The sequence below is a fragment of the Microtus pennsylvanicus genome, chromosome 5, assembly GCF_037038515.1.
Source record: "Microtus pennsylvanicus isolate mMicPen1 chromosome 5, mMicPen1.hap1, whole genome shotgun sequence".
Lineage (NCBI taxonomy): Eukaryota > Metazoa > Chordata > Mammalia > Rodentia > Cricetidae > Microtus > Microtus pennsylvanicus.
The window spans coordinates 46,288,692-46,431,981 of NC_134583.1; the positions used below are offsets into that span (position 1 = coordinate 46,288,692).

General features: G+C 44.0%; 6 protein-coding genes, 1 long non-coding RNA gene and 1 pseudogene across 9 annotated transcripts; 5 read left to right on the forward strand and 3 right to left on the reverse strand.

Moving 5' to 3' along the window:
- The first annotated feature begins 19,958 nt into the window (after window positions 1–19,958).
- Or52w1 (olfactory receptor family 52 subfamily W member 1) lies at window positions 19,959–20,954 on the forward strand. Its single transcript, XM_075974761.1, has one exon. The coding sequence runs from the start codon at window positions 19,959–19,961 to the stop codon at window positions 20,952–20,954; it is 996 nt and encodes a 331-aa protein (XP_075830876.1).
- A 5,600-nt stretch (window positions 20,955–26,554) lies between these two features.
- C5H11orf42 (chromosome 5 C11orf42 homolog) lies at window positions 26,555–29,734 on the forward strand. The gene is made up of 3 exons (XM_075971759.1): window positions 26,555–26,626; window positions 28,532–29,330; window positions 29,601–29,734. Exons 1-3 carry the CDS (start codon window positions 26,555–26,557, stop codon window positions 29,732–29,734), a joined length of 1,005 nt encoding a protein of 334 aa, XP_075827874.1.
- Window positions 29,735–30,044: 310 nt separating this feature from the next.
- Fhip1b (FHF complex subunit HOOK interacting protein 1B) lies at window positions 30,045–52,319 on the reverse strand. 3 transcript variants are annotated; one of them, XR_012910583.1, is made up of 12 exons: window positions 52,184–52,319; window positions 41,759–42,087; window positions 41,003–41,644; window positions 40,478–40,636; window positions 40,226–40,312; window positions 39,858–40,025; window positions 37,093–37,172; window positions 36,701–36,906; window positions 35,334–36,125; window positions 32,930–33,131; window positions 32,632–32,794; window positions 30,045–30,556 (listed from the first exon to the last, which is right to left on the reverse strand). XR_012910583.1 is itself a non-coding variant. In XM_075971757.1 (12 exons), the coding sequence occupies exons 2-12, from the start codon at window positions 41,894–41,896 to the stop codon at window positions 30,204–30,206; spliced, it is 2,925 nt and encodes a 974-aa protein (XP_075827872.1). In that variant the 5' UTR covers window positions 41,897–42,087; window positions 52,184–52,319; the 3' UTR covers window positions 30,045–30,203. The 3 variants fall into 3 exon arrangements, 2 of the variants coding, with proteins under 2 accessions (XP_075827872.1, XP_075827871.1); XM_075971757.1 differs by having other exon boundaries at window positions 32,953–33,131; window positions 36,743–36,906; XM_075971756.1 differs by having other exon boundaries at window positions 32,953–33,131.
- Window positions 52,320–56,966: 4,647 nt separating this feature from the next.
- Window positions 56,967–59,839, forward strand: LOC142849508 (WW domain-containing adapter protein with coiled-coil pseudogene; annotated as a pseudogene).
- A 778-nt stretch (window positions 59,840–60,617) lies between these two features.
- On the forward strand, window positions 60,618–64,166 carry Cnga4 (cyclic nucleotide gated channel subunit alpha 4). The gene is made up of 6 exons (XM_075974762.1): window positions 60,618–60,679; window positions 60,789–60,890; window positions 61,095–61,201; window positions 61,431–62,076; window positions 62,767–63,116; window positions 63,602–64,166. Exons 1-6 carry the CDS (start codon window positions 60,618–60,620, stop codon window positions 64,057–64,059), a joined length of 1,725 nt encoding a protein of 574 aa, XP_075830877.1. The 3' UTR covers window positions 64,060–64,166.
- A 1,235-nt stretch (window positions 64,167–65,401) lies between these two features.
- On the reverse strand, window positions 65,402–82,626 carry LOC142849510 (uncharacterized). Its single transcript, XR_012910584.1, has 3 exons — window positions 82,600–82,626; window positions 81,589–81,677; window positions 65,402–65,631 (listed from the first exon to the last, which is right to left on the reverse strand). It is a non-coding gene; the product is annotated as an uncharacterized LOC142849510 (long non-coding RNA).
- Cckbr (cholecystokinin B receptor) lies at window positions 79,846–89,738 on the forward strand. The gene is made up of 5 exons (XM_075971760.1): window positions 79,846–80,411; window positions 87,317–87,568; window positions 87,719–87,968; window positions 88,265–88,434; window positions 88,622–89,738. The coding sequence occupies exons 1-5, from the start codon at window positions 80,261–80,263 to the stop codon at window positions 89,152–89,154; spliced, it is 1,356 nt and encodes a 451-aa protein (XP_075827875.1). The 5' UTR covers window positions 79,846–80,260; the 3' UTR covers window positions 89,155–89,738.
- Window positions 89,739–138,724: 48,986 nt separating this feature from the next.
- Window positions 138,725–140,381, reverse strand: Cavin3 (caveolae associated protein 3). Its single transcript, XM_075971761.1, has 2 exons — window positions 139,901–140,381; window positions 138,725–139,342 (listed from the first exon to the last, which is right to left on the reverse strand). Exons 1-2 carry the CDS (start codon window positions 140,282–140,284, stop codon window positions 138,941–138,943), a joined length of 786 nt encoding a protein of 261 aa, XP_075827876.1. The 5' UTR covers window positions 140,285–140,381; the 3' UTR covers window positions 138,725–138,940.
- Between the last annotated feature and the right edge of the window lie 2,909 nt (window positions 140,382–143,290).

Sequence of the window (143,290 nt, forward strand, 5' to 3'; positions counted from 1 at the left end):
ACCTATGGGACACTATAAAAGCAGTACTAGAAGTAAAGTTCATAGCACTGAGTGCCTGCATAAAGAAAGTGGCAAAATCTCACATCAGCAACTTAAAAGCATACCTGAAAGCTGTAGAACAAAAAGAAGCAGACACACCCAGGAGAGGTAGATGACAGGAAATAATCAAATTGAGGGCTGAAATCAATAAAATAGAAACAAAGAAAGCAATACAAAGAATCAATGAGGCAAAGAGTTGGTTCTTTGAGAAAATCAACAAGATAGACAAGCCCTTATCCAAACTAACCAAAAGGCAGAGAGAGAACATCCAAATTAACAAAATCAGAAATGAAAGGGGGGACAAAACAAGACACTGACAAAATCCAGAGAATCATTAGGTCATACTAAAAAAAAACCCTGTACTCCACAAAATTGGAAAGTGTAAAAGAAATGGACAATTTTCTGGTACTACATACCAAAATTAAATCAAGACCAGGTGAACAATTTAAATAGACCTATATATAACCTGCAAGGAAATAGAAGTAGTCATCAAAAGCCTCCCAACCAAAAAAAGCCCAGGGCTGGATGGTTTCAGTGCAGAATTCTACCAGAACTTCAAAGAAGAGCTAATACCTTTACTCCTCAAACTATTCCACATAATAGAAACAGAAGTGTTGAGAGGGCTGCTTGTTAGTTCCCAGCCATTTAGACCCAAAATAATCACATAGAAACCATGTTATTTAAATCACTGCTTGGCCCATTAGCTCTAGCTTCTTACTGGCTAACTCTTATATATTAATTTAACCCATTTCTATTAATCTGTGTATCGCCACCTGACTGTAACTTACAGGCTAAAGTTCCAGCATTCATCTCTGGTGGGGCTACATGGCTTCTCCTTGACTCCTCCTTCTTTCTTCCAGCATTCAGTTTAGTTTTCCCCACCTAGCTAAGTTCTGCCTTGCTATAGGTCCAAAGCAGTTTCTTTATTAATCAGTGGTAATCACAGCATACAGAGGGGAATCCCACATCAAAGAAGGAACATTGCCAAACTCTTTTCATGAGGCTACAGTTACCCTGATACCGAAACCACACAAGGTTCAACCAAGAAAAAGAATTACAGACCAATCTCACTGATGAACATTGATACAAAAATTAATAAAAACTGCAAACCAAATCTAAGAACACATCAAAAAAATCATCCACCATGATCAAGTTGGCTTCATCCCAGAGATGCAGCGATGGTTTAATATACAAAAATCTATCAATGTAATTCACCATACAAATAAACCGAAAGAAAAAAAACCATATGATCATCTCAATGATGAAAAAGCATTCTAAAAATCCAACACCCCATCATGATAAAGGTCTTGGAGATATCAGTGACATCTAAACATAATAAAAGCAATATACAGCAAGCTGACAGCCAACATCAAATTAAATGGAGAGAAACTAAAAGCAATTTTATTAAAATCAGGAACAAGACAAGGCTGTCCACTCTCTCCATATCTATTCAACATAGTTCTTGAAGTTCTGGTTAAAGCAATAACACAACAGAAAGAGATCAAGGGGATTCAGATTGGAAAGAAAGAAGTCAAACTTTCGCTATTTGCAGATGATATGACAATATACATAAGTGATCTCTACCAGAGACCTCCTACAGTTGATAAATACCTTCAATAATGTGACAGGATACAAGATCAACTCAAAAACATCAGTAGCCCTCCTATACACAAAGGATAAAAAGCTGAGATAGAAATCAGAGAAATATCACCCATCAAAATAGCCACAAATAACATAAAATATCTTGGGGTAACACTAACCAAACAAGTGTAAGGCCTGTTTGACAAGAAATTTGTCTTTGAAGAAAGAAACTGAAGAAGATACCAGAAAGTGGAAAGTGTTCCATGACCTTGGATAGGTAGGATCAACATAGTAAAAAGGGCAATCCTACCAAAAGCAATCTATAAATTCAATGAAATATCCATCAAAATTCCAACACAATTCTTCACAGACCTTGAAAGAACAATATTCAACTTCATATGGACAAACAAAAACCCAGGGTAGCCAAAACAATCCTATACAATTGAGGAACTTCCGTAAGCATCACCAATCCTGACATCAAACTCTGTAACAGAGCTACAGTAATGAAAACAGCTTAGTATTGGCACAAAAACAGACAGGTTGACCACTGGAATCAATTAAAAATCCAGATATGAATCCACACACCTACGAACACCTGATTTTCTACAAAGAAGCAAAAACTATACAATGGAAAAAAGAAAGCATTTCAACAAATGATGCTGGCATAATTAGATGTCAACATGTAGAAGAATGAAAATAGGTCCATATCTATCTTCATGCACAAAACTCAAGTACAAATGAATTAAAGACATCAAATATAAATCTGACTGTATCAAACCTGATAGAAGAGAAAGTGGGAAATAGTCCTCAATGCATGGGCACAGGAGACCACTTCTTATATATAACACCAGTAGCACAGACATTGAGGGCAACAATAAATAAATGGGACCTGCTGAAACTGAGAAGTTTCTGTAAAGCAAAGGACACAGCCAATAAGACAAAAAGGCAGCCTACTGAATGGGAAAAGATCTTCACCAACTCCACATCAGACAGAGGATTGATCTCCAAAATATATAAAGAACTCAAGAAATTAGACATCAAAGTTCCAAATAATCCAATTAAAAATGGGGTGCAGAACTAAACAAAGAATTCTCAACAGAAGAATCTCAAATAGTCAAAGATACTTAAAGAAATGTTCAACATCCTTAGCCATCAGGGAAATGCAAATCAAAAAAACTCTGAGATACCATCTTACACCAGTCCAAATGGCTAAGATCAAAAACAATGATAGCTTATGCTGGAGAGGATGTGAAGTAAGGAGAATTGTTGGTGGAAATGCAAACTTGTACAACCACTCTGAAAATCAGTATGGCATTTTCTCAAAAAAATAGCAATCAACCTACCTCAGGACCCAGAAATATGGCTCTTGGGCATATATCAAAGGATGCTCAATCACACTACAAGGACACTGGTTCAACTATATTCACAGCAGCATTATTTATAATAGCCAGAACCTGGAAACAACCTAGATTCCCCTCAACTGAAGAATGGATAAAGAAAATATGGTACATTCACACCGTGGAGTACTACTCAGCTGTAAAAAAACAATATCTTGAAATTTGCATGTAAATGGATGGAACTAGAAAAAAACATCCTGAGTGAGGTAACCCAGACCCAGAAAGATGAATATGGTATGTACTCACTCATAAGTGGATACTAGCTGTAAAGCAAAGGATAATGAGCCCACGACCCTAGAGAAGCTAAGTAACAAGGTGAGCTTTAAGAAAAACATATAGATCCACCTGGAAAGGGGAAATAGATAAGATTTCCTGACAAAATTGGGAGCATGGGGGTGAGGGGAGAAGGAAAGGTAGAAGGAGAAGAGGAGGGGAGAAGGGAAGGGGGAAGGAAAACTTGAGGGAACAGGATAGTTCAGATGGAGGAAGGACAGAGATGGAGAGGAAGAAAGGAGATATTTTGATTGAGGGGGCCCTTGTGGAGCTTTCAAAAAACCTGGAACTAGAGAAATTCCCAGGAATCCACAAGGAACACCCCAGCTAAGACACTAAGCAATAGTAGAGGGGATGGCTAAATTGGCCTTGGCCTGTAGTCAGATTGATGAATATCTTAAATGTCACCACAGAACCTTCATCCAGCAACTGATGGAAACAAAGGCAGAGACCTCAGTGAAGCACTAGACTGAGCTCCCAAAGTCCAGTTGAAGAGTGGGAGGAGTGAGAATATGAGCAAAGAGGTCAAGACCATGATGGGGACACCCACTGAAACAGTCTACCTGAGCTAATGGGAGCTCACCAACTCCAGTCGAACAGAAAAGGAACCAGCATAGGACCAAACTAGGCCCTCTGAATGTGGGTGACAGTTGTATGGCTGGGGAAGACTTTGGGGCCACTGGCAGTGGCACCAGGATTTATCCCTACTGCATGTACTGGCTTTTTGGGAACCCATTCTCTTTGGATAAATATCTTGCTCAGCCTAGATATAGTAGAGAGGGCCTTGGACGGTCCCCAAGGCAAAGTGCCTTATCCTCTCTTAGGAGTTTATGGGGGGTTAGGTGGGGGGAATGGAAGGAGGGTATGTAGTGGGAACTGAGATTGGTATGTAAAATAAAAAAATATAGTTTGTTTTTTTAAAAAAATAAAGAAAAAATAGGGAGATGAAAATCTTTCCCAATTATACATAAAACTGGGGATTACTACATAGAATACTGCAGTAAGAAACTGCGTTACAAGCAAAGTGGTGCATCCTATACATAATCCCAGCTTTTGAGAGGTGGAGTCAAGAGAATCAGGAATTCAAAGCCAGTCTTTGATACAAAACGACTTTCAGGATAAAGGTTAACCTGGCCTACACAGAACCTGTCTCAAAAAGAAAAGAACAGAAAAATTAACTGCAAGAAGTAAAACACTGACAAACCAAAGCATCCAATCAGTAAATGGGCTACTTAATTGAATGGCCAGCTCTCAAAAGAAGAAATCCAAATGGCCAATTTAAAGCTATTAAGAGACCGCTTCACCACAGTGAGAATGACGGCAATCAGCAAAGTAAATGCCAGCAAGGGCCGGTGAGGATATGGGAGAACAGACTCTTGGTTTCTTCTCATGAAAGTGTAAGCTGGTGTACACCATGGAAATCAGCCAAAAACAATCAACCACACGACCCAGCTATCCACTCCTGTGTATAAACCCTAAGACAGGATGAAGAGAGAGGGAACAACACAGAAAGACTGTACGGAGCAATAGCTTAAAGCCGTTCTAAGAATTCTTAAAGCACTGCAGACCTACATTAAAACAGGAAAAGTCCTTCCCAGCACTCCTTCAATCCCAGCACTCAGGAGGCAGAGGAAAGGGGATCTCTGTGAGTTCAAGGCCAGCCTGGTCTACAGAGAGACTTCTGGGACAGCCAGGGGTGCACAGAGAAACCCTGTCTTGGAAAAAAATCAACAGAAGCAACATAAACAGAATAATATCATTAAGAACAGAAAACGGGGTGGAGAGATAGCTCAGAGGTTAAAAGTACTGACTGCTCTTGCAGACGACCTGGGTTTGGTTTCCAGCATCTACATGGTGGCCCACAGTGATCTGTACTTCTGGTTCAGGAAACCAATGCCCCCTTCTGGATTCTGCATGTACATGTTCAGGAAAAAATAAATTTTAAAAATTATAATAATAAACCTTTAAAAATAAGTTAATGAAATTGATTCAACAAAATTAGATGACAACATTCGCATCATTCATTGTAGCATTATTAGAAATAAAATCACAGATGTTTGTGGTTTTTGTTTTTGTTTTTTAAGACAGGGTTTCTCTGTGTAACTACCCTAGTTGTCCTGGAACTCACTCCGTAGAACAGGCTGGCCTCGAACTCACAGAGATCAGCCTGCCTCTGCCTCCTGAGTGCTAGGATTAAAGGCATGCGTCACCACCACCTGGATGTTTGTGTTTTTATGTGAAGCTCCTTACTGTATTTCATTTGCAAAGACAAGCAAGATCTGCTTCTTTCATTTTACTTCCCCTTCTGTTTTCGAAGGCAGTTTCAGCAGGCTTCCTGCAAGAATATGACAATGTACAGAAGAGAATGCCAATTGCCACAGTCTGATGGCTTCCAGGGTTGTATTGCTGTGTTCATATTTCCTTAATGTCCAGTCTCCACTAAAATTCTGTAATAAATGTGTACATTTTATAATTTTTAAAAACACAAAAATAAATGTATCTATGTATGGATGTGTATATATTACACATATGTTACTTGGGAAAGTGGTTTTTCCACTCTACCTTATTTTTAACACAGAGTTTTGTTTTGTTTTGTTTTTTTTACTTTCTTTTTCTTTTCTTTTTTTTTTTTTATTATTTTCGAGGCAGGGATTCTCCGTAGCTTTTTTGGTTCTGGTCCTGGAACTAGCTCTTGTAGACCAGGCTGGCCTCGAACTCACAGAGATCCGCATGCCTTTACCTCCTGAGTGCTGGGATTAGAGATGTGAGCCACCACCACCCGGCTCTACCTTATTTTTAGAAGTATGCAAAGATGTAATGTATGGAAGGGGGCACTCTGTCATTGCTGGTTAGGGAAATCTGCTGCCCTGTGTACTAATAGGCTAGAATTTCAGTAGCCAGCGATCATCCATAGCCAAGTGAGTGTGGTGTGATGGAGGAAGGTCATTGGCTAATAAAGGAACTGCCTTGGACCATGTTATTGGTTAGGACATAGGTAGGTGGAGTAAACAGAACAGAATGCCGGGAGGAAGAGGAAGTGAGCTCAGACTCAACAGCTCTCCTCTCGGGAGCAGCCGCCTCAGAGAGAGACGCCATGCCCCGCTCCCGGGCAGACACACGCTATGAAGCTCCGACCCAGGATGGACTTAGGCTAGAATCTTCCCGGTAAGACTGGTGCTATACAGATGATAAGAAATGGGCTAGTCCAGGTGCGAGAGTTAGCCTAGAAGAGGCTAGGTAGAAATGAGCCAAGCGGTGTTTAAATGAATACAGTGTCTGTGTAATTATTTCGGGTAAAGCTAGCCGGGCAGGCGGCTGGGGTGTTGGGGACGCAACCCCGCCACCCCTCATATTACTACAAATGACGCCCAGACGTGTGGCTAACTGAGTCCACAGAAAGCCTGAGAAAGCTTGGAAAAGAATAGAGTAAAGCATGTTTCTTGTGGCAATCTCTTGGGTCTACTCTGCTTGCTAGAGGCAAGCAAGCACCTCATCTAAGAGAGGCTTCCTGACTCAGCTTCAGCTGCAAAGCCTGCAGCTCATTAAGAGGACCTGCCACGAAACACTTAAACGGTGTTGACGAAAAGGTGAACGCATGCTTTTCGGTTTTCAGCCATAGCAGGAAAAAAGCTGCGCTGTTTAAAAATGCCGGCTTTCTGGGCCATCCTGCCAGGGCAAACTCTGACTGTTTGAGGCAGGAGGGCCGGCTACCGAGAGAGGACTTGAGTGTTGTCTGTTGTAGCTTGCTGGCTGGCAGGGACCTTGAAACGCCATAGAAGTGTGGCTATAAACATGGCTACAGCCTGTATATTCGCCATGAGGCTGGAAAGCTAAGGAATGGACTGGATCTAGCTGGCAAAGCCACGGCTTTAGTCCTACTGAGATTGCTTGGCAAATTAAAGACTCATGTGGTCAGAAAAAGAGAGATATACAGTAAAGAGAGATTCAAAGACAGAGAAAATTTCTGAATGGTTTAAAGTGTGTTAAAAATATATGCAGACTAAAAGTTAAAATTCTTAAAGTAAACCTCTGTGACTTCAAGGTGTGGTAGCACACGCCTTTAATCCAGTGCCTAAAAGGCAGAGACAAACAGATCTCTGTGAGTTCAAGGTTTAGTAGCAAACACCTTTAATCCCAATGCCTGGGAGGCAGAGACAGGCGGATCTCTGAGAGTTCAAAGACGGTCTACAGAGTTATTCCAGGTCAAAGATATGCGCTCAAAAAGCAAAAAGTTAACCTAGGAATGTCACAGCTTAGATTCTTAAGCGCCTAGTGATTTAAAGGCGCAAATCAAAAGTGCTCCTGGATAGTAAAAAATTGCAGATTCACAATAGGACAGATTCAGACCACTAAATGAGTCACACTGTTGGATGAATGTACATAGGCTTGGGAGAGAGAAGAAAAAGAATATAGAAAATAAAGTTAATGTTAAAAAAAAAGGTAAAGTCTTTAAAGAGACAGAGTACAGATAGTTAAGAGATTAAAAGAAATAAAGAAAAATAAGCTACGTAAAAATGGAAAATTCACAGAGAGTCTGGATTATGTACATTGTGTTTTCTTTAAAATTTTTGACTGTGAAGGAGCTAAGTACAGAGAGACATTTCATTATATGGGCTGCCAAGTGGAACCAGAATGGATATCATGAGGGTATGATTTCAGAATTTGGGTCTAAGGATATGATGCTTTGGAGAGAGTCTTCTTTTGTTTTCACAGAGGATGAGACCCTGTTCATTTCTTCTATTCCGATTTGGTATGATGGACCACGTCCTCCTGAAGGTTTGCTGTGAACATCTTCAGAAAATTGCTTTGCTCAACTGCCAACTGAGATGAAACTAGCACACAGGTTATACCATGAAAGACCTAATTAACGACGCCCCCATTCAGCAGGAAGCAGTTTGGAGAGAAAAAACTGCGCCCACGTTCCCAAATACGGTTTATAAACGTTCTTTTACATTTAAAGGGGGATATGATATAGATATGAATAATTTGCATTAGTATAGATTTTGCTTTATTTATAGAGATTTACAGTCAATTTGGTTATATGTATAAGTGTTTCTGATTTTGATTAAGGTATTGTGATTGTGTAGTTCATTTAAATATGTACTGTATAATTAAGAAATATAGGTTGTTAATGGATAATCATCAATAATAGTAAAGCTTGTAGTCATGTTAGTTAGATTTTCTAGATATATAGAGATATATTTTAGATAGACATTCTTCATGTCTTTCAAAGATTACAGAATAGGACATTTAATGTTTTAATGACTTAGGACTTTTCATGACAATGAGACACTCTGCTCCTGGCAGCACCAATCTACTTCAAGAGGAAGATGGGCATCGAAGAGGATCCTTATGGAGTTTGATAGCCATTTGGGCAAGACACTGCTCTTGCCTGGACTATTCCATAAACTGGACACAGAGAACCCGCAGAGAGAGGACTTCTGAACTTGCCTAAGGTGAGATGATCTTTCGGGGTTCCTGATTCATGAAAGAGTATGCAAGACATTTTTCAGGACAAGCAGATAGTGACTACCTTTGAAGTTCTCTGCTTTGTGGAAATGTCTGCTGGAAACTATGGGCCTGTAGGCCGAAGATGGATGCCCCAACGGTACAGAGAAACTTTGGGTGACTGTCCAGGCAGCGAGATGTCTCTGTCATTTCTAGAGTTTTAAAAGTTGCTTTTTTCTTGTTTGCTTAGGTCATATTGTATCTTTTTGGAGTCTTTGATGGAGTTAAGAATAGTTAGTTATAGTTATAGTTTTCTTTAGTTATGATAAAGATTATTGTAACTTTTACTTGATAACTGTTTTGTTATATGTAATTTTGCTATGTTAAAGTTAAAGCTTTTTTTTTTTGTTTAAACCGAAAAAGGGGAAATGATGGAGGAAGGTCATTGGCTAATAAAGGAACTGCCTTGGACCATGTTATTGGTTAGGACATAGGTAGGTGGAGTAAACAGAACAGAATGCCGGGAGGAAGAGGAAGTGAGCTCAGACTCAACAGCTCTCCTCTCCGGAGCAGACGCCTCAGAGAGACGCCATGCTCCCCGTTCCCGGGCAGACACACGCTATGAAGCTCCGACCCAGGATGGGCTTAGGCTAGAATCTCCCCAGTAAGACCGGTGCTATACAGATGATAAGAAATGGGCTAGTCCAGGTGCGAGAGTTAGCCTAGAAGAGGCTAGGTAGAAATGAGCCAAGCGGTGTTTAAATGAATACAGTGTCTGTGTAATTATTTCGGGTAAAGCTAGCCGGGCAGGCGGCTGGGGTGTTGGGGACGCAACCCCGCCGCCCCTCATATTACTACAGTGGTGGAACTTCAAAATGTGAACTGAGACAATTCACTCCAGCTGTTTGAGGAGCAGTGTTTCACAGGAAAAGAAAAAAGCTCACATTAGGGGCTCTTCTTTCTGAAATAAAGTAGAAAAGTTCACCTCAAAAAAAAAAGTTGTGTCTATTGACCTGAAGAAAGTCTGCAGGGTGTTCTCATCAGGCACACAAATGCAGCGCCTGGGATAGAGACAGCAGTCATTAGCAGTCACTCTGTGAGTAAGGAGAAGGGTGTGTGGGATGCTAACAAGTACCTTAGGCATGAGGAGATGGTCAAACAAGAACAAAGCTGGGCACTCGTGGTGCACACCTTTAATCCCAGCACGTGAGAGGCAGAGACAGGCAGATCCTTGTGAGTTCGAGGCCAGCCTGGTCTACAGAGTGAGTTCCAGGACAGACTCCAAAGCTACAGAGAAACTCTGTCTGGAAAATCCAAAAGACAAAAAAGAAAAAAACCAAGGATCGAGATTATTATTAATTTGATTTTTATATGCCTTCATTTTATTTAGCAAATACTTGTGAGATTTATTTTATAAAGAGACCATTAATAAACAATACTGAAAATATATTTGGATGATTTATAAAAAGCCAACGACCTAGCAAATAAATAGAAACACGGTGGGTCACGTGAGAGCAACTGCAGGACAGTCAGAATAGACAATAAAAGATCCAAAGTGAGGCAAATGCAATCCTGATTGTCTTGGACCTTGCAGTGACAGCCCCAAGAGAAAAGAAAGTGGCTGAGCACAGAGGCAATCAACGAACTGAGGCAGGTGTCTCTAGGGGACTCAAGGACTGTGTTCTCAGGCTCCACAGCCTGTGACTCTACCCACCACACAGAAATGGAGGAGGATGGCTCAGCACACACAGGATTGGCTGGCCAATTCAGAAGAGGAAGAAGTAAACTCTTAAAGATGTGTGTTTGAGCAATGTGGAAATGGAGAAAACTGATATTTTCAATGAGTCTTCCCAGGCTCCGACAGTCACGCGTTCAGTATAGCCAGTTCCATGGAGTAGCTAACACTGCTCAGCACTCAAGGAAAGGAGGTGATAAGGGGTGCTAACCAAGGAACCAGGGGGCAATGGATGGATTTTTATAAAATCTGTAGAAAATATCTGTGTGTCTTCAGCAGGGAGAATTGTGTGACATCAAATTCAAAAGAGCAGCTCCAGAACAAAGGCAGAAAACTCTGCATCACAGATGGGAACCATAATGAGAATTCTTTAAAAGAAAATTTGAGTGGATGTGAGGGTCATCGAGTGAGCACAGAGGACAGAAGAAAGGCCATTTGTTTGCCTGCTGATTTCACGGGGGGGGGGGGAGGCTGCTCTTCAATCTCAAACAGGAAGTGCAAGCTGAGGAGAAATGAAATTACCCCAGGAACACATGATGAGACTCAAGCTGATTTTGTTTTATTGAGTCCACACAACCCTGAAACACGCTGTCATCAAGAGAACCCATTCACACTGACCTGGATTCAAGTTCACACTCATTAGACATTTGGTGGGCATCAGTAAGCTATGCACTCATCAACTCTATCATATATAACATACAGATAATAGCATCGAGCTCCACTCTGAGACGATAAATGGACAACGCTTTGCCAGCACCTGACTAAGGAGCATTTGGTAACTCGTGATTTGAGAGCTGTTAGGTCTGTACACTCCAGGGAAGAGTACCATCTTTACAACCTCAGGAAAGAAAAGACATAATAAATCATATATAAAAAGCATATGTCCTAGACATGGCTTTATTAAAATTCAAATTTCCTACAAGGTAAAAGAGACCATAACAACTGGAAGGTTATACTTCTAATGTAGAAATGAAGGGCTGCTGTCTAGAATACTTACCACCATCTACGTACTTATGCAAGAAGGAAGACAACTGGCTAGAAAAACCGACAAAAGAAACCATGTGACTTTCTAGTCGAGAAATCCTGAATAACCAATAAATACACATAAAATTTATATTAAAACAAGATAATATTAATTATAGTCATAAAATATCAGTCTGATATATAAAGTTATCAATGGTGTTTAAAAATAAGATTTTGCATAAAGTTTCTAAAAAGACACCAAATTAGAACAATTTCGAGAACAATTTTACAATACTCTACTAAAAAAGAAATTTGCATATCTTCTAAATCCACAATTCCACATGGAAATATGCTCTAGAGAAGGATATGAAATTTTTACATCTCCATTTATATAGAAGATGTATACAAAATTGTCAATATAGTATACATAGAAAAATAGCAGGAAGCAATTTTTAAATATATTTTAAAATACATATTTAGTGTGATCATAGGCTATTAAACTATATACCAATTTAAAAGGGTGATAAAAATCTGCTAACCTGTATAAGCAGAATTCAGAAACATAATGTCTATATAAAATAAGAATTACTTCATGTAGGTATATAAAAGCACCAACTAAGAAAAATATTAAAATTCATAGTAATTATTTTAACATGAGAGAACAGGACATCATAAGGGATAAAAGATACCTTAGTATCTGTAATTTTTATTACCTATATTAAAAAAATAACTCAAAGCAAGTGGAATAAAATATTAGAAATTTATAATCTTGAGCCTCCTGATTCTTGTGCAAATTCTTATTCTTTGTACATTTATATGTTGGCCACTTCTAAGGCAAAAGTGTAAATTTTTCCAGTAAAACACAAAAGAAAGACATACTAGAGACAAGAGATCCAGTTACGAGAATGCTGCAGCGCTCCAGAATAAGGCAGGAGGCATGAAAAAGGACACACTCCAGGGGGACGGGAGGCTCAGACACACGAGACCTAATGAGAAGGCCTCGATGGCTATGTGAGTGTTGTCTTAGTACATTCAAGCTGTTGTGATAAAGTATTGCAGATCATGTGGCTTACACAGCCAGCATTTCCATCTCACCGTTCTAGGGGCATCTTCTGAGGAAGCTCCCAAGGGGAGCTCTGTTCCTGACTGAGTCAGCTAGCTGCCTTCTCCCTGGGTCACGTGTAAGACATGAGGAGATAGGGAGGGGCAGAGGGAGAGAGAAAGCCTGCTCTTCCCTTCTTGCAAGAACACTAATCTCATTCAGAGGGTCTAGTGCTCTCAGCTAAACCTAATTATCTCCCAAAGTGTTGACTGGGGTTTCTGCCCTGCCTCATTCCCGCAGTCATTAAGCCCCAAAGAAACACACAGCGGTCTACATTAATTGTCAACTGATTGGCCTAGTAGCTCAGGCTTCTTATTAACTCTTTTAACTTATATTAGCCCATAAGTCTTGTCTGTGTTAGCCACGTGGCCTGGCACTTTTTTTGGTGAGGCAGTCACATCTTGCTTGCTCTGGGTCTGTAGTGAGGAGCTGCGGGCTGCGTTCCCACCCAGCTCCCGCACGGCTAGCTTTATACCCGGAAATAATTACATGGAAACTGTATTCTTTTAAACACTGCTTGGCCCATTAGCTCTAGCCTCTTACTGGCTAACTCTCACATCTTGATTAAACCATTTCTATTAATGAGTGTAGCACCACGAGGTGGTGGCTTACCAGGAGGGATCTTAACCTGCATCCATCTTGGAAAGGAGAGCTATAGCATCTGCTTCACTGCCTTCTTCCTCCCAGCATTCTGTTCTGTCTACTCCACCCATCTAATTTTCTGTCCTATCAAAGGGCCAAGGCAGTTTCTTTATTAACCAATGAAAGTAACACATAGACATATGACCCTCCTCCATCATGGGTCTGGCTTCCTCTGTGTCTGAGTCTGCAGACTGAAACTTCCCTCGTCCCAGAATTCTCGTTGCCCTGCCTCTACTTCCTGCCTGGTTGCCCCACCTATACTTCCTGCCTGGCTATTGGCCAATCAGTGTTTATTTAAAATACAAGTGACAGGGTACAGACCATTATCCCATAGCACCAAAGCCCCACCTGCAAATATCAGAGTTGAATTAGTGCACCATATGAATTGGGGACACAAATACATATTTCCCGCCAAAATGTAGTAAGACTATTTATCCATCTATTGTGCTTGGCATATAATGAATTCTTAATAATGTCTGCTGAATTCTGTGTCTAACATTAGTGTTTTTCCTGCTTACGAGTCACCCATGCAGTGTGAGTTCACTGTCTAGTACCTCTGAGAAATCTTGTTTGTTGTTTTGGAATGTAGCCAGGCTACCCTTAAACTAATAGCAATCCCACTATCTCAGTCTTCTAAGTGCTAGGATTTAGGCATGAGACACCATGTCTGGACAGGAAGTAATTTCTCGATGCCCTTAGCCAAATTCCAAGAAAGGGACTCACTTAAGGAGCCTCTTCTAAAAGCTAGGGAACCTTTACAAAAATCCGTATCTTCCACATGGAAAGCTTTGGGAAAACACCCCAGTACAGGTCTATGTCTTCAACCAGTGATAGTATTAATAATAATAATAATACCTCTTCCATGCTTTTTCTGAAACAAAATATTCTGTATGTTACAAAAGTTCCTTGGTGTACCCAATCCAGTCTCATAGGTCTAGTGTTAGTTACTGGTTAAATACAGGCAAAGACAGTGTCAGTCCCAGAATTCTATGGTTAGAATAAGCAATTCTGTTGCAGGGGAAGAGGAAATATATAGGGAGAACAGATAATACATACAAGGTTAGCAAAACCAGATATGGCAGGGTATGGTAGCACGCACTAGTAATCTCAGATATTGAAGAAGCTGAGACATGAGGATCATTAGTCTGAGGCCAACCTGAGTTATGTAGTGAGTTCCAGCACAAGTTGGGTAACTTAGTGAAAAGAAAAAAATTAAGGACTAGAGATATAACTCAGTGATAAATAACTTGCCAAGACCATATGTGAGTCCTAGATTCAACTCCCAGTGAGGCAAAAATGTACATACATACATACAAAAATATATACTGGACATGATCTATTCTACAAGACTGTAAGTTCCACAAGATCCTACTATAAAGGAGATGGCCTCAATACAAGCACATCTACTATCCTAAGGGGTAGAGGCTGACAGTGCCCAGTGGTTTCAAGAGCTACAAGACTCTATTTGGCCGGGGTGACTGATGCTAGAAGACAGTGAGTGTGTGTGGTGATTCCATGATCTGTCCACATGTCCATCTGGTAGTACCACCTGACCTTACAAGGGCTCTCTCTTCTCTGGAGTTAAGGGAAGATGAAGCTCAACTACTGTGATGCTGCTAGTTCCACCAGGGTCTCACACTGACCTGGTAATCATGGTCTGGTATTTCAGAGTTACTTGAGATTCTGAAAGGGGATTCAGTGTTGAGTGGCACCAGTAAGCCCAAGGTTTTCTGAAATGTAATCTACTGTATAAATGGTAATATATGTTCACAGACCATGTAAAGTAAAAACAAGACCAAACAAAACATAGAAGAGGCCTACCTAGCCAATGCTGGTCTCTGACAAACCTGCTCTATGGAAGATGATGGCGGCAGCTACATTAATCCGAGTATGAGAGTCAGACTCAAACTCCAAACAGAGCCTCCCCTATCCTGTTTTCTATGCCAGTCCCAAAGCAACTGAGAGGTTCAATGTCCTCTTCTCTGCAAACACCAGGGCTGTCAGAGTTACAATCTGTGTCAGGCAAGAAGGAAATTCGGTTTAGCACAACTCCATAGCCAACATTGGTTAAAACTTCTAGAATCTGATGTCAGCTTATTGTAGACATATTAAGTGCAGTACAATATGGAAAACAATCCTGGTGTAACATAAGCCCCTGTGCACAATGAGGCATGATTACTTCGAACCTCTTCTCAAAGTACATGTCACTTGTTCTATGAAGATGGGTTCTGGAGATAGGGGTCTAGGGGAGGATCTGGTGTGGTCTGTCATAGAGATAGCACAGAAGTTACCTAGGTTGTTAACTACCTCTAGTCCTCCTGGGGGAGTCTGGGGGAGCCCCTAGCCATACAGACAGCACAGAAGTCATCTAGACTATTAGCCACAACTGGTCCTGGTTATGGGAGCTTGTGAGGAGCCAGACATGCATGCTATCTTTAGAAGTTTATGTACTTTTCAAAACAAAGTGACCAGACACCAATGAAAACAGAAGACCCAGATAATGGAGCATCTCAGAATGCCTCTGTTACAGTCTCCCCAGAATTCTACACACAAGACAGTTTCAAGGCTGCTGGCTATGATGGACCAACCTCACAAACTACTCCAGTCAAAACCTAACAAGTATTCTGATTTTTTTTCAAGGTTCCCCCAAAGATAGCAGGGACTACAGACAATAGGAAGTATTCTAGCAAATGATGCCCACATTACCAAGAGATGGGAAATGAACAGGTTTTGACTATTCAATGGATTATGCATATTATCATTTTTATAGTTTTTTATTATAAGTTGTTCTTAGACATAGTCCAAAAGAGCATAGAGTTAAATTTAAAGGTATCTTTCTAAAGGAAAAAGGAGAATATGATATAGGGATGATAGGAAAAAGGATAGATTATTGAATCTACTTTAACCCAAAAAAACAACTATTAATCTCACAATATTTTACATTGGTATGGATTTTAGTTTATTGATATAAATTTCAAGTTAATATTTTTGCTGTTTGTATGTTTCTACTCTTGTTTGGGGTACTGTGTTTATGTAGCTCATTTAAAAATGTAATGTATAATTAAAAACTACAGATTAATAGCCATCTATAACAGTCAAACTTATAGTCAGGTATGTTTTCAAGGTCACACATAAATATTTAGATAGATGATGGTCTTCAGACATTTCAAAGATCTATAGACTATGGCATGTAAGATGTTTTAATATAAGGCTTTGTCTGTTTTGGTGGATTTTTTTTCCTGTTTTTCAATTTTCCTCTTTTTTTGGTTTCTTTTTTCCTCTTTTGATAATGAGACATGGCTGCTCCTGGCAGCATCAATCTACTTCAGAGAAGATGATGGGCACCAAAGAACTCCATATAGAGTTTGCTTTCCTTGTGGCAAAAGTTAGCTCCTGGGAAAGGAACTGCCCTTTCTTCAACTTCTGACAGTGTGCTTTCCAAATTGGACAAGGACACAAAAGAAAGCAATTGCCAAACACTGCCAAGATAAAAGAAAATAGTTATTTAAAATTCCTGCTTTTCAGAAAAATCTGTCAGATATTCTAGGCCTGTAGGCCAAAGAATGGATGCCCCAACCTTGCAGAGGAACCATGGGTGATTGTCTAAGCAGCTAGGTATCTTTGTCATTTCTATAGTTTTGGAAGTCATTTGCTCTGCACTTCCTGTTTACTCAGGTAATATGATATCCCTTTCAGGTCTTTGATGGGGTTGAAGACTAGATAGTTACAATTACATTTCTCTCTAACTATAGTAGGAAGTAAATTATAAATTTAATTATAAATTATAAAATATAATTTATAAGTATAATACTCTGGACTCTTTAGGGGAGGACAACTGATGGAATATTTTCTTTATGCCAAATACAAATGGACTGGATATTGTAACTGTAATTCTTACTTGCTGTTTTTGTTGTGTATAATTTTACTATGCTAAAGCCAAAACATTTCTTTTTAATTAGACAAAAAGAGAAAATGTGGAATATTCCTTTACACTATATTAATATGTGTCTTTGTGAATGGGTTAATGAAGAAGTTGACTGACCAATAGCTGGACAGGTAGAGGTTAGGCAGGACTTGCAGAAAAAAAGAGAACATAAAGAAGAAGAGGAGTCTCTGAGAATCAGGAGGAGCTGCAGAGAGATGAACTTGTACTGAAAAAATGTATTGAGTCATGTGATAGAGCATAGATAAGAAATATGAGTTAATTTAAAGTGTAGGAGCTAGTAACAAGCCTGAGCTATTGGCTGAGCATTTATAACTGGTAAGTTTCTGAGTGGTTATTTGGGAGCAGCTGCTAGGACAATAAAGTTCAGCCTACAAACAAGAGGTTTCTTTTTCTGTGTTGCCATTGTATCAAGTACTGACCTCAGTTAGTTTAACTGCTTTAGTACCTCCCCACAAGTATGATGGAAAAAAAGGGGAGATAATAAACTTCTGGAGGACATTAGGTCTCCTTAGGGCCACTACATCTTTTCGCAAGTGGCACAGGACCAGGAACAAAAGTTTCAGTCAGTTCTGCTACAGTGTTGGTTTTGAAATGCAAATTTCTTAAAAAGCAGCTAACACAGTAGGAAACTGAGTCGTGAATTTCATGCTTCTAAGCGATTTTGTAATTTTAGAAACTAGATAAACACAGAAAACTTCACACAGATGATCCTGGCTGAGCAGGAAAACTCAGTATGTACTCTTCCCCAAATATGTCAGTTAGAACTTCCAATCCAATTCTGACAAGTCTTTCTATGGAACTCAAGGGTTTTTTCTCGATAAAATGCTGCATTTATTGTAGTATTTGCACTTTCTAACCATATAACGCTTTAAACAGTTCTGCCGGGTTTTTTGTTTGTTTGTTTGTTTTGGTGTGTGTGTGTATGCATGTGGAGGTCAGAGGTTGATTTCCTCAGTTGCTTTCCATTTATTTATGAAGGCAGGGTCTATTGCTAAGCCTAGAGCAACTCTAGGCCAACTGCCAGATTACAGGTAGGCCACTTGTAATAATTACAATTAGCCAACGCACTTGGCTGTTATGTATGGGCTAAGGAACCCAAGTCTGGTCTCCATTGCTACTGTTTACATGTGTGTCACTGATATTTTGGGGTGCTACATCCTTACTTCCATTTTTTCTACTAAGACTTACTTCCATTTTTCACTATGATTTTTTGCATAGTGTGGTCATTTTAAGGACGCCTCTTTATAGCAGAAAGAACTGCACTCAGTATCTTCTGGTCAGTAGTGAACAACATTTTTTATGCTCCATGGATACCTAACTCCTAAAACTGTAGTAACAAGTGTACTTGTCATCCTAGGCTTTGGGACTAGCAGATCTGCCCAGTTGAAAGAAATAAAAGTTCATTCCAACTGAATGAATACTAGACAATGTGAAGCTGTGAAGACAATGTGGCTAATGAGAAGTAATGCTTGCTCTATGCTTCTACTCTAGTGAGAAGAGAGAGACAAATAGTTATTACAACAGGGTGGGGTGGATGCCATTCTATAGAATTATACAAGTTCTCTATAACTACGAAGACCTCCCAGAGGAAATGTTCCCCTTTCCCACATATTTCAAAGGCTTTCCTTGCTTGCCCCTTTCCTGTCATGTTCCTGAGCATGCTGAGTCTGTGAGCACTGAGGCAGGTACAGTACAGACAAGAGTTAATATGGCACAGGTGGGAAGGATAGGGGCCCTGAGGGATGCAGGTAGAACAGGCTCATAAAAGGCCCCAAGAGGCACTGGGCAAGGTAAAAAGAGGCTGCCAGCACACAGTGCTCAGAGTAACTTCCTAGTCAAGTCTTCAGCTGTGATTTTGTCTTCACTCAACACTGAAGTTTCTGCTGGAGCTGGATGCTTGTGGGGACTCCATCTACTCACCCTGCCTCCTCCATCAGAGGTGTTTCTTCACATACTCAGTACTCTAGTATTTCTACCGTTTCCTCCTCCAGTTGCCTTACTTGGGAGACATTCCAGGAATAAGTCTCTAGTGGAACCCCCTTCTGGATCCAGAAGAATGGAAGAATTCCAACAAGAAAAGTTCTTTTTGCTGTCATCGTCTCTCTCTTCATTGCTCCCTACTCCCAACTTAACTCTCCACCTGATGTTCAAGATTACAGCTTCAGCACCAAATCCAGAATAATGTAAGCATCCCTTGAAATCAACAGATTTCCTTCTGTCTTCCAGGCTCCCAGCTTCACTCCTGATCCTACTTGTGCCCCATTACAGTTTCTTCCGGTCTTCCTAGTCTGCCTCCTCCTAGCTTCCTAGTGTATTGGTACCCCAAATATTAATTCAAGGAAATAGTTAAGATCACTGTGTCTACCCCTGTTACAGAATCAAAATCAATGAGGTTCAAAGTCCCTCCCAAAAATATAATTAAAACAAGATAACTGGTCACTCCATACCAGTCTTCTCCCCAAATACATAGACCAAGACTGAACGTTCTTGGACTCTACTCTGAGAGAGAAGGCAGTCATCTCAGCTCTGTCTCCTCAGATGACCTCACACTGGAGGGCTCTGCCAGTACCAGCCACTGTATCAGTTAACCACTTCCTTAAGCCTTCCTTTCTGCCCCTGCCTCTGCTCTCCCTACAACACTCACGGATTACTAGGAGCAAAGGATTCTCCCACCCTAGTTAGTATCGTGACCATAATTATCCATCCAACCCATGCCAAGGAAAGATTTTGCTCCTGTAATATTTCAGCCCTTTGCCAGTCCATGGATGGGTCTGTGTCACTGTGACATCTCTAGAATGTCTCCTCCTGCCTCCCCTATCAGGAATAATACCCATGAGACCCAAACTTTATCCTTACAGGATGACACCCAGTCGAACTTCACAGTCCAACTCCACCTTCCAATACCCAGTTTTCTTCATACTGACTGGCATCCCAGGGTTGGGGGACAGACAGACCTGGCTGACACTGGTGTTTGGGCCCATGTATCTGCTGGCCCTGCTGGGCAATGCAACACTTTTGACAGTGATCCGAATAGACTCTGCACTGCACCAGCCCATGTTTCTACTCCTGGGTACATTGGCAGCTACCGACTTGGGCTTAGCCACATCGATAGCCCCAGGGTTGTTGGCTGTCCTGTGGTTTGGGCCCCAATCTGTGCAATACGCTGTCTGCCTCATCCAGATGTTCTTTGTACATGCACTGACTGCTGTGGAATCTGGTGTGCTTTTGGCCATGGCCTGTGATCGTGCTGTGGCAGTGGGGCGTCCACTACACTACCCTATCTTAGTTACTAAAGCCCGGGTGGGCTATGCAGTCTCGGCACTGACACTGAAAGCTGTGGCTATTGTGGTGCCTTTCCCCCTACTGGTAGCACGGTTTGAGCACTTCCGTGCCAGGGTCATACACCATGCCTATTGCGCACACATGGCAGTCGTGGAGCTAGTGGTGGGTAACACACGGGTCAACAACTTGTATGGGCTAGCACTTTCATTGGCTGTGTCTGGTGTAGATATTCTGGGCATTGCTGGATCATATGGGCTCATTGCCCATGCTGTGCTTCGGCTGCCTACCTGGGAGGCGCGGGCAAAGGCCTTTGGTACATGTAGTTCTCACATCTGTGTCATCCTGGCCTTCTATGTGCCTGGTCTCTTCTCCTACCTCACACACCGCTTTGGTCGCCACACTGTCCCAAAGTCAGTGCATATCCTTTTGTCCAACATCTATTTGCTGCTGCCACCTGCCCTCAACCCCCTCATCTATGGGGTCCGCACCAAGCAGATCAGGGACCGATTCTTAGAAATGTTTAAATTCAGAAAAAAGCAGTTTTAATGGACAGTGGGTCATTGTCCTATATATGCACAGAACTGTGATGACCCAAAAGGTATTTGCTATGAAGCCCTTTGAGTGTATACCCCTGGTACCTGAAGACTTTGGCCTAGTCAGTCATGTCTTGCTTGAACGAAGGCAAAGGCAGGTGCTGCACATTACCGTGCAGGGAAAATAAGATGAAGTTGAGACCCAAAGATCTAGCTTGAGAATTTCTTTTCCTGTCCCCACCCCCATTTCAACCCAAGTCTCACTATGCTTCTTAAATGTGTTGGTGGTACTTGTCTGGACTTACAACCCTCTCTGTTCTTCAGACTGGAGAGGAAGGGGAAGGGGAAAGGGGGGAGGGGGAAAGAAATGGGAGGAGGTGAAAATTTGTAATAATAAAAAAAAGAAAAAGAAAAAAAGGATTCTCTTGGTCTTGTGTATAATTACAACTTCCTCTTCCTTCAGTTCCAACAAAGAACCCCAAAGTAATACCTACAACTTCTTTCTCTGGTGTTGAGATTTTGAGAGTCAAGAATCTACCTAAAAAATAAAGCTTGTATTTAAACAATCAAATCATTATAATCACCTGTCAACCTGTCCTTTTGTGTACCCTCAGCCAAGAATGTAAAATTCCCACCAGAACCCCTATATGTCCCGGTGTCACAACAGCATGCAATACTGTATCACATGGTGCAACATCATCATGGGAGTATTTCATGCTGCTGCCACTTCCCAAACAGAGATACTAAACAGGAAGTGGTGTTGCCCAATGGGGGAGTTCATTTTCAGTTAAGGATGGATAATAGAAGAAATAAAATATAATAGGCAGGGAGCCACAGCTGTAAGGACAGAGAAAACTAAAGCCATCGAGTCGTGGTGTTAGTCACAGAGACCTGAAACAAAACCTAGCACAGCAGCTCAGAGAGCTGGACCAAGCACCACGGGACAAGACACAGACGAGGCAGCTCCGTGTAGGACATTTGTCATTTCTAAGACTAAATGGGTCTCTTTAGACCCCCAATAAACAAGGAAGAGGTACCTCAAAATGTCTGTCCACTGAATCTGCATGGTTGAAGGGAGCATCTAGTCCAGTGTCTCTCCACCTCCTAACACTGCAACCCTTTAAGACAGTTCTTCATGCTGTGGTGACTATCAACCATAAAATTATTTTTGTTGCTACTTCATAACTTTAATTTTGTTGTTTGAATCATAATGTAAATATCTTTGGAGATAGTGGCTTGTCAAGAGGGCCACAACCCATAGGTCGAGAACCACTGGTCAGTCAATCATGTGTAAGTTTAGTTATTCCCAAAACTTATCTTTTCATGAACTTAAAAAACCTCCAAGAAATGGTCTTGTAGAAAACTAATGAAATACAGGCCTAGAGGTGGAGAATGGCTCAGTGGGAAAACTCCTTGTCTGAAAAAGCGACAACCTCCATTCAGATTCCCAGCACCCACATAAAAGCCAGCTGCAAGTCTGAATCCCCAGTACTGAGGAGGAGGACAGAGAAGAGACAGGTAGATCTCTGAAACACCCTGGGCATTCAGTAAACTCTGGATTCAGAGACTGTCCCAAAAGACAAAGTAAAGAATGACAGAGGAATACACCCAACTTCAACTCTGGTTCCGCTATACACGTGTGCATACAAAGGCATACTGAACCTGATGGATCACAAGCTAAGATATCCATCTTTCTCTTAAGAAATTTCCTTTTGGCCGGGCGGTGGTGGCGCACGCCTTTAATCCCAGCACTCGGGAGGCAGAGGCAGGCGGATCTCTGTGAGTTCGAGACCAGCGAGTTCGAGACCAGCCTGGTCTACAAGAGCTAGTTCCAGGACAGGCTCCAAAACCACAGAGAAACCCTGTATCAAAAAACCAAAAAAAAAAAAAAAGAAAAAGAAATTTCCCTTTGATAAATCTATTCTGAGAAAATAACTGAGATGTGAACAAATATATGGCAGTAGGATATTTATTACATTATAAAGAAATATAAAGGAATTCTGTGTGATAATCCCATGTCACACATACATACACACACACCATTTTCCCTCTGATACATGGGAAGGGATATCATGTGCAAATAATGTTCATGAGGAATGAGTCCATCACCATTCCACCGTGAGAGACTGTCCTAAGGCACCTTCAGCTCCTAGCTGTGCACAGTTCTTGCAAGGTCGCTTGTTCCACGGCTGTGTGCTGAGAATGTTTTTCCTTCGAGCCAAAAATCTAACACATTTGTGTTTTGTTGACACTGCATACACATACCTACCATGTGATATGTTCAGAAAGCTTTACCAGCACATTCTCATTCTTCATAATAACCTGAGAATTAACTATATGCCACAGTCCATCACCTATACTTTCAAAATAAATAATCTCTGTAAAAACATTTTTTTTCTATAGCTTTGGCCCAAACCCTAGCCCCAACCATTGTGATCTTATTTAAATAAACAGCCTTTATTTCACTTAGTGTAAATATTAACATATTTAATTGGAAAGAATGTTGATATGCCTGACTACAGGGCTTAAAACTGAAAAATTCTCAGCTTTAGTATATATTTATCCCAAAAAGTTTAAAATAAAGTAATAAGGGTTTATTTAATTATTCCTGCAGCCTGAAATAAGAGATTATTAAAGATTTTTATCACCTTAAAGTCTTTACGGTCAATGCTAAGATTTTATGCTGCCATGAGATTCATGCAGATTATCTCATGTTCTCTACATAAATCACCCTATTTATTTACTCCTAGTCTCCATCCAGATCACTCTCTGATATCCTCAAGGTGATCAGTGCCTCTTTCCAAAGATACCACAGACTGATACCACACGGGAGGCAAATCCCAGCAAAACAAGGCCCAACAGCCCAACCCTTGGGCTCACCAACTCATCCAGGACTCAACTACCATCTGGTTTCCTTCAGTACCTTTCAGTCGTAGACACTGAACAAAAAGGAAAGACAGACTTACTCAATGTTAAGGTAGATCATCATAGAATTTAGGAAGCCTAGAGATTCACAGGAATCAGAAAGTGAGAAAAAGGCAGATGGTATGGGCTTCCAGCTAAGCAGTTGAACTGAATCCAATCTGCCCTCTGAACCCTTGTCCATGAACAAACATTCTAAAGTCTTCTGCTTCCTATCTGACCAACAAGCCACCATCCCTGTACTGATCTCATCCCTCTCTTCTCATTCTTGACTCCCCTTATCATCTACACGTGCATCATTCTTTGCCTCTCCGTCAGCTTGTCTTCCATACTGCACAGGTGCAGAGGTCCACGGTTCTGTTCCTTCTACTGGACTCTGCCTTTTATTCTACTTCAGTGTTAACAAAATTTCTTTCACAAGGGAAGAGAGTTGCCAACTATACTACACTATATATAGCCTTTCCTTGTCAACCAAAATGAAAGGATGTGCTGAACTAGGTGTGATGGTATATACCTGCAACAATAGCACTTAACACAGAAGACAAAAGTACAAGTAGGAGGCCAGCTTCAGTGACACAGTGACATGCTGGCTCAGGGGATGGAGAGAATTCCAGTCCAAGGAATCCGATGTCCTCCGCTGGCACCAGGAATACATATGATGCACAGATACACATGTAGACAAAACATTAAAAATAGAGTCTTAATGTTAAAGATAGGGTGTTAAATAGGCACAAAAAAGAAAGAACTTGGTTTTAGTACTCTTAAGAAACCCAAGATTTCTCACTCGAACTGTTGTGGCTTCTCTTGCATCCTGCCCACTTCCTTCTCACTAAACCACATGTATTTCTCTCATCACACACTGAAGTGAGCCTTGCAACAGCACCAGAAGGAGCTACTGTTCAATAGTAAGAGCTGGAACCCTAGATCTGTTATTAACTATTCACTGTATTGTTGGCTAATTATTATTTTCTGAACCTTTGCTTCACTATAAAAAGAAACAGCAATACCTACTCCAGAAAAGAAGGTGGGCACAGTGGTACACATCTGTAACCCCAGCATTCAAGAATCTGAGGGAGGAGGACGGCTCTGAGTTCTGGCCAGCTTGCAGCTACATAATGAGCTCAGAGCTATTCTGGATTACAGAGTGAGGCTGTCTCAAAAAATAAAAAAAATAAAAAAAAAAAACAAGCAAAACACCAAGAAATTCCTAAAAGAATCCTCTAAGATAACACATTCCGTACCTGACACAGGCCCTAGCACAGAAGAGTTCAAAAATACTTGACATTAATTTCTTTCCTGAAAACAGGACTCAGCCTACTGTCCCTCCTTTGCTAAAAGACCTGGCACCTGTGCATTTGTTTTTTTCTGAGGAGACATGCTTGCCTACCCTGGAGTCAACTGTGCTCCTTTTGGAAAGTTTTCTAGATAACCCTCTCCCATCACTGCAGTAACCTTCTGTGGAGTATGTATGACACCTCTCACTTTGGCTGGCTCAGATGATTGCCAGCTTTGCAAGACAGCAATTTCCTCTAGGTCTGGTTGCAACAGGACACCCCTAGACAGAAGACCTCCAGGGGACCTCAGAAAGGGGACTATGAGACAGACAAGGGGTGGAGTGGAAAGTTCTAACATGATTTCTTTCAAAGACTTATTCTTCTCCAGCAAAATACTAGGTGAGATCTCTAGAACAAAGACAGAAAAAAGAAGAGTAATAACGAGAGTGTGAAACTACTACATATACTACATACAAATCGGCCTAGGACAGGAATGGAGCATGAAGAAAATCTTCATGTTTACCAGGGTAATTCTGGCTTCCTGAAAATTCTTGCCAGTTACTGAGGGAACAAAATCTCATTTGGATCTTACTCTCCCCGTCGCCACTGCTCAGCCTCACACCCTCCTACACACACCTGTTTTCTGCTGCTTTTATAACCCACTCATTAATAGCTGGTTTCAACCTAGGAGCTTTTAGAAGTCAGGATTCCCAGGCATACCCCTGATAAGTTAAATCAGAATCTCTGAGAATAGGAGAAAGAATACGGTAATTTATAGGTTAAGAATCACTGGAGTCTTTACTGTTGTTATTGTTGTTTATGTTTGTTTTCAGTGTAAGTCTTGATCTATACTTCCCTATCTTTCAGGACTCTAGTGCAACTTAAAGAAATCTACAACTAACTAGATGACAATTATTCTAGTAAAGCAGTAAAAGAGAAGTGGTCCTACCCTGTTTCCTTAAAGAACTACAGATCAGGAGCCTGAGACAGAAAGAGTGTACTGCACTTTACTTCCCCAAAGCAAGAGAATGACTCTGGGCTGAGACTGAAGACCTTGAGACCATGAAGATAAAAAAAAAAAGGGAGTGAAAAGAGGAGAGAAGAAAGAAGAGAACATCTTCATGTTATTCAAAGGGCAGGGCAGGCACACAGGGAGAAAATGAAATGGCAAAGGGTAATAGAGAGGAAGAAAAGGGAGAAGGAAATAAATTGTAAATATTATGACCTGCAGGCTGCAAGGAAGCAGTAGAGTTACTATCCTCTCTGTATCCAAGGCTCCATTGCCTAGCAGAACCTTTATGACCTCATGCTGAAGTAGATCACAGCCCAAGGTGGGGGGCGGGGGGCTTACCTCCCTGGGCAGCTTAGGGGTTCCTGCAGCAGCCACTACCTGGCCCAACCCCTCCCACTCCCTACCATGTTGGTCAGTAACCCCCACCTGCTAACACTAGATGAAGCAGATGCCACTTGGACCCTCATCAAGGATAAGGTAGGTAAAATAAGGAGGCTAAGAAGGAAGTGGCTAAGTGTGACCAGGCTGATTCTTAGGTGGTCTCTGTGTAGAAAGAGGTGGGACATCTAAGACAATAGTAGCAGCAGTAACTGACATATAAAAGCACAAAATAAACAAACACCTGAGTGAATGAATGAACTGAGGATGAACAACTAATTTAAGACAAACATCAAAATTCTTCAGAGGAAAAAGGAAAAAAATGTGTATTTCCAAGCTTAAACCACCATCTTAGAGAAGCAACCATCAGACTTGAGGCAGCAGCTTAATGGCCCTTAACAACCATTGCTTGGAAATATGCTCACCACAGAGGCAAGGGAAGCAGAAATAAGAGAGCAAAGGATTTTCCCAAGATTAAGAGTAATTGGTTTCAACAGTGCTAATCTGTATCTACCCTAGACATGCTGAAATTATAGTGAACATAAATGAGGCCTTCCTCCATAGGAAAGAAAAAAGAAAACCCTTCTTATATTATCTCAGTGAATAACTCGGGGCAGAGATACCCAGAGTAAGTGGGACGACTTCAAACAGAACAGGGCACCTCTGAGTGCCCTCATTTCCTTCTTTCAATGTACAGGCCAGCATTTCAAAAACAGCTTTATGGTACAAAGTAAGGGCAGGGCAGCTTCAGGGGCCATTGGATGAACTCAATGTAGGAGCACAGATATGTGGGATCTGGTGGATAAAAAGTAGATCACTTAGAACTTTTATGTGCCCTTGCTCTCTAGCATAACTGAGAGCCAGTCAATGAAAGTTTGAATGGATGGCTATCTTAATAGCTAAGTTACTACTAAAGAGGATCTTACAATGTTCCCAGGTACTCTCAATAACTGCTTACCAGTTACACATACTCCAAACAAAAACAGGAAATAAAGAAGGATAAACCTAAGGAACTAAAAACCCTAAATGGATACTGGAATGAGACAAAGATTAGGCCTCACACACAGAAACAACTATCCCTTGCAGGTTGGGTAGAAAACACAAAAGAGGTAACTAACCCCCACAAACAACAGGCATTGTAAGCCTGCATCTGTGTGTCCTTTCTCACTAATATCCCATCTCCTAAGCAAGATCTTTGAAGATTCCTTTTTTCCACATTCATGATGAGACTAAGTTCTACCAATTCTGTGACTTCGACTTCCCATTACCTTAGCTCAGGAAATAAAATCATGTTTTGCTTGCATTATTTCAACAGTCTTGTTATTTCCCTTTCCCGCTTTATAACTATGAAAAATCAGTTCTCTTCTTCCTGATCCCATCTTCCACCCAGAGCCTACAAATGGCTTTCCATTGGCCTCAGGATAAAACAATCACTTATAAAAGGCTTACACACACAGCGTTCCATAAACTAACTCCTGTGTGCCTTCCCTCTTCCTACCTTAAATGCAAGCAGTATGAAATTATGTGTTCCTAAATGTACATGATTTGATGGTTCTGGGATTTTCCCTGGCTGTCCTTTCTGCTAGGAATGACTACTGCCCAACCTGCTAATCCCACCAAAGCTCAAGTACTGCCACTACCAAACGTCTTTGACCATCTTTCTATCAAAGACAAAGGCTGTTAAATCACTTGTCTTTATCTCAAACTGCTATCATTTTACTTAGCTAACTACTGTTCACATTTTTGTCTCCTCCATTAGCCCAAGCTACTTTAGGATAAGAACGAAGTCTCATTCTTTCATGTATCCAAGTATCTACCATAATCTGGCACAAAATAAGACATTCAAGGTTTTACTACAGAAGGGAACTAGGTGATAAGTGTGGGTCTATGTATACCATAGAAATGTACTTAAAGAGTGAACAGTGGTGGGAAGGTCAATTTAGACAACACAAGTTAACCTCTGACCTTAACTCAGACCCTGACTTATAAACTGGCCACCTGCAGGTCATCGAGGAACGTTTTGGGTCCAATGTAGTGGCAGTACCTTTCCTGTCGGATGCAGCCTGCTATGATCTACTGGGCGTTCTAGTGAAACAGTCCCGTCCAGCCCACACCCGCCTAATTTTGCCAGGCCGGCAGGGTCGAAGGGCACTGAAATCAGTAGGGCTGCTACCAAATCTTCTAGAACAGGTAGGGTCTGATGGTGTCTTTTCCCATTGCACTCGGGAATACTCACCAAATGGCCAAGCTGAGATAGCCTATGAAGAAATGAGAATGTTGGATGGGCAGCCCTGCCGGATCCGCCTACATATGGGAGGCCTGCGCAAGAAAGTTGCCTTCCTACTGCTACCACCAGGGCAGGTGAGCCTACAGCAGAATCTTCCTTGGCTCCGAAGCACCCACAGCATCTACATCATCTACCAGGTCTTCTCCTGCACCTGGCTGCAGCTAGGGCTGTTCCCGACAGCCCGTGAGCCCCAGCTGCTCCGGTTACAGCGGTCATTACCTATTGCTTTCTCCTGCCTCAAGTTTTCACTGCAGCCCAAGGGTGTGCTGGGACCACAGAAGTCTCTAACCAAAGACCCATTGCCCCAAGGAGCCATCTGGGTTAGACCTAGCCTTAGCATCTTATCAACTCTGGCCCCCACATCAGTACCTGCTGATACCCTTGAAGTTGCTGATGTATCTCCACCTGTCCCAGCCCCACCTACACCACCTCCCCAAGAAGGGCCAGAAAGCAGACCCACCAGATTCTCCTATAAGGGTCGAAACCCCTTCCGGAGGGGCCCCTATATGCTTTCAGGTACTGCTAGAGGAAATGAAGATGAGGGATGGGAAAGACCATTGGAGGGAGAGGGTACAGGGAGTATACCCTATGAATGGGTTCAGCAACCGAGTGTGTACAGGACCCTTATGAAGGGACAGACCTGAGGGAGCCCAGGGAGGGTGAGATGGAAGCATGACCCTGGTAAGGGTGTGTGGTGGGGGGATGTGTGTAACAGAATCAGAGGGAGGGACTAGGGCGGAAGATCAGGGCGGGCATGAGTCAAGCTGTGACTATCCCCAACCCTAGCAGAGAACTGGCTCTTCAGCCCCCGCAACCCCGCACCAGGAGCCCAGGGTGGGGGCCCCGGGGACCCCGACCGGCACTCCATGTCCCTGCCCCTGCTGCAGGGTCTGTCCTCGGAGTTCGACAGCGACGAATGAAGCTGAGGCAAGAGATGCAGGGGGCAAGGCCCCTAAGATCTGACATAGGGATACTGGTCCCCAATAAACATCAGCTGCTGCACCCCCAAACCACCTTGGGCCTGTGTGCTTCTTCCTTCTGGGATGCAGAAAATGAGTCTCCATTTTCCCCTAAGCATTAAGTCCTCTCACTTCTAAGAGTAAGTGAAACCCAACCATCAGTGTTATCACCAGAAAGGCCCCCTGATGATTCATGTTCCACCTGCATTCAACCTTCACAGGGCCACAGCCCCAGAGATAAAGGGTGCCAAAGAAGAATGAGCACAAAATAGAGATTTCCCTTTTATACATATTGCAACAAATTCTCATAAAACATTCATCTGAAATAAATTAAAAAGTCCATTTGTCACTGCCTCCAAACATAAAAAGGAGCCCGTGTCCTGGAATTCAGCCCAGGCCACAGAAGGCCCTGATTGTCCATGGAAGAAAATTAAGGATTGAGAGGCCCAAAGCCTGAGATGGGAGGATACTCCTCTGAAGTATCCAACAAGAAAGGCGAGGTGACGGCATGGGCCTGGGAGATGGCAGCCAACTCCTTGAGAAACTCAGGGAAAATGACTGCACAGTAGACAGCGTTCTTGACTCGCAGAGCCTCACCTTGTCGTTCAGAAGCCCCGCTCCGGGGGAGCAGAACTGGGGTTGAAGCGCCTGGAGAACCCCCACCTAGTCCAAATCCTGTTCCTTCTCGCCCAGGTTGAAGAACCTGTGCCGCCTGCCGGGCTCTGGTGGGACTATGTGCATGCCGCAGGAGTAACTCCCCCAAGGATGGCCTCCGGCTCCTCACTGAGAAGAAACAGGAGTATCAAGAAGGTGCTGGGATTAGGGAACCTGCCCTAGTCTGGGAAACAGATTCCCCAACCCCCTTAGGTTCTTGAACTTCTCCCCTGGGTTCTGGAAGAATGGAAGGACAAGATGGACAAAAACTGAATTGAAGTTTCTTTTTTGTCTCAACTCTAAAAATGACTAAAGATTTGAGACAGGAGTTTTTCCTCATACCAAAATCCTACTTGCTCAGCATTTCCCCTCTATCCAGTCTCTTCAGCAGCCAGTATTTGAACTACTTTATTCCCAGCTACAACTCCTTCCTTCCCCATGACCCCTCATCCTAAAGAATTTATTCTAACCACTGTTAGATGGCTCCCATACATAATATGCCCCAACTCTGTGTTTCCTATCACTCTCTAGAGCAGTGGTTCTAAACTTTCTTAATGCTGTGACCCTTTAATACAGATCCTCATGTTGTGCTGACCCTCAACCATAAAACTACTTTGTTACCATTTCATAACTGTAATTTTGCTACTGTTCTGAACTGTAATATAAACACCTAATATGTAGGCTATCTGATATGCAATCCCCCAAGGGGTCACGACCCATAGGTTGAGAACCATTGCTCTAGCACCACATCCAGCCAATTACTTCTACTTTGCTCTGACTACCTAAAGCTGACCTACATCATCTGCTCCTTCAATACCTACATGTACAACTGCAATTCAGGGATGGCTTCATTTCTTAATACTCCACTGCCTGTCTAGGATCCGTGTCCTTATACTAACTACTACCTCATCACTCACCAGTCCCCGCCCAATACCACCAAGACCTCCCTCCCGCTGGGTATGCCGACAGCTTCACATTTGTTTCTGTCTAACTTTCTGGATTCCATCACTTAAGTAGCCTAGACTCTAGCCCCTCAATTATGGGAAATGTCTCTAATCGCCACCTCTAACAGTGCTTACAGAAACACCATACAGACTTATTAATCTTGCATTCAGAGCCTTCACAACCAGGGTCTCACTCAGCAACCTACCTTCATTGGATCCATTAGGCATCTTATATCTATCTGCAGCTTCCTTCGGCTACAATTTGTCATTCCTACTTTTTTATCCTTTCTGCCTTAGTTATCTCCACCTGGGAAAACCCTGAAAATACTTCTGTGATCTTCCCTATGCTGACTTCATGTTCTTCAATCATTAACTCAACATCAATAATTTCTTCCCAAGGCTTCTCTCTCATGCACTAAACTATGAACTTAAGAATATCACATGTAATGCTTCCTTAGCTCCTAAACTACCACCAAATCCTGTCATATTTAATGCTTCCGTATCTCCTTAACCACTGATAATTCTGTAAAAACCTGCTTCCCAAGTAGTAAAAGACAAGATCTCCTGAGTACATTGGGAGCACGGGGACAACGGGAGAGGGTTGGAGGGGAGGGGAGCGGCAGGGAGGGGAGCAGAGAAAAATGTATAGCTCAATAAAAATCAATAAAAAATAAATAAATAAAAATTTACAAATTAAAAAAAAACTTCCTTCTCATCTCTGCTCTACCAGATGCTTGCTGCCTTTCTTTCTCACTACTCAAATTCAAACCTCCCTGGTCCTGATTGTTCTTCCTGAATCCCTTCTCTTAACTCCAATTCATCTGCAATCAATCACTTCTAACAATAAGATTTTAAAAACCTCTCCTAGTTTCTTAGTGTCTGAAAGAAAAATCACTACTTCTACTCGAAAAGCTTCCACTCTAAAAGCCTCTTACTCTGGCCAGACCTTTCTAGCCATATCGCCAATTGCTCCACAGCCTTGTAAAGCCCCCCACTCTCATCATTCGAAGGCAAATACCACATCAAGTTCTCACAATATCCAATACCCAAGAACTTCTTTCTCTTTCCTTGTTCTTCTACCATTACGTAGGTTTTTGTAGATACTGACAATTAGGGTCTTAATATAATGACTCTATTCTCTGACTCAAAACCTGGAAAAACAAAAAATGAAGACTCAAACTCTTCAGTTTCTGCATCTTAACTAACTTGGGCTAATGAGGTGTCAGGGAGAATACGGAAGGATTGTCAATTAGTCCTTACCTACAGACTCAGAGCGGCGGGGAGCAGGGCCTGCTGTAGGACCTTCAGCCCAGTCCAGCTTGCCACGAGCAATGAGGTACTTCTTGGCTTTGGATAGCAGAGCAGGGAAGTCCTCCTGGGAGGCTGCAAAGCTCTCAATCTTATTCTTCACAGATCCCAGCACCTATGAGACACAATTTTAGAATGTTTCCAGTGGTTTCACACTGACACAAGCCTTCCTAGCCCCACTGCACCTGTTCCCAGGCCACCCAAGGTCACTCTAGCTGTGGGCCTAGCCCACCACTGAGCCTGGACGCACCCATGCATGCATGCATCGCACACCTGCAGCAGGGACTTGACACTGGGCTGGAAGACCATGTTGGTGTTGAGCAGGAAAGAGCGGAGCAGGGGCTGGGGGTGACAGGCCAGCTGGGCCACCAGCCCCGTCAGCAGGAAGTTGACATAGACGGAGTTCTGCAGCATGTTCTCGAGTTTGGCAAAGAGCACAGCCATGAAGGGGCCTGGGAAGGGGGTGGGCACAAGGATACAAAGCCTGAACACAATGCACATCGCAAGCATTCTTCCCCTAACAAGACCCCCACTAGATGAAAATTATATGAGTGTGTTAAATGACCTGTGACCACTTTCTCTGGACCATTAAGGTATCCAGATGCCAGCATTATAGTATTATGACTGAAGAGTCAGATCTTAAGCTCTAGAGTGTAGACACATTTCAGATTTCAGATGTGCTCTGTGACTTGATAAGTTGAAAGCTTGACAATATTTAGTTTCCTATTTATAGTAAAATAACTATACCTACCTCATAAGATAATTAAGAGGACCAATGAGATATCAATGTCAAATATCAAGTACAAGAGCTGGCAAGTTTTTTCATTTGATTATAACCATATCCTACACTGTATTTCTCAGTTTTTAAGAAGCTTCATTCAAGAACACAACAGAAGAATACACAGAGAACCAAGTCACAAAACTAGTTCCATGTTAGGGAGAGCAACAAAATAGTGGTCAGAAAGAAAGCAAAAAAGATAAAACAACAACAAAGAAAGAGACTGTGAATTTCAAAGCAAGTAGAAGTCTTTAGAGGTACAGAGACAGTATCAGTTTTGTCTTTCAGGAGCAGGGAATCAAGGAGGTAGACTGGGCTCTACAGGAATAGAATAGCTTAGTTCGGAGGCATAGGAAACTGACTCAGGATGAGAAGAAGGGATTAGCATTCTATCCTAGGAGAAATGCCTAAAGACATAACATGACACTGGACCACTGAAGCCGTCACAGTATTTCCGATGAAAGATTTTTATAGAAAATGAATATATTTAAACTATGATAGAAGAATGATGTACAAGTGGTGAATTCTGAAACAGATTTTATACCACCATCTACTAGAGGTATCCATAGGACTAGTCTTAGCCCAGAAGTAATACTAGCTTAAGGGTCCAAACAAAATCCCTAGCTTTATCCTTCTGTTCATTCCCTGGGAGTATCTTCTAAGGGTTAATGCAAAGAGTACAAATGACTTTACAAAGAAAAGGGAAAGAAGCATCAATTAATACTCAAAAGACTCTGGAAAAACCACACCACAACCTAGAGGTACTGAGCAGAAAAGAAGCGGAGCAGAAGCTAAATGAATAGGAAGACAGTTTTCTATAGTGTGCTAAAGAAGGAATATGGCTCCAGACAGAAGCAATCCCAGGTTTATCGAGAAATGCAGCACACAGACTTGACTCTTGACAACTAGGATAGGTGGTGCCTTACTGAACTTCAATCTTCCATGACCCACTAATAAAAATCCCAGGGAAAAGCTACCATTTGTTATGTTTTTACAATGTGCCAATATTAAATTGAATGATTTTTCATGTACCAATGGTAGGCAGAATGCTAACTTAAAGGGTGCTTAATCTAAACTCTATAGTCTTAACCCTAGCCACTATACTGCTTCCCAGAGATTTTGTTTTGTTTTGTTTTCCCATGCTAAGATGTAGATTACAGCTTGATAAAGACTTGTCTTGCTCACAAACAAAACAAAGAAGAACCAGTCCAAAATCTCAGGTTGGATCTAGCTCCAGGGGATCAACCCAAAAGGGCCTATCAGGTACACTTTGTCATCACCCACACACTCCCAATCCTTACTAATCATATGTTCTTAAAATAACTGTATTGGACAGTCATGGCAACCAAAAAGGTACAAGACAATGGATAGGAAAATGAAATCAGGCCCTTCTTTGAAGAGACAGAGAGGAAGGTGCTGAACAGAAGGGAAAGCACCAAAAGAGCTGAGTCCAGGGCCATTAAAGACCTAGCAGAAGACTGGTGGGAATGGCACAAAACAGAGGTGCACATGTGTCTTTCGCACAGAATAGTACAAACATCATTCATGTGGTTCAGATATATTATTAACCAAGCACAGAGCATCCTATTTACCAATCCCAGGAAATGGCCAGACTAAAGGAAAAGGAGGAGCATGCATATAAGGACAAACAAGGCTCAGACTTAAGTCAATATACAAACTAGCACAAGCACGGAAACACATAACAGAAACATGAGGACACAGTATTACATGGTTGTATGCAGAAGGGACTCAAGCAAAATGGATCAGGGCTAGGCAAACACACAGAAATGGCACAGCCAAAAAGTCTTAGAACTCTGCACAAACATGTTGAGAACATGCAAGTGTACACAGAAAAGGCTTAAGTTAAATAGCTTACCAGTGAAGGGCTGGCTTGGCAGCTGGTGCAGAGTTCGCAGAGGGCTGCTGAGGAAGGGGCCAGGGGGCTCAGGAGGGCAGGTGAAGCTCTCGTAGGCCTCCTCCTCCTCAGGAGGTAGTGGAGGCTCTAGGGGAGGCTCTGAACCAGCTCCGCCATTGCTCAATGCCACCTCCAGCTCCCGGAGCTCTTGCCCAAAGCTCTCTAATCCTGCCATACCCTCAGAGGTACCCTCTAATAATTCCTTAACTCCTTCCTGTGGCACCAGTCGTGGCACCAGACGAACCTTCTTGGCTCCTTCTGGCCATGGTCCTGGTAGCCCATTGAGCTGGGGTGGGAGTAGGTGGCCAGGGGTATCCCCTACACCCACAGCTAGCCCCCTACTCCCTAGGTTTTCCTCCTCCCCTTCCCCCACATTGTCCCTGTCCTCCTCAGGCAGTAGGCAGCGTTTCTTAGTCCGGGAGCCAAGAGGGTTAGGCTCAGGAGGGGGCCGCTCGCCATCATAAGGGGCAGACCAGGTTCGGCAGGCACGGACACAGCGGTCTACACCACGGCGAGCCTCACGAAGATACTCCAGATAATTGTCTTCTAGCTCACCAGGCTCCTCTGCAGGGCTAGGCCGTCGGCCAGGGCTGGAATTTGGGGATGCATTAAGCCCTGGGGAACGTGGTGCTGGACCTGGGGACTCAGGACCACCTAGGCTCTGCTGCCGAAGAAACAAAGCCAGACGGGATGGTGTGGAGGGCCGAGGCACTGTTACCACTGAAGAAGAATCAACACTTGGGCTTCCAGGGCCTTTACAGGGAAGAGAACATAAGCAAAATCAAGGAGATACATCAAGAGGAGTGAACAAGAGATATAGAGGCTAAGGAGAAAATAGTGAGGAAGCAGAAACGGAACTATTTTGATAGCTAATTCTCCAGTCCCCAGACTAATTCACCCTAATCGATCACCCCTCACCACCTCCATCAATGAACAAAAAAAATGTAAACAGAGCCAGGTGGTGGTGGAACACGCCTTTTTATCCCAGCACTTCTGGGAGGCAGAAGTAGGTAGATCTTTACGAGTTTGAGGCCTGCCTGGTCTACAGATTAAGTTCTAAGACAGCCAGAGCTGTAACACAGAGAAACCCTGTCTCAAAAAAAACAATAAACAAAAATCAAACAAAAGAACCCACCCAAACAGAACACATGATGGAAATAAAGGAGAGAGGCAGACTAGGCCTTTCCAGAAGTAATTTATCTGGGAAGTAATTTCTCTGCAAGACCACTCATCAATCTCCCCAGAAATGGAATTCCTCTCACTGTCACCTTCCTCCCCTCACCATACCCCTGCTTTCTCTCTAGGCTCCCACAGAACCCAGGCCATACCCGTGATGTCCTCCCTTCTCCCTGCCTCTCTGCTAGGCCCACCTCGTGCCCATGAGGCATGCTCTGGACGAGGTGGGCTAGGGGCATGGTGCCGACAACAGCGAGGGATTAGGGAGAGAAACTTGTCAGCTGCTCGTCCATAAAGATCCACGTCACGCACAGCTGGCTTCTGGCTCAGCATCACATGGTTACATGGGACAAGATACCTGGGAGATAGCAGAAAGAAAATATGGCGTCATCAGGAAAGACAGCACCTAAAAGCAGGCCAAGTGAACTACATTGCTAAACTAGGCTCAGGAAGACCCTCATAAGCAATCCCAATACAGCCCCATCACCCCAACAAAACTAGGCCCTGAGGGTCAGCCATCCCTCAGCCCTGCCCCCACAGGTACCTGAGAACCAGCTGCAGCAGAACATCCTCACAGCTGAGGTTCAGAAGGGTCCTGAAGAGACTCAGAGAGACCATGCAGAGCTGAGGGGGAAGGGGAGGGAGGGAGTCACCATAAAAGCTGTCTATCCTCCAAAAGTATTCACCAATGGGAAATCTCATTCCCCCAACCCCAGGCCTAGCCAATCACTCCAAAAACAGCCTATGTACCAAAGTCTAGCACATACACAGTATGTTCTGTATTAACCAGATAAACACATAATCTTTGTGAACAAGACTTTACTAGTGTCAGATCCACTAGAGTTCTACAGACACTATACATAACTGGACTGTCAACATACTGATTCCATCAATGCTCCAAAGAGACCCCAAGAAAACAGACACTAAGAAACACTATACCAAAGCAAATAATTCACAGGAAACTACAGCAATATTACAGTCAAGTAAACACCTGTCAGAAGAGACTGTAGTCACATAGTAATTGAATGGCTGAATCCCAACTGGGAAGTAGGTGGAGTCTGAGTCACCTCTCCAACCCCAGTGTCTCTGAGGAGGTGGGTTAAAGAGAAGCTCAGGGCCACTGACAGGAAAAGGAAAAAGTAAGTGAGAAGGCCAAGAGCAGACAAACCTTTTGTTTTAGAAAAAGAAACCTTACTCATTTCTACCTAGACAAAAATAACACGTACAGTAAGCTAACCTCACTGCTCTGAATCCCTACAACATTTTATACTTTTCTTACAGCAAGTACGTCAGACATCTTGGTCTTGTATAGTCTGGGCACTGCTTGTTGGGTGGCTGTGAGAGAACTAAGTGGATCGATAGTAAGAGAAAGTTCACATTTGGGGTAACATGGATGTCCTAATGACCACTTTAGCCAGCAATGAGATCTCAGACTCGCTTAAGAATGGTGGGTGAACAGGAAAATAGGTCTTCAAAGAGCTCCTGCCTGAACCTATAAGCATTTTACTTGGCAGACCAGAAGAGACTTTACAGATGTGATGAAAATTATGGACTTTGTGGGCCTTACAGTGTGGCTCAGTGATAGAGTACTTATTTAGTATGCATGAGGTCCTGGGTATAATATACAGCATCATAACCTAAAATACACAGTGAGACTGTCTCAAAGATAAAAGAAAAAGAAGGCCTGGGAAAGCAGCTCAGTGATAGTGTGCTTGCCTTTGCACACACAAAGCCCTGGGTTTGGCTCCCAGGACTGTATAAGAAAAAATTGTAAAGAAAAGAAAAATTGATAGGGGGGGCTCAAAATATAGCAGGGATGTAACCCATCATTGTTGGCTCCAAAGATGGAAGAAGTAGTCAAATTGGGGATGCACTTCAACAGACAGCAAGAACAGTCCAAATATGTACTCCAGAACTAAAAGATAATAAAATGTTTTAAATCACTAAATTTGTGGTAATTTGTTTTGATAGCAACTAATAACTAACCCAGATAACTTGTCAGGCTCACAGACAAGTTAGCCAAAGTGGCTCACTTAAAGGCACAAAAGCCAAGCTAACTACCTAAAAGGACTGGAAAGTAGAAATCAAAGCATTTATATATTTAACATGGGTATCCTTAAATCAGAAGAGAACTGGTTCCTCTAAGAACCAGAAACTAAGAAGTACAAACCCAAGAACATGAAAAGTTCATAAAAGAAAAAAAAAATCTTGAAGACTAACAGAAATGCTAGAGACTAAAAACAATGAAAGAAAACCAAAAAGGTTAAGATTAGGATGAAAGAATGGCAGATAAACACAAGAAGAATGGAAATAAATCTCAAGAAGGAAATTAACTGTCAAAGCAATCCAGGAGGTCAGACAGAGCTAATACCATGGCATGCTCTATCTTTAAGATAAGAATAAAAGTTTATCTTTATAAAATTAAGCATCTCATATCAGAAACATACCCACCTCTTCTTTTCTCTCCTCTCTCTAAAATGCATGACTGGAATCTTCTCCACTCTCACTGCCTTCTCCCTCTAGCTCATTCCATCTCTAGTCACAATACTCATTCCCTGTTGCATGCTGTTCCCTCTGCCTAAACTGCTCTCCTTACTTAATATTCAATAGCTGACTCCATTATCTTAGGCATAACATGACATCCTCTGAAATGTCTTCCCTGGCCAATCCATATTTTTACTAAACTTTTTTTTGCACAAATAGTAACCTCAATTTTCAACTATTTTAGTAACTTAATTTGATATTTATACTCTCCATAAAATGAGCTCTAAGACAGCAGCAGCAGTAACTACCATTGTGTTCCTAACACCTAGTGACCCAACAAGATGTCATTATCAATAAACTTGTGCAGGTAGAAGGAATCTAAGTGGGCAGGTGGATGGATATGTGCCCTAACCACAGTTCAAATGCAGTGAATCCAAAGAGAAGAGAAGGCAGGCCAACAAGGAAAAGCTGAACCATTTATTATTACAGACACAAAACTCAAAGCACTCTTCTATCACCCACAGCAACTGAGAGAGTATAAACAGCTTAAAGGAACTATGGAGCAATACATAACAATCACTGCACCACGGCAAAGCCTCTGCCCATAATGGATGACTGTGCTGTAGATGAACATAGTATAAAAACAGGGAAGCAAATTAAATTCTTTACTCAAAATGGCTAAACTTTAGTACGACAAACTGCCATGCTAAAGTGAATACCAGAGTCAAAACTCAAAAAAAAGAGCAGAAACACCTTTGGACAACAGAAATCAGAGAAAGATGGCTCACCCAGGTAGTAAGCCAGGACAGAGTTTAAGAGCCATACCCGGGAGTTGCTGCCAATACGGGCAACAAGGGTGTCAAGGATGGTGTGGGTGTCATGCCGGTGTAACAACAGGAATCGCAGGAAGGTACGGAGCAAGGCAGGCTCAGAGATGCTCCGCAGGAAAAGTTCCAGGTAGGCGGTACTGGCAATCATCTCCTCCACAGAGGTCTGGATGAAGGGGAGGCAAAGCTTGGAGACTTAGGTTTCCCTGCACATACATGGCTCATACTCCCTGGGTTCTAGGGAACAAGAAGTATCAGAAAGGGAAAAGAGGAGGAAAACGCTACCCAACACCTCCCATACTACTCATTTCACTGGTCAACCACACAGCAGTCCAGGTCCTTCTCTGCCTCACCTATCATCCTTACCTTGTGCAGGGCAGGGCCCATGACAGGCACCAGGAAACCATTATGGATATAATCAACCAGCTGCTTCTGCACCAGGGGGTGAGCTACCTAGACAGAACAAGAGGGGAAAGGGGGGATTATGAAGAGTCTACTGCCTGGAAGAGAGCAGAGTAATATAGTAAAGATAGACATCCTAACCCCAGGAAACGGACCCGCTTACCCCAACTTCCCAGAAGCACCAAGGGTCACACTCCTTAGGAACCCTAGTCCTACCTGAATGACTGCATTGCAGAACTCTAGGGAACTCATGAAGAGTGCAAGCGCTGGCACTCCTATCCAGTCCTCCCGTCGCAAGCAGTGCCAATCATCCCCTGGAACTTCAATCTTTCGGGGCAGTGAGGAGTATAGGGCACTTAGCCCTGTGGCCAGCACCTAAGAAAGATTACCAAAGATTCAGATAATGTAACGGCTTTGGGAACTAACTAGTCATAAGATTTGAAGGGAATACAGGTTAAAAAACACTACCAATGCTGATAGCAAGTTGCCATGTGTCAGGCCCTCACCGACAACACCTGCTATCTAGTTATGATCATGTTTCACCCCCATTCCAACTCCAAGGAGTTGCTTTCAAATCTGAAATAAAGGTCTCTCTCTTCCTGACACCTAGCCTTTCCACATCTCCTGGATAGGAAGATGATGTTCAATGTCCACATACATGCCACACCCTACTCCCCGGAAGATGATGTTCAATGTCCACATACATGCCACACCCTACTCCCCATCCTAGGGTTTGCTAACCGGACAGAAATAAGAGTGATCTGCGATGTAGCGGCCCACAGTGGGGCTCCCATCTGAGAGAGCCATGAGCAGAAGTAGAGCATCACGGGCCTGCTGACCCAGGGTGCCTTCTCGATGGACAAATGGGACAAGGCGAGAAAAGAGGAGAAGACGTGGAGCAGCTCCAGGCTCAGGAGGTGGCTGCAAGAAAAACTCGAGCAATGAAGGCTCCCGAGCAACACACACACACAGTTGGCTGAGAAGTAGCACCAGGCCTTCATCCAGTGCTGGGCTACTGGGCACAGGACGACCACAGGCATCCAGCAGGGCAAGCAGAGCCTCACGAACTGGCCCATGCCGCAACAAAGGCTGGCGAGCTTCGCTCACAAGCATCTCAAATAGTTTCAGCTGCTCAGCCCGCCGTTCCTCAACTCCATCCCCAAACTCATCCCATTGCAGCTGCCATGTCAACACTCGGCTCAGCAGATCTTCACGCAGAGCAAACTCTAGCAGGGGCCCAGGGCCTGAAGGGGCTGAAGGGATTGCTCGATCCTCTGCCAGCAATGTTAGCATTTGGTACGTGTGGTTTCGCACAGCACTGAGATCATCAGCTGTGCCTCCAGCAGCTGCCCGAGGGCCTTGCCGCTCCAGGATTCGCACCACCTAAGGCAAAGGACAGAAAAGAAGAAAAAATGGGGTGATAAGAACACAGAACTCTGAAGGTTACGACTACTAGGGTGAGTAACAGACTAGGTATTTTGTCATGGAGTCTCCTACCTGAGACCAGTGATTCTTGAAGACCATGAGGCATGTCTCAGGGTCAGCCACGACAGGGGTCTGCAGACTGGCCCCTTGAGGTACACGGTGCCCAGGGACCCGGGAGGCCAGCCTGCTCAGCCAATTCATCTTCTCCATGAGGCAGGCTGGACAGGGCCAGCAGCCTGAGGACTATACTTTGAGACTGTACTAGCTGGAGGCTTTCTCCACTTTTGTCTCCAATCTGCTTCATCCGGTCTGTAGGAGCCAGTAGCTGGCCATGGAGCCACAGATTACACCTAACTGGAATAGCAAGCCCAGAGTTCACTGCCCAGTCCAGAGCTGCAAACCTAATTCAAAGGGAGAAGATGAAAAGGATAAATAGGAGCCCACCACTCTCAGCTTCCCTGGAAGAATAACTCAGCAGCTTTCCACTGAAAATTCCACATAGCTGGTGGCAGTGTATACTTTTAATCTGAGAGCATGGAAAAGCAGAGGCTGGCAGACCTCTGTGAGTCTGAGACTACAGTTGGTCTACAGAGCAAGTTCCAGGACAGCAAGGGCTACTCAGAAAATCCTGTCTCAAACAAAACAAAACAAAACACAACACAACAACAACAAAAGGAACTCAGATCCACACAGTCAGCACATGAAATTTACATGCCCAAAATAGAACACATAATTTCTACCACCAAACCTGTAGCTTCCTCAGCCTTTTCTATCTCAGTAAATGTCACCAATGCTCACCTACATGCTCAGATCAAAAGTCCGGACATGGTCCTTTTTTATCCTTTTCCTTCCAATATCTAATTCTACAACAAATCTTGTCATTTCAGAAGATTATGAGTTCAAAGCTAGCTTGGGCTACATAAAGTTCAAGACAAGCTGAGGCTACAAAGTTATGACTTTGTCTCACAAAGAAAATAACAGATAAAAAAAGAAAATTAAAATCATGTCTCACTATTACAATAGATTATAGTTCAGTTTTGAGACAGGATCTCATATATTGAACAGGCTAGCTTTGAACTCACTATGTAACCCAGGCTGTCCTCAAATTCATCATCCTCTTGCCTCAAGGCCTCACCTTTGCCAATTCTGTGATTAAGGGATGCATGCCACTATGCCTGGCTTAAATTGCCCTCCTAAGAGTTTAGTCTCCATTCGGCAAGCATAAGTTGTAAAACCTAGATTTTACTCCATCTCTCCTCTACTGGACAGCCAGCGACTTCCTATCACACTAGTAATCGCCCTAACCCTAATCTACAGAAGCCTAGACAACGTAATCTCTCTGTCAGTCTCCTCCTCACTCATAGTTTGGTCACAGGTCTTATTTCCTATTCCCTGAGCCTAGAATGTTCTGCACTCTTCCCCTTACTCCCACAGTTCCACTTAAATGCATCTTAGAGAAGTCCACCTTACTTAACAATTTTACAAATAGTTTATCTTCCTACCTTCATTTTCTAGCTTCTTAATCCCTTCTTAATAGATTCTATGATCTGAAAACTATCTATCTTACCTATCTTCTTATCTTCTCCATGAAAAAATCAGTTCTTTGAAGGCAGGATTTGCCTATCTTACTTTTTTTTTTCTTCTCAAAACAGGGTTTCTCTGTAGCTTTGGCGCCTGTCCTGAAACTAGCTTTCCCAGGCTGGCCTCGAACTCACAGAGATCTGCCTGCCTGACCCCCAAGTGCTGGGATAAAAGGTGTGCACCACCACCACCCAGCCCTTAATTACTTTTTTTAACCTCAGTGTCTAGAATAGTATCTATCTGTTCAATGTTTGAATAAATATCTGCTCAATTAATGGACAAATAACATGCACCAAACTAGCTATTAGCCTAACACCTTTTCATCAGTATTGTCTCTAATGAGTAAAAACTCTTCAGAGGAACTATGTGGTTCAGTCATGTTTCCTTTTTAGACTCAAAAGGAACTTAAAGAACCCAGAAATATAATAGCAGTCCCATACTCTGACCTAAGGTTACACTAACCAACACCTCCTTTCATCTATTTCACTCAGTCACCTCATCACAACTAAAGGAAGGTGGCAACTGTGCCGAAGGACACCTTTTATAGACGAGATCTTATAAAGGGAAGGCCAGTCCTAAAGATCAGGGAAGGTACATTCAACTGATTAACTCAAGGTATAATGGTACTAATAAAGTACTGGGCACTCTGCTAAGTAAGCACTAGAAACACAGGTTAAGACAAAAATAGGGTTGGGTGGGCGAAATACATAGAAATATTTGCAAACCACTTTGGAAATCAGTGTGGCGGTTTCTCAGGAAATTCGGGATCAACCTACCCCTGGACCCAGCAATACCACTCTTGGGAATATACCCAAGAGATGCCCTAGCATACTACAAAAGCATTTGTTCAACTATGTTCATAGCAGCATTATTTGTAATAGCCAGAACCTGGAAACAACCTAGATACCCCTCAATGGAAGAATGGATAAAGAAAATATAGAATATATACACATTAGAGTACTACCCAGCGGTAAAAAACAATGATATCTTGAATTTTGCATGCAAATGGATGGAAATAGAAAACACTATCCTGAGTGAGGTAACCCAGACCCAAAAAGATAAATATGGTATGTACTCACTCATAAGTGGATTCTAGCCATGAATAAAGGACATTAAGCCTATAATTTGTGATCCTAGAGAAGCTAAATAAGAAAGTGAACCCAAATGAAAACATATAGTTATCCTCCTGGATATTGGAAATAAACAAGATTACCAGGCAAAAATTGGGAACTTGGGAGTGGGGGTGGGGTGGGGGCAAAGGGAGATGGGGAGAGAAAAGTGAGAAGGGGAGGATGGGGAGAGCTTGGGGGAATGGGAGGGTTGGGATGGAGGAAGGGTGGATATGGGAGCAGGGAAGTATATATCTTAATTAAGGGAGCCATTTTAAGGTTGGTAAGAGACTTGACTCTAGAGGGGTTCCCGGGTGTCCAAAGAGATGTCCCCAGCTAGTTCGTTGGGCAGCTGACGAGAGGGAGCCTGAAATGGCCCTATCCTATTGCCATACTGATGAATATCTTGCATATCACCATAGAACCTTCATCTGGCGATGGATGGAGATAGAGACAGAGACCCACATTGGAACACTGGACTGAGCTCCCAAGGTCCAAATGAGAAGCAGAAGGAGGGAGAACAGGAGCAAGGAAGTCAGGACCACGAGGGGTGCATCAACCCACTGTGACAGTGGGGCTGATCTAATGGGAGCTTACCAAGGCCAGCTGGACTGGGACTGAAAAAGCATGGGATAAAACCGGACTCTCTGAACGTGGCGGACAATGAGTACTGACTGAGAAGCCAAGGACAATGGCACTGGGTTTTGATCCTACTGCATGTATGGCTTTGTGGGAACCTAGTCTGTTTGGATGCTCACCTTCCTAGACCTGGATGGAGGGGGGAGGACCTTGGACTTCACACAGAGCAGGGAACCCTGACTGCTCTTTGGACTGGAAGGGGGGGGAGGGGAAGTGGGGGATGGGGGAAGGAAATGGGAGGAGGTAGAAATTTTTAATAATAATAAAACATAAATATTCAAAAAAAGAAAAAAATTCAGAAGTTACAGCATATAGGCAAATAAGGAAGCTGTGAATAATATTATTAAAATGAAAAAAAAAACTAAGAGCTAAATCTTAAGAACACCAGGACTTAGGGAAGCCAAGTGTGGTGGTTTGAATAAAAATGGCCTCCACAGGCTCATAGGAAATGGCACTATTATGAGGTGTGGACTTATTGGAGGAAGTATGTCACTGGGAGTGGGCTTTGAAGTTTCAAATGTTCAAGTCAGGTCCAGTGTCTCTCACTCTTCCTGCTGCCTGCTGATCCAGATGTAGAACTCTCAGCTCCTTCTCCAGTACCATGTCTACCTGCAAGCCATGCCTCTAAACCTGTAAGCCAACCCCAATTAAACATTTTCCTTTACAAGAGTTGCCATAGTCATGGTGTCTTCACAGCAACAGAAACCCTAACACACACAGAATTTGGTAAGAAAGATTTAGCCAGATGTAATGAGTGCTGCATGTCTATAATCCCAGCACTTGAGAAGCTGAGGTACAAAGATAGTCAGTTTGAGACCAGCCTGAGTTATATAACAAGATAATTTCTCAAAAAAAAAAAAGAAAGAAAAGAAAAAAAAAGACAAAAATGCCAGGCATGGTGTATGTATGCCTTTAATCCCAGCACTCAGGAGGTAGAGGTATATGAATTCAAAGCCAGCCTGGACTTACATGGAGAACTTCAGACAAGCTAAGGAGTACAAAGAGAGACACTGCGCCCCTCCACCTCAAAAAAGAAAAAAAAAACACGCACACACCACACAAGACACCAAAAACAGTAAAAGTAGTCAGAAATTAAAGGAGACATTCAAAATATAGCAAAATAGAAATCAAGAATGTTTGTTTCAAGAGACTGGAGGGAGATTGCCTAAAATCCCATAGAAAGAAGTAGAATGAAGATAGAAAACAGTTCACTGGTTTTATTGAGGGTTTTTTTTTTTTAGATAATCTTATAAAAAAAAATTCAAGAACAACTGAGAACCAGAGAAATATATGATGTATTTTAACAAAGTTCAGTGACATAGAAAAAAAAAATAGGGCAGTTTGTGTTTTAAAAAAAAAGGGGGGGGTCAAGAGTTCATATGGTTCTGATCTGAGTGCTGGCCCAGGCCTGTACTCTAGGACCTGGGAGGCCGGAACAGGGGGAAATCACAGTTCCAAGCCAGCCTGTGTACAGTGTGTGCAGAAGAAGAATTTGTGTCAAAAATGGGGGGGGGGGGGCTTTCGTTTGGGTTTTGAGTAGGAAGCTTCAAGTCTTTTTTGTCAACTGAGAAAACAAGTCTGAAGAAAGAAAAGTTGATATAATGAATAAATAAGTTAGGAATAACAGACAAAAACAAGGAATAAGATATCTGAGAAAGAAAGGCATATACCACCTTTTCAAGAAGGAAGGAAAACTAGCACAGGATGAGAGCAAAATCAAAGGGAAGTATCTACAGCCTTACCCCCTAGTCACCCCTCACTCTGGAGACCAACAGTCAGGGGAAAGGAGTGAGACAGCAGAGAAGCCAGAGTGGATTTCATAAACAGCTTCCTATAAACCATCAAACACGCCCACACACTAGCAGCTATGACCACAAAGGATGCACTGGAAGAAGTACTTATAGTCCCAAGATTTGAGGTCCCAGGAAGATACAAGCTAAGAAATGCAAAGCCCAGAGTTAAACAATAGAAATTCTTCCCTCTAACTGCTACTAACATTTCATGTTGGTTTCTTTAATCACTGCCTATACCTTTGTAAATATAGTCCCATTATTAATTAAACTCTTGTGAAACCCAGCCTGAGCCATCTGCCACCTGCCAAGGAGCTTGACTGATACAAGAATATCACTGTTTACAGAGTACTCTCTACAATGTATCTCATTTGAGGACTGAAAACAAATAGAACCTTATGCTCAGAAAAGAATAACACAAATAGTAGGTAAGGCATGAGCTCTGAAATTCCTCAAACAAAAGTCTGAATCTCAACGCACCCTGTTCCAGTTATGTGATCTTAAACCACAAATCTGAGCCTCTTTCCTTATCAAAAATTTCCTAAGAAAATAAGTATTCTTTTTAAGAATTAAGTAAGAGAACAGCACTCTGGGCATAAAGTACATATTCTGTAAACTGTTTCTTTACTCTTTTCCTTTCTGATCCTGTTTGACCAGGGTGTTCCCATCCCTGAGATAAGAGATCTAATCTGCTCTAATGTGTGTCTCTCACACTCAATCCGCAGTAAACCCAGCAAAATAATATGTCCAAAATAAACCCCCTCCAGGTTCTGAAAATATAAAAAACTCCTATCTTGTAATATATCTGGGGTGCCCTCTCTTGCTCCCCTGCTTAACTACCACAAAGCATCTACAGATGTAAGAATGACCCCCCACCCCGCTTTAGCCTTTTCTTATTACCTCTTGTAGCTCCTGAAAAATAACCACTTGGAATATGCATCTCAGAAATCAAAACTAAACACTTAATCTAGGCTTTGCTTAAATACTTAAAAATACAAAAGGCCTTGGTATTCCTGCCACCTATTTAAACTACAAGCAAAATTCAAGACAAGATAAAGAAGGCAGAATTGCCATATAGTTATGACACCCTTTGTCCCACAGCAAAGTCCAAAGAAAAGATAGATCCCCCCCCCCATTTATCTGCAGTTTCAATCATAAGACGAACAAGAAAGAAGCAGTTAATTTCTCCAATCTACACATGGCCAGTGTCCGCCACTCTCCTCAGGGTCCAAAACACAATACAGCTTTATAGGCCTACACAGCAAAAGGTGTCAACCAACCTCAGAAAAGCAGAGACAGGAAGAGGCTCAACCTCAGCCTCCATTAATAACCTTTGCCCTGGGAGAGGCAAAGAGAAAGAAGCAGGAAGGGACTTGGGAGACCAAATGACCTTCCAAGAACAGATCTTTTCCTAAGGAAGGGGGATAAGGCTGTTACCCCAAACACTAAAAGTGGAAAGACCTGATTAAACCTGTAGAAATACAGTGGGGTGGGGGCACCTAATAGCCTATCTGGACCTCAACTCACACGTACCCTCCCCGCTTTTACATGTCTCAGACAAATGGACTACCAGGATATGAACCACCTCCCCAATACTACCTGGGCCTCTTGCAGGCATCTGTTCATCTGAGTGGATTCCCATAGGCACAAAGTGAACTCGTAGCACACAGTAACTGCCTTTACAACAGTGGCTCCTCAATGTCACACAGTTATCTCTAACCCTGTTGTTTGAAGGTGACAAAGAGGATGTCAAAGACTGGGTGAAATTGATCCTAAAGGGTAAGAAAAGTTCACTAGGCAAAGAAAAGATGTTCCTAGAAGAGGAAGCAGCTTTTCAAAGATTTCAAGTCTAAAGAAGCAACATGTTTGTTAGAGAACTGTGAACAATTTATTCAAGCTAGAACACAAGGGAGTGGCAACAGACAAGGCATGAAGAGGTGAGCCGAGGTCATATTAAGAAATTTGGATGTTGTCCTACATGCTACAAAGAGCCAAAGTTTTAAAGCAGTGTAATTCCGTGCTTGCATTTGTATTTTTAGAAAGATCGTTCTAGGAATGGGCAAGAAAAGACCAACTTTTAAAGCTTTAAGGCTAAGGTTGGTGAAGATGTGGCAATAGAGATAACGGAGGGGAAAGTATATAACCATCTTAGTGACTAAATTTAGGAGGAGAAGGAGCAGAAAGAAAATGACACCGAAGCCATCCTCTGGATTGATACAAGACACATGGATGCAAAAATGGGTCAGGGCAAAAACTCTTAAGTTCTGTTCCAGGCATGTTAATTCAAAGATATCTGTGGATAAATATACATACATGGATATGTATACAGAACACAGGAAGAGACTGAGACAGATAGAGAAGTAATCACATCACTGTGACATATTCTTTATATTTCCATATTCTCCCTCTAAACTAAAACTGTCATTCTCTCTCCAAACCAAAATAAGAGCTCTGTGCAACTCTATGAAAGTCCTATGCAACTTCAACAACTTATTTCTATTGTTACCTTATGTTCCCAACAAGAATTTACTGAATGAATGAATAAATGAATGAATTTGTTTTCCAAGTCCTAGTAAGAGTGGCTGGCATATGAACGATATGGGAAAATGGCTACATACACCACCACAAAATGTTTCTATCAGTACAGCACCCGCATCCACGTCTCGTCCTCTCCGACCTACCACAATCCTCTATATATCAGAAGTCAAACCCCATTTTAAGCGATGCGTTACTGTGGCAACAAAGAGTTTAGTATATCGAACAAAAAGCTTTCCAGATTCTGTGCTTTCTCTAGCACAATCGAGAATTTAGACAAATCCTAAGAATGCTCTAACATGCCAGCCAAGGCTACATAGTGAGACCCTGTCTCCAAAAAAAAAAAAAAGAAAGGAAGGAAAGAAGGAAAGGAGGGAGGGAAGGAAAAGAAAAAGGAATTATTTAACATGTGATTATGAATATGCACCAGATAATATACATGCCTATTCCGTGTCATTATCACGATATTAAAGCCCTTGTCCCTATGACCACTCTCGGTCCCCTTAATCTCTTTTGCAAGTAGACAATTACAAATCATAAAGCTATACTTCTTGCCAGTATGAGGTCCCCAATTTCATCACAATTTTTTCAACAACTATGTCATGTCCTTTCCATCACCTTTCCTTTCTCTTACAAACCTTGCTTCCTCAAGTAACTAGCACTATGAAGACGCCAAACTCTGAGTGTCTTGTCACTATCCTGTGTGACCTCTAGTTGCTGAACCTGACTCATCTCTGAAATAAAATCCCTTTTTCTACTTCACCAGGTATCAATATAATTTCAGCAAATTTTGAGGCTGCTACGTAAAGAATGAAACTTTAATTTTAAAATGAGTTATTATTTAATATGAAAGCATGAATGCTATTCAGATACCTGAAGTTACATAAAATAACTAAGTACATATTTCTTCCACCTAAAACAACACACATACACCACTATCATTCCAAACGTCAGGATTTCATAAACCTGTGAAATATTTTTAATTAAAAATATGGTGGTCAGCCAGGCTGTGGTGGTGCACGCCTTTAATCCCAGCACTTGAGAAGCAGAGGCAGGTGAATCCCTATGAGTTTGAGGCCAGGCTGGTCTACAAGAGCTAGTTCCTACAAGAGCTAGGACTGTTGTTACAAAGGGAAACCCTGTCTCGAGGGGGAAAAAAAATATATGGTGGTCACTTCTTATTTTCATGATTTTCTTTAAACTTAACATCTACTTTACCAATATTTATTTCTTCGGTGAAGAGCAAAGAGTACCTTAACACCAAAAGAGTAAGAACAATAACCTTGGAATAAGGTAACCCCACCCCCTTAGCAGTACTGGGGATCAAACTCGGGCCTTGAACACAGTAGGGCACTCTCCCTCTGAGCTGCACCCACAGTTCTTTCTTCCGATCTCATATAGATGTGCACGGCCAGGAAATGGATGGCTCAGTGTTGAGGGACCATTATTCACCAGCCTGGTATACTTGTAGGTCCTATAAGTTCTGATAGTCTGGGCAGGTGGCCAACAGATTTATCATTGTGAAGAAGGACTCTCTGGCCTCCAGAAAGAAGAAAATATATCTATATCACAGTTTAAAGTAACTAGCTCCGAAGCTGATATTCTAATTCTCAAGAGATGATCTTCATAGGAAACGATGGTTAAGGAGGCTCACAGTGCCTCAGCTACCTCGCCGACTGTCAGTAGAGAAGACCCAGTGATGGGAAAATGGCCATTATCACTCACAGAGTGAGTCCAGCTTTGCAAACTTCATGTCTGTGTGGGTTGGTAAGGAGATGGGCTTATTAGATTCAAATAAAATGAACTCGGTTACAGGGTATAGAGGGAGGGATGACCTGTGAACGAATAGAGGAAACTTTTCAGGGTGATACAAGTGTTTGGCATCTTGGTTTACAAGTGTGCACGTACGTCAAAGCTTATCAGTTTAAAGGAAGAACAGTTTATTGTGCAAAATTTACCTCCACAAAGCAATGTCTTGTTTTTGCTTTTCAAACTCCCGAGGAGAGTAAACCTAACTGCAGGTGACAAGCCATGTGACTTAGATTTAGCAACTGCGTCCAATATAGATGACAACCACGGGTAAAGAGGAATGGAGTAAGGGAGTCAAGAAATAGGCAGAGAAAGTAATACAAGCAGTTCTATCTCTCCACCCCTCCCAAAAAAACTTCGTGAGGGTCTCATCTTAAAGTCTGCTTACGAAAGCGGCACCTGAGGAAACTGTGCTTCAGTTATTATTCTGTGGAGGTCTAAACCTCAAACATTTTCATTACCATAGCTATTATTGCTCATGATGCTGTTTTGTGTTGGTTTTCCCCCACTCACAGGGCAGCCATGTGCACAACAAATGCACCTGTACTGTCCTTCCTTGCTCTAAAACTATTGCTGTCCCTGGAGAGGACTGGACATCCGAGAAGGCCCCGCAACCAACCTCATCTCTTAGCCAAGTCTTACAACCCTCGGCCCCTCTTTCCTCTTTTGCTCTGCCTTCTACTCCTCCATCGAGACACAGCCAGCCCCCGCAAGTTCCCGCCTTGGCCTTTAACGCTCCTCATCCTCGCACAGGCCTTACCCCCTCAACTCTCGTCCCAGGACGTCCCTCACCTTCCCAAGCTCAGCGAACCCACACCCTTTGCAGACGGGGGTCCATGAGTTCCCCCAACCTGGCCCTTCACAAAGCATCCCAGGATCTCCTCCGCCTGGCTTCCCGGTCCATAGGGCCCAGGATGTCCCCCGCCCCTACCTCAGCCGCTCGCAGCAGCCCCTCACCACCTGCCAACCCCTCACCCCGTCCCTCACGCCAGCAATTCCCCAGCCCGGTGCCGTCATCCCCAACCCCTCGGCACCTTGCGCCTGTGCGCGCGCCGCGCCCCACGCGTCGCTCTCGCTTGCACCACGCCGCCCTGCCCCGGCCTGTCGGCGGCCGGGCTAGGTGAGTTCAGGCCGCCGCCATCGCTCCTCAGGCGCACCAGCCGCGCCCCGCCCCGCGCCACACGCAGCCCGCGCCCCCGCGCACCTCACGCAACCGCCCAGCGACGCACGGCTGGGCAGCGGCGTGCCAGCTCATTGGCCCGCCCAGGCCCCAGCTAGAGCGTCGACGCTCGTTTCCCAGCAACGACCGAGCGCAGGGGCGGGGTCGCAGTCCGCGTTCCGAGGAAGAAGCGCTTCCACACCCGCAGGCCCCGCCCCTTCCCGCCTCAGGCTCCGCCCTCCTGAGGATTCCGGCCTGTCATAGGGGCCGACCTGAGAAGAGGCGGTGGCCTGCGGGCAGGGGCGGGGCCTGAGGAGAAATCTTGGCACCGGAGGGCTGAACTTGTTCCTAGGGAGGGACAAGCCTCGGGACCGGGAACGACCTGGCCTTGGACAGCACCCCACAGGGGGCGGAGGCGAGGGCCAGGGCGGGGGGCGGGACCACAGGTCCTAGGCGGTGCTCCAGCGTCAAGTGGGCGGGGCTTCTTTTGAAGTCTGCGCCAAGGGCCAGTCTGTGGGCAGGGCCTGTGGAGAAGGCATCTAGTCTGTGCTGACTGCCACCAAGGTAGCTTATTTTCGCCAGGCTTCTGCACGCCGCTTGGATTCTTCCTTCCTATCCGCGGGGACCGCCTTTTCCTGGCCTCCCCAAAGCTTCCATGACCCCGTAGAACGCCGAATAAGTTCCTACACGACAGCCTGGGTTCCTGATCCATTAGAACCGGTCTCTCCAACAGTTAGAACGCAATATCAGGGCTGTAAAAGGAGAAATCTAGAAGCAGGACTTAGCGTGATATCTGGGCACAGAAGATGAAGCAGCTGAGGATAGCTTCCAAGAGGAAATGCTGGCTGAAACAAGAGTGAGAAACGCTAAGATAGAGTCTGATAAAGTCTGTTGACTTATATTATTGTTACCTAATTGTGATCATTGTTCTATAAAATAGTTACATAAAATGATGGATTACAGAAACATGGGTAAGGAATTTACAATTTTATTTTTGCCACTTTTTTGTAAGTCGAAAACTGGTTCACAGTAAAAAGTATTCAAAAAGACGAAAAATGGAAATTCGACCTAAGGGAAGGCAGAATGCTCAAGACACTGAGAACTGCAACTAGTTCAGTGTGTCTGGAGCCTGGAAACATGCAAAGCAAAGATCAGATGAGGACAAAATGGACATAGAAAGTACTGCAGAACTAGTAGGCTATGTTAGTCTATATTGTATTCTTGGAACAATAGAGAGATACAATTTTATACAAGGTCAAGTTATCAGGGCACCTTTGCAGAAGGTCTTTCAAGAGCAAGGCCAAAATAGGATAGTAAGACTGTAGAAAAGGGAGCACGTGGACATCAGAAGGGTTAGAGACTGGACAACTATAAAGGGAGAGAGGAGTAAATATTTATATCCTATATAAATTTTAAAACAATAAAGGGGACTGGAGAGACACCACTGTGGTTGAAGCACTGGCTGAGCAAGTGTGAGGAACAGAGTTCAGATTCCCCAGAACCTACAGAAACACCGGTGGGTCTGGTGGCCCAGCTGTACCCTGCTTTGAAGGTAACTCTTAAGTCTGTTGGAAAGAACATGTCTCATTGAATAAGGTGGAAGAGCAAGCAAGTATGATTCCTTTCATCAGTTTTGGGCCTCCACATTCACATACAACCATGTGCACGCACACACACACACATACACACCATGAAGAATGGAAAAAGAAAAAAAATTAAAAACTTGTAAAACAACATTGCTATTGGAAATGAAGGTGTATTTACCACTGGAATGGCATTGACTAGAAAGGAGAAGAATGATCTCTAAGGCCAATAGCAGTTCTGCCTCTTCATCTGAGTGCTGAGATGGGTGAGCTCAGTTTGTGAGAATTTATCAAGCTATATTTCTTTATTGTTGTTATGGTGGTAGCGGTAGTTACTATACTGGATGTACTAGTCAGCTGTCCATGGCTGCAACAAATCTTGGGATTAATAAGGTAAAAGAAAAAAGTTTATCTTAGCTCAGAAATTTCTGCCCTTGGTTGCCTTTGGGCCTGTGGTGAGGAAGGATGTCATGGCACAAGTATGTGGCAAAGGAGGCGGCTCACCTCATGGCATCCTGGAAGTAAAGGGACAAATGGAAAACGTCAGAGTCTCAATATCCTCTTCAAGGGCATATCCCCATTGGCATGCTACCTGCCCCCTTCCAATGACTCTCAACCTTCCTAATGGTGCATTAATTAAATGACCCTTTAATACAGTTCCTCATGTTGTGGTGACCCCAAACCATAAAATTATTTTGCTGCTACCTCATAACTGTAATTTTGTTACTGTTGTGAATCATGATATGAATATCTGATATGCAGGACCCAAGGGGGTCTTGACCCACAGGTTGAGAACTGCTGCTCCAAAGGCTTCTTCACTTAGTCCTGTGCACTATGCCTGGGCTGGGACAACCGAAAGGCTGCACTCAGCTCAGACTTCCAGAGTTTCACACAAGATCTAAAAGGGCGAGGATCCTGACAATATGCATTCCCAGAGACGCAACCAAATCTTTGCTGGTCTAGCCTCAGATGTCACACACCATCACTCTTTCTATGTTCTAGCAGTTGGCAGTCATAAGCAACAAACATAAAAGAATTGGGGTCATTTTTGCAAATATCTCCCACGTTACATAATAGTAAATTCTGGCCCCATGTTTTTTGCTGAAAGGACAGAAATGAGTGTTGAAGAAAAAGAGTAGGTGGAGGAAGGAGAGCCTACAGATGCAATAGGTTGAAAGTGACTGTGGGGGCTTGGATAAGAATGACCCCCCATAGGCTCATCTATTTGAATATTTAGTCACCAGGGAGTACAGCTATTTGAAAGGATTAAAAACATTAATAAGTGTGGCCTTGTTGGGAAAAGTGTGTCACTAGGGGTGGGCTCTGAGGTTTCAAAAGTCCATGCCGCCCTCCCCCCATCTGCCTAGGATGAGGATGTAGCTCTCAACTACTTCTCCAGTATCATGCCTGTCGTGCCTACTGCCATGCTCTCTGCCATGATGATAAATGGACCAAGCTTCTGAAACTGTAAGCAAACCCTAATTAAATGTTTTCATTTATAAGAGCTGCCATGTTCATGGTGTCTCTTCGCAGCATCAGAACAGTGGCTAATACAGTGTGGCTGTGGGTATCAAATCAGAACCTAGCGTGCAGTTAGTTGTGTGGATGACTGAAGCCCAAGGGAGTTCATGAGTTACTAGATGTCAAAGCAATTCTTTGAATGACCAAGATCAGCCAGAAAGTGTATGGAAGATGGAAAGAGTGAGAGCTAAGAGTTCTAGGAAACACCAACCTAGAAGGGATGGGCAAAGAAACTTATAAAAGAGACTAAGAAATAAACAGAAAACCAAGAAATGGTAACATTACAAAAGCTATGGATAAAAGCATCTCAAAAAAAATTCTTAGAGACTTAGATATTTCTTTCAAGAAACTGCAAAAATATAAATCTGACATTACCCCATTGCCTATAAAAAAAATCAAAGTTAATTTTGTGGATGTTAGAACTCCTCTGATCTGGCCTCTGTCCACCGTTCATCCTCATTCTCATCACTACCTCCCTTTCTTGTCACCTCTCTCTTTTTGACAATTTTGGGGTCAGCAAGATGACTCAGCAGGTGAAAGCCCTCGCTACACCAGCTCACCACTGGAGTTTGATCCCTAGATACATCAACTGACTCCAAAAGTTGTACTCTGACATCCATAGTCACTGTGGCCATGCACTTTCTCTGTCTCTCTTTATTCCTTTCTGTTTTGTTTTGTTGAGACAGAGTTTTCTTGTCTAGTCCTGGCTGTCCTGGAATTCACTCTATAGACCAGGCTGGTCTTGAATTCACAAAGACCCACCTGCCTCAACATGTGCTAGGATTAAAGGTGTGTGTCACCACTGGCTTCTCTCTCTCTCTCTCTCTCTCTCTCTCTCTCTCTCTCTCTCTCTCTATCTCTCTCTCTCTCACACACACACACACACACACACACACACACACACACACACCACACACACACACACACTTCTCATACACTAATAACATTTTTAAGTATTTTGAAACTATCGATATTCTCCCAGTCACCACAATTTTCCATGCCTCTGCTGTTACACGCTTTGAACACCTTACCTGTCCATTCTTCCATCTCTAGACTTAATTCTAACTTATCCTACAGAGCACAGCTCTTCGTACTACCATAAGAGCCCTCTACAAACCCATCTAACAGAGTACTTGCCAGTCTCTGCAAGGATTGCCCTTGTGCATTTACCTAAATGTATCCTACCCTACTGAACATTCCTCCTACAAGACTGAGCTTCCGTGGGATTATCCCACTCACTTAGCACAATACTGGCCTGGCACATAGCTAGAATTTAATGATGACTTCTTGACTGAAAAAGATCATGATACTGACAGGGACATAAGCTTGATGGGGGACATTATAGGAGATCTGTTTGTTCTATTATGAAAAGAAATGTTCACAGAAAAAGTTGAGGAAGTTGAGGGTCCATGAAATATGTTCAATGGCTGGTGGTATTGGGCATGGAAGGTAATAGGAAAAGATTGAGGGCAAAGGATCATAATATGACACACATACACCCCAGAAGATTAGGTGATATGTACGTAGATTAAGATGTAGCTAATGGGGCTCCGCATTTAGTTCGCTATGGCGTCCCTCGCGCCCCACGGTTCTCCTCCCGAAGGCGGCTCCCACCCAGCACAGCCCGGAGGCCCCGGGGCCCGTCTCTCGCAGGCCCCCGAGCACGACTACCCCTAAGGTGGAACGGGAGTGGCCAGATTCGAGAGTGAGGAAAGCAGCAACCGGAAAGGGCTTGCCGGGTCGCCGGACGACGAGCCCAGGCCTCAGAGGAAGAAAGAGGAGGGCGGGAGCTAGCCGAGGTTTGCCGAAGGCGGCGTTCTCAAGCCGCGCGGGCTGTCACGACCGGAGGGGGGACTCTCAGCCTTTCCAGGCACTTAAGTATTCGTCAAAGAGTCACCCCAGTAGTGGTGATCACAGACATGAAAAGATGCGAGACGCCGCAGATCCTTCACCACCAAATAAAATGTTGCGGAGATCTGACAGTCCTGAAAACAAATACAGTGACAGCACAGGTCACAATAAGGCCAAAAATGTGCATACTCAAAGAGTTAGAGAAAGGGAAGGTGGGACCAGTTACTCGCCACAAGAAAATTCACACAACCACAGTGCTCTTCATAGTTCAAATTCACATTCTTCTAATCCAAGCAATAATCCAAGCAAAACTTCAGATGCACCTTATGATTCTGCAGATGACTGGTCTGAGCATATTAGCTCTTCTGGAAAAAAATATTACTACAATTGTCGCACAGAAGTTTCACAGTGGGAAAAACCAAAAGAGTGGCTTGAAAGAGAACAGAGACAAAAAGAAGCAAATAAGTTGGCAGTTAATAGTTTCCCAAAAGATAGGGATTACAGAAGAGAGGTGATGCAAGCAACAGCCACTAGTGGGTTCACCAGTGGGATGGAAGACAAGCATTCCAGCGATGCCAGTAGTTTGCTCCCACAGAATATTTTGTCTCAAACAAGCAGACACAATGACAAAGACTACAGACTGCCAAGAGCAGAGACTCACAGTAGCTCTACGCCAGTACAGCACCCCATCAAACCAGTGGTTCATCCAACTGCTACCCCAAGCACTGTTCCTTCTAGTCCATTTACGCTTCAGTCTGATCACCAGCCAAAGAAATCATTTGATGCCAATGGAGCATCTACTTTATCAAAACTGCCTACACCCACAGCTTCTGTCCCTGCACAGAAAACAGAGAGAAAAGAATCTGCTCCAGGAGACAAATCAGTATCACATTCTTGCACAACTCCTTCCACATCTTCAGCCTCTGGCCAGAACCCCACATCTGCACCTCCAACTTCGTCTTCAACAGTACCTGTTTCTCCTGTGCCACAATCACCAATACCTCCTTTACTTCAGGACCCAAATCTTCTTAGACAGTTGCTTCCTGCTTTACAAGCCACGCTACAGCTTAATAATTCCAATGTGGATATATCCAAAATAAATGAAGTTCTTACAGCAGCTGTGACACAAGCTTCCCTGCAGTCTATCATCCACAAGTTTCTTACTGCTGGACCATCTGCCTTTAACATCACCTCTCTGATTTCTCAAGCTGCCCAGCTTTCTACACAAGCCCAGCCATCTAATCAGTCTCCAATGTCTCTAACGTCTGATGCTTCATCCCCAAGATCCTATGTGTCTCCAAGAGTAAGCACACCTCAGACTAACACAGTCCCTATCAAACCTTTGATTAGTACTCCACCTGTTTCATCACAGCCAAAGGTTAGTACTCCAGTAGTTAAGCAAGGACCAGTGTCACAATTGGCCACACAGCAGCCTGTAACTGCTGACAAGCAGCAGGGTCATGAGCCTGTCTCTCCTCGAAGTCTTCAGCGCTTAAGCCAGAGAAGTCCATCACCTGGTCCAAATCATACTTCCAGTAGTAATGCATCAAATGCAGCAGTTGTACCACAGAATACATCTGCTCGGCCTGCGTGTTCATTAACACCTACACTAGCAGCACACTTCAATGATAATCTCATAAAACATGTTCAAGGGTGGCCTGCGGACCATGCAGAGAAACAGGCATCAAGATTGCGTGAAGAAGCCCATAATATGGGAAGTGTTCACATGTCAGAAATATGTACTGAATTAAAAAATTTGAGATCTTTAGTTCGGGTATGTGAAATTCAAGCAACTTTGCGAGAGCAGAGGATACTGTTTCTGAGACAACAAATAAAGGAACTTGAAAAGCTAAAAAATCAGAATTCCTTCATGGTTTGAAGATGTGAATAATTGCACATGATATCCTGTAGGAACTGTAAATCTCTTGCCCAGTCATAACGTTTTGAGCTGCATTAAGTGGACCGTTAAGCTGGGCAAATGAAATAACAAGGGGACGGGGATATGTGAGAGTCAATTCAGGGGAAAGATACAAGATTGATTTGTAAAACCCTTGAAATGTAGATTTCTTGTAGATGTATCTTCACATTGTAAATATGTTTTGTAGAGTGAAGCCATGGGAAGCCATGTGTAACAGAGCTTAGACATCCAAAACTAATCAATGCTGAGGTGGCTAAATACCTAGCCTTTTACATGAGAACCTGTCTGCAAAATTAGCTTTTTTAAAAAAAAGAAAAAATCTGGGGGGTTAATTTATCATTTAGAAATCTTGCATTTTCAAAAATCCAGTGCAAGCGCCAGGCGATCTGTGTCTAAGGATACAATTTTGAGCAGTGTACAAATATCATGAGACAGCTGTTCCACACTTGGACCTGATCAGGAGCAGTGCTGCTCATTTGTTTTGCAAAGAAATGTTTTCGTTTCCTGTATGTTCCATTCCCTCTGAAGTTCTTGGCCTGATTTTATCCATTTTTTAAGGTGCCCCTTCTCTTTTCTTAGGGCACTGTTGCTGTGGCACTTTTCTATAACCTTCTCATTCCTGTGTACAGTAGCTGGAAGTTGCAGTGATTGAGCATAACCCACATGTTTGTATAAATTATTGAAATCCATTTGCACCCTGTAAGAATGGACTTAAAAGTACTGCTGGGCAAGTGTGCTGAAAGTACATTGACGGCTCAAATATAAGGAAGTGGCCCAATGAACGTGGTTGTGGGAGGGGAAAAGGAAGCAAACTAGTCAGATGTGAATTGTATCTGTTGTAATAAACATGTTTAAACAAAAAAAAAAAAAAAAAAAAAAAAAAAAGATGTAGCTAATGAAAACACCTCTGATGTGAGAGGCACCCCTTTGTCCCTAGAGACTAGTTTACCACCTGACAAGAATGAGCTACTTGGAACATAATTGTTATACCAATAACCAGGCCCAAATGGAGAGGGTACATAAGGTAAAACAGAATTTAAACCTACATTGAAGGCAGGCTGGATCTCCTGCTCTTGATACCATGGATTTAAGGGGAAATCAAAAAACAAAAAAAAAAGACAACAATGAAAGTGAAGCTTCCTTCCAAAGCATCCACCTCCCACCACCCCAGGGACCTCATTAAAGGTGTTTAGCTGGGCAGGTGTAAACCAGCTTCGGCCCTGAGAGACAGTGCAGTGTGCTGAACCTACGTTGCCTCCACCCACTCCATACCTGCTAGCCCTAGTCGTGTTGCTAAGAGCTTCAAAGACAGAATACATAGCTGGAGCGCAGAGCAGCCTCTTCTGTGAAGACAGGCACTAGCCCCCACTTTCTCAAGCCACCATAGTCAGAGAAGCACTGGATTTCCTACAGGCTTGGGACCAAGTCACAGAACAATGAGTCAAGACAACAAAGTGAAGACAACAGAGTCCAGCCCCTCAGCCCCATCCAAAGCCAGGTGAGATCTAATTGCCGATGCCTGGGGCATCCTCTTTCTTGGTGTCCTGGTCACAGCCAAAGCACTGAGTATCTGGTGGACAAACAAGAGGAGTCTCTTCTCCCTACAGGAAGAGGCTGCCTGTCCTAGACCCTTCTGGGGATTATTACTACTGGTGGCTGAACACAATGGTCTTCCCCGTCATGTACAACCTCATCATCGTTGTATGCAGGTTTGGCAGGGGTGCAAAAAGAGGGCACCTTAAGCTGTACTAAAGAGAGAAGCCAAGGAGAAGGGCAGGCCGGGAGGGCAGGGCCTAAAGGGGAGGCACCTTCCCTGGAAGGACTCAAGGAAGAGACTGAGAGACCTGTTCTAGCAGGCTCCTCACACACAGTAGGTACCTTTAAGCCAATCCCTTCTGCTACCTGTCCTGCAGAGCCTGCTTTCCTGACTTGCAGCACAGTTACCTGGTGGCCTGGTTTGTCCTGGACTACACGAGTGACCTACTGTACCTACTAGACATTGGGGTGCGCTTCCACACAGGTCAGTGAGTTTCTGGGGCTAACCTTTTCCTCACATTTCCTTAAAGAACGTGTTAAGAAAGCAGCTACCTCTAGGACTGCACTGTCACGTGTTTCTGTGCTTGACAATGTCCCAGGACTCACCCCAGACTCCATGGAGAAGGCTATGCATGCTTCCATCTTGCCCTCATGTCTGGCCTGTTCCCTACCTGCCCACAGTTGACCCCGCCTATCTCCTCCTTTCTACCTAGGATTCCTAGAGCAAGGCATCCTGGTGGTGGACAAAGGTATGATTGCCAGTCGCTATGTCCGCACCTGGAGCTTCCTATTGGACCTGGCTTCACTGGTGCCCACGGACGCAGCCTATGTGCGGCTGGGTCCCCACATTCCCACACTCAGGCTAAACCGCTTTCTCCGTGTACCCCGCCTCTTTGAGGCATTTGATCGCACGGAGACCCGCACAGCTTACCCGAATGCTTTCCGCATCGCCAAATTGATGCTCTACATCTTTGTTGTCATCCATTGGAACAGTTGCTTATACTTTGCCCTGTCCAGGTACCTGGGGTTCGGACGGGATGCATGGGTATACCCAGATCCCGCACAGCCTGGCTTTGAGCGCTTGCGGCGCCAGTATCTCTACAGCTTCTATTTCTCCACTCTAATTCTGACCACTGTGGGTGACACGCCACTGCCAGCCCGGGAGGAAGAGTACCTCTTCATGGTGGGTGACTTCCTGCTGGCTGTCATGGGTTTCGCCACCATCATGGGTAGCATGAGCTCTGTCATTTACAACATGAACACTGCAGATGCAGCCTTCTACCCAGACCATGCTCTGGTAAAGAAGTACATGAAGCTGCAGCATGTCAACCGGAGACTGGAGCGGCGTGTCATTGACTGGTGAGAGAAGGCTGGTTGCAGACCCAGCTAGGGGAAAGGATGGATGCCTTAGTGACCCTGTCCTTATTACCTACTGGCTATACCAGGCAGTTGGAAGATAGACTTCATTAGTAGGTCTGCTGGATAGGCTTAGACAGTGGTGTTTTCCACTAAGATGTGGACTAGGGGAAAAGAGCGGGCAAAAGATGACAAGGAGAGGCATTTGTGTACTAGAGTAACAGAGACCCGAGAATGAGACTGCCATGGCCTGGGGGATCCGGGAGACTCTGTAGGGGGGTGGAGAAGGGAACTATCCAGCCAGGAGATGGCCAACATGGTTGATTACATCACGATAATGCAAGCTATGTTCTGAATAAAAGGAAACGTCTCAATGTCAGGGTGCCACCACAAAGCTGTCTGAGAGGGCAGGTGCTTGCTGACTAAAGCAACTCAGTGTAGAAGTGGTATCAGACACTGTGGCTGGGGTGGGGCCTGACAGAAGGTGAAGGAGGGGTAGGTGCCGCCACACCTTGTAGGAAGTAGAACAGGCCTTGTCTGTCACCAAGAAAGGCGACCAGAAAACTGTGAGGCACTCCCTTTGCTCTTATGAGAACTCAGTGTGCCTGGGTTCCGGGCTGAGCGGAGTCCTGATGGAATGGGTGGAGCAGATACACAGGTCCTGGTAAGGAAATGATACTGCCTTTCTCCCAGGTACCAGCATCTGCAGATCAACAAGAAGATGACCAACGAGGTAGCCATCTTGCAGCACTTGCCAGAGCGGCTGCGGGCAGAGGTTGCTGTGTCTGTCCACCTGTCTACCCTGAGCCGAGTCCAGATCTTCCAGAACTGTGAAGCCAGCCTGCTGGAGGAGCTGGTGCTAAAGCTCCAGCCCCAGACCTACTCACCAGGAGAGTACGTGTGCCGCAAAGGAGACATCGGCCGAGAGATGTACATCATCCGTGAGGGTCAGCTGGCTGTGGTGGCAGATGATGGTGTCACACAGTATGCTGTGCTCGGTGCAGGGCTCTACTTTGGGGAGATCAGTATCATCAATATCAAAGGTGAGTCCCCAAGGAGAAGGGCTAGGGATAGGACTGGGCTGGGGAATGATAGAACCCTAGGACAAGATGGTACTTTGGGGCACATAGATTAAGAAGATCTGGCCCTTGTCTGAGTTGCTACAGGACTCAGGAGAGAAGCAAGGTATACATTATTTGTTCCCTGAGGAGGAAATGAGCCAAGGTCAGTGATTGGGGTGGTTTCTTAGAAAACAAAGCAGATATGTTCCATGGGCACTGGTGGAAATGCCGACAGACCAGCAGAAAGTTACTGTACCGGCCATGTTGTTATATAACTGCCCCATTAAATATCTATCAAGGCAGGTGAATAAGCACAGGGCTTGGTCACCAACACATTACTAGAATAAAGCAGAAAAAAGGAAGTCAGAAGCACCAGTGTGGAGACTATATCCTGGTTCAGAAATGAAATGTCACCTTCCTTTCCCTACTAACTACTCTCCCCACATTTGTCTACCCTTGGACCACAGGAAACATGTCTGGAAACCGACGGACAGCCAACATCAAGAGTCTAGGTTATTCGGACCTGTTCTGCCTCAGCAAGGAGGATCTGCGGGAGGTGCTGAGTGAGTATCCACAGGCCCAGGCCGTCATGGAGGAAAAGGGCCGTGAGATCCTGCTCAAAATGAATAAATTGGATGTAAATGCTGAGGCAGCTGAGATCGCCCTCCAGGAAGCCACAGAGTCTCGGCTAAAAGGACTTGACCAGCAGCTGGATGATCTACAGACCAAGTTTGCTCGCCTGCTAGCTGAGCTGGAGTCCAGTGCGCTGAAGATCGCTTACCGCATTGAAAGACTGGAGTGGCAGACTCGAGAGTGGCCAATGCCAGAGGACATGGCTGAGGCTGATGATGAGGCTGAGCCTGGGGAAGGAACTTCCAAGGATGGAGAGGAAAAGCCTGGCCAGGAGGGACCCTCAGGCATATAATGACCCCATCTTGACCACAGGGCTCCCAGCTTCCAGTGACTCCAGAATGGTAGGAAAGCTTGCCTGCAGAAACTGCCATCCTATTTGCTAGGCCACAGAGACTTCGGTAAATTGGTCTGTAGATGCCTAGCTAGAGATGTGGGTGATAGCATACATTTGCCCCATACTCACCAGAACACACACACATACACCCGCAAGCGCTGGCTCAAGGCTAAGCTCCACATACAATGTTTCTGTCTGCACACATGCACATTCTCATAAGCACAACCATGACTTACACCCACGTAACCCACAGTCACAGAGAATGATGAATGTGCGGGGAGTGTCAGGGTAGCTTTGGTACATTTAAAGGAGCCTTGCTGGTGTAGGACAAAGGCAGTGTTGGAGTCACAGGAAGGAAGTCTGATAGAACGTCTGACCTGCGTTCACTCCAGGTCACCACTTCAGCTGCACCAGGTCATCCAGACTTCAGGTCTGAGCTGGGCCAGGTGGGGTTGTAAATGAACCTGATGTGTAACTTATAGATTTAGCTGAATGATAAGTGTCATTATCAGGAGAGATTGAGATGGTTATTGCACCTTAAAACATTTTAAAATGTGTAATTATTTTGTGAGTTATTAATAAAATCTGAGGTTCATAAGGTTGGAAATGGGTTTATCTCATTCATCTCTATGTTGCCAGAGCCCAGACTGCCTGGTACATAGTAGGTGCACACATATGCATGTAATGACCAAGGTGAGGTGAGCCTAAGCATCTTGAAGGAAATGCCGCTTGTTGGTTCCTGGCCTCCCGGCTAGCTTAAACCCAGAGTAATCACACAGAAACTGTATTAATTAAATCACTGCTTGGCCGATTCGCTCTAGCTTCTTATTGGCTAACTCTTACATATTAATTTAACCCATTTCTATTCATCTGTGTACCACCACATGGCTGTGGCTTACCAGCTGAAGTTCTGGTGTCTGTCTTCAGCAGGGCTACATGGCTTCTCCTTGACTCCACCCTTCCTCCCAGCATACAGCCTAGCTTTCCCAGCCTAGTTCTGTTCTGCCCTTGCCATAGGCTCAAAGCAGTACTTTATTCATTAACTAATAAAAGCAACACACAAACAAAATGACCTCCCACACCATAAGCACAGAAGCCCAGTGTTAAAAGAAAGTAAGTGTCATTTCCTCAAGAGCCTTCGCTACCATCTCTGCCTCAAATCCCACAGAACTAGAATGGGTGGGTATGATGTGAATGATTTCATCACATACATGATGGACTTAGTGAGCTGAAAATAGGCTTATTAGTGGGATGGACACTCTTAGAATAGGTGAATCTTGTCACTCCATAGAACCCTCATCTGCAAGAACACAGTGATAATGGACCAGCTCCAACCTCCTTTATGCAGGACAGTAAAGTTTCAAGGCCAGATGTGCATCTCCTTCCTGTGTTTTTCTAGGATGAGGGTTTTGATGTCACCATATGGAGTCCTCCAGTGGTAGAGCAGTTCCCATTTCTGATTTGGAGCCAGTGCTTTCACGGTTCAGGATTGTGCTGGGTTGAGGTAGTTTAGAGCACAAATTTAAGTTCCTTTAATAACAAAAATAAAAATCAATTCTTTTAGTCTAAAAACGCCTTAGTATGTAACGAGCATCAAGCAAGACACTTCTGTGTACGGAAAGAAATGTTGCTGAAGCAGTCACTGGGAACTGCACTCTTCACCCTCCTCTCCATCACAGGGAATAACTGAAATGTTTACATCCCCTGACTGTAAGGTTCTTTGAACTGCAGCATCCAAACCAGGAATCATCAGAAACCTCTGCCCCAGTTCCCTTAGGACTTGACAACAATTCACTCAGAAGCAAATGTTCCCATCTGTCTACACAGGCTTAGAGTCGAAAGAACCAAAACTTCTGGGGGTGAAATATTCCTTAAGACTAAAGGAACAAGAACTGAAGATTCTGTTAGTGCTTTCTTTCCTTGCTCTAGTATCTTAGCACAAACTTCACAGGCTAAAACAGCACCTCTTATCACCTCACAGTGTGTGACTCAAATCTAGGCTCTCTTCAAATGGCCGTTGGGCTGGGCTCTTAGCTGCAGGCTTTGGGGAAGAATCTGCTTCTGGATTCATTCCAGCTATCGGCAGAATTTATCCGTCGAGACTATAGGACTCACCTCTCTAGTTTTTTGATATATTTCTCCTTAAATACCATGCCCCAACTCCCCCCCCCTCAAAAAAAACAATACCACTTCTAGGAGCAAAGCAAGGGAAAGGCTCTTGTACCAGGATTTTATTTTGGGCCACAAACCAGTTCCCAAATCATGACATGGAGATTTGTTCATTATAAATGCCTGGCTTTATCTTAGCTCTTATTTTAATGTTTCTCTTTAGGTTTTGCCTCGGGATTTTTTTTTTTACCTTTCTTTCTGTATATCTATTCTGTGTCTGGCTGGCTGGCAGCTGCCTAGCTTCTGGCCCCAACAATGTCTCTCTCTTTTTCCCTCATTCTTTTCTTTTTCCCTCTTCTTTAGCCTAGATTTCTCCTACTTATTCTCTCTGTCCCCCAGCCCTCCCTATCCCAATCCCACCTATTTATTGGCCATTCAACTTTTTATTAAACCAATCAGGTGCCTTAGGCAGGCAAGATGAAACAGCAGCAATCTTTACATAATTAAACAAATGCAACAAATTTTTTTATAATTAAACAAATGTAACACCTTTATATGGTTAAATATTCCACAACAGGCTCTTCTTCATGGGGCCCCATCAGATTAGGCCAAGTCAGCCTGAATAATGCAGAATGATTTCTCTGTTTCAAGGTAAGCCAACTATTAATTTTAATTACACCTGCAAAGTTCCCATTGCCATATTCAGAAGACAAGAGTAGTAACAGACAAATTTCTGCCTATTATAATCTCCTGGGAGGATAAACTTGGACTCCACTTTCACAGAGGTTGCAGAATAGGAAGAGATCAGAATTGAGTCTTCTGGAGCCTGGAGAATGACCACAGCATCATGAAGCACCAGAGAATAAGACTGCACGGCCTAAAAGTGTGTAAGTTTGAACCAAGTACATCTCAGCCAGCCCTGTCAGAAGACAAGAGATTCTGCCCAGATGGCCAGAGACATTTGCAAGACCCTAAGTTGGATAAGAGAAAACAGACAGGAATCCATAAAATACAACTGAGATGAAATTCTCCGAATGTTAGTTAGAAACTTTAATAAAATCTGTAAAACTCGGGATTTTGTGTTGATTTCATTGGTTAATAAAGAAACTGCCTTGGCCATTTGATAGGCCAGCCCTTAGGTGGGTGGAGTAGACAGAATAGAATGCTGGGAAGAAGGGAAGTGAGGTCAGAGATGTGATGGAGCCCGCCGCCAGGTCAGACATGCTGAATCTTTCCCAGTAAGACACCACCTCATGATGCTACACAGATTATTAGAAATGGGTTAAGCAAGATATGAGAGTTAGCCAAGAAGAGGCTAGAGATAATGGGTCAGGCAGTGTTTAAATGAATACAGTTTGTGTATTGTTATTTCAGTTGTTAAGCTAGCCAGGCGGCCGGGAGCTGGGTGGCAGAAACGCAGCCCACAGCTCCTTCTACAGGTATATACAGTATTTCTCACACTGTTAAGGAGGCAGGTGAGGTGTATGCTAGACATAGGTTTAACTCTTCAGTTCTTATAGCCATGTCAGGAAGTTGATTATTATGTTCACTCTTTCCAGACCAGAAACTGCAGCCCATAGAGCAACTGAAAATACTAGATTTGATTTGTTGAGGAGTTCTCTATGACAGGTTCTGGGCCACATGCATTGTCTCAGTTCATCACTACAACCATATGAGAAGGATATCGCTATTATCTCCATGTTTAAATGAAGAGCCTGAAGCTATGGGATTAGACAGCACACCCCAAATCACTGGGCTCATCAGTCACATGATAGGGAACCTAGGCTTGTCATTTTTATTTTATTTTATAGGAAAGAGCAAACCTTGGTTTGGGGCTAAAGTCTGCCTAGTTCCTTCCTTTGCAGAGAACAGTGCTTTGATCAGTCGCTGTGGTAACCAAGGGAAACCATGTCATTCCTGCAAAGCAAAGCTATGACTCCCCACAAGGTTGCCCAGTGTGATCAAATGTAATCTCAAGGATGCAGCCACAAAGGCAGAAACCACTGCTACACCGGAGAAGTGGGGTAGAGGGCAAGCATCTCTACACCTACATTATGTGTGCTGCTAGATCTGCACCAGAGTGTCAAAATATGTCAAGGGCTTTTCTGCTGAGATCATGGCTGCCTTGAGGATTAGCTCTCCTCCCTCCTCCCAGCAGACCTAGGGCTCATTGTCTTCTCTTGGCTGCAGGATACCTTGACCTGGCTGAGGTATTCAAGGTTCAACCCTCCTATTTTTCCAGTTAGCTACTCTCCTGCAGAAAAAATTACCAGCCCGTGTTTCTCTCTCTCTCTCTCTCTCTCTCTCTCTGATTCATATGGAGACAGGCCTTCCACCCTGAGGTAAGAGCTAATGCAGGCTCTAACAACAGGAGACTGAGTGGGTGGATTCTTGCTTGGGGCTCAGGGAAGTTTGGCTTGAGTCTAGAATCAGAGATGGGTTGTTCAGATGGGATCAAAATCATGGCTCGAGTCAGGGAACCTGTTCAGCTGGACTGAAATACAACTGGTGGGACAGAGCATACAACTGTAGCCACTTGAGGTTTGCTTCTGAAGAAGCCCTTACTAGCTGGGAACCCCTCAGCTTGTACAAAATCTTTCCTAGCTATTACTAGAGACTTACAATGTGAACTAATTTATGAATGGCAGCTTTCCACCAGCGCCTGATAGATGGAGATTTCTCCACAATCAATGTCATCTGTCACTATTACATCCTCTACCTGTGATTTTCCTCTGAGCCTTCTGAGGATCTAGTTGCATAGCTCCTGTGGGCCCTTCTAGCAGTACCATATATCGCCAGCAGAGGGTGCCAGGTTTTTTCACTCCACTTACAACCCTCTTCTAGGCTTCAGACTTACACTACTTTGAAAAACTAGGGGAAATATCCAGAAAGAAATGGAATTCGAGGGGCAAAGATAATATTGGAGGAAACTGTTGTCTTGACTAGTCTGTGGAAACATTTGTTCAGACTTTAAATTTTTTTTTGATTTATTAATTTATTTTGTGTGTATATGCATGTATGTCCCTTGTACCCTTAGAGGTGAGAAGAGGACTTCAGATCCCCTGGAAATGGAGTTACCAGTAGTTATGAGCCACCATGTGAGTGCTGGGAGCTGAGCCCAGATTCTCTACAAGATTAACAAATTAACAAGTGTCTTCCCAGTTTCAATATCTCAGCCTGTTGCTCTCAGCCTTCTTCCTTCGCCTCCAGCAGGTTACACAGGAATGCCAGAAGCTAATAATGTGGGGACATTCTTGGGAGCTGTCTCTGCGCGACTTTCCTTTGGCTCTATTAGCCCTCGGGTGAAGCCTTGACCTGGCAGAGCTCTGGCCGTCACTGACCAGCTTTGAGGGCCTAGTCTGACACCGAGTGTGATCATCCAGACCACTGGGCCCGTGGCTCTGCTCTCCCCCAGCACAAATCTGGGGACCTGGAAGGCTAGTACTGCCCCTGATTTCTTTCCGCTGCCCAACATTATTGCCTGACTCCAGCTGGCTGCCTTCCCAGCCATTTTCCTCTTTATTTAATTATGCCAAGGGAAGAGCCTCCTGTGTGGGCAGGGATTGCGTAGGCAGGAGCTCACCACAGAAGCATATCCACATATTGTAGAAAGGCAGAGAAAGCCTTGAAAGGTGCAGACTACAGAGAATGCAACCTAATCAGACCCAGAGAAAAGGACTTAGGAACTGGGAAAAGGAGAAAGCTAGAAAGCCCAGAGACTAAGATGTAATTTATCTCCTGCTTGGACCCCAAGTGTGTGTGTGTGTGTGTGTGTGTGTGTGTGTGTATTAGAGCTTATTACATGATCCTGGCACTACTGTGTGTGTGAAAGGTGGGCTTCCCGAGTAAATTACTAGTGTTTTTAGGACCTATCAGCTCCCTAGAGTAGTAAGTTCTTTCAGCACAAGTTAAGCGGCTGGGCATTAGGCGGTCTCTCTTTGGCTGCTTTTACTTAAGCTGCAAGTACCCCCCTCACCTCAGTTGTGATATTGATTACTGAAAAAAGGATCATACCTGTGTTACTGGGTCAGAGCACGCCTGGGAAATATAAACCATTCTAACCACACACCACACCAGTCAAGTTTAGTGGCCCAGAATCCCCAAGGCTCCAAACAAAAGCCAAATACAACCCTGGCAGGTCAAGTTACAACAGCTTCTCTCAGCCGGAACCTGGCTCTGCCCGGACATCGTGTAATTTGACTGCTTCTTGAGCGCGTGGGTTGGTTTTTGACTGATTCTAGAAGGAGGGTCCACGTCTGTCTTCTATTAGCATCCATACTGACTTTGCATTCCTTGTCATTATCTAAACACCCCGTTTCCTGGCCCTGCACAGCCTTCTCTCCAAAGCCTGGAAGGCCCTCGGCCTGGACCAAATTTCCTCCTTTGTTGTAATGAATATTTAATCCCCTCAGCACATTGTCATCACCTTCCTCCCCCACCCATGGACATCCCTCTTCTCCACAGTAACTGTTTTACTTTCCCCTTATAAACCACTTCATTGGCTGAGAGTGTAGCTCAGTGGTAGAGTGTTTGTCCAGCGTGAGCAAGGCCAAGGTTTAATCTTCAACACTGCTGAATTCATTAACTAAACAACTTTCACTGGATTAGCCTATTTACAGCACTTCCTGGTCATCGCCTCTCATTACCCAGCAGCAGGCAGACAGAGGAGATTAGGACCAGCATGCTATGTCAACTGTGAAGAGCTATCGGCAGCTTCTTTCTCACCTTTCTTCAGGGTCTCTTCAATGGCTTCCTGTCTGGGCTGTTTCTTTTGGGGGTGGTATCACAGAGTTTGACCATGCTCCAGTGAGTATATAGGCAACACAAATTGGACTTGATATAATTTTCTTTTCATTTTGGGGGGGGAAGGCACAAGGATAAGAGAGTGAACCTAGGAAAAATGGGAATCAAGTGTGATCAGACTGCATTGTATAAAATAATCAGTAAAAATATGATGTTTAAAAAAAAAGTTGCCATCAAAGAAGAGGAAATGGAAAGACTGTAAGAGCCAGAGGTGGTAGAGAAGCAAAAGGAAGCTGCCACTTTCAGACACAACGGGGCTGGTGCACATGTGAGCTCTCGGGGTCTGTGACAGCATGTACAAGACCGGCAGAAGGACAAGTGGGAAAGTCACGCTCCTGAGCAAGGCGCTGTGTACCATTGATGCTGCTGAGGGAAAGAAAATTCCTTTTCTTCAGTGGAGGAGGTAAACCAACTGCACTCCAGGGCCGGGAGATACTGTGAATAAGCAGAGCTTTCACACTGAGGAGAAATCAGTCAACAAAATGAGCTCTGTGCTTTTGTGTGCTTTTGGTTGTTGGTTGGATGGATGGATGGTGGTTGAATGGCTGGTTTGGTTTGGTTTCATTTGGCATTTTTTGTCTTTGCTTTGATTTGGGGATTTTTAAAGAGAAAGAGAGGGATAAAGAACATGAAGTTGGTGGGAAAGGGGGGGGGTGTGATTTCTGGGAGGAGTTGGGGGAGAGAGAGAATATGATCAAAATACAAAAATGGAAACAATTTAAACCTCTGTTAGAAAGAATAAAGAGAAATGGCCAGCAACTCAAGGCTCCTGAATCCAAGTGTGACCTTCATTTGCGGCCACGCTCTGAGTACAAGCACAAGGAAAGAGAAAAGAGGTAATGAAGCCATGAGATAGTGGTGCACGCCTTTAATCCCAGCACTTGAGACAGAGCAGGCAGATCTCGAGTTCAAGGCCAGCCTGGTCTACAGAGCAAATTCTGGAACAGACTCCAAACTACACAGAGAAACTCTGTCTCCAAGAACAAAAACAAAAACACAGAAAAAAGTAATGAAAGAAGTGTGGAGGGCTTAAGAGACGGTTCAGCGGACAAAGCGCCCACCAGGCAAACATGGGGCCTGGCTTGGGGTCCACAGAACTGTATCTGTAATCACAGCAGCCCATGGTGAGAGTCCACTCAGAGACATCAGATTCCCAGAAATGTGTGGACCGGCCAGCCTATGCCGTGACAAACAAAAGAAATCCAGTCTCCGACAAAATGGTGAGGAGTAACGCCCGAGGTGTCCTCTGACCGCCACACTCACACCAAGGCACGTGCGTACCACAACACACAGGAATGTATATGCACACATGTAAACACACACACAAATCAATCTCTCTCTCGCTCTCGCTCTCTCTCTCTCTCTCTCTCTCTCTCTCTCTCTCTCTCACACACACACACACACACACACACACAGATTTTTTTAAAAGGAAGTGTGGGAAAAGGTCTGAGAAACCATTAGAGAATGGGCATGCCATAACACAATACCACAAACTGGGCAGCTTAAATAAAGGAAATAAATTTGTTTACAGTTCTTAAACTACAAGTCTTAGGTCTAGGTACCAGCAGATTCGGCTTTTTACAGTGGTCATTTCTGGGTCTGAAAACACTTGCCTTCTCCCTGTGCCCCCACGTGACTGATCAATCGTTCCTGTGTATGCAGAGAGAGGGGAAGAAGGAAAGGGAGACAGATAGATGTCTGAATATCTGCTCACTCTCCTTCTCTTGTGAGGACATCAGCTCTCCAGACGCTTCTGGCCATATTTAATCTTCCTTGCCCCCGTTCAAAGCTTCTCGTCCTCTTACAACCTGTGTTTCACAGGTTGGGGCCCACACCTTCTAAGTGCTGTTTCCTCTCTCTCAGTAGGCTCCCCACTCCTAGAAATTGCAAATTTCTTTGTACTCCCCACTTCCCCTCATTACTGAGGACAGCCAAGGTCTCTGTGCCCTTCCTTACTCTCCGTAGGCCTTGTCACACCCCTCACAGCTCCTTCCCCATTCCAGCTTAGATTCCAGGCTCAGTATTTTGCTCTTGTCCCTGTATTTTTCTGGTAAACTCCTACCTTTGATGAACCAAACCATCAACATCCCCAGCTAAGCTGCAGAAGAAATAAAGCTTTCCTCTGCTGTCCTATAGACTTACTCGGCCCCTCTGCTCTTCACTTCCCACCCCTACTCCATTTAGGTTTTGTTCGTTTTGTGCGTTCTTTCCTTTATTAAACTATTTTCAGTAAGGCAATGGCTCAGCAGATAAAGTATTTGCTGTGTAGGAATGAGGACCTGAGTTCAAATCCTAAGACCTCACCCAATGCCGAGTTTAACAACACATATCTGCAATTCCAGTGTTCTTACTCCGGTGACGACAGGGAATTCTCAGAAACTTGGGCTGGCACACACACTGGAGAAGAACACGGAAGAAACCTTTCTCTGATGAGGTGGAAGACAAGGACAGACACTTGAAATTGTCCTCTGACCTCCACACAGAAGCTGTAGCATGTGTGGACACATCCCCAACACACACACACACACACACACACACACACACACACACACACACACACACACACCTAACAGTCCATAGCTCCAGAGCACACCAAAACCACAAATCTACAGTATTAGTTAAGATTCCAATTATGTTGCTATGACAATAGTGAAAAAATTAGAGAGACTTGAGCGTGTGGAGGATTTTTTTGTGCAGAAGAACTGAAGATGGCAAAAAAATCATCTCAGAGTAAAGAACATACAGGCCTCTTCCTCTCCGTCACCCTCACACCTCCCCCACACTGCCTCTACCCGCATCATCAAAGGTGGCTTGTCCTCCAAGCTGCAGTCAGCTTGCGGGGAGGGAGGGTCTGCTTCTCCCCTTCACCACCTATGCAAAGCCTTGCTTTGTCTTTCAGGCACAGCCACTGTCCTAGCCATCAAGCCACACTTCACTGCAGAAAACCAAACATATATATGGTTGTTAGCCGGGTGCTCACAACTTTGTTACCACCTTCCACTTCTGATCTCCCTTTACTCTTGACACCAAGATTGAATCTCTACTCCTATCGAAAGCTAGGGACTTCTATGCTTCTCTAGAATCTTCTCCTTGTTGTCTCGGAAATCTGACATCATGAACTCACCTCCGTCCTTCTAGCCTTGTCTTAAGTCTTCTCTATATTGGAATTATGCCATCTGAAAACAACGTTTCCACATTCTTCTCTAGTTCTTCCTCTTCCTAATGATGACGTTTCTAAAACGCCTTTTTGAAATCAGCCACTCCACTCCCTCCAGGTACATTCAGGTTTAGTACACCTACCTATCTTCTGCCTCAATTAACAACCAAAATGGCTCTTTCTGAGGTCGCCACTAAATTCTGAATAGTTTCTCAGCCATTCAGTTTCTTACCCAGGAACAGCATTTGAACGATTCAACACATTTCCCTTTGATGAGCATGTGGGAAGAACAGCCCTGTCCACTGCTGGTAGGAATGGAAACTAGCCCGCCATTATGGAAATCAGTATGGTGACATCTCAAATAAAGAAATGACTGGGCAGTTAAAGTGATTGCTGGGAGTCAAGAGAACCAAAGTTCAGATCCCTAGAGTCACATGATGCCAGGTACTGGGTATGGCAGCCAGCAGCAATTCCAGTCCATGAAGGGAGAGCACAGAAACCTGGCCAGTGAAACTAGGCATATCTGTGAGTTCTGAGTTTGCCTGAGAGACCCTGCCTCAAAGAACAAGGTTGAAGAGCAAAGAAAGAGGATTTCCAACATCAAGTTTTGGCCTACACATGCGCACGCACACACACACACACACACACACACACACACACACACACAAGTCTGACAATCTGGCATTCTATCCCTAGAATCCACATAAAGGTGGGAAGAAGAAAGCCTAATCTACAAAATTGTCCTCTGATCTCTACATTTGTGCCATGCTATAAGCATACCCTGCCACACACACACATCATAAACACATGTGCACATACAATAATAATGATTAATAAAATACAGCTTAAAAGAAAAACAATACAACTGCCATATAACCTAGCTACAGGACTCCAGGATGTATACTAAAGTGACTCCATGTCCGACCACAGATTCTTGCACATTTATGCTTACTGCTGCATTCATCACAACCGCAGGAAAGTGGATTCTTTCTGTATACTCATCAAAAGATGGATGATAATAAAATCGCAGAGCCTGTACACAATGGAACTCTAGAGGTAAACACAAATGAAATTTGCAGGAAAGTGAATGATGTTAGGAAATACTACATTAAGCCAGGTAACTCAGAAAGACAAAAAAAATATATAGAATATTGTCTCATACGCAAATCCTAGCATACAATGTTTGTGTGTGGATCTAAGTGGATATGTGTTTACAGGAGACCATGTGAGCAGAGGAAGTGCTGAGAGGTAGGGGAGGGCAATAGGGCACTATGACATGAAATCAAAAAGAAGACTAAAAGGGGTTGGAAAAGGAGGTCAGGGGATATGGGAGAAGAAGCTCATGGGGAATTAACAAAAATAACTTTTAAATGCCAAAATGAAGCCTAATGCTATATATGCTCATTTAAAATTCCTAAAACAAAATAATCATAAATTTAAAAATAATATGAAGCCTAAATTTATAGTTCTCTGTGAGAGGGAAGGAATCCATCAAAAGTAACCTGCCTGGAACACAGTTTCTGTTACAGTTTTTATTCAGCTACTAGAAGTCTTAGGGACTTATTTTCTAATTCCCTTCTCTCACCCTCTACCTGCAAACACTCTAAATGCTGCCTTCTTGCTTCATGGACAGTTTTTAGATCCTTCTTCTGCACGATCTCTATGACTTTAATAAGTCATTACCGTGCCCACCTGAATTGGTGCTTTGACATGAGCCAGTGCTGCAATGGTTCCAATGCCCGTATCCTTCTGGGATGGCTTACGGTGGTCTCCACTTGCCACCCCCTCCACTGGAAGGTGTGGCCACTTTTCCACAGCGGATGCAGCAGGTTATAATGAATTTAGTGGCTTAACGCCAGTCATTTATTAGCTCCTAATGCTGTTGGCCAGAAGTCTGCCCAGCGTGGCTGAATTCTCTGTCTAGGGTATCACAAGCTGTCATTTGCAATGAAATATATTCCAGAGATTCCAGGAAGAACTAAAAGCCTTGGTGTTTCACTGCCGTTGGGTAACTGCTCTCAGCTAGAGACAACTTTCGGGTCCTTGTCCTGTGTCCTCCTGAATTCTCTAGCTCGTAACAGTGGTTGTCATTTCTTCAGAGGGTTCCCCTCTCTCTGCCATCAGCAGTATGTTGAGGGACGGAGAGATGGCTCAGCAGTTAAGAGTACAGTAAGCCCTTCTAGAGGACCAGAGTTCAGTTCTCAGCAACTACACTAACAACTGCCTATAACTCCAGTTCAGGGACCCAACAAACCTTCTAGCCTCCACAAACATCCACATTCATGTGACAATGTGACGCATACACATAAAGACACACAATGCACATAAGTAAAAATTTAAAACTCAGTCTTTAAAGTCATTAGTGTACCAAGTTGGGCACGGTAGCTATCTTAATCAGGTTTCTGTTGCTGTGCTAAAACACCATGGCCAAAAGCAACTCTAGGAGGAAATGTTTTTGTTTTTGTTTTGGTTTTTGACTTGCACGTCCACATCACAGTCATTGTCAAAGTAAGTTAGGGCAGGAACTCAAAGCAGGAACCTGGGAGCAGATCTGAAGTGTGGAGCCCATGGAAGAATGCTGCTTACTGACTTGCTCCCCCATGGACCACCTTCCCAGGAGGTGGTAATGCTCACAGTAGGCTGGGCCCTCCCATATTGATCATGAAGCAAGAAATATCTGATAGTCTTGCCTACAGGCAATCTGATGAAATCACTTTCGCACTGGAGTCCCTCTTCCCAGATAACTCTAGCTTCTGGTAAAGTTAACAAAACAAAAACAAAATGAAACACATAACCAAAAACTAGGACAGTGGTACAGGCCTGTAATTCCAGCACTGGGGAAGTGAATGCAAGAAGATCAGAAGCTCAAAGTCATTCTCAGCTACACAGTGAGTTTCAGGCCAACCGGGGATACATGAGACCCTATTTCAACATGCACTTCCTTCAAGTATCTGGTTTCTGCTGTTGTCGGTCCAACCACGGAAAACTCTTGGCTGTTACAGGACCTGTATGATTTGACTAGGACTGCCTGGGTAATTTCTGTATTTTTGAGAGCAACTAACTAGTGACATTGATTCTACTTCTCATACTGTAGTCAGGTAGTTCATACCTCACTGTAATCTCTGGGCCAGTTATACAAGGGTGAACATGATTAGCCATCACCCGCCAAGAGAATCAGGAAAATGTCTTTGCTAAATGCTACTCTACATGCAATCAGATAGCTAGGTAGGAAATGAGAACCTTCCAGAAAGCATATACCAAATCCGTTTGACTAGGAAATGCATAGCCAAAGGTGGGAGGAAACACTCAAGGAAGGCCAATGTGTGTTCAGCAGAGGGAATAAAAACTACAGAAACACAGCAGAAACCAGGCCACACAGGTTTCATAGATCGGATTCCTTCTCTACTAAAAGCAAAGATCAGTAGGTTGGCATAACTCCAATGGTATTCTTAACATAGAACTCTGGACATAAGGAAGAGGATTGGATGTAAAGGGTCACCAACAAAGTATGGCAGCCATACTAGGAGCCTGGGATTGTAGTAGCACAAGAGACTGTTGATACAAGCAGAGTCATTCAGTAGCTAAAATCAACAGGACTTTGTGATTGATTGAATGTGGGAGCGATGTAGCTCTATCCTCCAGGAAGCAGACTCTCAAACAGGGATCACTGTGAAGGATGTTTACTAAGAAGTACTCTTGAAGTCAACACCTGTGCAAGAGGGGATGAAAATAGGACTGGGCAAAGGGAGAGGCTGAGCAGTAATACAGACCCAGCAGAATCCTCAACCACCCTCAAAGGAGGAGCTGGGATGTCGTGAACAGATATTCCTTCAGTGGGATGAGGAAATGGGCTCTTTCTCTTCTGCTGATTGATCATTGGATGCATGATAACCCAGGAAGAGTTTGTGATGTTGAAGGTACTCTGCTCTGACAACTTCTGGAGAGGACTGATTCTTGAGCACTGTCTTCTAGGCAATGAATCCTTTCTTTTTGAGCAGTCTGGACTTTGTACCATAAGGTCCATTACAGGGGTGGAGGAGCATGGAGGATAAGGATGATTTTATGTGTATGAATGTTTTGTCTACACATATGTATATACACCACATAAGTGTCTGGTGCCCACAAAGTCCAGAAGAGCAATGGATCTCTTGGAACTGGAGTTGAGAATCACCTTATCTGTGCTGGGAACCACGCCCCAGGTCCTCTGCAAAAGTAGCTGGTGCTTGCTCTTAATAGTTGAACCATATCCCCAAGCCTAATTTCTAAACTTTCAATTTGTGCACCTTAATGTTCATATGTAGGACTGTGAATCGCAGTTTCTGGTTTATTTAGTGAAATCCCCGCTATAGTGGGAGGTCTTCAGGGATAGACTAGCTGCATGGAAAATAGTGTACAGTCCGATAATTGATACCTAGATACATGGTTTGTTGGATAACTGAATGCAACCTACATCTATTTCCATCTTTCTCTCCTCCTGTATTTCCTTTGTCCCCTTGTTCTTCAATGCTACCATCACCCAGTATGGGAAAATTCATCAGATTATCAGAGATACCACCTGTGCTGGAGCTGAACAAACAGCACAGCAAGTTCCTCTGATCCAGGGCTCTCAGAAGAGCAAGGGAGACAGCGGAGCACGGGGGAGTGGGTGATGACATCCCAGGCTCAACCCTTCCTACAGTGCTTCAGCCCTTATGAACTCGGCGGTGCCTGGTCAGGTCCTCTGCAAAGCAGTCAGAGGATACTAACTCTCAATTCCCCATTTGTCCAGAGTCCACCCAACTCTAATCCCCTCTTCCACTGAATGCCTCTCCCACTCCCACACTTCTGACAGTCGCTTTGGGAGTCCAAATGATGATACTTTATCTCATACTGGAATGGGAAAGAATGAAAGAAACAATACTGAAAAAAGAGGAGGCCAGGCCTGCCTCAGAAAGCTGCGTCCGCTCAGTCTTGTGCTCCACACGCACCTCCTGCTTTGTTCCCTCCCGCTACACCCCAGTGACCCAGTCCTTTTCCGGCCCCCTCTCGTGGGAACCCAGCACCCTACACCGGTGCTGCACCTGTGCTAAGGGCAAACAGGGAGCATCAGCGTTTCGGGTGCAGATGGACGCTGCCTAGAGACCAAGCTTCCTGCTCGCCATCATTCATCTGGGTCAGGACCAGGACTAGAACCCCACTACACCTCAATTTAGTTCATTTAGTGCTAGTGTGGTTCTCACATCCATTCCCAGACGCCTCCACTGCCCTAGCCAACTCTAACTCGAAGCAGGCTTTTACTGTGTATAGTCTCCGTTGTGAGCAACTGCGGCTCTCCCTACCCTTCTGGAAGCCCTGGAGCAGAAGCTTAGATTTGGGTTTCAGATAGAAGATGGGGTGGTCTGAGGCAGAAGCTGAGGCTACCCCAGCCCTCACAAAAGCTGCAGAGAGAGCTAAGGTAGTGAGTGATCTGTGGTGGTTACTGCGGCCACTGCGGCAGAGCACAGTAACTGTGGCTCCAGGCGGGCTAACGCACCTGCTCTGTAGTGTGGGATCCTGGGGCAGAAACAGTATCCCCACCGCCACTTACACATTTTCTAAACCACCAAAGAAAGATGTTGGGCCCCTCAGCAGCAGCTACTCACTCCTCCCGTCGTGCAGTCCCCTCCGCAGACGCGCGCAAGCGCCCGTACACACACACACACACACACACACACACACACACACACACACACACACACACTCGAATTTCCAGAACTAGAGGCTGTGGTATGAGAGGTGGGCAGGAAAGACATATCTAAGAGAAGAGTGGAGAACCTAGCGCGGGGGCGAGCCTGGAGAGCAGTCACCCAGGAGCGTGCGTGGAACTCTGGAGCGGGGGCGGTGCGCCAAGTGTCACCTGGTGGGACAAAAGCCGCCCAGACAGAGCCTGGGACCGGCTGGAGTCAAGGCAAGGCTGGTGGAAAGTGGAAGGGTAGGAGACAGGGCAGGGGGCGGGAACCAAGAGGGGCGGGCGGTGTAGTGGGTGGGAGCCTGAGCCACCAGCGTTTCAGGGCCAGGTGCAACGGGGGTTGTAGCCCACTTGGCGGAGCTGAGTGGGACTTCACGGGGACCATGGAGCTGCTCAAGCTGAACCGCAGTATGCAGGGACCCGGAACCGGGCCGGGTTCCTCCCTGTGCCGCCCGGGTGTCCCTCTCCTCAACAGTAGCAGCACCGGGAACCTCAGCTGCGAGCCCCCTCGCATCCGCGGAACCGGGACCAGAGGTGGGTGCCTCCCTAAAACCCTCTCACTGCACCCAATAGCACTAATGAATAACCCTCACGACCTCTACACTGTCAACTGCCCATTGCTTTCCCTTGTAGTACTTCCACACACTGTGCCTCCAAGATCTTACAACTCAATCACACCTTCACAGAACCTGGTTCAGAGCCCTGGCCTCTTACTTCCTCTGCTATACCTGTGACTATTGTTCATCCCCAAGCTCAGCACCCCACAGCCGGGAAGCAAGGAGCAAGGACCTCTCCTTGCCAGTAGGTCTAGCTCTTTTCCTTTAACATCCAGTTTGCAGAGCCAGCACTGGAGAGAGAGAGGGAGAGGGAGAGAGGGAGAGAGGAAGAGAGGGAAAAGGAGGGGGGGGAAGCCTGTAAAAGAAAGAAAAAGCAGGAGAAGCCTGTAAAAGAAAGAAAAAGCAGGAGAGTGTGTCCGTGAGGGCTGGAGCTCTCTGGACTGCCTGGATGAGAGTCTGGAGTTGTAATCTGTCCCCCGACCCCAGCCTTCCCAAGAAAAGATTGTCAAATCTGAATTTAGCCAGCACTAGGGAATGCTGCCTTTCTTGTTTCTATTTGCCCCAAAATTCCTCTGCTCCCAGAGTCAAGCCCTTCATCTATTCCCATGCCTTTTCTGTTTTTCTGAAGATTTTGGAGTCCCATCCAAAGACTCCCAAGTGTCCCCTCTTCTTATGTCTCATTTTCCTGGAGCCACCTTCCCTTTGCATGAGTCTCATTCCTGTGTCACCGGCATCCCTTCCCACCGCCTTCACTCATCCTGTCTTTAAAGTGACTCTCCCTCCTCCCATCAGCAAGCGTCTTCAGTGCTTCAGTGAGCATTTTAAGACGCATTTCCCCCTTCCCGTACCCATATGTACTTTTAGTGCTTAATGAACACTTGCTAGGGCAAGTGCTGGGGACACCGGTATGAACTAGACAGGATCTGCAGTCTCATCATCGGTCTGCAGTCAAGTACACAGGGACCAAGACCATTGCCTGGAAATCCCAGCAAAGGCTCTGACTGAAATAGGGACAGCCAAGGGTGATGGGGTCTGATAACCTTGCCAAGGGTGCAGCCTGGGAGCTTGGGTTCTGTAAACAGAAAGGGAAAGAGTTGGAGTCTGTGTTCGAGAAAGAAACGTTGGAATAAATTACAATCCGCATAATTACTTACCCCATAAAACAGCCCATGCTTTCTCCGTCTGGCTGTTACCCGCTGTCACTTCAAATATTTCATTCAGGAGATATTTACTGAAGCAGAAACTGCGCTAGGCAACAAGGATATGAGGGTAACACACTGTCACAATCCTACTTCATGGAGCTCTGAGTTTATAGGGAAACAGGTAAACAAGGAACACTTCCAGCCTGCCCTTCTCTTGGGAATCAAGATTACTTTCCTGGGGTGGTGAGACATGGGTTTAAGCAGAAAACTATGGCACACAGAGAGCTAAGTGAAGGAGCAGAAGGAGCACAACGTGTCTTAGGTAAAGACATGCTGTCTAAAAAGCTCAAAGTTTAAGCCCATGGCAGATTTGTTCAGCACAACATAGTTTTTGAATGGCCGGAACATGTACCATTAAAGGTACATAATCAACACTCAGGCTGGACCAGCCTGGAGTATTATTTATGGAGAGCTTTAAGCCCTTGCAAGAGTGTAGCATTGGGATCTACTGAAGGATTCAATAGTGCTTCCAGGGTTAGTGGTGTTGTGTCGAGAATGGATGTGCGGATGAGATGGAATGCAGAAGGATACTTTAGAAAGCTATCACATTACACAGATCGGGCTGAAAGATGATGCTAACATAGAGGTGCTGGCAGAGGGGATGAAGAGAAGTGGGTGGACTTGAGAGCCACTTCTGGAAATGGAATCAACAGACCCTGATGATCGATTAGAAGTAGAGAGGGTGGATGAGATCAAGGAATGACATCCAGTTTCTAGTTTGGGAAAACTGGAAGGATGTAGATGGCATATCATGAGAAAGATAATCAAGGAGGGGCTGGATATGCACTTCATATTAAAGCCCTTGCCTAGCTACTGCAAGGCCCTGGATTCAGTCCCCAGCAACAAGGGAGCAGAAGTAGCTTTGGAAGAGGGGATTACTATAAACTCAGTTTGGAGTCCATGGAGTTCAAACAATGATGGCTAACTCATCAAAGCAGCTGAGTACAGAGATCTAGAACTTACCTAGGAGAGCTGAGCTGGAAATACAGCCTTGAAAAGTCTTCACCTAGAAGGAGAACTGGAAACCATAGGAACAGGAAAGAAAAATCTTTTTTAAAAAACATTGTATAAGATGAGAACAGGGAAGCTGACACGGGCCCCTTCAGAAAGCTGTCATTTAAAGGCAAAGCAGAGGGAGGAGATTCCATGAAGAGTGAAATGAAACAGAAACAGTAGCTGTGTCATTGCAGAAAGGAGAAGAAAGTCTTGACTGAGGTGGAGTAGGTGATGCTAAATATTGCTATGACGAATCAGAGATGAACAAAACACAATGGGTTTGCTTAGGCGCAATATCTAGTCCTTAGGAGGATATGTGGAAACTGACCTGACTCAGAGTGGGCTATGGGAAGGACTAGCAAGAAGTGAACAAGAGTAGTTAGTCAAAGTGTCCAAGAAGTAGAAGTGCTGGGAGAAAGAGGAACAGGACAGTGATAGAAATCTTGTGTGGTTGCGGAAGAGTAGGCTGTAGCCAAGCTTTACTGCCCCCCCCCCACACACACACACTTTAGAAACAGGGTCTCATTTGTTGGCCAGGCTGATCTCAAAATGGCAATTTCAAGTTTTTTTCTGCAGATTTGCTATATCCTGGGCATTTAAAAGTAGGGAAGAATCAAGAGAGATATTTAAAGGTTCTCATGCAAGGGAGGGCAGCGAGTAGAGGAGGGTCGCTGAAGAAGCAAGATGCTCAGTGATTCAGAGCCCAAGGACAAGGACAACCTCATTTATCTGGATGCTGTTGCTTGGACACATCAGGTTGTTATGCAGGTGTGCAGACACGCCGTGCAAAGAGCACTGGCCAGTCTCACTGAAATAGTACCCCACTGACGCACACGTCATCTGGCTCACTACGACGTTGCCGAGAGAAATGTGGATGCTGCGCACTTTATTTTTAGGCAAATCTGAGACTTCACCATTACCGCACATGCTGTCCATAGTAAAACGGGTGATAACCACACTCAGTGTTGTCCGCAGTCATTTCGAGGTGGTTTGTCTGTCACATACTACTCTTATTTTATAATCACCTACAAAATAGCACATCTTCCCCATGGCTGCGTAAGTAAACCTTCTGAAGATATCCCCAGGAAATCATGCAGTATCGTTCGTCAGCACTCAGACATTTTCAGTAATGACTCGGATAGTCTCTGTGTTCAGTCAGGCTTTCAGCTATTTCACACAATCAAGATTAACATCGTAACTGAGCTAGACGTGTTAGCACCTGACATTTATACTCACTTAAATAGTGCCCACACATCTTGGCTAATGCTACCATCCCCTCAGTCAGAACCGCCGGCCTGTGATTACTCCCCCACTCACATACAGAGCTCTGCATACAAGCCGTGCTTCCTGAAGATGTCATCGGCACCCTGAAGTGTTACTTAGTGTTAGTTATCGTTGTTGCTTACTCCTCTGTCATCACAGTTGCTCGGGTGTTCTTTAAACTTAAACACGGCCTATATTCAATTTGATATTACCAGTTATTACTCAAATAAATAAGGGCTACCTTCACCTACCTCTATATTACTCTCAAGTTCTAAGGCATAACTATATTGCCAATTCACCATTGCATATTCCCTCTGCTTACTTGCTCCATGCCACTGACACTTGGGTGTGTCTCATGCACCCAGCTATTCCCCCAAGTTAGTTGAACCCTATCCACGCTCACCACACATATATACACGAGTATTACAACGATGTCTCTGTTAGCAAAAAAACAAATATAGCACACCAGGTGAAGGCATTGGCTGCTTCAGTTCCTGTGAAGTTTTTCTTAGAAAACCCTGTTTTGTTTTGTTTTGTTTTGTTTTGTTTTGTTTTGTTTTGTTTTGTTTTGTTTGTTGATAAGCTACCTGTACCCTAGGCTGGTCTTGAACTTGTGATCCCCTGCCTCCAATCCCTAGGACTACAAGCGTGTGCCACCACATCTGGTTTAGAGGGTGCTGGGGATCAAACCCTAGGCTTTGGGTGTGCTAGGTAAGCACTCTACCCACTGACCACATCCTCAGCTTAAGCCTATCATTTGCTTTAGATGTTGTCTGGATCCTTGTGCTTATGCTTCTCTCCATTATCAGGCTGATCACACACACACACATGCATGCATACACACATGCACACACACACTCTCACACACATGCACACACATGCACGTACACTCTCACACACGCATGCGCGCTCACACACGCACACACACACACGCACGCACACACACACAAATAAACACACACATTTACAGTCTCACATACTCTTTCGCAATGTTCACACGCATTTGCTATACAATTGCTTGTCATGCTTATTATAACTTTAACGTCTTTTTTCCAGAAAACTCCAAGTATATTAAGAATTTCATAAAGGGGAAGCCTAGCTTCATCTTTTTGGGCCACCACTAGGTCAAGAGCACTCATAGGGTGTGTATCGACTGCATGAAAGGGTGTGACAGTTTTTAGGTACTTGTGTAGTTCAAAGTGCTACACAGCTTGAAGTGTAGTAATTAATGTTAAGGTGGGTAGAGACAGAAGAAAGTGAACTTGGAGAAAACAAAGATGCAAAAAAGGTCATCTGCTCCCCACCCCCCCGGGTCCAAGGGCCTCTCTGACAAAGATCTTCAAGAGTTTATTTATTGTCTCTGCACACACACACACACACACACACACACACACCTACGTCATGCACTTCAAATTTGCCAGACATAAGCCTTTCATAATCTGTCCCTGTGAAAAGAACATAATTTAAGTCAGTAATACACCAGTAATTGTAACACTCAGGAGGTAGATGCCGTAGGATCTCTGTGAGTTCATGGCTGGTCTGGTCTACATAGGGAACGCCTGGACAGTCAGGACTACATAAAGAGACCCTGTCAAAAAAGAAGAAGAGGAGAAGAAGAAGAAGAAGAAAAAGAAGGAGGAGGTTTGAAAAATAGGCATGCATACAAAAGCAAGAGTACTACATCAAAATCATCCTGTCGCCTGCTATTGGTCCACCAAGGCCCTCCAGTGTGTGTTTCCTAAGATACACTGGCAGAAAAGGGAAGTACAACAGAGTGAGGTGCCATGACGGAATAGAGAGACAGGGGCAATGAGGAGTTCAGATTGGGAGAAGAAAGAAATAGTGTGTTGAATGGTTGAGCCCTAAGGCAGCTGTAGGCAGCAAGACATTTCAGACACCCCAAGATTGAAGCAAGTAATGTTACTGCTAAGTCCTGTGGGGTGTGTGTGTGTGTGTGTGTGTGTGTGTGTGTGTATACATTTGAGCAATCAAAATAGGAAATCAGGTTCCCAATATCCACGATCTGGAATTACAGACAGTTGTGCGCCAACCAGCATAGAAATGCTCTTTATAGCTAAGCCTGCTCTCCAGTCCCCTGTTTGAGGATTTCTAATAAATAGAGCTTATTTATTATCTAATAAATAGAATAACCTCTAAATCAGCTAGTTATCATTATGAGCCAGTAATTCAGTTTAAAAACTAAGCCAAGAGCCAGCTAAGAGAAGCAAGCTGGGCAGTTAAGGAAGAGAAGCTGTACCTCTGGACCCCTCCTTCTCCCACAGTGTAGGAGGCTTTCTGTCTTCAAGCTCCTATGTCCCTGACACTGAGGCCGTGGGGATGGATGACTCAGTCCACTTCAATTCAATCCAGTTTTGTTCAGGTTTGCATGTTTATGATACAAAGATCCAAAGATGAATCCCCATAGACAATGACACAAATGAATTGGTCACCTTTCTAGCCCTTCTGACTCACCCAACAGCACTGGTCTCCCCTGGGGCTCCTATAGCTTCTTGAACATCTCTCAAACTCACTTCCTATCACACTGTGTAGCAATTACCTCTTTAAGTGTCTCAGATTCCCTCTCTACTGTCAGCTCTCGAATGGCAGTCACCTCTTTGTCCCCAGAACCTGACACAAAGGAAGTCCTCTGCAAATGTTTACCGAGGAAGAACAAATCTTTGGAGAATGTTAAAGCACAACGTGGAGAGGAAAACAGGGGCTCTAATAAATGTGTAGGGAACATGGAACACGCAGCGGTCAAAGAGTAGGAAATTAGCTCCAAATGAGGTGCTCACGATAGCCTTTGCAAAGCAGTGGCAATCAGTCTGATTCTTGGTAGATGAGGAATTTATAGGCATTTACCAGATTTGGGAAATGTTTGTGTTTGGGGTGGAAGCAGGGGGGTTATGAAGAGTTTTCATTCCAAGGCTGAGAAGTCAGCTTAAGAAGGAGTCATGAGTGCTCGTGGTGCAGGCAAGAAACTGAGTCATCAAGAGACTGGAGTGGATGCAGCGCTGAGAGGATGCAATAGCCCTGAAGGAGGGGCTGTGGACGGCACACAGCAGTCACAGTCCTGAAGGAGGGGCCACAGCAGTCACAGTCCTGAAGGAGGGGCTGTGGACGGCACACAGCAGTCACAGTCCTGAAGGAGGGGCCACAGCAGTCACAGTCCTGAAGGAGGGGCTGTGGACGGCACACAGCAGTCACAGTCCTGAAGGAGGGGCTGTGGACGGCACACAGCAGTCACAGTCCTGAAGGAGGGGCTGTGGACGGCACACAGCAGTGAATGGCTTTTCCCTTCTTTTAGTTGGGGGAAGGGTTGGTTTGGTTTTGTTTTCTGTTTGTTTGTATTTTGGGGAACACAGACATGATCCAACATGGTACTCAAATCCTCCTACAGCCACCTCTCTCTTCTACCTAGAACTGGAACTGGCCATTAGAGTCACCCTTTACGCGGTGATCTTTCTCATGAGTGTTGGAGGAAACGTGCTCATCATTGTGGTCCTGGGACTGAGCCGGCGCCTGAGAACTGTCACCAACGCCTTCCTGCTCTCCCTGGCAGTCAGTGATCTCCTGCTGGCTGTGGCTTGCATGCCCTTCACACTCCTGCCCAACCTCATGGGCACATTCATCTTCGGCAGCGTCATCTGCAAGGCCGTTTCCTACCTCATGGGTAGGTGAGACAAACATCCCCGCCTTGGCCCTCTCCCTTCTTAAAGTACTTGGCAAATACAAGGGTTTTTCCCGATGAGGGTGAGGAAATCACAGTGTCACCATGCGTGTGTGTGTTCCCAACGTGATCGTTTCTTCTCATGTTGCTTAGGGGTGTCAGTGAGTGTGTCCACGCTAAATCTCGTGGCCATCGCCCTGGAGCGGTACAGCGCCATCTGCAGACCACTGCAAGCACGGGTGTGGCAGACCCGCTCCCACGCAGCGCGGGTGATCTTAGCCACGTGGCTACTGTCTGGACTGCTTATGGTCCCTTATCCTGTATACACTGCAGTGCAGCCAGTGGGACCTCGAGTGCTGCAGTGCGTGCATCGCTGGCCCAGTGCGCGTGTCCGCCAGACCTGGTGAGGGCACCCACCACACTATCTTAGGAAGTCCTTTTCCCACCTTCCTCAGATGCTTCACTCCTTCCTCAGAGCAGTCCTCCAGCTCCAGGAATTTCCCCTCCAAGCCCCTTTCTACACCCCCACATTTGGAATTCCAACTTGGGGGTCCCTCGCCAGTCTCTCGACCTTCCAGCAGCATCCCCAAAGGCTAACCACCCCTTCTTTGATCAGCTGGCCACAGGCCAATTTTTGCCTCTTCCTCTACCTGTAACTGGCCACACAGGAGACATTATTGGTCTGTGTTATGTCCCCAGGTCAGTACTTCTGCTAATGCTTTTGTTCTTCGTCCCTGGCGTGGTTATGGCTGTGGCCTACGGGCTCATCTCCCGCGAGCTTTACCTCGGCCTTCGCTTTGATGGTGACGATGGTGAGATCCAAAGTCGAGTCCGAAACCAAGGAGCCCTGCCGGGTGGAGCAGCATCAGGTGGGTGAAAAGGTGAAATGCACGAGGGGCGGAGCTTTGGTAATGGACACGACTTCCTTAGTGGGTGGATCAGGGTAAAAGCCGTGGGGAAGGGGCATGGAGTGGATGTTGGGCTGCAATTTAAGAGGACTTTGCCTTCTGCTTTGACCGCACCCTCTGTGCTCTATGCTTTGTGCTCTGTGCTCAGGGCCTGTCCATCAGAACGGGGCTTGCCGGCCTGAAACTAGCCCGGCTGGGGAAGACAGTGACGGCTGCTACGTACAACTTCCGCGTTCCCGACTGGAGATGACTGCGCTGACCACTCCCACTCCTGGGTCAGGTCCTGGCCCTCGGCCCAACCAGGCCAAGCTGCTGGCTAAGAAACGGGTAGTGCGAATGCTGCTGGTGATTGTTGTGCTTTTCTTCCTGTGTTGGCTGCCAGTGTACAGCGCCAACACATGGCGCGCCTTCGATGGCCCAGGGGCACATCGAGCCCTCTCAGGGGCCCCAATCTCTTTCATCCACTTGCTGAGCTACGCCTCTGCCTGTGTCAATCCCCTGGTCTACTGTTTTATGCACCGCCGCTTTCGCCAGGCCTGCCTGGATACATGTGTCCGCTGTTGCCCACGGCCTCCACGAGCTCGCCCCCGGCCTCTTCCAGATGAGGATCCTCCTACCCCCTCCATCGCTTCACTGTCCAGGCTAAGCTATACCACCATCAGCACACTGGGACCTGGATGAGGGGTTGAAGGAATGGAGGGTAAGACAGGACACACGATCCCTATAAACAGATCCATCCAAACACATAAGAAACACACCATGACTCATCCAGGTGGACGCCCAAAAGCACGGATAGACGCCTACACACAGGAAGTATTATCTTTGCTGCCCCACCTGAAACAGACTGGAGTCTCAACAAGCAAGGAGGCACACTTCTGATAGGGGACTGAGTCCCACCCTGGACACCTGGCACTGACCCCACTGGATAGACAATCACAGTGTCTGTAGTAGTGAATTTTCGCTACACAAGGGGAGCTCTGACAACAGCTGACTGGCACCTGTGCGTAAATTAATAGCACTGTTCATTAGTGCCCATACCTAATGCCAGACTAACCTAGGACGTTGCAGACTGTCCCCAGTTTGACCTCATCATTCCCTTCATCACCCAGCACTGAAAATAACAATAGGCCTAATCACATACCTTCCCAACATGCAGACCTTTCCGCAATGAAAAGTCCCCTTATCCCTTTCTATTAGGGACTGTGGCCCTGACCCTCTTCCTTCACCAGACCACTTCTTAAAATAATAAATGACTTAGTGTCCTCTTGGGTGTTCTGAACTTTGGGAGGCAAGTGAGCAGGTGTGGATTCTGTTTTCTTCCACAACTACTCAACCCTGTGTCCAACACTGTGCAAAAATGTCTTGGGTATACTCTCACTCGGTTTTCATCATAGTCCAGTGATGATTCTGGGATCCAGCATGACAGGTGGGATATTCACGACACTTCATGTTTCCTGAGTACATTCTCCCATTTGATGCCACTGTCGAAGTACTATATTAATGAATGCTTGTTAAACTTTTGATGAAAAGATAGAAGGTGAAAGACTACATAAGACTTAGATTATTCAATGTGTGTTTGAAATACCAAGAACCAGACTATGGCAGGTACATGAAAGTTAATTGAAGAGTAGGGTCTTTTTATGAAATACTTGATCTGCTTTAGTTTCAGAAACTGGCCAGGATACGGTTGACTAGAAGTGCGTTCAGTAGATGTAGCAACAAAGAGACCTGGGGGTGAGAAGATGGAGTGTAGAACTGGCGGTCAATGTGAGCCTCCCAACTCAACTTCTCTTTTCACCATAAAACTCATCTAGCCCCAGAGAAAGACAGAGAACAGCAACCTTATCACTTCATACACACACACGAGAGAGAGAGAGAGAGAGAGAGAGAGAGAGAGAGAGAGAGAGAGAGAGAGAGAGAACAGCAAGCAGATGAGGCAGATGAGGATGATAAGGAGAGAATAGATAAGAATAATCAGAAGCAAAATATTGGGAGAAGAGAACTCCTTGACCCTTTATCTAGCAATAGATAGAGAATTGGATGGCTTAGGGTCACTGCTGCTGTGATGGACACCATGACCAAAAGCAAGCTGGGGAGCAAAGGGTTTATTCAGCTTAAACTTCCACATCATAGCCCGTCATTGAAGGGACTCAAGACAGGAACTCAAACTGGAACCTAAAGTTGCTGCTGGGGACATGGAGGGGTGCTGCTTACTGGCTTGCTCAACATGGCTTGATCAGCCTGTTTTCTTATAGAACCCAGGATCACCAGCCCAGGGATGGCACCACCCACAAATCAATCACTAGTTAAGAAAATGCCTGACAGGCTTGCCTACAGCCAGATCTTATGAAGGCATTTTCTTTTCTTCTTTTTAACTTTCTGTTTATTTATTCTTTGTGTCTTTCACATTGTACATCTTCATCCTATTCATTTTCCTATTCCTTCATATCCACCTTCTGCCCTTGAAACCTCCTCCAAATAAAACACAATTTAAGAGAAAAAAAGAAAAGAAATCTTGTCATGGAAGCTGCAGTGCGACACAGTGAGTCATGCAGTAAACCCTTTTGTCCACGTAACGTTGCTTGCTTGTGAGTGTCATTGAGAAGAGTCATTGGTCTGACTCATGGCCTCTGGGGTCTGCTACAGTGTTGATGCTGGGCCCTCACTGGGACTTCTCTTGGAAATCCTATTGCCCTCTGTCGTGGAGGTCCTGCAGCTTTGTGACTGCAGGACTGACTCCTGCAGATCACAGATGGGGTGGATGTAGGGTGGACCAACTCATAACCTTGGCCTGGTTAGTTGCAGGGTTGGTCTGCCTGCCAACTCTTCCTGTCCTCCCCACTAGGGTGGCGCTCTCCTGCATTGCCCTGGCTAGTTCATCCCTTGTAGCAATGAGCAAGGGGCAGAGTCAGTTCTGCTTTCACGCCCATGGAGACATTGTCTTGATTGAGGTTCCCTCCTCTCAGATATCATTGCATATCCTGTTGATGGAAAGAGAGAATTGAGTCCTGAAAGTTGACCTCTGACCTCCACTTGTGCACTGTGGCATGTGTACATACACTTGCACATACGCCGTACACACATAACAATAGTGAATCACTTTAAAATAAGAAATAACAAATAATGGCTCCTCAGCTAGGGGTTGGTACTTCCTTAGCCTCTTCCCTCTCCAGGCTGAGAGTTGAGATAGGGGAGTCCACGACAATTTGGTGGTAAATATGATTTAAAATACACTGTAGGAAATTATCAAAGAATAATTTTTTAAAAAAATTAAAGAACTATATAGATGTAAACCCTGAGGTGGAAAGAGTCAGACCCAAGTTTTGTGAGACATAAAGTATACAAAATTTTGAATCCTTTACTAAAGAAAAAGAAGGCAAACTGAGTACACATAAAATTGCTAGAGTGCTGAGCCGGCACCTTGGGAAAGGCCTGCACAGGTCAGGAGCCCTGAAATGAAAGCTTTGTTTGCCTTGCCTACCATCCACTCACTAGCCAACTGCCCTAGAGGAAGGCCCGATGGAGGGAATGCAGTGAAGAGGGACGCGGGCTCTCTATTTACCATCGCTTCTCCCAGGTTCTGGGCTCTGAAAAGCTGGGGGAAGGAAGAAAATGAAGGAGAAGGCGTTCCAAGCTGTCAACTTAAGGCCGTGCTGGTTAAAAATAGAATCCCAGCTGGCCCGAGGAGCTGGAAGGAGATATTAGGCCTTACACTCATGCCAGCTTTTCTATGGGAGCAGGAATAGGCTGTCCTTAGGCTCCTTGGTAGCTTCAACCAACAACCCTTCTAAGAGGATGGTGAGGATGGCTCCTCTATCAGAAAGGCATTGACTCCTGAGGACCTGGAGAGAGAGCAGGAGCTGGGGCAGGGGAGGACTGAGTCCAGCTTCTTTGAACATCCAGTGTGAGTCTAAGTACTTGACTTAGAAGCAAATGCAGGGCATCGCCTGAGAAATACCGCTGCACACGCAGACAGCCTTTCACTCACAGAACACCCATGTCTCGACCATCCAGCTCTGGGCAATGTCCTGTTTCAGATGTGAAGTTCCAAGCATCTCCCATCTGTTTTATGTTTGCTACAACTTGGCCAACCATGTCTTGTTCGGTCTCTCTCTCTCTCTCTCTCTCTCTCTCTCTCTCTCTCTCTCTCTCTCTCTCTCTCTCTCTCTCTCTCCTGACAGTTCTTTGCGTCATTTCTTTCTTTGGAGGAAACAGAATGATAGGACATGAGACAAACGAGCCTGGTGACAGAGGGGTGCTGGTGAAATGGCGACATTGTAGGTCCTGGGACATGCGTTAGACAGATTCGTGGATTTCCTTCCCAAGACCCTTTCGCGGAGCAGCCCTATTTTCCAGCAGTGAGGAGGGTGAAGCTGAGGAAACTTCGAGGAATTAGATAAGTCCCTACATCCAGAAGAGAGCCCAGAACTGAGTTCAGGCACCTGACTCCAAAGCCTTTCCTCCCCACCACAGGACTAGGTAACCTGTGTTGTGTGAAGGTGGACTTCGTGGTACATGCCTTTAATCTCAGCACTGGAGGCAGAGGCAGCTGGATGTCTGTGAGTTCAAGGCCAGCCTGCATTACATTGTGGTTATAGGTTAGTCAGGGCCACACAGTGAGACCCTGTCCCCCCACCCTAAAAAAACACTACAATTTTATACAGGTTGTCTCATGAGTTAGATGCAACTGTCTAATGGGAATAATTACATTGCATTCATAATACCATTTCAGAATTAAGTAGACTAGTGAGCATGAAATGGATCGTCATTGAGTCTGGCATGATAAGGGTTAAACCTGAAATTACTTTGTGACCAGGAGGAAGAAAAGCAACAGGAAACAAGCCCTCTACAGATAGACATTCTATCCTTGGGTCTAGAATAACCTCCCAAATGCTGAAGTGTTAAATAAATCCTTAGAGCCCAGCTTTGTGATATTGGAAAATGGTGAGAAGTGGGTGGGAGGGTGATAAAAACTGTGTGTGCTCACATGGCTGTGGGTCTACCTGCGCATGTGAGAGCATGTGTGTATGTGGAGTGTGCCTAGCATACGTGTATGCTAGCATGTGGAGACAGGTCAACCTCAGATGTCTTTCCTTACATTTGTTGAGACGGGGTCTCTCACTGACTTGGAACAGGAGACTAGCCAGAGAATGGGAAGGATCTCTCTGACTTCACCTCGTCAAGGTGGGGCTAAAAGCATGTACGTCCACATGTGGCTTTTTAAATGTGGGTTCTGGGGATCTAACTCAGATCCTCGTGTTTGCACAGCAAGTGCATTATCTATTGAGCCGGCTCCCTGGCCAGCCCGGAACCCGCTATGTCAAAATCCACCTCTGCCTTCAGAAGTGAATAGTTTTGCTATATCACATGATCTCTACCATGGCCCCTCCACAGCCTTAAAGCAATGGGACTGTTTAGATGCTCTCAAACCTCTGAAACTGTGAGCCAAATCAACTTTTCTTCTTTATAAGGCAATTGTTTCATGTAATTTGTTACAGGGATAGCCACCCCTAACCAAAAGGGACAGAGGTAGTTTAAAAGGAGAATCGGAACCTGCTATAAGATGATACTAGAAAGTAAAGTCAGTAACTGAACCCAGCTCAGCCTGACCTCAAAGCCCATCTTTTCATCTTAAATCCAGACTAATTTCGGGGGGGGCATAGAGGCATAGAGATAGTTGAGAGCAGCTGCGAGTCACTCCCAAGTCATCCCAGGGCTTACAGCAGGGGTACCTCTACAGGCTCAGACCCGTCCCTCAGCAGCTCTTGTTCTACAATCCCTATAGGGAAGCCCCTTGGAAACCATCTTCTATAAAGCAAAAGTACTGGGTAGTGTCCTGGAAATTCCATCTTTTTTTGTTTGTTTTTGAGATAGGGTTTCTCTGTGTAGCTTTGGTGCCTGTCCTAGAACTAGTCCTTGTAGACCAAGCTGGCCTCAAACTCACAGAGATCCGCCTGCCTCTGCCTCCTGAGTGCTAGGTTTAAAGGCATACGCCACCACCACCCGGCCTGGAAATTTCATCATTTAATATCTCCCAAGAAGGCAGATGTCTCAGAATCTCCAGACAGTAAGCTAGAGGGAAGGAGCTGTCACCATGAGCATCTAGAAGGTACAGAAGCCACATCCCATCACACACATCTCCAATCAGATTTGACTAGTGGGGAGAGGAAGATGAGTTACAGACTGTTTATTCCAGTCACCTCTAGGAAGGGGAAAAGGAAAGAAAGCAGGAGGCACGGGGAAGACAGCAGACCCCAGCTCAGCATTACCACGGAGGCACAGTGGATGTGGGGCTCTCCAGGAAACTGCAACCTGTGTTGTGGATTCCAACCATGATCCTTGGACTGCTGGTTGCTCTCTGAACCACACTTACTAATTCTCAAACTTAGGAGGTACTTGGTCAGCCAGACACTTTTGTTTCATCACTAGCAATGTGCATAAAGATTATCACCTCCCTTTGGATACGACCCAGGCTTTCGGCAACTTAATTTCCAGCCTTGTCATGTAGCCACATCTTAGGGATAGGAAACAGTTAATGAATAGAGCCACTGAAGTAGAGCTTGTCTTAATCAAACAGTTTTGGACGTCAGCAGCCTAAGTCGGCATGGAAGTCGTGATCGATAAGAACTGGAAGGCTCCTGAGGAATGTACACTTAGAGGATAAGGGTAGCTGGAGACAAAGTCCAGCTTCTCAGGACAAAGCAAGAAGGCTTTGAGCAACACAGAAAGCCGGGACACTCCACACTGGAATATAGGACCTCAAGTATATTTTAAGAAACAGGGTTACCTACCTAAATGTGTGCAAGGCTGTACAGCTAGCTGTAAGGGCCCTACCCTCACAGAAGCAAAGCAAAGCCTTCCAGGCAGAACCCAGCTTGTTGGCAAAGAGGATTCCTTTCTTGCCTGACCTAGAGATGACATCCTGATGCTTCCAAATTTAGCAATATTGGTTTTTCCTGAAATAATAGGGTTATCTTTCCATGGCATTTGAAGCCCAGCGCCTAAGCAGCCTTCCTGTGGTCCTAAACTCTACAAGAGCAATTCATGGAGGGGTGGTGGAAAGTCTGACATTTCTGATTACTGAAGCCAGAGCAAAGAGGGCCTTCTTGTGGATCAGGAAGGAAGCAGCTGCATCTTCAACCTGGAACAAGGGCACAGTGCAAACAAGAACTACACAAGGAAGGAACAGATCAGGCCAGATGAGACCAATGTGTAGCTACTGCACGGGGAGCTAATCCACAGCCTGCTGCAACAGAGAGGTCTGTGCCTAGCCCACTCCACTGCCGTTTACCAGCTTTGGAAGACCAGCCCTGACAGCATGCTTGCCCTTCTGAGCGCCGTTCTCCCTCAGCTGCCAGTATCTCTCATCTGTGAATACTGGCCACAGGCTCTCGGGTCTCATGGAGCAGATATCTTCCTTTAGAAAAGCTCACGCTCAGTGTGAGTGTCAGAGGCCCCAGCAGTGAGACAATTCTAGTAGCACCCACTTATGTAACTCAAATTCAAGACGGTATTGGGTCATTATATCTCTACGGTGAATCCAGCCAACTTCTGCTCCCTATGAGTACTTCAGTCCCTTATAGAAACATCAAATGTACGGTGAGTTTATTAGTCATGTGTGCACTTCAATAGCCAACTAATTTCATAACCCAAAGACAAATAGGGTCCCTGGCTCCTGTCTTATACCTATTTTCTTGCTGCAACAAAGAATCACCTTAAAATATCTTATCCTGGTTTGTTTTGTTTCTTTTGCTTTGTTTATTACTTTCCTCCATGTCTTTTAACAGGCTGCCAATATTACTGCTATTTTTTCTGTTTGGCAGAATGGTATATTCACTGCCCAGCATGGAGGATGATGATTTAACTGACATTTCCATTTCTAATAGCATGCACGCGCGCGCGCGCGCACACACACACACACACATACACAACTTAACATCAGTGATAGTCTCTTGTTTCCTTATAGTCTTCCTTCCATGTCTCTGTCTCTTTCTCATTTTAAGTAGGACTAACCTAAACAACCCATAAATATCAAAATACTTAATAAACATAGACCCCCAACCATGTTTGCATTACTTAGCCTCACTCCACTTTAATCCAAACTCTTTTATATCCTGCTTTTAATATTTTATTTTTTTATTTAATATAGCTAATTAATTTATTCATATTTTGAGACATGATCTCTCTATAGCTCAGGCTAGTCTCAAGTTCTTTGTGTAGCCCAGAATGACCTTGAGTTTCTAATCCTCCTGCCTCTGAAAGACCCCCGGAGTTGGGAGACTCTCACTCAAGTCTCAGGATAACACGACCCCCCCAAGAACCCACAAGAGACCGTCCTTGCTGCAATCACAAGAGGTTTATTGACAGGAACCAGCCCGCTGAGGCCAAGACTCCTATCCCACGCAGGGGTAGAGGAGTTCAACCCTGAGTATCTGGGAGAAGGGGTATTTAAGGGAAGAAAGCACAACCCAAAGGGGGTAGGGAAGGCATCATTGGAGGATTCCAAAAATACCTGTGATAATCACAAGGGGATAACTCCCCATTTTTGAAGTTGTTCTCAAGATTATAATCTAACTTTGTGGTCAGCCAGTTTCTGAAACAAAGTCACTGAACCGGCTAACCTAGATTTTTGGCTCTACTCTTCCTGCTAGGGGGTCTGGATTTATCCTGGTATTTCACCTCCATAGTGCTGGCATAACAAGATTCTACCACCATATCTGGTTTATGTGGTGCTAGAGACTGACCCAAAGCCCTGCACATGGCAGGTAAAAACACCACCAGCTGAGCTCCATCCTTAACTCATAGCTTTTTAAATTAATGCTGAGTTTTGAAAATGTTCATTATGGCTGAGAGAGTAGCTCAGTGATAGTTTATTTAACATTCATTGGAGCCCTGCATCCAATCCCCAGCACCATAAAAATAAATAAATAAACAAGTTTCAGGTATGGTAGCCTAGGCCTATAATATAAGCATTTTGGATTTAGAAGTAGGAGGCTTGATAGTTTAAGGCCAGCCTGGCTATGTAACCAGTGTCTGTCTTGGAAAAACAAAAATAGGAGCTGGTGAAAGGACTTATTGGATAAAGGTGCTTGCTGCAAGATTGATGATACGAGTACCCACAAAGTAGATAAAGAGGACCAAGCCCTACAAGTATCCTCTGGCCTTTACAGGTGTGCCATGGCACATACATGCCCACTCATACACACACAAACACACACACAAACACATACACAAACACATACATACATACATACATACTAAATTTAAATTTATGTGCAAAATATTAAAATACTTCCTAGCTTGATTATTTAGTTGTTTTTTTTTCTTCTAATCCTCTTTAAATAGTATAACCAGACCAAGGCCATCACCCTGACCCTAACAAATCCAGCAGATTTTGTCAAATGTATGCATGAAAGATAAAATTTTAGTGCAATGACTTGTGCATATGAATTTCTCTGTCTGCCTTCTGCTTGTGCATCAGATGCAAGCTCTCAGCTACTGCTCCAGTGCCATGTCTGCTTGCTGCCACCATACTCCCAGCCATGATGCTCACTAAGACTATAAGCAAGACCCCAATTTAATACTTTCTTTTATAAGTTGCCTTGGTCATGGTGTCTTTTTACAGCGACAGAGAGGTAACTAAGAAGACAAGAGGTAAAGAGGCTAGGGTCTTTGCAGGGAATCTTAATTACCTAGATGTTCAGATCTTTCCTTCAGGGCTGGTCAGATCTCTGATAGAATGCTTTCCTAACTCCTGGTTAGCATTGGATCCACAGGGATCACGCAAAGATGGGAACACACCACCAAAGTCTAATAAACCAGAAGCAAACTTTATTCAAGGGAAAAAAATAAATAAATTAAAATCTCCATGAGGCACAAAATACTTATTAGCTAGCTGAGACTGAAAGACCTCCATGGCGGGGGGTGACTCTCATTCAAGTCTCAGGATAACACGACCCCCAGGAACTCACCAGAGACCGTCCTTGCTGCAATCACACAAGGTTTATTGACAGGACAGGAACCAGGGCACTGGGGCCGAAACTCATTTCCCACTCAGGGGTAGACAGTTCAACCCCGAGTAGCTGGGAGAAGGAGTGTTTAAGGGAAGAAACCATTCAAAGTGGGTAGGGAGGGCGTCATTGGGAAATTCCAAAATTACCAGTGATCATTGGAAAACTTCTGAAAATACCAGTGATAATCACAAGGGGCTAACTCCCTGTTTTTTGAGATTATAATCTAACTTTATCTTCAGATAGTTCCTGAAACAGAGTCACTGAACCAGTTAATCTAGATTTTTGATGCTTCTTTCCCTGCTTAGATTTTTGGCTCTATTTTTTCTGCTAGAGGGGTCTTGATTTATCCAGGTCTTTCAAGACCACAGCCAGAGATGGATTTGTGAGGCTGTGGCAAAGGACAGGTTTTGAACCCTCACTTTTTATATTAAGAAGCAACAAGTATTAGACAATAACAAAGGAATTTTTACAATCTTGAGGTGAAACTCAGATACAAATTGCCCTTCTTTGCAATTTTTAGTAACAGGTTTTTCAGTTAGTGTTTGTATTTAGTCCATTGTTTTTCCCTAGCATTCCCTGACAGTGTTTACCAAGGCTCTGCATCTCCCCTGACACTGTCAGATTCATAGGGCAGTGAAAGGTACTGGAAAATGCACAACCAAAAAGTCAAAAGTCACGTACATCCCATCATTTAAAAGTTAACTAAGCTCACATCAATTTCTGGTCATGAGTGGTCAGGGTGGTTATCTAAAAGCTGATCCTCAGTTTGCAGAGTAACCCTGAGTTTGCAGAGGCCACTTCAGCCTTGCAAACAGAGCTATGGGTTGTAAAGCCAAGTAACTCACCGTTAATAGTTAATCCTCAAGCTGCTGAGAAAGCTGCTGACAGCCTGTTCTTATTCTCCTAGGCTTACAGCTTTATATTTATTTATTTCTACTTATTTTTGAAATCTACATTTTTATATTCTTATTCTTGCGCTCTTCAGTTAGGAGGTAAAGTCTTGGTTCTGGAACTCGGGGAGTCCATGGAAGAAAGAGGACCAGGTTGGCTGCCTGGACACTTAGTATGCATATCCATACCATATCCACACTCAGGTTTCCAGCTTGTTTGCCAAGTGCTGCTCTCAGAGGTACCTGGGGGACCCTAAACTCTTCCTCCTCCAGGTAGGTCACCAGTGTTCTGTCTGTTGAGAGGAACAAGAGAGTTAAGGAAGAAATCAATAAGCTAACCCTCTCCTCAACAGCTTTCACACATCTTCTACTATTATTTTCCTTCCCATGCCCGTTTTATTTCTAGGGAAGCCTTGCCTCACCGACTTCTCGGCCCTTTGAAGGGCTTATCATAAAATTGTGGCAATTCTTCACTTTCCCAGTGCTAAGAGTCTGCTTATCTGAGTCCACTAAGCTAAAAAATACAAACTAATCTTACTCTTTATGGTTTCCAAAACCTTATCTCACCATCTCTGAGAACTTAGTCTGTTGGGAAGGGGATCCCAGAGATGAGAGTCCAGATTAGTAATATAGCACCTGCCTAGCACACACGAGGCCCTGGTTCAGTCACCAGCATAATGGGGTGGGTGGTCCTTTTGAATCCAGCTAAGAGATCAGAGCCATCAATCGCTTGGCATGGTGCCCAATGGGAGCCAGAACCGGAAGATGAGAACACCAGGTGGGTACATTGAGCAGGGGCAAATGAAGAAATTTTTCACCCACCTTTCTTTAGCTTTCACGCAAGTGAAAATACTATAATGGGTTAAAAATACCTTTCACCAAAATTTTCATGCAGAAAGGAGGACAGAATGTTTTCAACTGTGTTCAAAGTATAGTCTTTACTAGTCTAAGACCCAGGCTGTTGCTCAGTCTTTCTCTGGGAGTTTAGAACAACAGGTTGGGGTAGGAGTAGGGGTGGGGTGGTTGCTTTGAGGCTGCATCTGGGCTTTCTGAATAGAAAATACTGAGCGTTCTTGTGACGACACCAAGTCACCACCAGTAGATTCTAATTTCCCAAATAACCCTCTTAATCGTAGTTATTGTAATTTAACAACCGCAGAATTACAAGGACAGTTCTTTTACACAAAGTGCAGGTGTGGAGTAACCTCCCACAGTCAGGACTGGGTTCTTGCCTGATACGTCTCTGTAGCTGACTTCCTCCTTGGAAGGAAGGTCAGCCTCAAGGTCAGAGCCTGAAGGTGGAACCAGCTAAAACCAGCTCAGAAGGAGCTGTAAATACGCTAAATGTGCCCCCAGGGAGGCCCCTACACACACACACACACACACACACACACACACACACACACACACACACACACACAAACTTCTGGCTCCTGAAAGAACTGAAGTTAAGGCTGCTCTTCAAGTCCCAGGAAAAGCCAGGTCAGCTTCTCCTTCTCAAGGACTGTGGCCCTGACCTCCTGCTACTCCCTGATCGAAGCTTCAGAGGACTTTGTATTTCCACCACCTGACGAAGAACAGCCGCGAAGCTCACAGGCTGAGGTCAGGAAAGCTGGTATTGACACATAAAAATCAGTAATGTCACAATGGGCATTTGGGACCAGGAGGGGAGAAAGAAGAAAATATCTGTACTAGGTGGGAGACGGGAGAGCAATTGGAGTTGAAGAAAAGGAAGAATTGGAAGTAAGGAGCCAGGACCAGGACGATGGGTTTACAGGAGAAGAGCAGCAGCAAGGTTGGAGAAAGTGGGGAGTAAATGGACAAGAGGAGAGAGGGAAAGAAACGAGAGGAAGGGAAGCTATGGCGTGGAGGAAAGGACTTGTGAAGTGAGTTCTACTCCAGGGAGGAACGAGTCTCACCAAGAAGGGCTTGTGTTGCTGTGAAGCCAGGAAGTCGCTGACTGGACAGGTCTTGACCCTACTCTGTTTGGACAACCTTGCAGGGCCGGCTCTCAAGACCTAGCAGACACAGCTACACCTGCTGGCTTCTCTGTAATGTTAAATGGAGGCTGGAGGGTGCTGCACCTTTATCAAACAACACCTAACTCTTTCAAAATGCTTCCTCTTCTTTTGGAAGCAGAGAACAGAAGTTCTCTGTTCTTTTGGAAGTGAGGTGATGTCACAACTGTCTCAACTCTTAGGCTGGCTTTCCTGTGTGCCTGACTGCTGCATAAAGTGTTTAACCATTCTTTTTCTGACTGTTGTGCAGGATCCACATGGGTTCAGTGGTTATTTAAAGCACTAAACCTAAGAAAAGCTCCTGGTCTGGGGTTTTGGATTGGTGAGTAGAGGAGCAAGCAAGATGAGGTACAGGAAAAGGTGAGGAGAGCGAACCCCTAGTGATCCTGATAATTCTCAGACCTAAACGGTTCTCAACAGTATTTCCATAATTTCCATTATAATAAGAACCATTCTTTTCTCTTTCCTTGGAAACGTGATTCTTTAATTCTAAGGCAAACTCCAGGAATCTGGAGTTTTAACAACCCAGTATTGATTCCTTTGTCAGTATAGACTGTCCCCAGTTTCCAGACACACCATGACTCTATATCTGGCCAGGAATCCAGAGCCTTTATCCCTATACACCCAAATCCTCACTAATATGCCCTGACACATTTAACATTTCCCACTTCTCCTGATGGCTTCCTAAGCCTCTAGTCTCCTTCATTTGTTCAAAAGCCCCGTTTGGAGTCTGGCATGGTGTCACAGCTCTATAATCCCAGCACTTAGGAGGCAAATGAAAATCAAGAGTTCAAGGCCAATCTGGGCTACCACTCAACAAGATTCCCCCAGAAAAGTAAAAGTCCAGTTGCTCCTGATGTTCTTTTCTTCGTCAGCAATTTCCTCTGCCCAAATGTTTTCCTTCTCTTTGTTTGACTAATTTATTCTATTGATTCAGTCAAGTCTGTTTAAAAGTCTCAAGAAAAGAATATCTTCTACTCTCTTAGTCTAAATTGTCCTCCAAAATTCTCTTTATTGACTTTCAGTTTTAATTTTTAGCACACACAAACGTGTAGGGTTCCTTATTGTTTTGTTTGTGCCCTTTCCCTTAGCACAGTAACTTCCATGACCTCGTGTCCCTCACACAGGCACCCAGCCCAGAGAATACTCTGGCCACTAATGTTTATTTTTAAAATGATATGGAGAAGGGATTCATGGCCTCAATAACCGTCAGACTATTCTGCATTCCCAAAGCCAACTGCCTTTCTTGGATCTCACTATATTTGTGCCTGGGTTCAAGTCCTGATGTTTCCCAGTCCTTCCTAGCTATGGCACAATAGATGGATCTTTTAACTTTGTAAATCTCCAATGTGTCTTCACTGCCTTTCTCCCTGTTCTCCTGTCTTTTGTCTAAATGCATTCCCTCCTCTCAAAATTATTCATTTTTATTTTACGTGTATGAGTGTTTTCTAAATAAACTTTTTTTATTTATTTTACACCCCAGGCTGCAGTTTACCCTCCCTCTTCTCCTCTCAGCGTATCCTCCCCACTCCCTCTCTGTTCCCATCCCCATTCCACTCTTCCTCCATTTCTGTTTAGAAAAGGATGGGTCTCCCATGAGTATCAACAAAATATGGTATATCAAGTTGCAGTAAGACTAAGCACCTTCTCATGTATTAAGACTGGGCAAGGAGACCTAATATGGGAGTAGGGTCCCAAAAGCTTGTAAAAGAATGGGACACAGTCCCTGTTCCCACTGTTAGGAGTCCTACAAGAGGACCAATCTACACAACTGTCACATATATGCAGAGTGCCTAGGTCAGCCCCATGCAGGCTCCCTCATTGTCGATTCAGTCTGTGAGCCCCTATGAGCCTAAGTTAGTTGATTCTGTGAGTTTTCTTACGAGTGTTTTTGTCTGAATGTCTGCAAGTGCACTGTATACTACAGTATCTGTGGAGGCAGAAGGGGACATCAGATTCTCTGGAATTGCAAGTTGCATTGTGGGCTTTAGGAACCAAATCTTGGTTCAGTAAACGAATGATCTTAGCCACTGAACGATCTCACCAGGGCCCATATTCCCTTCTTTTTTTGCTGCTGATGCTTTTTATTTTTGTTTTTGTAACAGGGTTTCCTTGTGTAACAACTCTGGCTGTCCTGGAACTAGATCTTGTAGACCAGGCTGGCCTCAGACTCGCAGAGATCCACCTGCCTTTGCCTCCTGAGTGCTGGGATTAAAAGTGTGCACCACCACCACCCAGCTCCATATTCCCTTCTTGAAGGTGTGATCCAGTTGGAAAATTGCTAGGAACAAAAGACCTTAAGCCCAACTCAGACTTAAGACAGAAACGGCACTTTAACAAGATATCTGGTTGATTCCTTTATACAATAATGTTTGTATATACATGGGACAGAACTTTTTATTCCACCTTTCAATATATTCATATTTAAGGCAATTTCTTGTCTCCACTTGCCATATGCTCTTCATCATGTAAGCCTCCTTAGTTCTGAACCTGAAACAACTTAATTTCTGCTCCCTTTGCATAGGAGCTAGCTTCTTGCTTAACTAATGAAACTTCATATGGGTTCCTATAGCTTTTCCCAGACGCTTGGAAAAAATTAACAGTACTCCGGTCATTTTTAGTAATAAATCAGTCACAGTTCAGAAGCTCAAATATCCCCAGTCATTCATAATAGTCAAACTTTGAATTTGTTGTTGCTGCTGGTTTTTAACTGCTTTAAAAAGACTTGTTAAATTTTTCTTCAAGTGATATATTTTGATGATTCTCCTTTTCTTCCCCAACTCTTCCCAGATCCTCCCCATCTCCCTCTCTACCCAACTTTGTTATTTCTCTCTTAAAATAGATAAATAAATACCAACAGACAAAAAGACAAGGAAGAAAGGAAGAAAGGAAGAAAGAAAGAAAGAAAGAAAGAAAGAGAATGGAAGGAAGGAAGGAAGGAAGGAAGGAAGGAAGGAAGGAAGGAAGGAAGGAAGGAAGAAAAATCCCCATGCCCCCAAAACAAAAATCAAAAAGCACAGTCTGTTCTGTGTTGGCAGCTACTCACTTGCTGGGGTTCTTCCCTAGGGTGTGGCTGATATGCCCAGGGACACTCACTCCATTGGAGAAAACGGACATCCCCTTTCCCAGCAGTATCAACTGCAAATAGTCTTTGTAAAACAAATGTAAGTAGCTTAATAAAAGAGTTGTTTTTTCTGAAGTAATAGTGTCAGGTATATTGCAATAATATTTTGGAATACTTTTTCTAACCTTTTACAGATCTACTGGTCAAAAAGTTAGCATTACCCTTGTCTTAGTCAAGGTTGCTATTGCTATGAAGAAACACCATGACCAAAAGGAACTTGAAGAGGAAAGGGTTTATTTGGCTTGCACTTCCACAGCACTGTTCACCATCAAAGGAGTCAGGACAGGAACTCAAACAGGGCAGGAACCTAGAGGCAGGATCTGATGCAAGATCATGGAGGATGCTGCTTACTTACTTGCTCCTATGGCTTGCTCAGCCTGCTTTGCTATAGACCAGACAAGGATGACCCCACCCACAAAGTGCTGGTCCCTCCCCCACCAATCACTAATTTTAAAAAAAAAGGGCCCTACAGACTTTGCAGTCCTTTCTCATGAAGGCATTTTCTCAACTGAGGTTTCCTCCTCTCAGATGACTTTAGATTGTATCAAGTTGACATAAAAACTAGCCAGGACACTCCTAAAGCTTAAGATTATGAAAAGATGTGTATCAATATGTAATTAAATTTAATCAGAATCCATAAAGTTTTTCTTTATTTTGAGGGGGGTTGACGATTTTATGCATGTGTACAAAGTGCTGCGATCATATTTACCTGTTGTTGTGCCCTCTTATCCCCTTTGCACTCCTGTCAACTCCTTTCTTCTTAATTAGTTCCTAGCCTACCTTCGTGTGTGTGTGTGTGTGTGTGTGTGTGTGTGTGTGTGTGTGTGAGAGAGAGAGAGAGAGAGACTTTGTATGAATGTGTGTATGAGTGAGTGTGTGTATGCATGTGTATATGTGTTTGTATTTATGTTTGCATGTCTGAGTTTGTGTGTGAGTGTATGTGTTTTCATGAGTGTGTGTATGTGTGTGTGACTGTGTATGCATGTGCATATGTGTGTGTATATATTTGTATGTCTGAGTGTGTGTGTGACTGGTGTCAGGTCTTGAAAACAGTAATTTCATAACATTCCTCCCCATCCTCTTGACGCTCACAATTTTTGTCACCCTAAAATGTCTTTAAGAGTCTAACCCTCTCTACAGGACCTGAACTGTCCACCTCCTGTAACCAGGCAAGACTTCCAGTGAAGGGATTAGGACACCAAACCAGCCACACAACCTTCAGCCTACAATCTGTACTGCCTACAAGATGTGCTGGGGTAAAGATGGCACAGAAATTGTTGGAGTGGCCAACCAATGACTGTTCCAGTTGAGACCCATGCCGTGAGAGGAAGCCCACCCCTGACACTGCCTGGAAGGCCAGGATCCAGAGGCTGGATAGAAAGACTTAGGCTAGGGGGCTGGAGAGATGGCTCAGTGGTTAAGAGCATTGCCTGCTCTTCCAAAGGTCCTGAGTTCAATTCCCGGCAACCACATGGTGGCTCACAACCATCTGTAATGAAGTCTGGTGCCCTCTTCTGGGCTGCAGACATATACACAGACAGACTATTGTATATATAATAAATAAATAAATATTTTTAAAAAAAGACCTAGGATAGAGCCAAACATGACTGGCAGAAAGATAATGAAATAATTCTGAGTGATAGTCTGCTATACTCATTGATTGGTGTCTAGCCCAATTGTCATCAGAGAGGATTCACCCAGCAACTGATGGAAACAGATACAGACACCCACAACCAAACATTAGGATGAGCATGAGGAATTCTGCCTGGGGGGGTCAAGGACACACACACAAAAACAAACCATAGAATCAACTAACCGGGGCTCACAGAGGCTCAGAGACTGAACTGACAACCAGGGAGCCTGCATGAGACTGACTCACGTAGTCTGCATATATGTTACTTTTGTGTAGCTTGGACTTCTTGTAGGACCCCTAGAAGAGGGAGCAGGGGCTGTCTCTGACTCTGTTGCCTGCTTTGAGGACCCTTATCCTCCTTCTGGTTTGCTTTGTCTAGCAACTTGATGTTCCATGTTTTATTGATACTCACGGGAGGCCTGCCCTTCTCTGAATAGAAGCAGAGGAGGAGTGGATGGAGGGTGCAGAGAAGAGGTGGGACTGGAAAGAGAGCAAGGAGAGGAAGCAGTGGTCAGGTTGTAAAAAAGTTAATTAATCAATATTTCTTAAAAAGAAAAGTAAAAGGGCTGGAGAGATGGCTCAGCGGTTAAGAGCATTGCCTGCTCTTCCAAAGGTCCTGAGTTCAATTCCCAGCAACCACATGGTGGCTCATAGCCATCTGTAGTGAGGTCTGGTGCCTTCTTCTGGCTTTCGGGCATACATACAGAAAGAATATTGAATATATAATAAATAAATAAATAAATACTTTATTTAAAAAAAAAAGAGCTGGGCGGTGGTGGCGCACGCCTTTAATCCCAGCACTTGGGAGGCAGAGGCAGGCGGATCTCTGTGAGTTCGAGGCCAGCCTGGTCTACAAGAGCTAGTTCCAGGACAGGAACCAAAAAGCTACGGAGAAACCTGTCTTGAAAAATAAAAAAAAAAAAAAAAGTAAAATAAACACATCAGATTCCGGTGAAGAGGAATCCATCACTCCCTAGAAAAGTCGATAATTTGCTGCATTCAATTTGCTGATATCCTAAGTGATTCATTAGAAACAATTAAGCTTTAGTTGTTACACTACTCTTGATGCATCTCATGAGAGTTTTGTCCACCCAGGAAAGAAGTGTGTTCAGATTTTCTTCCCTACATTTAGCGTTGCTGGTGTGATTGCATTGGAAGTTAGATATGGGCCAATGAGTGGCAGAGGGGTGTTTGCAATCAGGCTGACACCTGAGCTAGATTCCCGCTTCCCACAAGGTGGCAGGAAAGAACCAAGCCCCCAACATTTGTCCTTTTACTGCCACACAGACACACACACACACACACACACACACACACACACACGCACCTGTGCTTACATACAAATGGGCACAAAGTAAATAAATAATAAACATTTAAGAAGTTGGATACTTCCTCTGTGGCCCCTGAAGACTTGTCCGTGTTTCGGTTTACCAATCTCGATAGTGCTTTGTCCATGTTAGGCAGCAAACAGCACAGCAGCACAGTGTTGTTATCACTGATGATTTTGGTTATCATTTGCAGTGTTTGCTTGGCTGAAATCTTACTTTTAAACTTGAATCCAACAGATTCTAAGCCAGTGGTTTCTTTTTCTTTGTTTTTTAAACTTTTTTTTTTAATGGTTGGGTGTTTTGCCTACATGTATGTCTGTGCACCACATACATGTGGTACCTGTCAGGGCCAAAAGAGGGAAACACATCCTCTGGAACAAGAGTTACAGCTGGTTATGAGCTGTCATGTGGGTGCTCAGAACTAAGTCCTGGGTCCTTTGGGAGCCAAATCTTGAGTCCCATAAGCTAGTGGTTTTCACATAGGGTTGACCATCAGACTTGTCCTTGGGATTTTACTAAAATGCAGATGCTGAAAATTCCAGAAAGTAAAAGGTAGAGCCAATAGGATCTAAGCTAAAGTTGTCCTTGACTGCAAGCAACCTAAGTTATGTGAGACCTTGTCTAGGAAATTAATTGATCAAATTTAATTTAGTACAACTGTTTAAGGTAGACTCCATATCTCATTATTTAATATTTACTACATACTCAGTGATGGTGATAAATACTTTACATTATGACTCAAGAATTATAAATGTTACATCTCCAAATTTTCCCTCTGTTTGTCCATTTTTATAAATTAACTATAATATCATTGTATTTTTCCAAAATGGTAGCAATTATTAACAGTGTAGATGCTCATTATAAAGCTTTTGAACGTAGAGGATCAGATTTTTTTTTTCTGACATGGCATGCTACAAATTCCTTATTGGTTATTTTTGTAATGGGATCTCATTAGATCATTCTTTAAGAAATCATTAGCAATTAACCAAAGTCATTTGGAGTCTTTGTTACCCATGGATAGGTTTTTATTTTATTATGTTATACAATTTATTACATTATATTATTTTTTTCAATGCTCTACAATCAACCACAAGCTTGGTATATCCCTGTCTTTAACAAAGGCAATCTTGGAACTACTGAAAAGGTATGGACAAGTACTTTAAGCTACTGGCACTTTAATCAGTACCTTAGGTGCAGGTTTCTGATGCCATTGCTTAAGTCACTATAGGACAGGACCCACAGGCCAACTCAGAATTTCCTGAGCTCTTTTAGTCGATAAGCAGATGGGTTTATAGTATTTCTAACCTGAGATCCAGCACACACACAAAAAGGAATTAATTACATAGAACTGAAAGAACCAATGAGAGATTATTATAGCTATCAGTCTAAAATATTTTTGGTATTTTCATGTCTTGTCTAGATATACAAGGAAGCTAAGTTATCTACATCCCATACACTTAAATGCACTCATTGTTTAGTGCTGAGGGTGAAATCAGGCTCTTGTGCATGCATTCTAGGCACACTTTCTACCTCTGAGCTATCCGCCAGCCTCATGACACACAGTTTCATAGATTTTGCTTTTGTAAAGTGAAATGAAATTTTCAGATGAAACGTATTTTCCCTGCCTGATCTTTGAAAAATTCAGCAATTCTTTATCAATCATTCCCTTTTTAAAGGTTTATTTATTTTTATTTTATGCATGTGAATGTTTTGTCTGAATGTGCATATGTACCAAATACTTGCGTGGTACCCATGGAGGCCAGAAGAGGGTACTGGATCCCCTAGAACTGGAGCAACAGACAATTGTTAGCTGTTTTTACTAGTAAAAATAATCTTCATAGCTCTAATAATGGTTACTTGCATAAGTACGAGCAGGAGGTTATTTACCAGAACATGAGCAATGTATCAGTAGCTATGTCAACAAAGAGAGTGGCATCCAAGCAAGTGCCCATTGTCCTGCAGTGTGTGACGAGGGCCATGCATGAGGAAGTGATGACAGGTCCAATACTGTAACACAGCTCTCGTGAGTTCATGGTTATAATGGTCATGTCACTTCTAGAAGATGACATTTTGTATCCTCTGCCTCACATTCTGCTCAGTCCCTCTTTCTCCAAAGTTTCCGGGGCCTTGGAAGACTTGACACAGGTGCCTGGCTGGGGCCACCGTTCTTTCATCACGTACTCTCTGCAGTGCACTGGGATCATTGTGAGCTTCTGCAATAACCACTGCAAAACTGAGTGTCTCCTACATAGGCTGACAACCCACGAATCTATGGAGATAAAAATAAATATTTAGAAGGCTTGTCCTGGTCCCCTTGAGGCTGAGGCTTATGGCCTCCATAGCCACAGGCTCTTGGTCAGGTTCACAGTACCAGTCATGAGTTGCCTGGCCTCTACAGACACTGTCAATTAAACATAAAAAAAAAATTTAAATTTGTATTAGAGGGAACATGCAGTGTTTGTCTTCTGAGCCTGGATTACCTTACTTTGCATAATATCGTCCAGGTATATCCATTTTCCTGCAATTTTCATGATTTCGTTTTTCTTTTCAGCTGAATGAAATTGTATTATACCCACTCATCAGCTGATGGTCATCTATAATGCATGAGTCTTTAGATTAGCTGTTCGGAGCAGTACAGCCATTCTCATCTCCTTTAATGTCCTTCATCGGAACTGCAGAAGCCTGGGTCCTGCTGTTCGTCTTCTTATGTATCCCAGCTGCAGTGCCGTTGAGCAGCTTCCCAGATGTGGGTGGAAACTTCGCTATATTTAATAAAGTCCGTCTGCTGTCAAATGTGTGCGAGCATGTGCATGTGTGTGTGTGTGTCGTGTGGGTTTGTGTGTATGTGTGTGCATGTATGTATGTGTGAGCATGTGTGTGCATGTGTGTATGTGTGTGTGTTGTGTGGGTTTGTGTGTATGTGTGCGCATGTATGTGCGAGCATGTATGTGCATGTGTGTATGTGTGTGTGTCATGTGGGTTTGTGTGTATGTGTGTGCATGTATATATATGTGAGCATGTATGTGCATGTGTGTATGTGTGTGTGTTGTGTGGGTTTGTGTGTGTATGTGTGTGCATGTATGTATGTGCGAGCGTGCATGTGTGTATGTGTGTGTGTCGTGTGGGTTTGTGTGTGTATGTGTGCATGTATATATGTGTGCAAGCATGTATGTGCATGTGTATGTGTGTGTCATGTGAGTTTGTGTGTATGTGTGTGCATGTATGTATGTGCGAGCATGTATGTGCATGTGTGTATGTGTGTGTGTTGTGTGGGCTTGTGTGTGTATGTGTGTGCATGTATAAATGTGTGCAAGCATGTATGTGCATGTGTATGTGTGTGTGTTGTGTGGGTTTGTGTGTATGTGTGTGCATGTATGCATGTATGCGAGCATGTATGTGCATGTGTATGTGTGTGTGTCGTGTGGATTTGTGTGTATGTGTGTGCATGTATGTATGTATGTGAGCATGTATGTGCATGTGTGTGTCGTGTGGGCTTGTGTGTGTGTGCATGTATATATGTGTGCAAGCATGCATGTGCATGTGTGTATGTGTGTGTGTGTCGTGTGGGTTTGTGCACATGAGCACGGTGCCTTTGGAGGCCTAAGGAGGATGTCAGCTCCTCTGGAGCTGGTGTTGCAGGTAGTTGTGGGAGCCATCTGGACTCCACTTGAATCATCTTTCCCACCCCTCAAAGAATACTGTAAATATTGCAAGGTTTTCCATCATCTCGCTGTGATCCACTAACATGATTTAGGGGTGAGATTTTTGCATGACAACTCACATTCCAAACCAACAAACAATGCGCATTATTTCCATAAAGGCTATCCCTTAGACATAACTTAATCTGAAATACCATGATTAAGGTGTTTTGATGAGTGTAAGACATTAAAATGCAGATTTATCACTTGTGACCAACACCAGGGTAGGTCAGCAGATAAACCTTCCATATCATAAAGAATGGCATGTTTACTTTGTTTTACCTTGGTCCACCATTCATCTTCTCTCAGAGGAATGTTCTTAAAAGTTAGGAATAGCTGGGCGGTGGTGGTGCACACCTTTAATCCCAGCACTTGGGAGGCAGAAGCAGGTGGATCTCTGAGAGTTCAAGGCCAGCCTGGAACTCCACAGAGCAAGTTCCAAAACAGGCCCCAAAGCTAAGGAGAAACCCTGTCTTGAGAGGGGAAAAAATGGAGGAACAGTTTTATCATTTTCTGTAGGAGATCGCAAACTTCTCCAAGAAGTCTAGGGGTCAAGCCCTGCACACTACTGAGTGTCTTTTCTCCAGCTTTGCGTGTGCTGTTTCTGAAATAGGCAATGATTCACTGGTCCAGAAAGCCACTATCTGCAGCATTTTCCTTCTATTTCAATTACCCCTCTGTTTCTCCTCTTTTCCTTTTACTTTATTAACCGTTTTAAAACCACAGTCCATGTTCTTGTTAGTGGCCTAAAACTTCTTCCACAGATTCAGGAGGTAGATTCCTTGAAATGAGCAAAAGTCTCTTAAACAGGATACAAAAGAGGTAATCTATCCTAGAATGTCCCGTAATCAACAATCTGAACAGTGGTAGGAAGCAGCTACAATTAAATTCTCTTACAGCTGAGGCTAGGGATGTAGTTCAATTGGTAATGTTTACTGGCATGAAGGGAGGCCTGGGTTAGATACCCAGCACTGAGTGAGATGGGCAGGGTGATATAATGATGATGTAATGCTAACACTCAGGAGACGAGGGCAAAAGATAGATCAACCTAGGCTACATAGCAAGTTCCAGGACAAGCTAACGACATAGTGAGATCTTGTATCAAAAAGAAAACGAGAGGAGGGTGCGCAAAATGCATAGATGCTACAGATAAATTAAGGAGATAAATTAAGAGAAATTAAGGAGAAAGTTTCTTGACCTTTGCCTCTATCTTCAAGACAGCAAACTAGCAGAGGCATTTGGAGGGCCAAGCCTACAGTTAGGCTGAGTCCATGTCTTAGCTGTTGTGGATTGCATTGCAATAAACATTTCCTTACAGTTCTTCAGCTGGATTGTATGGTAAATCTATCTTCAGTTGTTTTTGGGTTTTTTTTATTGTTTGTTTAAGGATCTCCATGTAGGTCTCCATAGTAACTGAACTATTTACATTCTCACCAAAATTATATTTGTATATATTACATGAAAGAAGCAAACTGTCCAAGGGAGTGAAGGGGTTGGTTGGGAGGACATCATCAAATTACAGGCTTGACCCAGTTCCATTTCTACAGCTATGAGAAAATGTTCTGACAAAAAGGACTTAGGGGAGAAAGGATTCTAGGTTACAGTCCATCACCGAGAAAAGTCAAGATAGGAGCTCAAATACCCACAGTCAAGAGCAAAAAGAGAAAACCGTATGCAGGATTGCCCGCTTGTTCTCTGCTCCCCTTCTTCTCATCCTGCCTAAGGAGTGGCTCTACTTGCAATGGTCGGGGTCTTCCTATATCAATTAGCAATCAAAACAAGCCCCCCCCCACACCCATACACACAGGCTAACCTGATCTAAATGATTCTTCATTAAGGCTCTCTTCCCAGGTGATTCTAGGTTGTGTCAGTTTGACAGGTAAAACCAGTCAGCACAGACATGTATAAAATACCATATGAAGCCCCTTACTACGTAAAGTGAATATATGCCAATTTTCTAAAAAAGTAGTCTAGACTGAGATTCCTCACAGAAACTTCCAGAAAATAAAATTAAAGAAGTCCCAGATGGTAAATTAACATTCTTGCTGTACCTATGCAAATAACCTCCCCAAAACTAATGAAGCCAGACTCATCTTGTGATCAAATATCTTTGAGATGCTTTTTTTTTAAACAATCCAAAGTGGAGAGACTATAAAGAAAAAATTGTGGTTAAGTGAGAAATGGCATGTTGTCATTCTAGGGCACAGCTGGGCTGCCTGATTCTGATTCGGGGAAGCTAAGCTGTTCTGCCCTGTGTGAGTAACTGAAGTAACTCAGTCTTGTCCTTGGAAATGCAAATGGCTTCAGTCCCGTGGGAAAGCAACACACAAAGCCCACTGCGGCTCTGTTTGCCCCTTCACTTTAGTCTCCAGTCTCTGAATAGGCTTCCTTAGGTCCTCCTCTAACCAGGAAGGCGGCCCACTGGTTTCCTTTAATGCTATCATTTTTACCTCTCTATGAGAGTCATAATTTTACCCAAAAGGTACATTTTAATACCTACTTTGAACTAAACCATTTAATTAAGGTTCCATGTGACCTTACTTTTGTTTCAATCACAGGTAGCTTAGAGACTTAAAAATAATGTTGTTAAAGAAACTTTTGAGATAGCCCAGGTCTGTAATTTTCATTGCAACTCAGCACAGAACCTTCTAGAAACTTTCTGGTCTCTTTTCTGTTCAGCAAGCACTTGGTGCGTTTCCCGCTATAGGTATTAAAAGGGCCTGACACGTCTCAGCAGACATTGTCCTGGTCATTCGACTCCTCTGACACAATCTATATACCCCAAAAGTACATGAGAGGGAAACACTCAGATTCAAGGTCCTCTTATAGCTCTCAACAATATGCTCTATATGATGCTAAACTCATTTTATGATTGTCTTAATCAAGGCCACATTGAGCTCTATGCTTGTACAGAAATGGCAGATAATATGATAGAGTTTATTTTCCTCAAAGAGGACCAGCACATCCTCTTGTGCTTTTGGTGATGGGGCACCTGGTACACTTCACTGCATACTGCCAAAAGTCTGATAACTGGGCTGGGCATGAAGCTAGGGGATAGAGCACTTGCATAGGACACATGAGGCTCTAGGCTCATTCTAAAGAAGAAAAGTCTGGTGAGCTGGGAGACATCAAACTCTTGCCTATGAGGATACTGCCTTTTGCAGTTTATTTCAGCTTTGGTTTGAGAATCTCATAATGTAGCCCAAACTGGCTCCAATTTGCAGCAATCCTCCTGTTTCAACAAATGTTTGTTGTCATATCTGGCTAATTTTTCAGATGTAAATAAATTCCTGCTTTCTTTACAAAATAGAATCTTCAGCTGGGTGTGGCGGCACATGCCTCTAAGCAGATCTCTGAGTTCTAGGCTAGCCTGGACTACATAGTGAGTTTAGGACCAGACAGGGCTAAGTACATATGAGACCCTATATCAAAAATTAAGAATATGACCCTTATATTAAAAAAAAAACCTTCTATGCAGCCAGTGGAAAGCTTCATCTTTAATATCACGTCTGCAGCAAGCCTTGGGTTGCACGTTAAAATGTACATTGGGAAAATTCTGCCTGGACTCGACTGCCATCCTCAGCAGAAGCTTTTCTGTGATTCCCCTCCCCATCCTACTGGGATAGAATTCAATGTTTAAGGCTTATTTTGTTGTTGTTTTTTTGGTTTTTTGGTTTTTTTTGGTTTGTCCTGGAACTAGCTCTTGTAGACCAGGCTGGTCTCGAACTCACAGAGATCTGCCTGCCTCTGCCTCCCAAGTGCTGGGATTAAGGGCATGCGCCACCACTGCCCGGCTTTAAGGCTTATTTTGTTCTGTGTTTTCTTCAGTAGTCTTTGGATACCTCTCTTGGCCACTCCTGTGATGTCAATCTTATTAGGGGAGGATACAGAAGTAAGTTTTATGCAGTCTAGGCTCGCTTCAAACTTATTATACAGCCAAGAATGACCATGAAGTTCTGATCCCCCTGCCTTTATGCTGGCATTGCAAGCATGTTCCACTATATGATTATAGGGTGATCAAATTAAACAGGAATAAAAATTAAAATATATAGTATCCCCAATGTGGTTCATACCCCTTTCCCTAAAGCTTGTTATTTTCCAGAAATGTGTCTGCCTTCTGGCATCAATCTTGGGGGCCCCGAGTACCATGGTTGACCTTCCTCTAAGCATTTCAGTACTTCCCCCACCAGAGGCTCTCTCTGTTGTTACCCCACTGAGATCTGGCTACGCAGAACAATCTATGTAACTGGCACTATGATCAGTGTCTTGCCTGTCATGACAAGCCATGCAGGTGGCTGTGACCAACAATGCCTGGAAGATGGCTCTTGGGCAAGCATAAGGCTCTGACTACAATCCTTCCCACTCTCATGCCCCCTGCCAGGCAGCCTGGTCATGACATTACCAACTTGTCTGCAGAGTTGAGCTCCACTCTAAATCTCTACTGTGGTGACAGCGTGTCCCTGCAATGGGTACACATTATATCTCCTACTCCTTTCTGTAATATCTAGTCACACACAAAACAGTACTCAAATGTTTTAACAAGACAGGCATACATTTATATACTCCTTTCTTTTTTTATCTTTCCGTAAAAGTCAGTTTACAAATAATCTGATATGTTTCATTCACTTGTATTTTGCTTTGCTGCTGGCTCTGATTTTGTGTTTTCTATGCTGTGGAAACATTCCAGTACCCTGTTCTACTGCCGCATCATTACAAGTGGATATCTTGATTGGAATTACTATAAAAATTCCTGTAAATACACTTCCATACATTTGCAGTGGGGTTCCTGATATAATCCTTGTCATGGTGAGATGAAGGAATCTCCCTAAATTAACTTTTCTTCTTTATGCACCATATGCAGGTATGCAGAGGCCTGTATTAGCCTCTTCATAACTAAAATATCTAGTTCTGTACTCCCAGATGTTAAAGAAAATGGGACATTTATTCTGACTGGTTGAACTGTTAACACTTTAGTGGTCTTTGAAATATTAATACTATAGAGAAGCAGGCACTGGATAAGTTGCTAAAATAATCCAACTTTTTCTCCATCAAACAATTTAATTGAATTATAACCTGTATTACTGTGGAGCTTTTGTTTATTTTTAATTTTTCTGTATTTAATGAATCTTTTAAATGTTGTTTAAAGAGCATTTCCTCTACTTTCTTCCTACACTTTTACAGCTCTAATATCCAACCATCTTCAAATAAACCTGAAACTGATTTTTTTATTGTTGTTTAACCCAAATCATAATTACTTGTATATGTGTGTGTGAGAGAGAGAGAAAGAGACAGACAGACAGACAGAGAAAGTCTCACTCACTGTATAGCTCTGGCTGTCCTGGAATCTACTATGTAATCTAGGCTGACCTTGAAACTCACAGAGATTCACCTGAAAAACTCTGATTTTCTAATGAGTCAAATTTTGTATTTGTTCATTTCTTGCATTTGAAGTACTCTTGAGTGGCATCCTTGGCCTGAGAGTCTTTGATATAGACTTTAACCACTGTACAAATATATCCAACCGCAGTACCAGTTTCTCCATCAGTTTTGCAAAAGCCTACTCAGTTCTCTAGTTTCATATTGTCATCAACCTAAATCATCAACCTTAATTGGGCTTATTCAGTGCTCAGAACAAAAGGTCTTGACCAGTCAGACATATACAGGCTCATGAATGCATGCAAGCCCACAAAGACGGGCTTTACACATATCTAAGGCTGTGATACCTTTGTGCATTCCATGGGCTAGGCTGTCATGGATGAGGGTTGTCCTCATCATATCTATAGCCTAGGCTGTCATGGATGAGGGTTGCCTTCACCATATCCATGGGTTAAGCTGTCATGGATGAGGGTTGTCTTCACCATATCCATGGGATAGGCTGTGATGGATGAGGGTTGTCTTCACTGTGTCCATGGGCTAGGGTGTCATGAATGAGGTTTGTCCTCACTGTATTCTGAAAAGTATTAATACCCATCGCCCTTCTAGCAGCAACGCCTTCCTGAGACACGGCTGGGGGTTATACCTGAGCCTTTACCTGTGTGACACAATAGCAGCACGGGGAAAAAGGAGAAGTCTACCACCACCACAACTATCACCACCACCACATCCCCAACTTAATCCTCCTCATATTTGTAGTGAGCCGGACAGGATCGCCATTACAAGATGGCGCCGACATCCTGTCTTGTTGGTAATAAACAACACCATATTTGGCTATGCCTTTGAGAGCTGCGCGTCCCCGCTTCCCGCATGCGCGGTGGATGAGGATCCTTGAGCCTATCCCGATGCGGTCTGGTGTCAGCTGTTGGTGGCAGCCAATCACAGGGCAACCCGTGTGCCAATTCCCTATTTAAGCAGCTGCCTAAGTGCCCTCACTCTCTCTCTCCCCTTCGCTTTATGCTCCCTCCCCCCTTCGCTTCATGCTGTCTCTCCCCTTAGCTTCCTGCCCTTCCCTTCCTGCCCCTCGTTTCCTGCCCCCCTTGTTTCCTGCTCCCCATCAATCAAGGGCACTCCAGTAAAGCGTGTTCTGAGTAGAATCCTGATGTGGTAGTCATTCTTTCTCGCTGGTCTAGAAGTCCGCCACAATATTAAGCAAAAGATATGAGGCTTCTCATCTGTCTTTCAGAAAGCAAAAGTTGTGAGGGTGGGGAAAGAGTCATAACCAAATACCCAGCCCTCATTTGCTTAGGCACGTTGGAAGCTTGAGCCCGTGTTAGTAGCTAATAGAAAAGCCTTGGAAGAACAAACTCCCTGCTGTAATAAGGTTCAGAGTATCTAAGGGTCTGCCTGGATAATAGGTTTGAAAGTCAAAGGCCCATGAAAATCTGTATGGGGTATCCTCTTGGACTGTCCTCATTCCCCACTATCCTAGATCAAGAGTTAACTATTGCCAAAAACAACAGTTAAAAGTTGAAGTTTGGATTTAACAGAAGATGAAGCCTATAACTCAGTACATTCCATTTGAAATACAAATGCTTGAAAGATCTGGGCATCTAGGGACCTGATGAAAACACATGGACGATAAGGTTCATGTCTCTCTTGGACCCTGGGAGCACTGGCAGCGGGGATGAGGTGGAATCGAACTTGAGGAACAGTGATCCCTGGTGACAGAATAAACAGCTGTCAGAGTGCAAGTGCAGTCCTGACAAAGCCGGACTCAACCAAGAGGCAAGGCCCAAGCGTGAAGCTGCACTTAACTGTAAGTGGGCACCAGCAAGCAGGCCTTCTTAAAGGAATAATCTCCGTGCACTTGGACATGTTGGGTGGTAATGTCTTCCTTCACTGATAATTTGAGGAAAGGATATTTCAAGAAGTAGATTTTATGGTCCAGAAAAGATACATCAATTCCATTTCTCTTTACCTCGGACATGCCTTTGATTTGGCTTGTTTTGTGTTTGGCTTTTGTTGCTGTTTTGTTTTTGAGACAACATCTGTTCCATAGTCTGGGTTCAGATTCACTATACAGCCAAAGATGGTCTCAAACTCACTGCAATCTTCCTGTCATGGATGGCAGGCATGAACCACCATGCCCAGCAAGACAGACACACTTACGAAAAGAGTTTCTTGGGCCTGGGGAAGCAGAGAGGAAAGTCAAGCTCGTAATTATATACCTGGAAGTCCACTACCAAACAGAACCTTTCATAACTTTGAAATACATATGTAATATAAGGAAATTTTCAAAAATAAATTCAATATGTCCCTTTTCTCGAGGAGTTTGGAGTATAATCAAGATTGGAACAATTAAACAAATGAAACTTGACAAAAATACTGCTTTGGCTAAGAGAAAGAGAAAGCCTCAAGTTTGAAGAAAATCAAGAATAATATTTGGGAAGTCAGGCAGGGAACCCTGACTGCTCTTCGGACTCGAGAGGGAGGGGGAGGGAAAAGGGAGGCGGGGAGGAGGCGGAAATTTTTAATAATAAAAAAAAGAATAATATTTGGCTCACTGAGAATGTAAAATAGATTTGTTATGAGATGTTTCAAGAGTTCATATAAGATACGATGAGATTCTTAACTATGACTGTGTAGCCAAACAGGAAGTACACTTAGGAAACGGTGGCCAGCCAGCTTCAACTTGCCTATAGAGCACAATTAAGCTTTAGGAATGGAGACAGTGGAGGTATAGTTAACAGAAGAAAAGGAGCAGGGTGAAAGGTGAAGATAGAAAGCTTACATTCAAAAGATTTATTTGTATTTATGTACCTGTATGCGTGTGTATGTGTGTGTGTGTGTGTGACTGTGTGTGTGTGCATTGCGTGTGTGCCATGTAAGCATTCATATGTGTCCATGTGTGGAGTCTAGAAGACGGTGTTAGGTATACTGCTCTGTCCCTCTCTACCTGTTCCTTTGAGCTAAGGACTGTCCCTGAACACAAGGGATTCTGTCTCAGCTAGACTAGAAGCCAGCACCCCTCAGAGATCCTTCTGTCTCTACCATCTCAGAACTAAAGTTACAGGCATTTTCAGGAATGCCTAGCTTGTTATGTAGGTGATGGACTCCAAACTGGACGAGATTGCAGAGGAAGATCTCTTCAATCTCTTTAGCCCCAGCAAGCTTACTTTCAGGGAGTCTACTGTAGTATGCCACACCGAGTACTCAAGAGATTGGTGAATTTATCTGATGGTGCAGAGTATTATGTAGAGCGTTGCCATATTGGCTTGTTTTATTCCACTGAAGACCCTGGTCTTTTGGGTCTCCATTTAAATGCAAAGTGTTTACGCCTTACAAGCCAGTGCTTGGGATTCATGCCATCGCTGCCGCCTCCATCCTGTCACCTCTTAATTTAGCTTTAGCTTCCTGTGACTAACTAGGGTGCCTGCCATCTTATTTTCCCTCAAGCGCTGACGTGATGAGGATGAGTCTGCTCAGCTGGAATGCAGAATAGCTCCATTATTAAGGCTTTGTCAGGACGGGGTGACGGATGGCAGCAGACAGGCTCTGTGTGTTCTTATACTTCTCAGCACAACCTGAGAGTTCTTAGGAACATAAAATGTCCAGTCTCAGTCACTACCCTCTATAATTCAGACAGGGCGCTCATGATAAACGAAGCCTCTAACTCGCCTTGACTGGGGCACTCAACTTTCACCTATTTTGCACTCATGCAGTTTCACACGCATGTTAACAGTTTTGATTTACTTGGGACCTATTTTCCAGTATGTTCCTTAACAATTTTTTAAGAGTTATTCTTCACATTTATCAAATATATGCTCATTGCAAACATAATTTGATTGAAAAATTAACAAAAAAAGAAAGGGGCTCATTACTGTTGGAATTTAAGCTAATCTTTTCTCATGCATATTTTGATTTTTAAAAGATAGCTGGGATCAAACTGTGCAAATGATTTGATTTTCTGGTATTTTTAACCACTGGATTTTGAGAGTTTGCCACACTTCTTAAATTATTTTTAGTCATTTTAGGAGTGCTAGGAAATGTCATTTTTGCAGATGTGGTGTTTTTATTTGATATAGTGTCTCCTGTGCTCATGGTTTCCTGGGTTATGTATATGCCTATAGAATGTTGAAAGAAAGAAAAGGCAGTAAGAGTTAACACTTGTGTTTAAATGATAGAATTCTTAACTAAGTTTTCTGCTTATGTTTCCTAAACATTGTTTGGTGTGTGTGTGTGTGTGTGTGTGTGTGTGTGTGTGTGTGTGTGTGTATGTATGTATGTGTGTCTGTGTGTGTGTGTCTGTGTGTGTGTCTGTGTGTGTGTGTGTCTGTGTCTGTGTGTGTGTGTGTCTGTGTGTGTGTGTGTGTCTGTGTGTGTGTCTGTGTGTGTGTGTCTGTGAGTGTGTCTGTGTGTGTGTCTGTGTGTGTGTGTCTGTGTGTGTCTGTGTGTGTGTGTCTGTGTGTGTGTGTCTGTGTGCGTGTGTGTGTGTGTCTGTATGCACTCCCATGTGATGGCAAGAGTGTGGAAGTCAGAGGACAACCTGCTGGAGTCAGTTCTGTCTTTCCACCATGTGGGTCCCAGGGACAGAACTCAAAGTCATAGGGCTGGCAGCAAACACCTCCACCCACTGAGCCATCTCACGGGCCCTTCTGTTCATATTTCTATCACAAACGATATAACAGCCTGATTAAGGAATATATACCTGAGCCAGGAACTATAATCCCTGCATGTCTCAGGATGCAGGAACAGGAGGCTCTCAAATCCAAGTCTATTATAATCCCCTTTTATTTTACTTTCTTAATATTTTAGAATTTTTTATATATGAACGTTTTGCCTGTGTGCGTGTGTGTGTTTGTGTGTGTATATACCACATGTGTGCTTAATATCCTCAGAAGTCACAAGAAGGTATCAGATCCCCTAGAACTGGAGTTACAGACAGCTATAGGTCGCTGTGTGGGTACTGAGACTTGAACCAGTCCTCTTAACCACTGAGCCATCTCTCCAATTCCTAATCTGGTCTTTTAAAAGACACAGTTTTGTATTGACAACCAGTAATTAAAATATGTATATTCACTTACAAATTAGAAATAGAGAGATATTTTACTTTAAGCCCAAGGGACTCTGAGTTAGATTTAGGTAGTTTCCCTGTTATCTTTTTACTAAAATTAATGTATATTTGTCTGTTGAAACAACTAGAAAACTATATAAATTAAGATACATGCATATCTTTACCCCATCCTTCTACCAAAACATTTTTTCTATTGTACATATATATATAGTGTACCATATGTTCATGTATGCACAAGAATGTTTAGTATCATGTAATTTATGATTCTATACTTGCTTTCAAGGTTAGCAGTATATAAACTTTTTAATATATTTAGATTATTTTTATTGCGTTGGCTAAAATTCTTTGCTGGAGCCAGGCATGGTGGTGTACACCTTTAATCTCATCAGAGGCAGGTGGATCTCTGGGATTGAAGCAAGCTTGGTCTATAGAGAGAGTTCCAGGACAGCCAGGGCTACAGAGAAAAACCCAGTCTGAAAAACAACAGTAACAAAAACCCTCCTTGACTGGAGTGTGGTGGCCAATAATCCCACACTCAGTAGGTAGAGACAGAAGGATCCGAAGTTCAAGGTCCTTGTCAGCTACGTATCAAGTTCAAGGGCAAGCTAGGATACATGAGACCCTGTCTTTTAAAAAATATAAAAAAAAAAACTCCCTGGATAACAATTATAGAAATCATAGTGGTGACTCTTGTCTATAGAGAGAGGGCTATTTCCATTTCTATCTAATGATTCAACAGTTCACCAAAATGACACGCTCTGGAGTGGGGGCACAGTTTCCCAGCCCTTTATAAATATCTCTCACCCATCATGCAATATGGCCCTGGTTGAGGTTCTCCCATCACCTAAAGATTAGCATGCTCCCCATACCAGTAAATTACCTGGTGGCAACATGATCTTCTAAGAAATTTCCCTCCTAGATATTTATTTTTTGGTTGTTTGTTTTGGAGGTTTTTTGTTTGGGGATTTTGTTTTTGGCTTCTTTTGATGTTGTGTTCACCCACTCTTTGATTTCTTTGTATGTTGTTTTTTTAACATCAGCTACTTGAGATCCACATAGTCTTCTTTCAAAGACAAGATTTATCAAATCAGATAATAATTCCTATTTCATGTAAAATGTCTCTGTACACATCCCAACCTCGAAATGGAGAGGACCTGAAATGACGAGGACGCCTCGTCTCACAAAGAGAGGTGGAAAGAAGTCTTCTTCAGTGTGAAAGCTGCTATCATGGAAGTGTGTGCTTTCTTCAGATTCCCTGGCCATTTGTAAAGGAAAATGCAAATATAGAAAGATGGAAGAGGAAAAGAGGGGAAGGAAAAAAGGGAAGGAGAGTGGGATTGGAAAGAGGTTAAAACATGGACACTGTAGACACGTATCTCTACTGCTGTGAATTGATGTTTTTAACTGAAATGTTTCACTCTGCTCATGAAGGAAAAGGATGTCATCCATAAGTGGAAGTCGACCTTGAAAGTGTGTACAGCATTTTCAAGACATGTTTGCTTGAATAGATATTGTTCTCGTTTCCATGGCTGTGATAAAATATTTTGACAAAAAACAAGTGAGGGTAGGAAGGGTTTAGTGGGCTTACAATTCCACATCACATCCCATGATAGCAGGGAAGTCAAGGTAGGTGCTCGATACAGGGTACATCACATCCACAGTCAGGAACAGAGGGAAAGAAATACAGCCATGCTTATGCTCAGCTAGCTTTCTTGACTCACATAGTTCAGGAGCCAGCCCATGGTATGGTGCCACCAACATTCAGTGCATGTCTTCTCATTCCAATCAGCAACCACAGACATGCCTGTGGGCCAACTTAATCTTTATGATTTTTTCTAAGATTTTTTTATTTGTATGAGTATGGGTATTTTGCCTATATATATGCATGGGCACCACCTGCATGTCTGTGCCCACAGAGGTCAAAAGAGGGCATCAGATCCCTGGAACTGGAATTACAGAGGTTGTGAGCCACCATGTAGGTACTGGGAATTGAACATAGGTCCAGTGCTCTTGACCGCTGAGTTATCTCCAGACCAATTTTTCATTGACTCTCTTGCCAGATGACTCTAGGTTGTGTTGAATTGACACTTTAAGTAACCAGCAAATATCCATGCAAATTATCAAAAATACTTAATTTAGAGCATGAAACTTTCATTCATAAATATGAGAAATTTCCCTTTGAAACTTCTTGAAGGATGTGCTTTGACCAGAATGAATGTGTGATTCATATGTGAGAGAAATCAAGAAAGTGTAAATCTTATCAGCTTCTGACTAACTGTGTGATTCGCCTATGAAAAAATAGTTTGAATTATCAGTTATGTTATTCCATACAATCCTCAATTCCTGTGAGGCAATAAGGTGGGTTCCATTCAAGAAAGGTAAAATACCATCCCTAACTCATCCATGTCTGTAGCCCTAACCTTTTTTCAGAATGGTTTTCCCATCAATCTTCTCCCATTGTAGGAACCTTGAAACCACAAACCAAGCAACATGTCAGGGGAAAAAAAAAGAAAAAAGAAAGTTAAAACATATCCAAACAATTGTTGTTCATCCCAAACATACATTTCTGTAGGAAATAAGGATGAAGCCTTCTAAGCTATTGGAAAATCGTGCCTCAGTAAGCTGCTCCAAAATTGAGAAAGGAAGTAAATCTGTCACAACTCGTATGTTAGAAAAATTTCTATATGATATATCCTGCATTGATTTGAATAATTTTAATTTATTGAAACCTATTATACTAATTGTTCTTGTACCCACAAATATATCAGAAAAACTATATAACTTAAAAATGTCATATTCATCAATTTAGGTATTCCCTTATGAGATGATTAAAATTAAAATGAAAGTCAGACATGTATGGTGGTGTGTACCTGTAATTGCAGTATGTGGGAGATTGAGACAGAAGAACCACAACCTGCAGGCCAGCCTGAGCCACAGTGTGAGTATCAGACCAACCAGGGCTACATAGGAAAAGCTTATCTCAAAAAAAGAAAGAAAGAAAGAAAGAAAGAAAGAAAGAAAGAAAGAAAGAAAGAAAGAAAGAAAGAAAGAAAGAAAGAGGGAGGGTGAGGGAAGGAGGGAGAGGAGAGGAGAGGAGAGGAGAGGAGAGGAAAGAAGAAGAGAGGAAAGAAGAGGAGAGGAGAATCAGAAGTACAGCTCAATGGTCGAGAAGTACCTAGCAAGATAATCCAGTGTGTGAGCTCCTGAACTCAATCTCCAGCACCTTGAATTAAAAAAAAAAAATGTATGTAGGAGAAGTCGACATGACTCACAGGTACTTGCTGAGCAAGCTTGATCACCCAAGCTCCATCCTCAGAGCCCACATTAAGGCAGAAGGAGGGAACCAATCCCACAAAGTTGATCACCCAAGCTCCATCCTCGGAGCCCACATTAAGGCAGAAGGAGGGAACCAATCCCACAAAGTTGCTGTCTGACTTCCACACACGCACACAGCGTATACACAACCACGTATACACACAGAAGTTTTAAAATGTGTGTGTTTATTGTTGAAATAAAGTGTGAAAGTTAATACTTAAATATGGTCACACATTTGTCTCCATCATATTAATATTAGATATTAAAAAAGAAACAGTTGGGAACCATAGAAAGGCTTTTGAGGGAGTAGAGTATTTATTGTTAGAAGAAAGGCAGTGTTTGTCCCAGCCACCCAGAACCAAAATAATCACATGAAAGTGTATTAATTAAATTACTGCTTGGCCCATTAGCTCTAGTTTCTTTGGCTAACTCTTACACCTAATTTAACCCATTTCTATTAATCTGTGTATCACCACGTGGCAGTGGCTGACCAGGTAAATTCCCAGCATCTGTCTGGCAGCTCCACAGTGTCTCTCCCCTCCCTTCTTTCTCGCAACATTCAGTCCTGTCCTCTCCACCTACCTAAGTTCTGCCCTAACAACAGGCCAAAGCAATTTCTTTATTCATTAATGGTAATCACAGCACACAGAGGGGACTCCCAAATCACCTCCCCTTTTCTGTTTAAACAAAAAGGAAGGCTTTAACTTTAACATAGTGAAATTACATATAACAAAACAGGTATCAAACAAGAATTACAGTTACAATATTTGTATCTACTTTATCTTTTATCATGACTAAGGAAAACTGTAACTATAAATTCTTCAACTTCATCAAAGACTCCAGAAAGATATAATATTACCTAAATAAACAGGAAGTACATTGTAAGCAACTTCCAAAACTCCAGAATTGACAGAGACATCTCACTGCCTGACAGTTACCCAAAGTTCTTCTGTACCACTGGGGCATCCATCTTCATGTCCATAGTATTCAGAAGACTTTTCCATGAAGCAGGAAATTTCAAAGACAGTTCTGCCTATATTGGCAGTTTGTCAGTCACTTTCTTCTGAATCCTGCAGAATGTCCTGTAGACTCTTTCATGAAGCAGGAATCCTGAAGGATCATCTCACCTTTAGACAAGTTCAGCAGTCATCTCTCTGTGGGTACTGCATGTCAGGTTAAGCAGTCCAGGCAAGAGCAGTTTCTTGCCCAAAGGGCTTGCAAACTCCATAAGGAGTCTCTTTGATGCCCATCTTCCTCTTGAAGTAACTGGTGCTGCCAGAAGCAGATGGGTCTCACTGTCGTGAAAAGTCCTAAATTTTTAAATCATTTTATTTATTATTATTGTTGGTGTTGTTGGTGTTGCTGTTTTTTCAAGACAGGGTTTCTCTGTAGCTTTGGTGCCTGTCCCGGAACTAGCTCTTGTAGACCAGGCTGGCCTCGAACTCACAAGAGATCCGCCTGCCTCTGCCTCCCGAGTGCTGGGATTAAAGGCGTGCGCCACCACCGCCCGGCCTTTAAATCATTTTAAATATCATATTCTGAATGTCTCTGAAAGATTTGAAAAATACCTAGCTGAAATATATCTCTATATATCTAGAAAACCTAACTAACATGACTACAATCTTGACTATTATAGATGACTATTTATTAAGTTATATTTCTTAATTATACTTTACATTTTCAAATGAGCCACACAATCACAATACCCTAATCAAGAGCAGATATATATGTGCAGTATAACAAAATTGACCTTAAATTTGTATCAACAAACCAAGATATCCCCCTTTAAATGTAAAAGAACATTTATAAGCAATATGGGAATATGGGCATAGTTATTTCTCTCCAAACTGCTTCCTGCTGTTTATTGGGCAAAGTATTTTCTTTTTGGCAGTGTTCACAGCAACCTTCCAGGGGGTCTTGTTCCATCAAACCATATTGGTCTAGAAGCAATCCACAAGTTCTCATCTTCTGTGAAAACAAGAGAAGAACCTCTTTTCCAAAGCACCATATCCTTAGACCCAAATTTGGAAGTCATGATTCGTTTATAATATATATGCTGGTTTAGCTTAGCATCCCATACAAAGAAATTTTTCTCTGCACTTAGCTCCTTCACAGTCAAAAATTCAAAGAAAACACAGTAATATAAATAATCCAGACTCTCTGTGAATTTCCATTTTTATGTGGCTTATTTTTCTTTACTCCTTTTAATCTATGACTATCTGTACTTTGTCTTTTTAAAGACTTTACCCTTCTTAAGCATTAACTTTATTTTATGACTCTCTATACTCTTTTTCTTCTCTCTTCCAAGCCTACGTACATTTATCCAAAACTATGACTCCTCTGGATTTGACTTTATTGCATATTTGTAATTATATTCTGACCAGAAGTGCTTCTTAAAATGCTAAGTGCTCAAGAGTCTAAGCTGCAACATTACTAGGCTACATACGGTACTTCTACTGCCTGCTTATGCTGCCCAGTCCAGCATGGAGGAGCTGTGTGTGCCTCTGAGCTATGTACACGGCCCCATTACCAGGCACATAGCCAGTCCATGCCACCATCAAGCAAGCCACAACAATATGCTCACAAACCCAATTTAAATGCTCCATCTCCAGGGAACCCTGATTGCTTTTCGCCTGAGGAGGTGGGGGGGAACTTAATTGGGAGAGGGGGAGGGAAATGGGAGGTGGTGGCGGGGAAGAGACAGAAATCTTTAATAAATAAATAAATTTAAAAAAAGGAGTTTTCTCTGCTCACTTTTTATTATCAGAAGCATAGGTAGCTCTATGTGTCTATAGGAGTCTACTTTGAGTTCATTTGTGTCTATAGATCTTAGGTACTGACATTCTATTTATTGAATTTCAAATTTTATGGTTGACTCTGAATTTTATTCTTCTAAGGCATTCTTAACTTTGAGCCTCTAACCCACTTTTGTTTTCTAATCTCCCTCAATTTTATGTCATCCTGAATAATACAGCTTTCCACTAAAAACAATAAGCATGCATTTGAGTAAGAAAAAAAAATGCTCCATCTCATGAAAGAGCCAGAGATTGCTGACAGTCCAGCCCAGAATGCTGGCATTATAAAATAGCCGTGGCTTTTTTCCTGCTATGACTGAATCAGGAAAATCTCTCTTAAAAGAGCTGTGGCAAGCTGCCAGCAAATAGCAAGAACTATGTTAAACTATGTTTACGTGGATTTAGTTGGCCACGTGGGTACCAATTTCTTGGAGGAGGGGCACTTATTTGTCCAGGCCACCCAGGACCAAAATAATCACACAAAAGTGTATTAATTAAATTACTGCTTGGCCCGTTAGCTCTAGCTTCTTATTGGCTAACTCTCACATCTTAATTTAACCCATTTCTATTAATCTGTGTATCACCACGTGGCAGTGGTTTAACAGGTAAAATCCCCAGTGTCTCTCCCCGCCCTTCTTTCTCTCAGCATTCAGTCCTGTCCTCTCTGCCTACCTAAGTTCTGCCTTATCAACAGGCCAAGGCAGTTTTTTTATTCATTAGAGGTAACCACAGCACACAGAAGGGACTCCCACATCAGAGTCTCTGTCACTATATAACCAAACTGGCCTCAAATTCACAATTTTCTTACCTCAGCTTCCTGAGTACTAGGACTATAGATGTATATCACCAGGTCCAGCTAAGAACAGGCCTATCTTAAACCATATAAATAGTTAATTGCTATTCTTTTGTAGCTGAAATAAATGAAATCCCTTACATTTCTCCAAGTTTCATTTTTATTTTAAGAACTTAAAAGGGGAGACTGGAGAGGTGGCTGAGCAGTTAAGAACACTGGCTGTTCTTCCAGAAAACTTGCACCCACGTGGTGGCTCACAACTGTCTGTAACTCCAGACAAGCTTATGGAGCAAAGCCATACATGCGGCCCAAACAGCCATACATGTAAAAAAAATAGTAAAAATAAAGATTTTAGTTGAGACATCTGGCTTAATATTTGAAGCAATTAAGTTTAAGTGAATAGGACCTAAAGATACTGTGCCCCACAACTTGTTCACTTACAATTTCAGAAATGTGATTTTGTTCATCTTACGATTTTGTATTATTATAATTTAATAGTCTAGTAATCTATAAAAAACCTTCTCAAATGGTTTGAGAGAATTTATGAAATATAACACTGAGGTATATGTGTGTGCACTTTCACACAAAACTATGTGGCACACATGTATATGTTCACATAGGTTAAAAAGTCTTCCAAGAAAATGTCATTGAATGATGCCAATATCAGAATCTTTTACTACTTCTCTGTCTTCCTGTGTGCATACAAATGTGTGTGCATACAACCAAAGTAAGCAGTTTCTAATCTAAGCCAAAGAATAAGTCTGTGTTTTTGCCTCTCCTCCACAGAACTGCCAGAGATGAGGGTTTTAGACAATGCTGTCTGCATGTGTCTCCTGGTACCTGACTGTGTAGGAAAGCTCTAGGAGCAACTCTGGTGTTCTTCCAGGTAGGTCATATTCTCGGAACTGTGCTCTGGTCAAATGGTGCTGACACTGTCTGCATGTCGTGCCTATAAAACCTATTTTAAGTTTCCTAAACTGTGTGTGGAGGAGAAAAGTTGCATATTTATTATACTCTGTTCCATATTTGCTCATAAAGGGAACGTTTGTCTTATTAGAGCTTTGATTAGTCCTGCTTAAAACCCAAAAGGTACGTGCTTTTAATGTGTTTGGATAAATCGACATTTTGTTTTACTGACCTGCCTTTCATCATAAAGAAGAGATAAATGCTTGAAGAGGCGGACAAATTTAAACTAGTTTGGGGGCAGAGAGATGGCTCTGCTGTGAACAGGACATACTGTTCCTGCAGAGGACCTAAGTTCAGTTACCAGCACCAGAAATGAAGGCTCACAAATACCTATAAGTCTAGTTCCAGGCATTCAATGCCTGGCATCAGCAGGCAGCTACATACATATGCACATAGCTCACCCCCACACACAGACACACAAAATTAAAAATAAAAATAGCTAAGGTGATGATGGTGCATACCTCTAATCCCAGCCCTCAGGAGACAGAAGCAGGTGGATCTCTGTGAATTCAAGGCCAGCCTGGTCTACATAGTGAGTTCCAGGACGGCCAGAGCTATCTAGCAAGATCCTGTATTTAATATGTATTTATCTTTTAGCAAAATGAACTGAACATTATACAATGTTCAAAGGCATAGATATATCACATGTCTGTTTTCAGGTCCTACCCACTTCCTGCTGTCTTACCTGTCTTACTCAGTCCCACCTGCCCATAGGCATGCAGTTCTGTCCTGGTTGATAGAGCTCATTGCTTTAGCATGGTCCAGCTTTCAGTGCCATGGGCCAGTTAAAATGCCATTGCCAGCAGGATCAAGTTCAAAGGCTTTAGAAGCTGCACTGGTACTACCAAATGTGCTTGAGGGACCATCACAACAAGAATGACTTAAAATGCTACCTTATGTCTGAATTTCATCAAAGACAACTGTTTAGCTTCAAAAATCTGCAGTAGATTATGAATATCTCTCTCTCTCTCTCTCTCTCTCTCTCTCTCTCTCTCTCTCTCTCTCTCTCTTTCTCCCTCTCTCTCTCTAAAGAGCAATTCTGAAATGACTTTCTAGAACCGCTCGGGAGATGCTTTGGCACTAAGAGAGTCCACAACAACATTGCCTACAATAAATGCATCATCCAATAAAAGCATGTCTATAAAATAAAAGCCTACTTGCAGCTATTTGTAAAAGAAAAGAAATACCAGAGAACTTTTTGGAGGAGGAAGGCAAAGGGAGGCAGAGGAAGAAGGGCTAGATTTAATTTCCACGAATCATGGTCACTTTGTCTTCGCTAAATTCCATTCTATTTGTGTTTGTTTTGTTTGCTTCCCCTCCACCCCATCGCCCCTGCTGCCCTCTGTGCGCATGGACACTGCCCTGCACGTGGTAATCAGAGGCCATTCTTAGCGGTCCCTTCTCTCCTGCCACTGTGTGGGATATCAGGCTCAAGTCAAGCACCTAGGCCTGCACAAGTGCCTCTACCCACTAAGCCTGTGGTTCTCAACCATCCTAATGTTATGACCCTTTAATACAGTTCCTCATGCTGTGCTGACCCCAACCATAAAATTATTTTCATTGTGACTTCATAACTGTAATTTTGCTACTATTATGAATTGTAACGAAAATATCTGTGTTTTTCAGTGGTTTTAAGTGACCCCTTTGAAAGGGTCATTGGACTCTCAAAGGGGTCACAACCCACATGTTGAGAACCACTGCATTAAGCCCTCTCACCAGCCCATGAAAAACAATTTAACTACATTTTTACAATTGTGTTAATATATACCAGTAGTGTTAGTTACAGTGCCATCCTTGAAGAAAGTATTCATTGCTTTCTTCTGACTTAAAAATAAAATAAAGTATGTTCCAGGCATGGTAGTACAAACCTTTAATCTTAGCACACAAGAGACAAGACACAGGCAGGCAGATCTTTATGAATTCCAGGTCATCCTGGTCTACATAGCAAATTCTAGACCAGTCAAGGCTATACAGTTGGATTTTTGTCTCAAAAAATAAGAGAACCAGCAAATATTTTCATGGGCCCAGAAAGTGGTTGAGGACTCCATATACAGAGTCCACAGGCCTACAAGCTTTAGTCGTCCCAGGGAGAGACCAGCAGAGTGAACGAAAGGTGCACTGAACAGAGTGGGCTCCTAAGGCCAAGTTCTTCCTCATCCTTATACTGCCAGGGCTCCCCAGGAGACATTCTGACAGCCTGGTGCCACCCAGGTCCAAGTACTGTGCTAGGGATTCAGGGGTAAGTTAAGGAGTCCCCTGCCCTGCACTGTGAGTTCTACTGTCACCAGGGCTACATCTAGAAGAACATTTTCAGTTACGGGACAAAAATATAAAAAACACTAAATCAGGAGCCAGACTTAGTGGCTCATGGTTATGATTTCAAGTATTCGGGAGACTGAGCCAGGAGGATTACAAATTCAAGGCCAGCCTGAGCAACTTAGTAAGACTGTGTTTTTGGTTTTGTTTTGTGTGTGAGTGTTTCCCTACATGTATGTATATGTTCCACATATGTGGTTGGCACCAAAAAAGCTCAGAAAAAGGCATTGAATCCCCTGTAACGGGAGTTAGAGATGGTTGTAAACCATCATGTGGGTCCTGTCAATTGAACCCAGGTCCTCTGCAATAGCAACAAATGTTCCTAACCACTGAACTATCTCTCCAGTCCCTGAGACTGAGACTGTGTTTTAAAATGAAAAGGAGATACAATTCAGTGGTAAAATGCTTGCCTAGAGTACGTAAGACCTGTTTTCCATCCCCAATATAAAAGCAGCAAAACAACAGAAAATTGAGGTTAAACAAAAGGCATATTGTTTAGTGCCCATGGATGAAAATGTTCATAGTGAGCCAGTTTCCTGCATGGGTAAATTTAACCACCAAGCAATCATAACAAAACAAGGAACTCGACATGTACGTGTGCCTGGCCAGGTTCTGATGGGACAATGGTCTTTTATCCTGTCACTTGTATTTTAATCAAAGGCTGGTTGGCCAGTAGCCAGGCAGGAAATATAGATGGGGCAACCAGGCAGGAAGTAGAGGCAGGGCAGCCAGAACAGGAGAATTCTGAGAAGAGGAAAGAGTCAGTCTACAGTTATCATTCAGATGCAGAGGAAGCAAGCTATGACTGCCTTGCCAAAAAAGGTACCAAGCTACGTGGCTAGCACAGACAAGCATTATTGGCTAATATAAGTTATAAGAGTTAATAAGAAACCTGAGCTAATGGGCCAATCAGTTTATAATTAATGTAGACCTCTATTGTGTTTATTTGGGACTAAACGGATGTGGGACCTGGTGGGACAGAAAACTTGGTCAACATTTCTCTTTCCACTCACTCAGCTCACAGCAGATCTTCACAGCAAATAGCATGATTAGCTCCATTGTACTAGCCTGTCCCTGTTCCTTGGCTTTCTTCTCAAGTTTTCTTCTCAAGTCCTTATAGTGGCCCCACATGTATTAGATTTATTTATCAGATAAAATGTTTCAAGAGTTCATTAAAAAAAAATCTGCAGGCTTCAGTGACTCATTGGATGTGGGGTTCTGGTCAGTGACATGAGTGAAGTCACCTCTTGGTTATGACACTCAAGGCTTGGAAAATCTTGGCCATTGAGTAGAATGAGCTTCTGTACAGGGTGAACTTGTCATGTCAGTGGGACTCCCATGATCATAATTTCTGACTTACTTGAGACAATTATGTAATTAGAAAGAAGTGCCAAGACTCACATGGCTTTGGACCAAGAACCCTAACTAGGCACAGTGAATGAAGAAGGAACAGACACACAGACATGGGAATAAAAAAAAAAGACAGACACACAGGCACATGTGGGATCTAGTGGGGTTCTCTAACTGATACCTCCCCAAGATAGACCCCTCTTGTGTCTATTAGGTTCAGCAGACAGAGGGTTGGCTAGCCCATGGAGGAGGTCTCTGTGGGTGAGCAGTCTCAGGCAGTAAGCATCCTGGAGTGGGAAGCTGCAGTTACACACACACTGGTCATCATCCATAAACACTTGGACTCCCTTCATGTTCCCAAGGAAAGCTTTGCCATTCCTCTTGAGTTAGGCCCATATGGGTAACAGCTTTGTCAGTTTAGCCTTGGAGTCCTCGACAAAGCTATGCCCATGTTTCAAAACACACATTCACTCAGGACCTTCTCTCACTTAAGGCTTCTCCTACTCCCTACAAAGAAGTAATGCAACAGGAGTCAAGAACTCAAAGAGGAAATCAGACTGATATGAAGACTTTTGGAGGCCTCAGAGGCTTCACCTATAACTGCCGCCCCTGCTGGGACAGAACACTTAACTTCAAAATGTATTACAAGGTGAGCATGGCAGCACTCAGGAGGCTAAGCAGGAGGATAGAGAATTCAAGGTCAGCCTGGGCTACATAGTGAAATCCTGTCTCTCAAATAGAGCAACTTCTGTTATAAAGGGCAGTTTCATGAGAGTTCCATAAAGGCAGCGTGCTTTTCGAGAGGGAGACAATTTGAGACAGGATCTTATGGATCCTGGTGTCCTCCAACTCACAGTGATCATCTTGTCTTAGTCTCCCACCCAGCAGAAACAGAGCTAGGTTATTCCAGTCCTGGGGCTTGAATATAGCACCGCGGGCTAAGCAAATGCTCTACCACTGTGTATTCCCCAGACCCAACTAAACAGTCTTTTTTTAATTCTCATAACAGACATGGCGAAGAAAATTGGCAACATGAAGCCCAGATGTCTTTTCAGTATGAAAACCATGCTTCAATGGCACCTTGCCACCTACCTACTTAAAACAGATTTCATAAAGTAAGATAATTCACACAGAAAAAGCAAAGACTTGAAAGAACACATCCCAGGAGCAAATAATGCCTGGGGTCACGAAGAGATTAGGGAAGCCCTTAATGAGTCAGCCCCGTGGACCCTGTTATGGTGAGTCTCCTCTAACATCCCTGAAGGGGAAGCAGCTGCCACACATGGAAATCGCGGGGATAGATTTTGATCTCAGGGTAAAGAAAATGTTTCTGGCCAGTGTTCTTGTTTGTTTCCTAGTGCTGTGATGAATACCATGAGCAAGAGCAACCTAGGGAGGAAAGGGTTTATTATAGCACAGTTTACAGCTCGTCATATCAAATAACCCAGGACTAATTACAGGGGTGACATTGCCCATGGTGGGGTAGGTCCTCCCACATCAATCATTAGCCAAGAAAGTGGCCCCACTGACTTGCCTATCGGCCAATCTCAATTGAGGTTCTCTCTTCCGAAACGACTCTACCTATGTCATAAGTTACAATATCTAAACATAGAGTTGCTGGGGAAAATAGTAAACTCATGGGACCCTGGGCTTTTCAAATGCAGACCATCTAAGAAGAGACAAGATTGAACAAGACACTTTAGTGGACCCACTGACTTTGGCGGGTCTTCATGACTGAGGTTTTGAGTCTTTCACTTCCAGCAAAAGAAAGCCCAAAGGATTTCCTGTATCTACCCAGAGGAGAAATTCTCTATCATGAATGAATGCATTTTTTATTGCTGTAGAAGACATGTCACATCAGAAAGCAGGCTCGGTAATAGACTTACATGCTCTAAGATCTGCCTGGCTTCCCTTGTAGGCTCTGTGGCAGCGTGTTTTCTCTGACTGGGTTCTTCCCCTTACTCAGCAGTTAGATTTTGTAGGGAAATTAATGAATCTAGAACTCAAAGTAATCAATCTTCTATGAGTTTTGCAATTTCAGACCAGGCAAACCATGCTGAATCCACGAATAAATTTCCATTTCTGGCCCAAAGAGCTAGGAATCAACCTCTGGAACTTAGTGATCCTTCTTAAAGCAGCCGTGTTTATGCTGGGCTATCAGACAGCTGGTGTTGTGTCTCCTTGCCCTTGAATTCATAATTATATTAACAATTATTATAGCTGTGACAATTGAGAAGATAATGTAACAAAATGGGTTACTAAAGGACAGAACTAATTTTATTTCAACTTGATCCAATTGTTTGCTACTGTAGACCAATTAAGGAACAAAAAGCAACAGGCCACCTTTTCTTGGACATTTGCCAAGTCTTTCTAGAAGTTAAGGACCTAGATATTCCATGTGTGAAATATTCCTTTTGTTTGTGGGTTGAAAAGGGGAAATCAGGTGGATTCTTAGGGAGCTGAAAAGACAGAGATAGAAGATATATGAAGTCCACCCTGCTCATCCCAGTCCCTTTGAGCTGGCAGACTCTTGAGGGCAATGAAGCTGTGAAACCAGGATGGTGTGACTACTATGGTTGGGATCCTGCAGGAGGAGCCTCTGGTTTCCCCATTTGAAAGGACCCCTGTGCTTCAGACCCACAAAATTGGTCCGCAACTGCCTCATCTCTGGAAAATCAAATCAAAATGAGACAGAGTCGCGGGGAGGGGGTGGTGGATGGAGCGCCAACTAGGACACTGGCACCCCAATAGTGACACCATGTGGTCAAAAGGAGCATCAGCAGCACAAAACCATGAGTAAAGAAAGTCTCTAGCGCAAAGCTGCCAGTCTTGTGGAGAGGGATGAGGTAGCAACCACAGCCACAATCGGGCCACTAGAGCATCGGAGGCAGGGCAAGCGCTGCTTTGGGAGCAAGGAAGAGAAAGGTCTGGTCCTGAAACTGGTGTTCCTTGCTGAGCTCTGCAGGAGACGAGACTGAGAGCACGTAGCTCAGTGAGATAACCAAGGCTCAGTATCCCTCAAATGCTCAGAAGCAGAAGTCTCCTAGGCATCGCAGTCTTCCCAGATTCTGCAATAAAGCACTTGCACCTACGTACAGTGAGAGCTCTGGCGGCTGCATCCCGAGCCCAAATGTGTGTGTGCCCATGCACTTTATACACATGGCCTGAAGGGAAGTTTCGTGTAAAACATTTAGTGCACCTGCACTCCCGTACTGACCTGTGGGGTCAGGTGTGGAGTTCTCCACTTGTGGCATCATTTCAGTGTTCAGATTTGGGGGGTTATTGTAGCATGAGGACACACAGCAGGAGACAGAGGGGCCACCTCACAAGAGGACTTTAGGAAAAGGGTGAGTGACACCGAGGGCATGAGTCAAGAGTCTGTGTGGTCAGACTGGCAGTCTAACCCTGGCTATGTAAAAGAAGGCAGCAAAGGGCCACAGAGAAGAGCTTTAAAGGGGAACCATACTGTTGAGATCAAGTCCATGATAACTGTTTCCTAATGGCAGGGAATGACAGAATCATCTAACCAACCAGAAAGCTCAAGTTTCTATACAAAGGATAGTGCCGTTCATTAGTAAAGAAAACTCAGGAGAGGGAGAGCCTGCCACATAGTAGGCATTCAACAAATGACTGTTGGCACAGAATGGAACGTAATCAAAAGTTACAAAAGAATATAGGAGCTGGGGAGATGGCATGCGTGACTCTTGCAGAGGACCTGGGTTCGGTCCCAGCACCCTCGTGGTGGCTTGCAACCATTTGTAGCTCCTGTTCCAGATGATCCCATGCCCTCTTCTGGGTTCTACAGGCTCTAGGCATACATGTGGGGCACATGCATGCATATAGGCCAAAAAACATAAAATAAACTTTAAAAACGTTTTAAATTAGAAGACAGAGTGCCTAGGCTGGCCTAGTGGGTATATGTCACATAAGCCTGACAACCTGAGTTCAGTTCCTACAGTGGAAGAAGATAGCAACCACTAAAAGTTGACCTTTAACATTTACACACGTATGGTGATGGAATGCATGGGTTTGCTATTTTTTTTTAATATGAGAGAAACAAACTTCTAGAGTCACTGGCAGCTTGTGTCACATGGATGACATCGGAGAACATGCTGTCCCTCGATCACTTGCACATCATTTGTGTGCGCCGTCTGATCCAGACACAGGCACTGGTGTCCCCCACGGCCACACATCGCCAGATGTGTAGGCCAGCTGCAGTCAGTACCCCGAAGGAAGACGTCATGAGCAACTGTACTTCTGCCCCAACTGGCCAAGCAGAGAGAAACGTGGCTACATCAAGCAGCAGGCCTTCCACACAGCCCAGCTTCCTTAAAAGGAAACCCTCCCCTGGCATGCCCCTGGGATTATGACCGGGCTTGTGCTGGATATGAAAGTGTCCACAAAAATGGTGGTGAGCATTTGAATATTCCAGAATATTTCTAAGTCCATGGAGCTGACATGATGTGTACCTTTAAGGAGGAATTGGCACTGCAGTCGTTCATTCTATTATGAAACAAGTACAGAATTAACACCTCATGGTATTCTACTGAAATGATTTGTTTTTAAATTTTTCAATGACAGCTTTTGGCCTGAAGAGAGGCAGATTATGGTAGCAGGCATATCTGGCTGAGAATGCTCACTTCACAGCATCCAGGAAACCGAGACAGGTGTCCATCTGTCTGGGCACACACACAGCAACCTACTTTCTCCAGCTAAGACTTACCTCCCACTTTTCACCATCTCCCAATAATGGTGACATATGATGGATCCATCAAGAATCCATTTATTATATCAGAACCCATTCTGCTACAACAAATAAAGAAAGAAAGGAAGGAAGGAAGAAAGAACGAATAAAAAATAAAACCTTGCAACCAAGCTCACAGCAATGAGCTTTCAGGGAACATTTCAGATTCAAACCCTAACAAAAATCTAAAAAGCATCTATAGCCTATTGTTATTTTATTTTTGGCATCGACATGAAGACTGTGGAATTACATTTCACGCATGAAGTCAGTTCATCATACTGTCTTTGTAAGGATGCTCAAATCTAAGCGGCCTAGACTCAGCCTGTGAGGTTACTTATTTGTTTTTGAAAACAAGGAGTGGTTTGTGGAGAACATAAGTAGACCCAGGGCTGCTTTTGGATTGCTTTTCAACTGCGCCCCACCCAACGGTCTGGATTGTATGTGGCCTCTAGGAGAGACCTCGGGGAGCATCAGACAGTAGAAGCAGGAAGAGTGGAAACAATCTGATGAATGCACCCTGTGAAACTCCACTCTGACAGAGATCCAAGAGGCTAAATAGTTAACATCAACTGGGCATTTTTATCAAAGAACAGCACAGCACCCTCCACCCCAGCAGGGCCCCAAACTTCATTTAGATGTAAGTCCCCACAAGGAAAGTGTTTAAGCAGTAAGTGGCCAGCCGGGTAATGGAGGAGACCCGGGATTCAGGGAAAAGTGAGAAACGTTTGCCTCTCCACCGTTCCAGGCTCCACCACGCTTACTCCTCCTACTGCCCTCCCCACCCCAGCCCATCCTCGCCCTTTCACATGGACTCTGGGTTAGATGAAATTACTTTTATTGCAGTGAGACTAAATTAGGTTGAATGCTCCTTTTCCAGAAGACACAGGGTACCAGACTGGAAGGCCAGGAAGGGAGGGTCGGAACTGGGCAGTGGATGCAGGATTTTCTCCTTATTTGGGTGTAAGTGCTGCACGCCTTAAGGATTTATTTTGGGACAAGGCCTAAACCCCGAGTGGGGCCGGCAGCTCCAGCGATTAGGCTGCACTCTCGATTTGAAGCACAGGCCTTTCGGGATCTTCCTTAGTAGCCTGAGGAGGTTCTGGCTCCAGGGCAGACTCTAGTGAGGACTCCTCCGGTGCAGCGGGTTGAGCTACAGGCTGGCCATCTGTTGGGCCTTCAGAGCTCCGGACAGGCCCTAGGCGTGGCGGCTTGACTGGTGTGGGTTGTGCTTTACGACTGGAAAGGGCCCTTCTTAGGCTCTGTACCTTCTCCAAGCCTGTGCGTCGCAGTCGCTGAGCCCGGGACTCCACCGGCTCCTCGTCTGAACTCTCTCCAGCTTGATCCTCTGGCTGCTCTAGGCCCGGCACCGACTGGTCCTCCGGGCCCAAGAGTTCTGGTGCTTTCTGGAAGGCGCGGGCTGGAATTTCAGTCTCCTCCTGAATGTGACGACACAGCCTTTTGATTCTGGCAGGCACTTAGCCAGCACCAGCCTGAAACTCTCTCCCCGCGGTTACACCAAAGGAAGCTACTCCACCCTTTGCCTCTGCACCAAGAATTGGACAAATGAGAGGAGTGGGAAAGATGGGGCCAGGAGCAGAGGAATGAGCAGGAAGGGAGAAAGTGGGCTGCACACGTTTGCAAAGTAGATGAAATCTGTAAGGTATGAAAGAAGGTACCAGCTGTATGGGCCCTTGGAGGAGGTACAGAAACACCACAGCCGTTATTTTCATGTGGTTGGGACTGACCAAATCTTCAGACTGGCCTGAGTTATAGCGGGGAGGGCATGGATTGGCCAGGCTGGGAGTAAGAGAGTGATAAGGCCACGATGCGGGAAGTCAGAAGTGGGTGCAGTCAAAAGTGGGTGCGGCTCTGAGAGTTTGTTCCACAACTGAGGGCGGGCACGTAGGGTCAGGAGGTGGTGGACCGGTGGAAGGCGGGAGTCCCTCTAGGTGGTGGTCTAAAGGCGGGATGAGGGGGTGCCTAAGGTCACTGACCTTGAAGAGCAGGACGTGCAGCTTCCCGCGCGCCACCAGGAGCCCGTGGTTGGCCTCCAGCCGCTGCACCTGAGCAGCGCGGTGCAGCGCCCGCTCCTGGGCTGCATCGGCATGAGAGCCCACGCGCTCCGCCTTGGCCAGCAACTGCGCTAGTGTGTTGCTGGTGGTGTCGTGGCTGCGACTCAATGAGCCCAGGCCGCTCTGAATGCGGCGCACCGAGCCTGCCAGGCCGCCTTGCCTCTCGGCTAGGCCACCCTGCCGCTCCCGCAGCGCCTCCAGCATTGTGGCCAGCTTCTCCAGCAAGGTCACCACGGTGACTGCGTGCACGGGACCCCCGGCAGGGGCCCCGGGCACAGGCCCAGACTCCAGTGAGCTCTCCCCCATGATCTCTGACAACCCTGCCTGCTCTCCCAGCGACCGATGGCTGCGATCTGGGCTAGGGACGCCTTTCCCCGCCCCTCCCCAGTTCAGGCCGTGACTCAGCCAGGCGGAGTTGGCAACTCCCGCGGTGGGAGAAGGAGGAGGCCGAGCAGGGGGCGGGATGTCCGAAGGGGGCTCTTTCGAGGACTCCGCCCCGGGATCTGCGGGGAGGCAGGCTGGCCCAGAGGTACCCCGCAAACCCTTTCCCCCTCTTAGCTCAAGCTCTATATTCGCCCATTTCTGTGGGGGGCCTCTTTCAGGCCTATGCTCTCCCACAGCAAAGGACGAACCACTGAGATTTTCATTTCCCTGCATCGAGTGATCAGATTGTGTGTCTGTGGGGGTCGGGAGGATTAAAGGGATGAGGCATAACCTAAACCTTCAACGCTGCTGAGCCCCACGCTGGGCGGAGTCCTGGGAAGTTTGGAATGTTCTGCTACAGCCCCAGGAGTGCCTAGGCCCAAGGCAGGGCTTTGTGTGGAGGCGGGCTGGGCGAGGCATGCTCTGATGTTTTCCACGTTTAGCCTCTGGCTTCGTTTAATGCTGTCTCTTCCTATTGGTTTGGGTTGCCCTATTTTGGGCTTCGTGGGGAATAGCTCAGCTGTGGGTTGAATAGGAACTCCTTTTTGACTGTGGTTCCTGCTTAGAGTCTTCACTCCCCTGTCTCCGAAACTGGTACACACTGGGGTAGGAAGATCACCCATTGGAGAGCAGCGTAGAACACACGTGAGTGTTATAGAGTGAAAGGTCTGTCCCTGATTTCTGATTGTGAAACTTTTGGATTTTACTATTTATATTGGATTCGGGTTTTCTCATTTTGGACCCCAGAGTGCTGGAGCCATCTAAGCCTGATGAACTAAGAGTGTTTGTTTGAGACAGGGTTTCGTGGAGCTGGAGCTGGCCCTGGACTCACTGGTCAGCCTTGAACATCCATCCTCTTGCTTCCATCACCCAAGTGCTGGGATTACAAGTGTGCACCACCAAGAGCAGTTTGTGCTGGTGCTGGGAGTTGGCCCCAAGGACCGTTACACCCTAGTCAACAACTCTACTAACTGAGCTACATCCACAACCCTGTTTCTGTGTTTCTGAGATAGGGTCTCACTGTATAGTCCGGGCCTCAAGCTCAAAATCCTGTCTCAGACACCTGAGTGTTGGGATAAACATACACCACCACACCCATTAGCTGGCTGACCCATTAGTTGGTTGGGTAACTGCAGCGTTAAGGATAACATCCAAAACCTCAAACATGCTAGACAAGTGACCTGCCACTAAGCCATACTGCAACCCAACAACTTGGAAATGTGTGTATGTGCATGTATGTGTGCACATGTATGTACAAAGGGTGTCAGGTCCCCGCAAGCTGTAGTTACAGGCACCTGTGAGCTATGTCCAGTGTGGGTGCTAAAGTAGATTCCCATCCTCTGTAAGAGCAGCAGGTACTCTGACTGAGCCATGTCTCTAGCTTAGACACACCATATGTCTCAGGTCACCCAAAAGATTATGTAAATGAATAAGGTTGAGAAAAACCTTGGTGGCTGACCCTAGACAAGTGTAAGCCACAGTCTGGTCAGTTCTAAGTGTAGAGGCTCAATGAGATGGTTGATGCCCATCACCATCCATCTCAGAAGTCAGATGAAAAGGGCTTGTAGCCTGGGATTTTAAACCTGCAATCCCAGATTAAGGATGAGGAGTCAGGAAGAGTGAGACTAGCCTGCGCTCCACAGAGACTGAAATGGCATACCAAATGTGTGTAGTGAGGTTTTACATGGCACAAAGACCTCAAAAGTGAAGACACGAAGGGAAGCTGTCTCATTTTAAGCTTATGTTCAGTGAAGAATGGAGAATCACCCAGAGGTGGGATTAGACAAAAGGGTAAGGTCCGGTAATAGCAGGCGGGAAAGGACCCAGCAAGGCCTGTCTGCTCAGACCGTTTTGATCTCTCCGGGCAGCGTCTTTCTCCTGGGTACAGAGCAGAATTCCCCTGCAACAAAAATGCTGAAGAAGATGAGCAACCCTTCTAATTTCTGTGGGACTTTTTTTAATTAAAAAAATGTGTATGCGTGCACACGCACACGCATGTGCACATATGTGTGTGCGTGCATACACGCACATATGTGTGAGTAGACATGTGCATGTGAGGACAGGTGCCCACAGAGCCAGAAGCAGTAGATCCTCCTGGAGGTGAATTTACAGGTGGTTGAGAGCACACAATGTGTGTGCAAGGATAGAAACTGCATCCTCTGAAAGAGAAGAAATGTTCTTAACTACTGAGTCATCTCCCCATTCCATAATTTCTATGTCTTGTGTTAGAAAAGAATTGTGGTTTCTGTGAATAGCTTCAGGGGAGCTCAAGGAAAGAGGTGGCAGGAGACAGGCACCATGAGAAGATCGCTGAGGTCTTCCATTCTCCATCAGGTCAAATTCTCAACATGTCAAAATACAACGCTTTGTGGGATCATTTCCTGAGTCCCAACATAAAATAAAACAAAACTGAGGTCTCTGTAATTTCTCCCTCTCTCTCTAAGGTGATTTGTGAGCATAGGCAAGTGGCCAAGGCAGCCCCTAGAGGGAAAACTACAGAAAAAATAGTCTAGATTTTCAACTAACACAATGCTTTCAGCAACTAGGAATCACACTCCCCTTGAGAGAAAGATGGAAGCTCAGTGCTAGATTCGTAATTCCCAAGTAGTCTCTGGGCTGTTCATAAACTGGAATTCTTCATGTCACATACCAGTGCAGGCTTAATGTTTCTGATTATCGAATGGAACAAAATCTTAGAAACAATGCAAGATATCTAGATGAGTTGGCTCAGCATTAAGAACCCTTGTTGCTCTTACAGAGAACCCAGGTTCAATCCCCAGAATGCATGGACATGGTAGTACACAACCATCTGTAACTCCAGACCCAGGGGATCTGAGGCCCTCTTCTGACTGCCATGGAAACCAGGCACACACATGATACACATACATA

Bases quoted from the DNA above. Each gene is read 5' to 3' on its own strand.
- Or52w1 (XM_075974761.1), top strand. From the start codon at position 19,959: ATGAGACCCAAACTTTATCCTTACAGGATGACACCCAGTCGAACTTCA.
- C5H11orf42 (XM_075971759.1), top strand. From the start codon at position 26,555: ATGTTGGTCAGTAACCCCCACCTGCTAACACTAGATGAAGCAGATGCC. The intron at 26,627-28,531 runs GTAGGTAAAATA...GGCCACCTGCAG, and splicing joins GGACCCTCATCAAGGATAAG to GTCATCGAGGAACGTTTTGG. The intron at 29,331-29,600 runs GTACTGCTAGAG...CCCCAACCCTAG, and splicing joins GGGCCCCTATATGCTTTCAG to CAGAGAACTGGCTCTTCAGC.
- Fhip1b (XM_075971756.1), bottom strand. From the start codon at position 41,896: ATGGAGAAGATGAATTGGCTGAGCAGGCTGGCCTCCCGGGTCCCTGGG. The intron at 37,173-39,857 runs GTATGGCTCTTA...CTTCCCCCTCAG, and splicing joins GTATTGGCAGCAACTCCCGG to CTCTGCATGGTCTCTCTGAG. The intron at 32,795-32,952 runs GTGTGCGATGCA...TGTGTCTCATAG, and splicing joins GTGTCAAGTCCCTGCTGCAG to GTGCTGGGATCTGTGAAGAA.
- Cnga4 (XM_075974762.1), top strand. From the start codon at position 60,618: ATGAGTCAAGACAACAAAGTGAAGACAACAGAGTCCAGCCCCTCAGCC. The intron at 60,891-61,094 runs GTTTGGCAGGGG...CCTGTCCTGCAG, and splicing joins CTCATCATCGTTGTATGCAG to AGCCTGCTTTCCTGACTTGC. The intron at 62,077-62,766 runs GTGAGAGAAGGC...CCTTTCTCCCAG, and splicing joins GAGCGGCGTGTCATTGACTG to GTACCAGCATCTGCAGATCA.
- Cckbr (XM_075971760.1), top strand. From the start codon at position 80,261: ATGGAGCTGCTCAAGCTGAACCGCAGTATGCAGGGACCCGGAACCGGG. The intron at 87,569-87,718 runs GTAGGTGAGACA...CATGTTGCTTAG, and splicing joins GGCCGTTTCCTACCTCATGG to GGGTGTCAGTGAGTGTGTCC. The intron at 88,435-88,621 runs GTGGGTGAAAAG...CTCTGTGCTCAG, and splicing joins GCCGGGTGGAGCAGCATCAG to GGCCTGTCCATCAGAACGGG.
- Cavin3 (XM_075971761.1), bottom strand. From the start codon at position 140,284: ATGGGGGAGAGCTCACTGGAGTCTGGGCCTGTGCCCGGGGCCCCTGCC. The intron at 139,343-139,900 runs GTCAGTGACCTT...CGTCACATTCAG, and splicing joins TGCACGTCCTGCTCTTCAAG to GAGGAGACTGAAATTCCAGC.